At 36.7% G+C, this 144,179-nt stretch overlaps 1 protein-coding gene and 2 pseudogenes across 1 annotated transcript; 1 reads left to right on the forward strand and 2 right to left on the reverse strand.

Moving 5' to 3' along the window:
• Positions 1 to 6,012: 6,012 nt before the first annotated feature.
• Positions 6,013 to 14,505, forward strand: LOC101333632 (small ribosomal subunit protein uS2-like; annotated as a pseudogene).
• A 6,819-nt stretch (positions 14,506 to 21,324) lies between these two features.
• On the reverse strand, positions 21,325 to 76,262 carry LOC101333919 (ferritin heavy chain pseudogene; annotated as a pseudogene).
• An 859-nt stretch (positions 76,263 to 77,121) lies between these two features.
• LOC101327373 (E3 ubiquitin-protein ligase RLIM-like) lies at positions 77,122 to 80,400 on the reverse strand. Its single transcript, XM_019943031.1, is given in 3 exon segments — positions 77,122 to 77,269; positions 77,271 to 78,831; positions 80,157 to 80,400. Coding segments are annotated over 3 exon segments (1,953 nt in total).
• Between the last annotated feature and the right edge of the window lie 63,779 nt (positions 80,401 to 144,179).

Genomic DNA, 144,179 nt, shown 5'->3' on the forward strand with positions numbered 1-144,179 from the left:
GAGTTGGGAGACCAGAAGGAGGAATTCTCACACCCTGCAAGGATAGCAGAGCCCAACAGGAGGAAGAAAGTCCTGTTCTTCCCTGGCAAGTACTCAGCCACTGAAAAGCCTTGGACTCTTTGTTTATTATAGTCCTCCCAACTTCCTTTTCCACTCCATAAAAGCATTCTCCTCCCCTTGCCATGCAGGGGGACTTGGTTGTAGATCCCAAAACGCAATTCCCTGCTGGTCTTGAATAAACCCATCTTTACTGGAGAAGTATTTGGCTATCTATTGATTTCAGGCCAATAGTTATTTTCATTATTTCAATAAGAATCAGCCTCCATTTTAACTCAAGTTAGAAAAAAGTTGATTGTTCAACCAAAAACATACTACAGTGTTATATTTGAGAATGAATCACTTTTAGTTGGATACAGCAAACCCACTGTTAAAGAACAAAGATACCAGTGCCTACAAAACCATCACAGGAAACTGGTCTGGTACTTGGCTTATAGGGCTCCAGCCTCACAAGTGACAAAGTCACTTTCTGGCAGGCTAGGAACCTTAGCATATTTGGGGGACCTTGAAAAGAGAAGAATTTACTAATTCTATGGGTACTACAGTAAAATCTAGGGGAGAGATTTTCTTAGCCTTAACTTCCTAGCCTAGACTTTATAGATTCTTTTAAATGGTCCAATCTTGGATTCTTTAATAAAATTTACAAACAAAAGCTAATAGTTTTAAGCAGACTCACAGATATAGAGAATAAACTAGTGGTTACCAGGGGGGAGGGGGTGGGGGAGGGGCAATATAGAGGTAGGGAATTAAGAGGTACAAACTACAAGGTATAAAATAAGCTATAAGGATATATTGTATTGTATATCATGGAGAATATAGCCAACATCTTATAGTAACTATAAATGGAGTATAACCTTTAAAAACTGAATCACTCTATTGTACACCTGTAACTTACATAATATTGTACAGCAAATATACTTCAATTTTAAAAAAAGCTAATAGTTTTGCCTCAGTATCTGTTAAATACTATATGATCTAAGAAGCTTATATAGTTATTTAACACCACTTATTGGATCTGTGAAAATAATCAGTCTAAACTATAATGAGGCCAACATTTTTTTCTGATCAGTATTTGGAAATTATTTATGACCAAAACAGGGAATGCTATGGACTAAAAGTTTGTGTCCCTCCAAAATTCAAAAGTTGAAATCCCCATCACCAATGTGATGGTATTTGGTGACGGGGCCTTTGGGATGTAATTAGGTCATGAAGGTAGAACCCTTATGAATGGGATTAGTGCCCACTCCCCACTCAGTCCCCCTACATCCTACTGGTTCACTCTGGGGTTCCTCCCGTCTCCTTGGGCATCAGAGTTCCCCACCAGAGGCCAGCAGGCACCCTAGTTGTGGGGAGATGCTAACTCTGCATCTTCCCACACCACCATCTTGACTCTGTCTCTATTGATTGATTTAAGGTGAGAGAGAGAGAGAGAGAGACAGAGAGAGAGAGAGAGAGAGAGAGAGAGAGAAAAAGAGAGAGAAAGGGAGAGACAGAGAGAGAGAGAGTGTTTTGTGTGTATAGGAGGGATATTTTCAGACACATTTTTGGAAGTTCATACTAGTCAAAGGATTGAATAGATTAAAAGGGGATGATTTGGACAATTTGGTTAGAGGGAAACTATCTATAGCACTATTTTATTTGTGGACCTCCAGAGATAGTGAATAAGAATGGTGGTAATGGAGATGGGAAAAGTGGACATCTTGAATATGTAACAGCCTGAAAACTAGGTCTTTTATGTGTGCAATTTAGTGGACATTAATGCTTTTCATTAAGATAAAATATGTTAAAAGAGGTGGGTCAGCGTTGGGGAGGTTATATGTACATTACGGGGAATTTTTAAATGTGAGTATCCTTTGAAATATAAATAAAATCTGAAATTTCAAGAAAGCAGTTAGGTCTGGATCTCTGAGGAGAGTTCTCAGAGATACAAGTCTGTGAGTCATTACATGTGTGATTTATTAAAAACTTTTGAACCAGTTAAGACAGAGAAAAGAGCTCACAAATATATAAGCCTGGTAAAGAGGAACTGGTACTAAGCCCCGAAAGAAGTTAAAATTAAATTAAGAATAAATATTTTTGTAAACATATTTTTAAAACAGGATTCCTTATGAGAATACAAATAATAAATGGCTTTAATACAATAAAGGTTTCTTTCTTTCTCACCTAAAATAAGTTACATGTATATGCAATACAGGGCTAGTTTGGTAGTTCCTTAGCAAGTGATTTTGATGATCAGGTTCTCTGGTTTCAAGATTCCTGCTGTAGCCCTAACCTCATGTCTTTATTCCAGGAAGGATGGAGAATATCCAGAAGACTTACCTAATTTATGCTTCATCTTGTTGTTCACTCTTGGGCACAAGGGCACTGGGAAATTTAGTTTTGGGATGGGCACATTGCAATCTAGAATGAAATGTGCTTTCTGTTAGTAAAGAAGGAGGGAATAGAAATTGGGGAGACAAGCAGTTGTCTTGGCTATAAATATACATGGGAAAATCATTCTCATACACTACTTTTTATGGTGTATATTAGTACAGACTTTCTGAGTGAAATTTTGGCAAATTATATTCAAATATTTAAAATTTTTATACACTTTTGATGGAGTTTTTTAATTTTAGGAAGTTGTTCTAACAAAACAGAGTAATTCTGTGTCACCAACTAGACTTGGGAAGTTCACAGCTATGGTCATCTTGGTATTTAGGTTGGAAACAATCCAAATGTCAAGAAGACCAGTCAAAGTTGTAGGTTCTGGATATCAACTAATTATTTCTTGAATGGGGTGTGGGATATAGATGTGTCCCTTAATGTAATTCAAATTGTAGGTCTTGATCCCTTTATTTTAATAATAAGGCTTAAGTAATACTAAACTTAAGACTTTGCTGTTAAGTTTTGGTATCCTCTATGGGGTCAGCTTTCCCAGAATAATCTGCTTTCACTCTCACTTTTCCAATGCTCTATACCTTGCTATCTATTAAATATTGTATATTGATCTGGTCTGTTATCATTACTGGAGGTAAGTAAGCCTTATCATCATCTAGTTATATTTAGTGTCCTCATTCAGAGATTTCATGTCTTGGTCAATGAAGAATATGGTATTTGGTTCATTCTTCATCTTGCAAAAACCAGCTGAAATTTCTTTCTTCCTGTATATGGTGGGAGACTACCAATTATAATCAACTTGTTTCTGTAGGGTCTTAATTTTCCTAAACATAACAAATATTGAGAAAGGTACAACTTTACTCTTCCTAAAAAGATAATTAGTTAACAGAAAAAAGAATGTTATATACATTACTCTCCCTTATCATTAAAATTAACCAATAAATTAAATAAAAATTACAATATCACCTTTCACTTATAACTTTCTTGTTTTTAAGCTTCATACTAAACTTTCCTTTTATGATTATAACTAAAGACTTATGCTTTCATTCACTTACTCAACTTGTTCCAAATAATTACAGTAGTATTTTCTCTATTACACATACATTGGCAAAATTTAGACAATGAGAATCCTTTTTTAACTGAGCTAATTTGTCCTTGTACTATCCAAGCCATCTTTGAAATCCTCCTCACTTTTGGGCAGCCATATGTTCCAGGTCACAGGATCAGCTATTACCCAGGAAGTGCTAGTTCATTTTACGAAGGCAGAAGAAAAGGCACTAAAAAAATAAATTCTGGGCGTTGGGGGCTGCATGTCAGATTTTTCCACATGAGTAAGTCTGGTAGATAGGATGAGATTAATGCTGGGTCAAATTCTAGCTAAAACTAGAAAAGAAATTACTTTTAAAAGGGCCATGAGTTCACATTTCCAGTTTGTTATTAATTCTTTATTTTGTGGTGTGAAGTTTATTTTACCAAGGACATACACACTTAGACTATCAATCCTTCCCCAAAGTTTTAAATATGTTTCCCCCTTTAAAAAATAATTCTTGTGTCTCACTGACTTCCAGTTTAGTATCACTTCCTTATCTTTCACTATTGGTTATAGTAAGAGAAAGAAATGTTCTCTAATGTGTCTATGGTTTTCAGTCATCTTATTGATACGTAGTGAAATAAAATATGTAGAAAGAAAAGTTCACTTAACTTTCACGTTCTACAAACGAAGTTCTAGTTAATCCAAGATTGAAGTAATTATTTTAAAAGTAAAATGTCAAAATATGCACTGTCATAATTATGTTTATGACATAAATTTATGCTTTAAGTTAAAACTCATTCTATGGAGTTATTTTTAGCAAATATAATAATGAACACCACTTAGTGTGCTGTTATGAAGCACACCATTTGTTATTTTGGAGGTCTTACTAATCCTTGTGCAAATATGAAATGCAAATACATAATTAGCTAATTTATTAATCATTCATTTGAAATATTTATTGATTATGTACTCTGTGTCAAACATTCTTCAAGGTCTAGGGATACGATAATAAATAAAATACTTAAAACTCTCTCCTCCTCAAAGTTACAAAACAGTTGAGAAAACATCCAGTTAAATAAATGGTTATAATGTAGCTTGATGAATGATAACATTCATCCATAGGGTAGGAGAAACTAGAATTTTATGGGAACCTATGGCAATGGAACAAAACCTGTCTTAGTGATGGTCTTCCTGAGAATGCCACATTTAGGTTAAGAACTAGAGAATGGATAGGACTTAGCCAGACAGAAGGTGGAGGTTGCATAGTGGAAGTCACAGCCTTGTGGAGTGAACGTCACGGATTTCTAGGAGTCAGACATTATCCAAAAGGAAAAGTAAGTCATTGAAGGGACTTAGGTAGTTAATAATCAGATTTGCATATTTCGAAATATTACTTAGACTGGAAATTGGAACTGTAGAAGGACAGGCCTTGAGGCAACAGAGCAATTAGGAGGCTGTTTCAGAACTGTAGTAAGGGAGGATAATGGCCTAGAACAGTGTGGGGCAAGTGACGATAGAAAGATGGAAAATAAGCCATATCCAAACCATCAAAAAAGTCTATTGAATTTAACATTAACATGTTTCCAGAATCTGATCACTGCTCACCATCTGCCTTGCCACCATCCTGGTACAAGCCAACAACACATCTGATTTCAATTATTGCAATAAACTCTTAGCTAGAGTTGCCAGATTTAGCTGATAAAAATTTCATCTGGCAACACTGCTCCTAACTGTTCTCCCACCTTCTGCCTCTTCTCCATGTCAGTCTTTTCTCAATATGGCAGGTAAGAGTACCATTAGGAAAACACAACTCAATCTTGGAAAGTTCTCAATAGCCCAACTGGTCATGATGTAGTACGTTTTTTATACACTGCTGGGTTAAATTTGCTAATATTTTGTCTAGGATCTTTGCATTTATGTTAATAAGTGCTTTTGTCTCCAATTTCTTTTTCTGCCTGCCATGGTCAGGTTTTGCTATTGAGGTTATATTTTCATCATTAAACGAATTGTGGAGTAATCTATTTCTTTTTTTCCCTCCTCTCTTCTTTGGAAATGTGTTTTTAAGATTATATTTATCTTCTCTTTGCAATTGGTAGAATTTTCCTGAAAACCTTAGGCCTGGTGTTTGTTATTGTTTTACATTTTAAAATACTGATTCAATTTATTTGTTATAAGACAATGTTTTTGAGCCAATTTTTATAACTTAGTTTCTAGGAAACTATTTTGTCTAAATATTCAATCTTATTGTCATAAAATTTTTCATTGTTCTCTCTTTGTAATCTGAGTTTTACCTCTGCTTATGTCCTTTTCCCCTTATATTGTTTATATGTACTGCTGTTCTTCCTGATTAATTTTGCCAGTATCTGTGCATTACCTTTTTAAAATAATCAATTTCTGTCTTGTTGATTCTCTTTATTTTGTATTTGTTTTGAATCTCATAAATTTCCAATCTTATGTTTATTAACTCCTTACTTCTATATTTGGTTTATTCTATTGTTCATATACTATTCTGTCTATATTGTGTTTTTGAAATTCTCATGTTTTTTTTTTCCTATTTGTCAAAATTTCATGTAACAGTTAGATCTAGATGTGCAATTGATTTAGTTTATTTTATCTTATATTATTGTGGCAAGAATATTTTATAAGTAGGGCTGTGCAATTCCTATTGATTATTTTGTATGAATTTCCTGAATAATGAGCTGGTTGCCTAAGTAAGATCTCAATGATGAAGAATAGGTGATTAAGTATAATTAGGATATTAAGTGTAATTATCAATTTTAATAGATTTGATACATTTCAGTATTCGTTCTTCTTTTTGAAGCTCAAATGGTCCCATCTTTGGCTAATGGGACTCCCTTCAAGTTGCCTCCTGTGTCCTTTTATAGTCTGTGATAGAGTCTAGGCACAGGATTTCAGAAATGACAAGATGATCAGGCTCACCTTGGATACTGCTGTTCACAGATATATTTTTAAGGAGCCCTGGTAATTCTTGTAAGTGGAAACTAATATTTGGAGATTATATCTGGGTGGTAGGTTTGCAATTTCTACTGGGTTATCACAGCTTCTTGGGCATTTCAGTAGAGAGCTAAAACACATTGTATTTTATTTATTTTACAAGGAGAAAAATAAATTTTACCTTTCCACACTACCTGGAGAGGAGTCCATACGGTATAGTCTTCAGTTCCTGTCAGAAAGGCAAACTTTCAGAATGTTCGAAGCCCTTGACATACTGCAAATGAAGGAGGAGGCTGTACTTAAATTCCTTGCTGCAGGAACCTACTTAGGTGGCACCAACCTTGACTTCCTAATGGAACAGTATATCTACAAAAAGAAAAGTGGGGGCATCTACATCATAAGAGAACCTGGGAGAAGATTCTGCTGTCAGCTCCTGCCATTGTTGCCAGTGAAAATCCGGCTGATATTGGCGTCATATCCTTCAGGAGTATTGGCCAGCGGGCTACACTGAAAGTTGTAGCTGTCTGTCACTAGGGCCAGTTCTATCGATGGCCACTTCACTCCTGGAAGCTTCACCAATCAGATCCAGGCGGCGTTCCGGGAGCCTCGACTTTTGCTGGTTACTGATCCCAGGGCTGACTGCCAGCCTCTCACAGAGGCGTCTTAAGTTAACTTGTCTACTCTCGTTCTGCGTAACACAGATTCTCCTCTGTGCTATGTGGACATTGCCACCCCACGCAGCAACAAGTGAGCCCCCTCAGTGGGTCGGCTGTGGTGGCCCCCTCAGTGGGTCAGCTGTGGTGGCTGCTAGGCCCGGAGGTTCTGTGCATGCGTGCCACACCTCTCGCGAGAACTCACGGGAGGTCGTGCGTAATCTCTACTTCCACAGAGATCCTGAGGAGATTGAAAAGGAAGGGCAGGGTGCTGCTGGAAAGGCTGTGACTGAGGAGGAATTTCAGGGTGAATGGACCTCTCCAGTTCCTGAGTTTACTGCTACTAAACCCAAGGTCGCAGCCTAGTCTGAGGGCACGCAGGTGCCCTCTGTGCCTATTCAGCATTTCCCTGGTGAGGATGATAACTGAGTGGTGTTAAGCTGTTCTTCCACAGGCTTTTGAATAGAAAACGGCAATACGGGGCTTCCCTGGTGGCGCAGTGGTTGAGAGTCCGCCTGCCGATGCAGGGGACACGGGTTTGTGCCCCGGTCCGGAAAGATCCCACATGCCGCGGAGCGGCTGGGCCCGTGAGCCGTGGCCGCGGAGCCTGCGCGTCCGGAGCCTGTGCTCCGCAACGGGAGACGCCACGACAGTGAGAGGCCCGCGTACCACAAAAAAACGGCAATACAAAGTTGACGGAAAAAGAAGTTTCTAAAAAAGTAAGTAAATCAGTAAATTCTAATTTCATAATACTGATTTCCCAAATTTAAATGGAGATTATAGGATTATGTTTCACATGTCTGATTTGTATGTTGATCTTGTCTTTTATACTGAAAATCTTGGTTCCTAGTAATGTAATTACATATATGGTTTAATCTACTCTGTGTGGTGGAGTATGTGTGTATTTTTATAAGGGTTTTAGAATTATCCCCAAATCAAACTTAATAATAGGACCACTAGCTGCGACTTAAGATTTTGTGATTTTTATTTTTGGTCCCACTTAGGTATATAAAGTCAACGTTCTATTTTAAAATTCATTGAGATAAGTATCTTTGCCATTATGCCACAAATTTGATATAAAGTAGTATTAGTGAGTTTCAATTTGTTTTTATTTTAGGTTTTGCTTCACTTTTTTATTTCATTTAATGTTATTTTTCACATATATAAAAAAACGAAGAAGGTGCTAAGGTCAAAACTATAAAACAAGGCACATTAGAAAATATCTAGTTTTTATCTTTGTTCTTCCCACTACCTCTCTTTTGTCTTCTTCCCTAAGTTTACTATTTCTTTTAATTAATTTTTGGTTTATCCTTCCATTGTTTTTGGAAAATATTAGCAAATATGTATGTACATGTGTATGAGTGTATGAATTCCCACACCTTTGTTACCGAAAAGGTACCCCAAAAGGTGTAACGTATTTCTTTCATTCTTTTTCTTTTTTACAGCTGTTTTGCTTTTGCAATTAGTAGGAAAATAAGTAGCTTTTTGCATAAGTCATTGCATATTTCTGTGAGTGTATCTTAGGAATAGATTCCTAGAAGTGGGATTTCTGGTTCAGAGAGTAAATGCATGTGTAATTTTGCTAATTAATAATTTGCTAATATCAAATTCTTAGAGCTGGTATGGTTTTGTTCCATTAGCAATGTATGAAAGTGATTGTTTCTCATGACCTTAACAACAGAGTATGTTGTCAAAGTGTTCTGTTTTTGCCAAGGTTAGAAATGATACCTCAGTGTAGTTCCAATTTTGTATTTCTCTTATTATACGTGTATTATATATCTGATCACTTCATATGATTAAGGGCCATTGCTGGTTCTTTTTCCGTGAACTGTTTTCCATATCATTTGCCTATTTTTTTCTTTAAAGTATTGGGACTTTTTCTTTTTTAGAAGTTCTTTATATAATAGCAATATTTGCCCTCTATATGTGATATAAGATGCGCAATTTTTTTTTTTTTTTTTCGGTACGCGGGCCTCTCACTGTCGTGGCCTCTCCCACTGTAGAGCACAGGCTCCGGACGCACAGGCTCAGTAGCCATGGCTCACGGGCCTAGCCGCTCCGCGGCATGTGGGATCTTCCCGGACCGGGGCACGAACGCCTGTCCCCTGCATCGGCAGGTGGACTCTCAACCACTGCGCCACCAGGGAAGCCTGCACATTTTTAATGTAATCAAATTTATCAAGAATTTCCCTTTTTACTTCTAGATTTTGGATCACAGTAAGACTTTTTTTTACCCTTTTCTAGATAATAAAGGAATTCACCCATATTTTGTTTTAATACAATTTTATTGTAGCCTTTAGATATCTGATTTTTAAAAAAATTTATTTGTTTTATTTATTTAGTTTTGGCTGCGTTGGGTCTTCGTTGCTACGCATGGGCCCTTTTTTTTCTCTAGTTGCAGAGAGCATGGGCTACTCTTCATTGCGGTGCATGGGCCTCTCATTGTGGTGGCTTCTCTTGTTGCAGAGCACGGGCTCTAGGTGCACGGGCTCAGTAGTTGTGGCTCGCGGGCGCTAGGGGCGCAGGCTCAGTAGTTGAGGCACATGGGCCTAGTTGCTCTGTGGCATGTGGGATCTTCCTGGACCAGGCTCGAACCCGTGTCCCCCGCATTGGCAGGCAGACTCCTAACCACTGCGCCACCAGGGAAGCCCTAGATATCGGATATTTTAAAAAATTCTCATGGTCTATGATGTATGTCATTTTTTTATATACAGCATTTTATTATTGGTTAGTTCTGAATATTTTAAAAAACAATCTCTATTATTTCTCTTTTGATCAATGAGTTATTCAAAAATAGTCTGTATGATACTGCTTCTTTGATATTTTCGAGCCTTGCTTTATGGATCAGGTGTCCATTTTTCTAAATGTATAGTATATACCTAAGTTACTCTCCATTTTTTGCTGCAGAGCTCTGCCTATGGCCACTAAGTAAAGTGTGTTCACATTTTGTGATTCAAATTTCTATATCTTACTATTTTCTCTGCTTGACTTGCCAGAAACTGAGATAGTTATGTTGAAATCTCATATGTTGTTGGGTTTGTCTATTTCAATTTGTAGTTCTGGCCACTTTTACTTCACATATTGTAAGAGTATTTTACCCTGTACAGGAATTAGTGTTTTAATATGTTCTTAGAGAATTGACACTTTTCTATATATAAATATATATTTAATATATACTAAATCTATCCTGCTTAGGTTTATTTTTTCTGATATTAGTATAAGTGGCTCAACTGTAATTTCATTAGTGTTTTCCTGGTATATATTTATTAATTATTTAAATTTTAATCTTTACTTGGCTTTGGGTTTTAGGTGCATATATTGTAAAGAGCATATAGCTGAAATCTGATATCTTTGTATATCCTGAAAATATACGTCTTAATTAATAAGCTTAGTTCATATATTCTTGAGAAGTAAGGGTTAACTTGGCCCAGACTGGTCTCCTGCAGGTTGGTCCCGAGAAACAAAAGTTGAGTTCATATACTCCTGTTAAGCTCTGTGGAGATGAGTTATGGCCTGGTGACTAAGAAAATAATTCCTGGTACATAATAAGGTTTGGACCTCAGCCTCTGATCATATGAAGGGAACGTGTCAAATCTTGCTGCTGCATTGATATATTATATGGCTATGATCACATGGCTTGAAGCAGAAGGGACAGATAATGCTACCTACCTACCATGAATGCTGAGATTGCAGGGCAGGGCTGGAGTCCAGGTTCTGCCTTATCAAATTGCTATTGTAGCCTGGTTCCTGATCTAAACATGGGAGGGACTAATGCTTCCCATGGATTAATGATGCTTAAAGGCTGCACAGTTCATGTGTGAGGAACTTCTTCCAGAGTCTGAGGTATACCCTGAAATATTTCTTCATTGTCCTAGAATTCAGTGGGCAACAGAGGACTTACACATGTGTTATTGCTCCTATTTCCATGGGTTTTCCCCAATAAACACTACTCCAGGCACGTGTGGTGTGTGGGCTTCTAGCCATATAGAGTTTATATGTGACAGCAGGGATAATTAATACTGATAATGCCTGGATTAGTTTCTATAAATTTACTTTTCCTTTTATATTTGTTTTATTTTCTCTGAGTTGCTTCTTGTCTCCTTTCTTGGTTTTTTGGTTTGTTTCTGTGGGGATTGATTGAGCTATGTTTTCTTTCACATATCATTTTTCCTTCTCTTGGTTTTGAAAGAAAATTACAGCTATTTTACTTTACAAGGTATAGTTGATATTTTATCCTGAATATTTATTTAACACAGTCTAAAGTTAATAACTCAAACAGCTACTGACCAATGCAAAAACCTTAGAACTCGTTAACTTTTATCATCTCAGTTTTGACATGTGTTTTATTGTGTTAAGTATCTGCCCTTTTTTTTTTTTTTTTTTTTTTTTTTTGCGGTACGCGGGCCTCTCACTGTTGCGGCCTCTCCCGTTGCGGAGCACAGGCTCCGGACACGCAGGCTCCGCGGCCATGGCTCACGGGCCCAGCCGCTCCGCGGCATGTGGGATCTTCCCGGACCGGGGCACGAACCCCTGTCCCCTGCATCGGCAGGCAGACTCTCAACCACTGCGCCACCAGGGAAGCCCAGTATCTGCCCTTTTTTTGAGCTCCACATATTAGACTTTTTGTTGCTATTGTTGTTTTTATTCTTATTTTATATGGAAAATACTGGTTAGATATGCCTACGTTTTAATCTTTTATTTTTCCCACTGTTAAGCATTTTCATCAGATCCTTTAGAAGTTCCCTCAGTGCAGGCTTATTTATGGTAAAAATCTCTCCATTTTCATGTATCTTAAAATGTTTTTGTTTTCCTTTCCTTATTTAAAGACAGCTTTGCTAGGCATACACTATTAGGTTGATAATTTTTTTTCATCACCAATTTGAAAATAATATTCTTCTATCTGGCTTTCGTTATTGCTGTTGAGTTTTTAATTTGTTTTGTTTTGTTTTTGTGAGTTTAACTCTCATTTCTCTCTAGTAATCTGTCTTTTCTAAGTGCATTTAAAATTTTTCTATTCATCTTTGCAGTTCTTCAGTGTTAACTCTAAATGTATCTAGGAAGTGATTTGTATTTCTTCTTTACTATGCTATATTTAGTGTATATGCTTTTCAACCACCCATTCAATCTTCATTTCCTTGCAGTTTCATCACTCTTCCAATACTCTTCAACCTTATCATTCTGCCAGATTAGCTCACTCAAAAGTCGCCATGCTCCACCAGATTAACAATAGTGTCTTTTTCTTAGTACTTGACCTTCTTTAGCCTGACATAGCTACTCATACTTTGTTTATCCATTTGTTCTTTTTTCCTTTTTTAAAATTGAAGTATAGTTGATGTACAATACTATATAAGTTACAGGTGTACAATATAGTGATTCACAATTTTTAAAGGTTATACTCCATCTATAGTTTTTATAAAATATTGGCTATATTCCCCATGTTGTAGAATATATCCTTGTAGCTTATTTTATACCTAATATAGTAGTCTGTATCTCTTAATCCCCTACTCCCATCTGTTCTTTTTTAAAAAATTTATTTATTTAATTTATTTATTTTTGGCTGTGTTGGGTCTTTGTTGCTGTGTGTGGGCTTTCTCTAGTTGCAGCAAGTGGGGGCTGCTCTTTGTTGTGGTGCGTGGGCTTCTCATTACAGTGGCTTCTCTTATTGTGGAGCACGGGCTCTAGGTGCACAGGCTTCAGTAGTTGTGGCATATGGGTTCAGTAGTTGTGGCTCGTGGGCTCTAGAGTACAGGCTTGGTAGCTGTGGCACATGGGCTTAGTTGCTCTGCGGCAGGTGGGATCTTCCCGGACCAGGGCTTGAACCTGGGTCCCCTGCATTGGCAGGCGGATTTTTAACCACTGCACCACCAGGGAAGCCTCCATCTGTTCTTAAAATCTTTTTTCTTTGGTTATTGGATGTGGTCAGCAAAATTCTAAAGATGCCTCTACCCCTAGATTCCTCCCACTTGACTATTCAATCAAACAACAACCTAGGGATTGTTGTGAAGGGATCTCACAGATGTAATCGAAGTCTCAAGTCAGTTGACCTTAAAATATAGAGATTATCTAGGTGGGCCTAACTCAATCAAATGAGCCCTTTAAAATAGAGTTTTCTCCAGATAGTTGAAGAAGGGGAAGTCAGAGAGATTCAAAGTGTGAGAAGGAATCACCTCACCAAAGCTTGGTTAAGATGGAGTGGAGAGTAGAGGAGCATGTGTGAAAGGAATGTGGGCAACCTTAAGTTGATGACAGAGGCCTCTGGCCAACAGTGAGCAAGAAAATGTGGGCTTCAGTCCTACAGCTATAGAGAACTGAATTCTGCCAACAACTTGAATAGGCTTGTACACAGATTCTTCCCCAGAGTCTCCACATAATAGACGAACATGGCTGATACTTTGATATTAGGCTGTAAAATTGTGTGCCTGACTGGACTTCTGACCAACATAATGGTGATGCAATAAATGGGTGTTGTTTTAAGCTGCTAAATTTGTGGTAGTTTGTCACACAGCATTTGAATGCTTAAAGTTTTGCCAAAAGAGTAGATCTTCTATTAAGTGCTCTTACAACAAAAAAAAAATATTTTCAAGAAAGCAGTAGAAAATTAATATCCTAGGCCTCCATACTCCTGTCTCTCCTCTGACCATTATGATCACTCCGTCTCTGGCTTATGTTCTGGATTCTCTTCCTCTGTCTGATCCTTAAATTTGGGGATTTTCCAGAGATCATCAATAAATCACTGCCTTTATAATTTTGTGACCCAGTGCATTAATCTATGCAAAAGTCCTTTTTTTTTCTCTTTCCTTCTTTATTATTTTATGAGGGAATTGACTTTGTTTTGTTTGGGGGGTTTAAATAGCATTTGCAAATCTTGAGTATTATCTCATAATTCTTCAGTTTAAAGAAAAAATTAAGGATAAATATAAAGAAAACAACCCTATATAAACAGTGTTTTAAATTTGACACTAAAACTCCACTTACAATTTAATTGAATCCATAATTTTGTTTTGACAGAGACAGCAAAAGAGACATTTGATAAATGCTACATAATCAACACCTAAAGATGCCTGTCAGCTAGCAGTTCATGCCCATTTAACTTGATCTCTCTAATGCCCATCCTAGCCTGTACACAGCTGAGATGTAATAAGCTCTTTCTCATGATAGGTAAGAATAACCTGAGGGCCATGGGCTGTAGAGAACTAAGGTCAAATCTGACCACTGTGCTTCTCCTTTGTCCCAAATCTGAATTTATTCATGATTAGTTCTGCTTGCTACTACAATCGGAAAAGCTAAGGAGGTCATATGGAAAGCAGAGGAAAAAGATGTGATGGATGTAGAAACAGTAGGAAATGATGAATGATCCTGCAGTCTCTCTGAGCAAGAGGTTTCAAAAGAATGCATATGAAAGAATAGATTTTCCTGTGCTCTGAATGTATCGTCAAGAAATAAACTACTTAAAATGTACCTTTTTAATGTTCTCATTTGTCTTTTCTACATATCTCAACACACCCTTTCAAAAAAAGCAAAATACCACAGCCTGATTAAATATTAAAAACCCCCTCACATAGAATCTGTGATAAAAGTGTTATAAGTGAGTGTAATCAAAGGCATCTCAGAATATTATAAGTTAAATGAAAATAAAGGTAAAGAACTATAGGAATACAGTGATTATTGATAATAAGATGATAGTACTACTAGCTACTATTTATTAAACATTTTCTGCATACTAGGCACACTGCTAAGCAGTTTATATAAATTAACTCATTTAATATTTTTAAAAGTACAGTTATGTAGATAAATGATGAAATGTAGAAAAGACTTGTCAAAGGTCATATAGCAAATATAACATAAAGTCAAATTTTTTTTACCCATTTTTGTCTGACTCACATTCTTAAAATCATTGATCTAATGCCTCTCAAAAAGAGTTACCATTGATTTTGAGTATAGTCTTAGAAATTGGCGGGGGGAGAAAAGGGGGGCTTTTGTTGAAGATTTATATTTTATTTGATACTATTTTCCTCGTGTCATCCTAAAAATTACTGTTTCAGAAATGGAAATGTGCTTCTGAACCACATTATTATGCATTTACCTCCCATGTATTATATATATCAAATGATGTTAAGGATAAATTTTGAGAGGATAATATGAGGTATATTTAGGGAAATAACACGTCTTCGTCGGGTTAGATTATAAGTGAAGCTGACATAGATTAAGGGAATTAGGTTGGAAAAAAGCCTTCATTATTCTAGATAAAATATTTTCAAGCACAAGTTGAATACATGAATCAAGTTCAACTTAAATCCATTTAAAAAAAATCTGTTGATGTTAAAAGAAGCAAGCACAAGGTCATAATTTTTCTTCTCTGAATTTCTGATGGTTTTTCTTTGTCTCTGTAGTTCATCTACTAATTTGAATGTCATGTTAATGGAGGCACTCGTTTTCTTTTGTGGTGTTTAAATTGATATCTTCTACATGACAAGCTTGTAACAATGACTCATTTAAATAGGTGGCATGTTTTAATAGATTAAACAGAAATGTTACTATATCTTTTCTGATAGATATATTTTATATGTGGTAAGATGAGGAGATATTTTTAAAGAACATGCCTATTTTATCTAAATCTTTATAGCTCTTTTTTTTTTTTTTTTTTTTGTGGTACGCGGGCCTCTCACTGTTGTGGCCTCTCCCATTGCGGAGCACAGGCTCCGGACACGCAGGCCCAGCGGCCATGGCTCACGGGCCCAGCCGCTCAGCGGCATGTGGGATCCTCCTGGACCGGGGCACGAACCCGTGTCCCCTGCATCGGCAGGCGGACTCCCAACCACTGTGCCACCAGGGAAGCCCCATCTTTCTATTTTTATCTCATATCTCTAATGAATTTCTTCATAAAATCCCAGCAGCTGATGTCTGCCCAGCCAAGCTATGGTTCATTTTTTGGACCTGTGCAGTCACATTAATACAAAGCAGAATGCTCTTAGTTCATATTTACTGTCATTCTTAGTATAATTACAGAAATCTCTTTGACTTTTCAGACCATGGGCCATGTCAGTTTGTATTACTGGTACTTAACTGATTGATCCTGTTATAGGTGTGTCCAACTGAAATGTGATTTCTGTTAAAGCAGGCTTGTAGGATCTCTCCCTTCCTAACTTCTTACAGCAGACTTTGTCACATTATCATAACTCAGAGGGCTTGTAAACTTCTCATTTACTCATTACCATATAGACTAATGGTAAATGCACAGGTCCTCAAGTTAGACTCCTTGTGTTTACATTAAAGTTCAGCCACTTATGAAGCTGTGGGACATTAGGGAATTAATGTATGTCTCTGGGTTCACTGTGATTATCTGTAAAAATAAAATGCGGGTAATAATAGAACTATGTCATGTTATTGTGAGACAGAAATGAAGTAATTCATGTAAATATCTTAACCTGATGCCTAATACCTGGTGAGCTCTCAATAAGTGTAGGCTGTTTTTGTTAGTGGATGCAAGCTAGTGATGCTGTAAAAGCTTTCAGCAAGTACGTATTTCTTTCTTATATAAAGAACTGCCATTAAGGCTGCCCTAATTTTTTTTAGATTACATTTACCTATAGATTACTTACAGGTTCAAATCTACAGTGGAAATAACTTCTTTTTTTTTTTACTAGTTTTTTTGAAAGATGTTTTTAACTTTTTTTGTGGTATGCGGGCCTCTCACTGTTGTGGCCTCTCCCGTCGCGGAGCACAGGCTCCGGACGCGCAGGCCCAGCGGCCATGGCTCACGGGCCCAGCCGCTCCGCGGCATGTGGGATCTTTCCAGACCGGGGCACGAACCCGTGTCCCTTGCATCGGCAGGCGGACTCTCAACCACTGCGCCACCAGGGAAGCCCAGAAAGATGTTTTTAAACCAGTTCCTTAGAAGACTCCTATGTGACCCACACTAGTAAAATATACCTTCAGTTGCCTCCTCTGTCTCTAGGCAACAGCAGTGTAAAATATGTAAACAAATGAGTTTCCTTGTCTGCTAAAATTTAATCTGTTAATCATGTTGTATTATTGCTCTTCCCCAAATTCTCCCTCCCCATCAGGTAACATTCCTTATTATTAGGAAGAGGAAGTTCCTTAACATATTATTTCGACAGCATAATTTACCCAGATGATGGTCATTATGATGGTGCTTTATTTTTTATTTTTTGATTTTATTTTTTTTGATGATGCTTTAGATTCATTTAGAGTCTACCATTCAGAGAGGAAGAATAGCTGGCCTACATTATTCCTCATACCTATTAAAAGTTGCTGCATTCCCATTTGTGAGTTTGTTGAACGACTGGGTAGCATACCTCTTTATAAAGATAAAATGGAGAGTAATAAATGAAAACACTCCCTAGCTATACTATTGATTTAATTGTTTATTAAAATAACCTCATATTGGACTTGTATTTTACTCTTAGAAAATTGGCAAAGTGCTAATATATTTAACTGGACCAAGTACATGTCTTATTTAACTTTGATTCCCCAGCACAAACTCATTTATTAAGAATAAATGCTTGGGACTTCCCTGGTGGTGCTGTGGTTAAGAATCTACCTGCCAGGGCTTCCCTGGTGGCGCAGTGGTTGAGAGTCCGCCTGCCGATGCAGGGGACGCGGGTTCGAGCCCTGGTCTGGGAAGATCCCACATGCCATGGAGCAACTAAGCCTGGGCGCCACACTACTGAGCCTGTACTCTAGAGCCCCTGAGTCACAATTACTGAAGCTCACACACCTTAGAGCCCATGCACCACAACTACTGAGCCCACATGCCGCAACTACTGAAGCCCATGCTCTCTAGGGCCCACGTGCTGCAACTACTGAAGCCGGCATGCATAGAGCCCCTGCTCTGCAACGAGAAGCCACCGCAATGAGAAGCCTGCACACTGCACCACACTGCAGTGTGCAACACACTGCACTGCACACTGCAACAAAGAGTAGCCCCCGCTCGCCGCCACTAGAGAAAGCCCATGCGCAACAATGAAGACCCAAGGCAGCCAATAAATAAATAAAATAAAATAAAATAGAATAAACAGTCGAGAATATTGGACTTTATTTAAAAAAAAAAGAATAAATGCTTGTTGAATCAAATTAATCAGCCAAACAGTAGACAAATGAAAGTTGTGGTTAATAAGATGGGCCAGACTGAAATACTATTCTTGTTGAGAAGCTTACTTTAATCACCTTCTTATTTTCCAGCCTTATATAATCATGTATTAAAGTGATAGAATATTTCTCATATTGAGAAAATAATAGTTTTGTATTATGCTGAATCTGCCTGGGAAAAAAATAGACACCTTATCAAATTCAGTGGAGGTGTCATGAGAATTGATACCTAAGAGTTGTTGTGGGAACACATTTAAATTTCAAAAATATGCAAGATTTTTGATATTGTCTCATGCCCACTATTGTTTGGGAATAATGCAGTTTCAATTTATAGAATTGCATCATGTATTTTAGGGCTGGAGAGAAACTTGGTAAGTCCTGCATTGAACCTAAAGAGGAATGCATTGCAATAAAATGCTCATTCAAAAATCAAATAATGATGTGAATAATGTTGATCATCTCTACTGGAGGAAAAACATGGTACACATTAAACACATTACTTATATATTTATTTAACAATCTTGGACTTTATTAATATAATGTTTTGTAGTATGTATGCCTTATTTTTTTCTTATAGTTAAATGTCTGAATTCTGAGAAATTTCAGCATGCTTTGGTGAGAGGAACAGTCATTTTCTTATTTTCAAAAAGATGCAGGTACAGACTGTTTTTGACCAAAAGTTGTATTACTGACCAAAATTCAGCAATCTAGTCTGGAAAATAAATGAAGAATTCTGCTGCTGGTGAGATGAATACATAGGTAGAGGGAGGTGAAGAATATAAACTACTTAGCAGCCTTCAACTTTCTCTTGACTTTAAGTGCTAGAGAAATATCAATGTTATCATTCCCAGAAGCCATTCATTTAGAAATAGAAATTAGAATAGATGGAAAAATACAGTGTTGGGAGTTACCTATCAGGAAACAAAAGGGATGTGTGTGATATCTACCCACTCTCATGGTGAGGGCCCTGCATTACACTTACTGTCTAAAGCTTACTGTGCTGAAACCTTCACAGCAAAGGTTCCAGTTTCTCATAATGACCTCTAAGTGAAAGTGAATGAGGTTTAGCTACCAGGTATGTGCTTCTGGAACAACACACGATGGGACCTTTTTTTTTACTTTATTTTTATTTTGTTTTTTGGCTGTGTTGGGTCTTTGTTGCTGCATGTGGGCTTTCTCTAGCTGCGGCAAGTGGGGGCTATTCTTCATTGTGGTGCTTTTCATTTCGGTGGCTTCTCTTGTTGTGGGGCACGGGCTCTAGGTGCACAGGCTTCAGTAGTTGTGGCTTGTGGGCTGTAGAGCACAGGCTCAGTAGTGTGGCACGTGGGCTTAGTTGCTCCACGGCATGTGGGATCTTCCCAGACCACGGATCGAACCCGTGTCCCCTGCATTGGCAGACGGATACTTAACCGCTGCGCCACCAGCGAAGCCCACAGTGGGACCTTTTAACGTTGTTTCCAAAGCTATTTTCTTTGGAATACTGTTCTGTGAGATTTGGTAGAAAAAGAATCCCATGATCAGAATGTTTGGGAAACACTGAATATTTTATCCCCATGTTATACATTCAAAATGTATATTTTTTACATCAGACATAAAATTCCTAGAGTAAACAAAAACTGAAAAAACAAAACAAAAAATCCTGCTAATTTGATTAATACAAGTTTTTCACTGAACACTTGTGAATGGTTTTGAGGCACTGGCTGATACTGAACACAGTCTTGGGAAGGCTGATCTAAGGAATTAAAATTCTGTAAATTATGAGGAAAACACTTTTAGGTGAGAAGAGATGCATACGGTAGCAGGCTTCAGTATTCTGTATTTCTATTCGGGAAATTGTTCTTATTTGATCCCTTCCACCCTTGATCCTTTTTCCTTTCAGTGGACTCTGTAGTAGGGATAAAGAGAAAAATGTCATTTACTACCCTAGAAGAGCTATTTACTCTATTGTAAATACAGTGGAGGCTGGTAAAAAGTGTGTTGATAATAAGACATATTAGCTTAGGTTCTCTTGGTAGCAAATAACAAAAACTAAATCAAAGTTGGATATATGAAACCCAAGGGCAGAAATACAGCCAGGCTCAGGAAAGGTCTAGGAAGCAGCTATATCATCTCCAGTAATGTGATCGCTGAACTGCTTTTCAAGAAAGGGCGTCTTCCTAAGCAAACATTCAGAATCTAGTCTACAGATTCAAATTGAACTCTGCTGCTGGTTGGAATTAAAAAAATATATATATATATATACACACACACACATATATACACACACACACGCATGCATATATACGTATGATACAAAGGAAAGAAAACATATAAGTGGATGTTTTGTTATTACAACATGCATGCCAGGCATTGGTGACCATGGGAAGTCACCCCCGTGTTTCTGAGCAAGACAGCCTAACACTCATTTTTCCATTATCACTGTTGCCCAGAGTGAACTTGTCAAAGAGATACTCCACCATTCAGACTTCCAAACCCCTCCACCCCCATCTTGCTACTCATACTTAACCAATATTATTTGCATGATTAATGAACATAAACATTTCAGGTGAAACTGAAGGCTCCCTTTATTTTAATTCCTGCGCAATCCCATTCCCTTCACTTGTTCCCCAGAGGCAACTGCAATCATGATTTTCAGGCTATGGTTCTATACTTTTACTATGCACATGCACCCACATTCACCAGGGACCCCTACCTCACTCCACCCCACCCCAGTCTACCCCCATATACCCACATTATTTATGAGGGGAAGACTGATTTTGTGTTTTCCAGGGCCCTATGGAACACCTTCTCCCTCCCACTGTGGAGATCCTGAGCTGCATATGGTTGGGGTATGGCTGTGTTCAGAAACTCCTGGATACCTGTTTTAAACCTTTAAAAATGAGAGATTTGCCCACATGAATGAACCAGAGACCTTTATTTATTTATGAACCAATAACTTTATTGGAAGAAACGTAAAAACTGGAAGAAAAAAACTTACGTGATAAAGTCCAGGAAAAGAGAGTCCTGCACTTGTTGCAAAAAAAAAAAAACAAAAAAAACTTAAGTCAACTTCTTCTGCAAGGGCACTATTGCCGTCTGCATGGCAGGCACGGTGACCAGGGCTCTGGTCACCCCGTGGCTCTGGGGAACTACAGTCCAGGCTCAGTTCTTCTTGTCACTGTCGCCCAGGGTGAGCTTGTCAAAGAGGTACCCTGCCAGGTCGACGTCCGGGGCCCCCATCATGCTCAGGGTGGTGACATGACCCTCCAACTCTCTGATGAACGCCACCTACTGGCTGAGGTAGTGAATTGCCAGGAAGTGGCGCAGGTGGGGGTCGGTCTTGTCGGTGGCCAGCTGGTGCAGGTGGCGGCAGGCTGTGGTTCACAAGCTTCTCCAGGAACAAGGCGCACTTCATGTCCTTGAAGCCGCTCTTCCACTCGTCACTGCCTGGCTTCCTGATGTCTTGGAAGTTGAGGCGGCCCCCGCGCTGGTTCTGCAGGCGCATCAGGCCCTGGGCCCGCCCGCTGTGCTCGTGGGAGCGGCGCAGGAAGAACCGGGTGAAGTGCTTCAAGGCCACGTCGTCGCGGTCAAGGTAAAAGGCCGCGGCCAGGCACACGAAGGAGGTGTGGAGCTCCAGGGTGAAATGGCTGTTGACGGCGGCCTCGCAGTCGGGGTGGTAGTTCTGGCGCACCTGCGAGGGCGGCGCGGGCAGCGTGGCGGGCGTGAAAGCCAAGGTGAAGGCGAAGCCGCGGGGCCCGCGGTAACTGCTTCAGAGCGCTCCCATGTGGTCGAAGAGGGCAGCCGCTCTGGGATGGACCGGAAGGCGGGTCCATTACCCGGGTTTGGGAGGGGGGAAAGGAGGTTCCGGTTCCGTTACGGGGGGGATTGGGAGGGTGGATGTGCACGGAGTGCGGGGCGCGAACGCTGTGTCCCAGGTTCCATCCAGGCCTGGGTGAGGCAGGCCCACTGCGCTGAGCTTCTGGCCTAATCTTTTTAAATGTTATTCACGAATATAAGCGCAACCGTTTTGAGTTAATCACTTAAGTGATTCTTATTTGAATAATGCCTTAATGTGATTCTTTCATTAAACAGTTCTTTTGTGGTATCATTGATTATATTTACTATCACAGAGCTCTATTTGAAGTTAGCTCTCCTCAGTGACTTCAACACCCATACTAATGACACTTCTGATAGCCTCTTCACTGGGTTCCTGGACCTTATTAACTCCAGTGATCTCCACTTTTCTTTTTCTGTTTCTGGTCACGTTCACACTTGTCTGACAACAGAGCACCACCTCCAAAGTCTCAGTGAATCTTGCCACCTCTGCAGCTTTCACTCGTTTTGAACCTTGTCTTCACTCCCTTTGTTTTCTCTCATCTCTTAATCTTCCAGCACAGTCCTAGAAACACAGCCCCTTTCACCTGATTTACCAATTTCCTTCCTCTTGGGTAAGTGCAGACTTCTCTTTTCTTCGTCAGAAAACAAAAGGCTTAGATGCATTCTTAGAGAAAGAACTTAACTGTGTGGATGTATTTATCCCTTCCAACCTCATTTGTTCTTTCACTGCCACTCAGCAAGCATTTTTTTTAACTCCTCAATTATGTTGTATGGAATGAGCCACAGTGGTAGGAAATACCATTGATCTCAAATTATCTTTCATTCAATCATTCAATAAATATTTATTGATTACTTAATATGGCCCAGGCACTGGTGTGGGATTTGGGCATATATTAGTAACAAAGAGAGACAAAGTCTGTTCCCGTGAGGTTCGTATTCTAGTGGAGAAGCAGACCGAAACAAAACAAAACAAAAAACTGCTGTTTTTCTCCCTTTATTGTCTCAAGTAAATACGTATAAAATATTACACATGTATATGATATTAAAAAGTCAATATTTTCTTAGAAGTTAAGGATATTATAGTGGAAGACATAAGACCAATCTAGGTATTTATAATTAATTAATTCAACATTAATTCAACAGCTATTTATATACAGTACTCCAAATATGTGTCATTGTTTGTCTCTGGAGATACACAGAAGAATCAAACATGGTCTCTGTTCTCAAGGTACAGGAAAGAGTGATGGACTGTTTTAAGTGCTCTCAATGGTTTTAAAGTTTTTGGATAAAATAGCTGTTTTCACTTAAAGTTTTATTACCATGGCTTTGACTAATGTACTTTTTTGGGGGGGGGTCTCTTTATTTCTCTTTGAAAGCTCATGCTATGCTATAATTATTGTTTATGAAGGAAGCAAAGGATCAAATATCAACTGTCACATTGTAAACTTATCTAAGCAATTTTAGAGGCATTTAATGAGTCTGTAAAGAAATAGAATAATAACAATGTCTATTTGATAAGTTGATTTTAATAATAGAATCATACATTACAGTTGGAAAAGAACTACATGATCAATTTCTCATTGTATTCTATGTTTGCTTAACACCAGTGTTTAGTCTTAATATAATAATAATATAATTGCAATCTTTCAAAAATTTCCTTGGAAGAGTCCATTGTAGACTTCACTGGAAGAATCTATTTAAATAGATGAAATCTTGATTTTGTAGAACATTTTCTCATTATGTCCCAAAATTATTTAATAATTAATTTATCTGGACAACTTTACTCTTCAAATATTAAAATAATACTATTGAATGGTTATATGTGTACTAAGGGGTGATAATGGTGTTTCTCAGATGTTTTATCCCTCATCATTACTTCCTAGGTTAGAAGATAATGTTAAAATACATGTTATAACTAAGAGAAACCTAAGGTTTAAAATCTAACTTTTTTAAGGGACATCAATAAACTAGCATGAACTGGAACCTCAAATTTCCATGAAGGAAATATACATATGTATAAACAAAAACATTGCATCCAGTTTTTCTTTAATGAGGAATGTAAAGCTAAATACAAACACAGAATGAAAAAACTTCAGAGCATATCATGTTTTTAGAAAAATTAAAAATTTTATTTTTTAAATATATTTTATTTTTAAATTTTTGGCTGCATTGGGTCTTTGTTGGACACGGGCTTTCTCTAGTTGCAGCGAGCGGGGGCTACTCTTTGTTGCAGTGTGTGGGCTTCTCATTGCAGTGGCCTCTCTTGTTACGGAGCACGGGCTCTAGGTGCGCGGGCTTCAGTAGTTGTGGCATGCAGGCTCAGTAGTTGTGGCACATGGGCTTAGTTGCTCCGCGGCATGTAGGATCTTCCCGGACCAGGGCTCGAACTCATGTTCCCTGCATTGGCAGGTGGTTTCTTAACCACTGTGCCACCAGGGAAGCCCCCCAATTTAAAAAATTTTGATAATCAAATTTTATAGTTTATAACTTGGTCTGTGCTAAGATAATGTCTTTTAAAATATCAATATAGGACTATAAGATGAAGGTTTCTTTGAAATGTTTGTGGTCAGTGTTGGTATTATGTTACGATTTTCCAGAAAAACAGAACCAATAGAAGATATATTTGTATATTATATAAAATAAGGAATTGGCTCACGTGATTATGGAGGCTGACAAGTCTCAAAATCTGCAGTTGCCATGCTTGAGACCCAGGAGAGTCCATGGTGTAGGTCCAGTCCAAAGGCCACGAGGCTCAAGACCCAGGAAATTCAAGTTGAAGGCAGGAAAAAACAATGTCCCTGCTCCAAGGCAGTCAGGCAAGAGGAGTTCCCTCTTACTCAGAGGAAGGTCAGCATTTTAATTTTATTCAGGCCTTCAAATGATTGTATGAGGCTCATCGACTTTAAGGAAAGCAATCTGCTTTACTTAGTCTACTATTTCAAATGTTAATCTCATGGAAAAACACCCTTTCAGGCACAAACAATAATATTTGACTAAATATCTGGGTACCCCCTGGCCCTTTCAAGTTGACATATAAAAATTAGCTATCACAGTATTATTCATGATAAATGCAGAGTCAACAAATAAAAATTCTCATGCTATAATCTGTTTTGACTTTCAGTTCCCTTCATGAATTTAAAAATGTTAAACAGTTACACAACTGATATTAGACAGTAAGTTCTGACTCCATGTCAATGATTAGCTCTCATTCATTCATTCAGTATATTTCTATTGAGCACCTATTATATGACAGGTATTTTACAGGTAGTAACATAAAAACTTGTTCTATAAGCTCCTCATATTTGTATTTCTTTTGTAGCTAAGTGCTAGTATGTGTTTCATATAATTCCTTCTTTGAAAATTAATACATGAAGTAGGATCAATGGTATAATCTTAAGGAAGTAGACCATAAGTAGCAGCAGTTGGTGGCTTATCTCACTTTCTGTGTTGTGTGTGTGTGTGTGTGTGTATACATATGTATAAATAAATCATTTAATGAGAGGTAGTGAAAAGTGATACATCAATATTATATATCTCTGGGCTGTTCACTCTGCATTACCTCATTATTACAGATACTGGATTAAATTTGATTATTATTACCCATATTTTACAGATAAAGAAATTGTGAATTAAAGTATGTAACATGATCAAACACAGAGCTTGTAAATAGCAGAGAGTGACACTCTGAACTGGATTCCTCTCTAGGTAGTTTGGGAAGTTTGGTTGGACCATGAGCTCCTTTAGAACAAAGACTGTTCAACTTGTGATGCTAAATTTCACATAGTAGGGGCTCAAAAATATAAATTAAAATATTGAGTGGCCTATTAAAAGCTTTAGTCTCATTATTTCTCCAAATTAAAAAAATGAGTGGGAGTAGATGTTGAATATATATTTAAACTGTTTCCTTTAGAAGGAAACAAAATCAAAGACACCCAATGGTGATAAATTACTATTATAATTTTACTTTAATATGCATAAACAAAAAACCAGGCATAGAAATTGGTATGCTTTTATAACTGTAAACCTAACAATTTGTAAATATATGCAAATACAACTATAAAACTATTAAAATTAAGAAATTCCAATTATGCATCAGATTATGCTTTTTGTCTTAAACAAAGCCCCTTCTCACTGAGAACATACTAGTTGACAAGATGCAAGTTTCCTTTTGAATGTGCCATGCCTGTGCCCTGATATCCATGAAACATCTCAGTTCTCTACCACCCTTCTTTACTGAAGACATGACATACTTTAGCTCATATGATGATTTATAATGTACTTTTGCTTTCAGGTAGTGGAAGTCATCATTCAAATATTGTCTGTCCATGTTCTTTTTTATTAGTTTGTGAAAAGTAATTCTGATGCAGTTTGTTGATTTCATGAAATACCATTAAAAGTCTCAGTAACTTCAATAACTGAAGAGGCTGTTCAAACTGGGAATTGAGGGGCAAGAGAGCTACTGACAGAATTTTAAGGGATAACACTCTTCCCTTTGAGTTTCATTCTATGAAACTATTTTTCACTTCCCAGTCATCACTTTAAAAGGAAATTTTAGTGTTTGCAGCTGGTAAAATGTGACTGTAAGGGTGGACATGCGACAGTTGTCCTTTTTACACTAGAACATGCCAGCCTAGCAGCAGTCACACTCAGTGTGGTTCAAAACACACACACAGGCATGGACAGTGAGTTTGTGCTGCTGCATTGAGCTATAGACAGATCAAGATAATTCTTAAAATGCTTCTAGTAATTTTTCATTTGGATGTAAACACAAGAACAGATCCATGGAATTCACAAATACAGGTAGAGAACACTGAGTTCGAATGGCATGGGCACACCATATATCTAGTCAATAACTATTTAGGACCTAATATATTCCAGCTTTGTGCTAAATGCTGAATGATTGCAACAGGCGTTGACTTTAATCTCATGGGCCCTAGAGTCTGTTTCAGTTCACTGTGTTCACTGGCAGAATGTATATGTGATGAATGTAAAATTAGATGCTAATGAGTTGATAATAGAATATGTATATATATATTGAAATATTCATATATATTCAATAATATTTTGTTTGAAATCTTTACAACTATTGTCACAGATACAGAAATTGCTACAGATGTTCTCATACCTTTTCCTACATAGCAATTAGGTTTAGGGAAAATATTTTTGGTGGAATGGTGTTAGTCAACCTACAAATCCAGAATGTCTTGGTTGAAGGTGTAGATACTTTGTTTCACTAAAATCAAATGAAAGTTTTTCCAAACAAGTTAGGAAAAAAATGCAAAATCCTTATAAAATGTTCCTTATGATTCCATACCTTACTATACTATTAACCCAATGTGTTAATAAGCTTATATTGAATGTAATCGTTATTCTTCATAATTTGACATGAGTAATGTGCTCTCACATTTTAATTTTCTAAACTTTTATACCATATTCTCAATGACTTATTTGCTGATTTCCTTTTTTATAAAAATATGATAATGACCTCAACCAACCACTGTTAAACTCAGCGAAAAGCACAATTTCCAAAGTAAATGTTTTGTAAAGTGTTTCCTGTGTATTATTCACATTTATTACTTTTCCTCTGAGCTTTTTATATTTCAGTTCATACATGAAAAATAAACAATGTCCTTTTGACTTATTTTCTTGAAGTCTTTTGCCATTTTCCAAATATATCTGAATAGCTAAGGTCAGTTAAACCTATTTAGAGTTTCAAATTTCTAGGAGATATCTGATATTTAGTAACTTTCTGCCCAAATGATTTTAAATCTCATTTATTATAAAGTGAATTAAAAGATTAGCATATATTCTTTAAATAGAAAGATTATCAACCTGCTTTTGCTAATGTAGATGGTGCTCTTAAGTTCTGATTTCATACATGACAAACAACCCATGATTAAAGGCTCATTAATAATCTGCCAAATACTGTCAGCTGTATGACTCAATTCTCCATTAGTAATGTAATCCCTTGATTTTCTTCTGCCAGAAAAGTGCTGATTCTTTGAAACCATTGGCAGTAATATGAACTTATACATTGTGTGTGTGTGTGTGTGTGTGTGTGTGTGTGTGTGTGTGTGTGTCTCTTGGAAGAGAGACTGAATGCCAAGACAAAACCTTGCATTCCTTTACAGGACGTGCAATGCAGATCTGTTGTGGAGTAACTGCTGGCTTTGGGAAGGAAGGTGAGGCCAAAGGCAGCCCATTAAAAAGGGAAGAGGCTGTTGGAACTGGGAATTGAGGTGAAGAGAACTACTGACAGGATTTTAAGGGATAACACTCTTGCCTTTGAGTGTCTGTGTGGTAGAGTCCGTGGCCTGGAGTAGAAGGGGAAAGCTGTACTAGAGCAGCTTCTGCTGGCAGGAATATTATTTTCTTATACGTGCAGCTATGGAAACATTGCTGAACATTCCTCACATCTTAACTTTCAAGGACAACAGTAGTAATAACTGGAAATGTCAGTTCCATGTCCACAGTAATCTATTTACAATTGCTTCCTTATTTCACGAGTTCTGTATCAATTATCCATGCTTTTATCCCCCCCTAAATCATCACTTTTTCCTTAATCACATGTATTCCTCAATTATGCTGTAGAGAACTGCAATTTTCCTTACATGGCCCTTCCCCCTTAATTCTTTTTTTTTTATTTTCCACATTAACAATCCCTAATTTTTAGAAAAAAGACAATAGCATATAAATGAATCAAGGCGCAGAATTCCTCAAATTATAAAAATCAATTCCTGGAGCGTTATTGATTGATAACTATATTGATCACATCAATGTAAGTATTTAATCAGTCTGTCTACAGAGATTACAGCTACAAGATAAAAAAACGTAATCAGTTTATTCAGTTGTTACAAATGTAGGAGGGGGAAATGGAAATAGGATTAACAAGATTTTATGCACAACCAAGAGTCCACTTCCTTTTCTTTCCAGAGACACTATTTTATAAACCATGGTATTGCTTCTCCTAGCCAGACTATTAAGCATGTTTGGTTAGATTACATTTTGAATTATACCAGTTCATTGGAGTAAATGTCTCTATGGGACACTTGGGTTTATAAAACTCTGTTTCATAGCTGGATGATGTAGAGCATCCCTCAGCCTATCTTCTTGCAAAAGAATGCTGTTGGGTCAAATGAACAAGAGAAAACAGGTAATAATATAATATTAGAACTCTCTACAAAATAACATCTCAATTCACATTTTCTGATACGTTCAGTGACATCTTAGAAAACCATGTTGTGTATATGTATGTATGGAGTGCACACATTTGTACGTACATATTGGGCTTTGATCACTAATGTTAATGTTTGCTAAAATTTGTACCTTAATGTGGATTGTAGTATGAATATATATGTAGTAAATTTTTATAAAGAGATATGATTATTAATATAGAATAGTATTCTGTATTTTATAATTAGGGTTAGAGTAGTATAATTTAAAAATAATAATAATATTGAATATTTTTGCCTACCCTTCCAATATTGGACGTTAGTTAGGTAAAGTAGACATTAGTGGAAACATGCATTTTAGCTGATTATGTATGTATATACTCTGTCAATTTTTAATTCTTTAAAAAATACAAATATTGTATTAGAAACCATGGAGTATTAGAAGTCAGCGTTAGTGGAAAACTGAGGTTATTGATTATTTTGTGTTTTCATATCCACAATATGAAGTGATTTTGGAAGTTTTTTGCTAGCTACTAGAAAATAAGCTAAGATTTATGTTAGCTCTTTGAATGCATCTACCGAAGTTCCATCACTAGGAAAGTGAGGTCACCCTTCTTTGATTAAATCATCAGACATAACATAGTACCATTTACATGTCCTCAAAGTTTTATTACAACACAATTAATAACCAAGATTTTAGCTATTTACGAGGTCTTCTAACTATATACCAGATAATTTCATGTGTACATGGCATGAACTACCTTATAAAATAGAGCTGCCTCTTTTTATTTCCTAAATATTATAATCTATCTATATTAGTGAACTGGAGCTGGGGATCAAATGATAAGATATGCATAACTGTGTGCACTGAGTGATTGGAATGCCACTTGTTATCTTTTTTCTGGAAATGTCTATATAAGAAAATAAAAGGTACTTTATAGAAATATGAAAAAAATAGCAGCCTGATACTGTTCATTCTTACCCTTTTTGGGAATTTGAATAAGTAATTTATTCTCCCTTAACCTCAAGTGCTCTATTTAAAAAAGTGACCTTGGGACTTCCCTGGTGGCGCAGTGGTTGAGAGTCTGCCTGCCGATGCAGGGGACACGGGTTCATGCCCCGGTCCGGGAAGATCCCACATGCCGCGGAGCGGCTGGGCCCGTGAGCCGTGGCCGCTGAGCCTGCGCGTCTGGGGCCTGTGCTCTGCAACGGGAGAGGCCACAACAGTGAGAGGCCCGCGTATTGCAAAAAAAAAAAAAAAAGTGACCTTGGACTAGATCCTGTTGCAGATACTGTGGTCAAATGATTTTATGTCCAGGGATTTCAGCCGTTGGCTGTGAATCAAAATCAGTTGAGGAAATTCTGATTCAGCAAGTTCGGGGTTGAACTCTGGCATATGTACAGTTGACCCTTGAACAACTTTGGGGTTAGGGGTGTGGACCCTCACACAGTCGAAAGTTCAGGTATGACTTTACAATCGGCCTTCCGTATCTATGGTTGAACATCTTCATATTCAGTCAACCCCAGAATGAGTAGTACTGTAGATTAAGTGAACCCACCCAGTTCAAGTCCCTGTGGTTCAAGGATCAACTGTACTTTTAAGAAGTGCCACAAGTGATTCTGATACTCAGCCAGGATATGGAATGTTGATTCTATGCTAATTGGTTCAAAGAACAAAATGGGAATCTCTAAGTCTATATATTGATTATAACTTACCTAAATATCATACCTTACTAAGAAAAAATATCATTGGGTGTAGCAATGGCAAAATAGCTGCAGTGTATTTCATTATAAGAGAAGATGGTTACAGTGTTACTGGTAGAAAAATGATCAGAACAGTGTATTAGCTAGGGTTCTCCAGAGAAACAGACCTAATAGGATATTTATATTATATTGGATTGGATTGGATATATAATAGGTTATTGTATTTTATATAATAGGGTAAAATATCCTATTGCGGTTGACCCTTGAACAATATGGGTTTGAACTGTGTGGGTCCACTTATACACGGATATTTTTCAGTAAATACTGCAGTGCTACACGATTCATGGTTGGTTGAATCTGCGGATGCAGAACCGGATTACGCAGTTTTTAACTGCACCCTAACCCCCATGTTGTCCAAGGATCAAATGTATATATGTGGGGAGGGGTGATTTCTTTTAAGGAATTGGCTATTGGCTTTGGTTTATGTGATTGTGGGGCTTGGCAAGTCAGAAATCTGCAGGGTAGGTCAGCAGGTTAGAAATTAAGGTAAACTTTCATGTTGCAGTCTTGAGTCCAAAAGCTAGAAACTCAGACAGAATTTCTATTCTAGAATTGTAGAATTCTAGAATTTCTAGTCTGGAGGCATAGTTCTTTATTCAAGGGAGGACTTCAGTCTTTATTCTTAAGGCCTTCAACTGATTGGATGATGTCCAGCACACTATGGAGGGATCATCTGCTTTTCTCAAAGTCTGCTGATTTACAAGTTAATCACATCTAAAATATACCTTCACAGCAGCTTCTAGACCAAACAACCAGGCACCGTAGCCTAAGTTTACATGTAAAATTAACCATCATAAATGGTAAACATGAGTGAGGGCTGGCTGATGCAGGCAGAAGAATGCCGAAGTGGGTTCATTCAGAGGGAATGTGATTGGGTATCAGAGGAGGGCTGGCATATGCTGTGTGGGTGGAGGAGGCAGCAAGGTTGTGGACTACTTGAATCTGTTGGGGCTCAAAAATGGTGCCCTGAGCCAACATGAAGTCTACCACAGTAAATGTGGTAGGCAACTGAGGGTAGGCAGAGGCACATAGGATGTCATACTTGAGACCAATTAGGCTTCATTTAACCAGTGAGTTTCATCACGTTGATTTTCATAGATTATTCTCATTCCCTTGTTCATCTGTTCATTATATAATACTCCAGTCAGAGCCTTTCAACTTCCTTGAGCATTTGTTTATTAGCTTGGTGGTGGTGGTTTTGGTTGTCAGTACTGCACTATTCATTTTTGGAGTAGTATCACTTCATACTAAGGCAGTTGTTGCCTGTTGATTGAACAGGCCCGTTGTAATTTCTCTGCACTCCATAGCAATATCACTTTTCTTCAACCCAGGAAGGGTTGTTTGAGTAAGCAAGTTGCTTCCACTTTTAGTCTTTCAACTGCCACTTGGATACTTACCATACTTTGAATCCACTTGCCAAACTATCATGACCCTGTTATCCTGTGTGCCCACCAGTTATATACATATTATCTTTCCTTACCTGTCTTTCATATGCTGAATTTTGACTTTCTTCAAATTTGGTTACCTTGGATAATACCATTACTACTTTGGTTTTTAAAGCCTTTAAAAGTCTTTTGGGACTATAAAAGGCGCAGGGCTCTAGAAATGGAATCCTCAGATTTTGGTGTGCATAAGATTCACCTATAGCTATACGAAATACAGATTCTTGGTTCCATTTCTAGAAAATTCTGATACAATTTATATGGAGAGAGGGGGATCTGCAAATCTGCATTTTACAGGAGCTACAGTTTCTACTATGCTTAATAGCTATTCTGTGTTGATTCATCATAATGAAATGCAACTATGCACTTAAAAAAAAACCTAAACCTTTTTTTGAGAATATTAGGTTTATCAAACAGTTGCAGAAATAGTACAGAGAGTTCTCATGTACTCTTCACCCGTCTTACTCTAATGTTACTATTTTACATAGTACATATGTTAAAACTAAAAAGACAGTGATGCATTACTTTTAGCTAAACTCCAGACTTTATTCAGATTTATCGATTTTTTTTTTTACAATTATGTCTTTTTTCTGTTCTAGGATCTAATCAAGTATATCACATTGAATTTAGTTATAATCTCTCTTCTATGGTCTCTGACAGGTTCCCAGCCTTTCCTTGTTTCCCATGACCTTTATAGTTTTGAGAAGTACTGGCCAGGCTTTTGTAGAATGGCCCTGAATTTGGGTTTGTTTGGTGTCTTTCTCATGATTAGACAGACCAGGGTTTTTTGGGTTTGGGAGAAGATTACCATAGAGGTGAAATGTCTTTCTCATCACCTTGTGTCAGTAATGACTTATTACTGGTGATGTTAACCTTGATCACTTGGTTAAGGTGAGGTCTGCCAGATTTCTCACCGTGAAGTTACTATTGTTCCCTTTCCATAATCTATCTTTTGGAATCCAGCCAATACCCCTAAGAGGGAGTTTAAGCCCCATCTCCTGGAGGGAAGAGTATTTACATATGTTATTTGAAATTCTTTGTAAGAAAGATTTGTACCTTCTTCCCCATTTATCTATGTATTCAGTTATTTATATCAGTATGGACTCATGAATATTTATTTTATATTTCTCTATATAACTTTAAAGTTTAATTAATTTTATTACTCAAATTGTTCCAGCTTAGGCCATCAGGTGCTCCTTCAGTCGAGCTCTTGTGTCCCTTTGATCTGCTTCTATCCTTTTGATTTTTGAGTGCTGCCTTATTACCTGGCACTACATAATGCTCCAGGCTCATCTTGTGTTTTCATTGCCCCAGGCCTAGAATTAGTCATTTCTCCAAGGATGTCTGGTTTTTGTTATTTTGGAGAACCATGTTTAGAAACAAGGCCTGGATGCTAGATGTGTTTGTTGCTACTTGGTGTCATTGTTTCTAGTCTCTCTGCAGTTATGAAATATATGCATGTATATTAACCAATATATACACACATATCTATAATCATTTCTATAGGTGTCTATCTCTATACCTATTAAACTAAACGTGAGTTCATACTAATGTCTAAGACTCTAATCCAGTATCACATGGTTCATTCTAGCTTTTGCCCCTTGCTTATTTGTAACTTCTTTTACTGACAGTGAGAAACCTGACTCAACTTATTTACCATTTATTTACTTATTTGTTCTACACTAGTGTAAATGTGTTTTCAGATTTCTCAACTGTATTCCTGTGAGAAACAAACTTACCAACTAAAATTATGTTTATGTACAGTTATTTTTACGCCTGGTCATATTTACCAATCAAAACATCATTTTCTAAAGTCACTTAGGTCAGTTCCTTTTTCTCCACACCCTTCAGTGCCGCTTTATCATATATTGGGAATACAGTTAAATTTATTTGTCACAGTATGCATTACATCCAGGATACTCTGATTAAAAATTGCATACATTAAAGTTCACCCTGTGATGTACTATTCTGTGTTTTGACAAATGCGTAGTCATGTATCTTATGCCTAGTACCATACAGTACAGTTTCATCAACGTAAAATAGTCTCTGTGAGTGGCCTTTGTAGTCATTCACTCCCAACCTCTGACAAATGCTGATTTGTCTTCCATCCCTATAATTTGTGTTTTCCAGAATGTTGAATAAACGGCATCATACAATATGTAGACTTTTGAATTTGGCATCTTTGACTTAGCAACATGCATTTAGGATTCATCCATGTTGTTGTGTGTGAATCTATAGTTTCTTCCCTTTTATCACCTGAAGTATCTATCCATCATCTCGAATACCAAGTTTGTTTATCCATTCACCTGTTGAAGGATAATATGATATGATTTTTTCCAGTTTGGGACAATTATAAAAAAAGCTGCTATAAACATTTGGGTATAGGCCTTTGTGTGAACATAGGTTTTCAATTAACTGGGGAGTATGATTGCTGTATCCTATTGTAAAACTATGCTTAGCTCTGCAGTAAACTGTCAAACTGTCTTCCCAAATAACTGTATCATTTTATATGCTCAGTAGCAATGAATGTATGTTCCTGTTGCACTTCGTCAGCATTTGGTTTTGTCAGTTATTGGATTTTACCTATTCGAATAGGTGTGTAGTGATATCTCATTGTGGTTTTATTTGTATCTCCCTAATGACATATGATGTTGAGCATCTTTTCATGTACTTAAATGCCATCTGTATATCTTCTTTGGTAAAAATATGTATATATGTATTTTTCTTTCTTTTGTTCTTTTTTTTTACATCTTTATTGGGGTATAATTGCTTTACAATGGTGTGTTAGTTTCTGCTTTATAACAAAGTGAATCAGTTATACATATACATATGTTCCCATATCTCTTCCCTCTTGCGTCTCCCTCCCTCCCACCCTCCCTATTCCACCCTGCCAGGCGGTCACAAAGCACCGAGCTGATCTCCCTGTGCTATGCAGCTGCTTCCCACTAGCTATCTACCTTACGTTTGGTAGTGTATATATGTCCATGCCTCTCTCTCGCTTTGTCACAGCTCACCCTTCCCCCTCCCCATATCCTCAAGTCCGTTCTCTAGGTCTGTGTTTTTATTCCTGTCTTACTCCTAGGTTCGTCATGACGTTTTTTTTTTTCTTAAATTCCATATATGTGTGTTAGCATACGGTATTTGCTTTTCCCGTTCTGACTTACTTCACTCTGTATGACAGACTCTAGGTCTATCCACCTCATTACAAATAGCTTAATTTCGTTTCTTTTTACGGCTGAGTAATATTCCATTGTATATATGTGCCACACCTTCTTTATCCATTCATCCAATGATGGGCACTTAGGTTGTTCCATCTCTGGACTATTGTAAATAGAGCTGCAATAAACATTTTGGTACATGACTCTTTTTGAATTATGGGTTTCTCAGGGTATATGCCCAGTAGTGGGATTGCTGGGTCATATGGTAGTTCTATTTGTAGTTTTTTAAGGAACCTCCATACTGTTCTCCATAGTGGCTGTACCAACTCACATTCCCACCAGCAGTGCAAGAGTGTTCCCTTTTCTCCACACCCTCTCCAGCATTTTTTGTTTCTAGAGTTTTTGATGATGGCCATTCTGACCAGTGTGAGATGATATCTCATTGTAGTTTTGATTTGCATTTCTCTAATGATTAATGATATTGAGCATTCTTTCATGTGTTTGTTGGCAGTCTGTATATCTTCTTTGGAGAAATGTCTATTTAGGTCTTCTGCCCATTTTTGGATTGGGTTGTTCGTTTTTTTGTTATTGAGCTGCACGAGCTGCTTGTAAATTTTGGAAATTAATCCTTTGTCCGTTGCTTCATTTGCAAATATTTTCTCCCATTCTGAGGGTTGTCTTTTGGTCTTGTTTATGGTTTCCTTTGCTGTGCAAAAGCTTTGAAGTTTCATTAGGTCCCATTTGTTTATTTTTGTTTTTATTTCCGTTTCTCTAGGAGATGGGTCAAAAAGGATCTTGCTGTGATTTATGTCACAGAGTGTTCTGCCTATGTTTTCCTCTATGAGTTTGATAGTTTCTGGCCTTACATTTAGGTCTTTAATCCATTTTGAGCTTTTTTTTTTTTTTTTTTCTGTACGCGGGCCTCTCACTGTTGTGGCCTCTCCCGTTGCGGAGCACAGGCTCCAGACGCGCAGGCTCAGCGGCCATGGCTCATGAGCCCAGCCGCTCTGCGGCATGTAGGAGCTTCCCGGACCGGGGCACGAACCCGGGTCCCCTGCTTCGGCAGGCGGACTCTCAACCACTGCGCCACCAGGGAAGCCCCATTTTGAGCTTATTTTTGTGTATGGTGTTAGGGAGTGATCTAATCTCATAGTTTTACATGTACCTGTCCAGTTTTCCCAGCACCACTTATTGAAGAGGCTGTCCTTTCTCCACTGTACGTTCCTGCCTCCTTTATCAAAGATAAGGTGACCATATGTGCGTGGTTTATCTCTGGGCTTTCTATCCTGTTCCATTGATCTATCTTTCTGTTTTTGTGCCAGTACCATACTGTCCTGATTACTGTAGCTTTGTAGTATAGTCTGAAGTCAGGGAACCTGATTCCTCCAGCTCCGTTTTTCACTCTCAAGATTGCTTTGGCTATTCGGGGTCTTTTGTGTTTCCATACAAATTGTGAAATTTTTTTTCTAGTTCTGTGAAAAATGCCAGTGGTAGTTTGATAGGGATTGCATTGAATCTGTAGATTGCTTTGGGTAGTAGAGTCATTTTCACAATGTTGATTTTTCCAATCCAAGAACATGGTATATCTCTCCATCTATTTGTATCATCTTTAATTTCTTTCATCGGTGTCTTATAATTTTCTGCATACAGGTCTTTTGTCTCCTTAGGTAGGTTTATTTCTAGATATTTTATTCTTTTTGTTGCAATGGTAAATGGGAGTGTTTTCTTGATTTCACTTTCAGATGTTTCATCATTAGTGTATAGGAATGCCAGAGATTTCTGTGCATTAATTTTTTATGCTGCAACTTTACCAAATTCATTGATTAGCTCTAGTAGTTTTCTGGTAGCATCTTTAGGATTCTCTATGTATAGTATCATGTCATCCGCAAACAGTGACAGCTTTACTTCTTCTTTTCCGATTTGGATTCCTTTTATTTCCTTTTCTTCTCTGATTGCTGTGGCTAAAACTCCCAAAACTATGTTGAATAAGAGTGGTGAGAGTGGGCAACCTTGTCTTCTTCCTGATCTTAGTGGAAATGCTTTCAGTTTTTTACCATTGAGGATGATGTTGGCTGTGGGTTTGTCATATATGGCCTTTATTATGTTGAAGAAAGTTCCCTCTATGCCTACTTTCTTCAGGGTTTTTATCATAAATGGGTGTTGAATTTTGTCAAAAGCTTTCTCTGCATCTATTGAGATGATCATATGGTATTTCTCCTTCAATTTGTTAATATGGTTTATCACATTGATTGATTTGAGTATACTGAAGAATCCTTGCATTCCTGGAATAAACCCCACTTGATCATGGTGTATGATCCTTTTAATGTGCTGTTGGATTCTGTTTGCTAGTGTTTTGTTGAGGATTTTTGCATCTATGTTCATCAGTGATATTGGCCTGTAGTTTTCTTTCTTTGTGACATCCTTGTCTGGTTTTGGTATCAAGGTAGAGAAAGAAGAACAAAAAAACTGCGAAGTTAGCAGAAGGAAAGAAATCATAAAAATCAGATCAGAAATAAATGAAAAAGTAATGAAGGAAGCGATAGCAAAGATCAATAAAACTAAAAGCTGGTTCTTTGAGAAGATAAACAAAATAGATAAACCATTAGCCAGACTCATCAGGAAAAAGGGAGAAGACTCAAATCAATAGAATTAGAAATGAAAAAGGAGAAGTAACAACTGACACTGCAGAAATACAAAAGATCATGAGAGATTACTACAAGCAACTCTATGCCAATAAAACGGACAACCTGGAAGAAATGGACACATTTTTAGAAATGCACAACCTGCCAAGACTGAATCAGGAAGAAATAGAAAATATGAACAGACCAATCACAAGCACTGAAATTGAAACTGTGATTAAAAATCTTCCAACAAATGAAAGCCCAGGATCAGATGGCTTCACAGGCGAATTCTGTCAAACATTTAGAGAAGAGCTAACACCTATCCTTCTCAAACTCTTCCAAAATATTGCAGAGGGAGGAAGACTCCCAAATTCATTCTACGAGGCCACTTTCTTTTGTTCTTATAGATTGTGTGTGTGTGTGTGTGTGTGTGTGTGTGTGTGTATATATATATACACATATATAAAGTTAGGTTGCTTGTTTTCTCATTGTTGAGTTTTAAGAGTTCTTTATATATCCTAGATATGAGTCCTTTATACAATATATTCTTTTGGAAAGTAAAAAAAATGAAATGGATACAAGGTACAAATAAAAGTTATAATCAACAGTCATATGAAAAATTTTGAAGCTGCCCAGTTGAACTTTAGGATATTTTAGATAAGTGAATGCTCACTAGCTTGCTAGTTACAGTATTATTAAAGGGAATGGTTGAAGCATTGGCTCTTATACAAGTTCCTCAGAATTTCTAAGTAAGGAAGCTAAAATTATACCCTTATGAAAATTCTCTTACTATATAAATAAACATCATGAAATCTACTAAATATCTTGAGACTTTAAAGCGTATTCCTATAAATAAATGAAATTATTTGTGAGATATAAGAAGATCTCTATGACTTTTGCTTCCCCTTTATGCATTGAATATAGTTTACTTATGTTTTCTGATTATAATTATACTATATGAAATAGCAGTATTATACTGGATGCTTATTCTGAGACAGATAACATGCAAAACCATGTTACATAAATTATATTGGTTTACAAATAACCCATTTGTTTGATTCCGTACGAAATTTAGAAAGAATATATATTGTGTCCAGTTTACAGAGGAAGAGCCAGAGGCAAAAGAGGCATTTATCATTCCTCATTCACAAGGAGAAACTAAGGCATACTTGTTAGTAAGGGTAGAAAACATCATTCAGCTACACCTAACAAAGGAAATGATAAATATTCCCTTGACAAGTTAATAAACATGTTTGGAACAATTAATTCTGTCATGAAAAATACTGTGATAAAAGAATAATCCAAGATGAATTTGTCTGTATTTCAAATCTTTAGAAAACAGCTTTTTCATGGGCATTGTTGTAAGCACCATAAAAGAGATAAAAATCTAACTTATTGTTCATGGAAAAATCAAGGATTGCAATTGGATCTATAGAGTAACAAATATAAATCTGTGATGTTAATCACCTACTGCTTAAGAGGTAAATGTCTCAGTTTTCAAAGTCTAATGTATTTATTTATTAAATTTATTTATTTTTAAAAATTTATTTATTAATTTATTTTTGGCTACATCGGGTCTTTGTTGCTGCCCGCGGGTTTTCTCTAGTTGCAGCGATAATGTATTTTTATTTCTTTGGAGATTTATTTTCTTCTTACAGATCATATGGTATCACCACTATTTAAAATTCTCATATTATTCTTTCATTTAAAAATTATTTTGTTAAAGTACTTAAAATTTTTATTCAATTTTAAAGGTTACTTTCCATTTACAGTTATTACAAAATATTGGCTATATTCCCCGTGTTGTACAATATATCCTTGAGCCTATCTTACACCCAAGAGTTTGTACCTCCCACTCCCCCAGCCCTGTATTCCCCTTTCCCCTCATGACTGGTAACCACTAGTTTGTTTTCTATATATGTGAGTCTGCTTCTTTTGTGTTATGTTAATTAGTTTGCTGTATTTTTAGATGATACATATAAGCGATATCATACAGTATTTATCTTTCTGTCTGATTTATTTCACTTAGCATAATGCCCTCCAAGTCCATCCGTGTTGCTGGAAATGGCAAAATGTCATTCTTTTCAATGGCTGAGTAGTATTCCATTATATATATTGCATCTTATTCATCTATTTATCTGTTGATGGACACTTAGGTTGCTTCCATACCTTGGCATTGTAAATAACACTGCTTTGAACATTGAGATTCATGTATCTTTTTGAATTAGTGTTTGTTTGTTTTTGGTATATACCCAGGAGTGGAATTGCGGGATCACATGGTAGCTCTGCCATTTGTTTTTTGAGAAACCTCCACTGTGTTTTCCACAGTGGCTGCACTGATTTACTTTCTCAGCAACAGTGTACAAGGGTTCTCTTTTCTCCACATCCTCACCAACATTTGTTATTTGTTGACTTTTTGATGATAGCCATTCTGACAGGTGTGAAGTGATATCTCACTGTGGTTTTTGTTGGATGGGCCAAAAGTTTCGTTCAGTTTTTTCTGTAAGATGTCTCTAGTAGCACTTAGTTGTCTTTAACTTTATTCAAAACAATTTTGTTAGATTGTATGTGACAGCTGTCATATCAGCATGCATATAAAGAAAGACATCAAAATTGGTAAATTTTTGTGTAGCCATTTTATATTGAAGATGGAAGAAAAAAGCAACATTTTTGGCATAGTATGCTTTATTATTTCAAGAAAGGTAAAAACGCAACTGAAATGCACAAAAAGATTTGTGCAGTGTATGGAGAAGGTGCAGTGACTGATTGAACATGTCAGGAGTGGTTTGCGAAGTTTCGTGCTGGAGATTTCTTGCTGGATGATGCTCCATGGTCAGGTAGATCAGTTGAAGTTGATAGCAATCAAATCAAAACAGTAATTGAGAACAATAAACATTATACCACGTGGGAGGTAGCCAACATACTCAAAATATCCAAATCAAGCACTGAAAATCATTTGCACCAGCTTGGTTATGTGACTCGCTTTGATGTTTGGGTTCCATATAAGTTAAGTGCAAAAAATCTTCTTGACCATATTTCCACCTACGATTCTCTACTGAAACGTAATGAAAATGTTGCATTTTTAAAACAAATTGTGATGGGTGTTGAAAAGTGGATACTGTACAACAATGTGGAATGGAAGAGATCGTGGGACAAGTGAAATGAACCACCACCAGCCACACCAAATGCTGGTCTTCATCCAAAGAAGGTGATGTTGTGTATATGGTGGAATTGGAAGGGAGTCCTCTATTATGAGCTCCTTCCAGAAAACCAAAGGATTAATTCCAACAAGTAGTGCTCCAAATTAGACCAACTGAAAGTGGCACTCAACAAAAGCATCCAGAATTAGTCAACAGAAAATGCATTAATCTTCCATCAGGATAACACAAGACCACATGTTTCTTTGATGACCAGGCAAAAACTGTTACAGTTTGGCTGGGAAGTTCTGATTCATCTACCATATTCACCAGACATTGCACCTTTGGATTTCCGTTTATTTTGGTCTTTACAAAATTCTCTTAATGGAAAAAATTTCAATTCCCCGGAAGACTGTACAAGGCACCTGGAACAGTTCTTTGCTCAAAAAGATAAAATGTTATGGGAAGATGGAATCATGAATTTGCCTGAAAAATGGCAGAAGGTAGTGGAACAAATGGGTGAATATGTTGTTCAATAAAGTTCTTGGTGAAAATGAAAGATGTGTCTTTTATTTTTACTTAATAACTGAAGGTACTTTTTGGCCCACCCAATATTTGCATTTCCCTGATGATTACTGATGTGAGACATCTTTTCATATGCCTATTGGCTGTCTGCATTTCTTCTTTGGAAAAATGTCTATTCAGTTCTGCCCATTTTTTAATTGAGTTGTTTGTTTTTGATGTTGAGTTTTATGAGCTGTTTATATATGTTGGATACGAATCCTATATTGGCCATATCATTTGCAAATATTTTCTCCCATTCAATAGGTTGTCTTTTCATTTTGTTGATGGTTTCCTCTGCTGTGCAAAAGCTTTTAAGTTTAATTAGGTCCCATTTGTTTATTTTTGCTTATATTTTCTTTATTTTAGGAGAGGAATCCAAAAAATAGAGCATAAATAAATGAAATAGAGTCAAAAAAATCAATGAAACTAAAAGTTGGTTCTTTGAAAAGATAAACAAAAGATAAATCTTTAGCCAGACTCATCAAGAAAAAAAGGGAGAGGGCCCAAATCAATAAAATCAGAAATGAAAAAGAACTTAACAACTGACACCACAGAAATACAAAGCATCATAAGAGACTACTGTGAGCAACTCTATGCCAATAAAATGGACAACCTAGAAAAAAATGTACAAATTCTTAGAAAGGTACAATCTCTGAAGACTGAACCTGGAAGAAATACAAAATATGAACAGACTGATTACCAGTACTGAAATTGAATCAGTTATTTAAAAACTTCCAACAAACAAAAGTCTAGGACCAGATGGCTTCACAGGTGAATTCTACCAAACATTTAGAGAAGAGTTAACACTGATCCTTCTGAAACTAATCCAAAAAATTGCAGAGGAAGTACCACTTCCGAACTCATTATTTGAGGCCACCGTCACCCTGATACCAAAACCAGACAAAGATACTACAAAAAATGAAAATTACAAGCCAGTATCACTGATAAACATAGATGCAAAAAGTCTCAACAAAATACTAGCAAACTGAATCCAACAATACATTAAAAGGATGATACACCATGATCAAGTGGGATTTATCTCAGGGATGCCGGGATTTTTCAGTATCCCAAATCAATCTGACACACCACATTAACAAATTGAAAAATAAAAGCCATATGATCATCTCAATAGATGCAGAAAAAGCTTTTGATAAAATTCCACATCATTTATAATAAAAACTCTCCAGAAAGTGGGTATAGAGGGAACCTACCTCAGCATAATAAGGGCCATATATAATAAGCCCACAGATAACATCATACTCATCAGTGTAAAGCTGAAAGCATTCCCTCTAAGATCAGGAACAAGACAAGGATGCCCATGCTTGCCACTTTCATTCAACATAGTTTTGGAAGTCCTAGCCATGGCAATCAGAGAAGAAAAAAAAAAAAAGGAATCCAAATTGGAAAGGAAGAAGTAAAAACTGTCACTGTTTGCAGATGACATGATACTATACATAGGAAATCCTAAAGGTGTCACCAGAAAGCCACTAGAGCTCATCAGTGAACTTGGTAAAGTTGCAGGGTACAAAATTAATATACAGAAATCTGTTGCATTTCTATATGCTAACAATGAAATATCAGAAAGAGAAATTACGGAAACAGATATTTGTTCAGCTAAGGGATATTATTTTATTAATGTCTCTTTGATGATTTCTTCTCTGTTTCTTATGTTAACTGATTTTAGAACTTCTGCTAGTTTTGTGTTAGACTTAATCACCACATTTCTTAATTATCCCTCATATTTAATCACTATACCTTTTATTCAACATTCTGTAGTATTTCCTCGATTTTATTTTCCTTTTGCCTGATTCACTGCATTATTCAGTTCATATACTGAAGATTTAAATTCCAGAAATAGTATTTTAATTATTTATTTATAATATATAAATGTAATGTGTTAATTTCAAAATAATAATCTTTATAACTTGCTTAAACTGAATTGTAAATACAGATAATATTCTCTAATCTGATGTTTTTCCAAAGGATGTTCCACTTGATATATGAGAGTTTAATAGGTATTACTTGAAAAAAAAATCTTTTCTGACGTCAAATGAGTTTAGGAAACACTGCGTTTAACAAATATTAAATTTATTTCTTGAATCAGTTATTGTAAATAGCATTTAATTAACTCACGGGCACTGGGAAACTCTAAGAAGCTATTTTATAGGGCGAATTTTTCAGATTTATTTTACTAAAATATTTATAAATTAAAGAACATATTAAGGCACAGGGCAGTTTAAGAAATGGAACAATGTCACTTTAGAATATACAGCATTGGAAATACATTTTTTACAATCAAATTTTGTTAAATTTAATGTGGTGTATTATTAGAAATTTCTAATATCTTTGTAGTAAATAAATAAATTAAGAAGTACTTTATGAAAATAGGAGCAAGGGAATATCATTTATTCCTCCATGCCCCATTTCATTTCCTCCTCCAGGATTTTGAAACTAATTTTTCACATCTTTATTTTGGTGACAGGTTAAAGTTTGGTTGTCTTTTTTCTAGATGATTGTAATTATATAAAATGAAGGGAATTAAAGTACTACAGAAAGGCTTGACTAAGTTTATTTTAGCTTTCCTCCTTATCACTATTAGGAAAACAGTATTCAATCAAGATCTGTCTATGGAGACTAACTGTTGACAGGGTCTAAAAAAACACTGTGTTAAGGTTATTTCTGGTATGAAATTTATTATAATCAGATTAACAGTGGGCCACAGAAATAGCTTTTTAAAAGTAAAACCAATCAGTCAACATACATATTGACTGCTTATATATTTGTACTAAGAAGAGCTGTATTGTATATTGACTGTTTTGTTGCCAAATTACAGGAAAAACCACAGTTGTTTACATCAGTGACTTTTTTACCCAGCAGGATGGACAAAACATTCTCAGAAATGCTATAAATATTTTCAATGCAGTCAATTTTGTGGTTGCAAATGTATTTATTTTTATTGATTTGACTCATGGTTAAGTGTTTGCAAGGCCCTTTGTATATAAGTCTGTGGTGCATTATTGAACTAGAATTCATTAGGTAATGGAGTTTTATGAACTTTATTTTTTCATTTTCTTATCCAGGAGTAAATAAATAAGGTTCTTGCTCTAAGTAATAAATTTCGTAAACTATTGGTAAGATGGCTTTACTTTAAAAATGGCTAGCAAAAATAAATAAATGAAAAGCTTGTTTCTATCTTCTGTCATCATTATCTTGCAGAACGCAAATTTCATATTCACATTAAAAAGACATATTGCTCATGTTGATCATTAACTAGGAAAATGAGCCATAGGGGATATATTATGCTAAAGAACAGTTAAGTGAGAAAAATTCCCAAGACATTTGCCTCTTGAAAACAGCCTATAAGTAAAATCTTTTAAGCACCATGCTGTCATTTGATAGACTGTTATACTGAAAAGGTAAAAGTCAATACCCAAATTTGAGATGTCACCACACACATACACTGTGAGACTTCACTTGTCTGTAAATTGAAGTCCTCTTTTTAATTTTAGTTATAATAGTCAGTATTCTGGTAGTTAGCAGAAAGTTAACAATAATAGCTTAATGATATAATAGCAGCCCTGGGAATTGAGATAATTCATGATCTATATATATTCTCAGTGTACTGCTACTTCATTTAAGATATATAGGTACAAAATGAATGCAATAAGCATTCTTTATTTCTTTCGCAGGTATGAAAGACTTGGGCTTCTGTGTCAAAAAGTCCTCAGTTGAAAGCTTGTTCCAAGCTATGTGAACTTGCATATAGTGATTTACTCATCAGAAGAATGGGAATAATACCATATATTATAAGTATTAACTTAGATGATTCATTTAAAATGATACTAATATTACACTTAGCTCATTGGCTTCAATTAATATGTGGTAGCAATTATTTTTAAAAGACTGACCTTGTTAAAGTAGTCTATTCATTATGTAAAAACTAAAGTTCATTTTTAAACTTTAGGTTCTTCTGTTATAAGTTTGGAAGGCTAACATAATACCTTTCCTCCCTTTTTTCTTTTTTTTTTCTTTTCCAGCTAGTCACTGAAATCTCATTTATATTTTTTCTTGTAGAAGTGTTAGTAGGTAGTACATTTCCAGAATGTGAAAAGTTTTTGGAATCAATAAATCCTGAAGATTAGTTTGAGACAGAGGAACTAAATTTCAGAAAGTAGCTTATCAAGGGCTACATTTATACGGCCTTTAGACATTTCTTATATTATTGTCCTGAATTTTTATTTAATTTCAAGAGTAACTGTCTTGTCTCTCTAACAACAACAGAAAAGGAACCTTAGATATTGTCTGTGTTTCCATTACAAATTTTTCTCTCCCAGAGGCTCAATAATAATGGTGTAATAAGTAGTAGATCTTATGGAGTTTTTTAGTCCACTGAATACAGATCCACTAAATATTGGTACTGATACACTGTACTGTACTGTGAAAATTTTGAAGGTTCATCATGCTGAATTTGCTTTTCAAAAAAATTGGAGGGGGCTTCCCTGGTGGCGCAGTGGTTGAGAGTCCACCTGCTGATGCAGGGGACACGGGTTCGTGCCCTGGTCCGGGAGGATCCCACATGCCATGGAGCGGCTGGGCTTGTGAGCTATGGCCGCTGAGCCTGCGCGGCTGGAGCCTGTGCTCCGCAACGGGAGAGGCCACAACAGTGAGAGGCCCGCGTACCGCAAAAAAAAAAAAAAAAATTGGAGGAAAGATCGCAAATATGCAATATATAGTAGATTTCAGTGATTTTTAAAAAATTTATTTTTTAAAATAAATTTATTTATTTATTTTATTTTTGGCCACATTGGGTCTTTGTTGCTTCGCATGGGCTTTCTCTAGTTGTGGCGAGCAGGGGCTACTCTTTTTTCTTTTCTTTTTTGCGTACGCGGGCCTCTCATTGTTGTGGCCTCTCCCATTGCGGAGCACAGGCTCTGGACGTGCAAGCTCAGCGGCCATGGCTCATGGGCCCAGCCGCTCCGTGGTATGTGGGATCTTCCCGGACTGGGTCACGAAGCCGTGTCCCCTGCATCGGCAGGCGGACTCCCAACCACTGCGCCACCAGGGAAGCCCCAGGGGCTAGTCTTCGTTGTGTAGTGCGAGCTTCTTATTGCGGTGGTTTCTCTTGTTACAGAGCATGGACTCTAGGCACGCAGGTTTCAGTAGCTGTGGTACGTGGGCTCAGTACTTGTGGCTCATGGGCTCTAGAGCGCAGGCTCAGTAGTTGTGGTGCAGGGGCTTAGTTGCTCCACGCTATGTGGGATATTCCTGGACCAGGGCTTGAAACCGTGTCCCCTGTATTGGCAGGCAGATTCTTTTTTTTTTTTAATTTTTGAATCTTATTTTATTTATTATTTTATACAGCAGGTTCTTATTAGTCATCAGTTTTATACACATCAGTGTATACATGTCAATCCCAATCGCCCAATTTATCACACCCCCACCCCCACGCAGCTTTCCCCCTTTGGTGTCCATACATTTGTTCTCTACATCTGTGTCTCAACTTCTGCCCTGCAAACCAGTTCATCTGTACCATTTTTCTAGGTTCCACATACACGTGTTAATATATGATATTTGTTTTGCTCTTTCTGACTTACTTCACTCTGTATGACAGTCTCTAGGTCCATCCACGTCTCAACAAATGACCCAATTTCGTTCCTTTTTATGGCTGAATAATACTCCATTGTATATACGTACCATATCTTCTTTATCCATTTGTATGTCGATGGGCATTTAGGTTGCTTCCATGACCTGGCTGCTGTAAATAGTGCTGTAGTGAACATTGGGGTGCATGTGTCTTTTTGAATTATGGTTTTCTCTGGCTATATGCCCAGTAGTGGGATTGCTGGATCATATGGTAATTTTATTTTTATTTTTTTAAGGAACCTCCATACTGTTCTCCATAGTGGCTGTATCCATTTACATTCCCACCAACGGTGCAAGAGGGTTTCCTTTTCTCCACACCCTCTCCAGCATTTGTCGTTTGTAGATTTTCTGATGATGTTCATTCTAACTGGTGTGAGGTGATACCTCGTTGTAGTTTTGAGTTACATTTCTCTAATAATTAGTGATGTTGAGCAGCTTTTCATGTGCTTCTTGGCCATCTGTATGTCTTCTTTGGAGAAATGTCTATTTAGGTCTTCTGCCCATTTTTGGATTGGGTTGTTTGTTGTTTTAGTATTGAGCTGCATGAGCTGTTTATATATTTTAGAGATTAATCCTTTGTCCGTTGATTCATTTGCAAATATTTTCTCCCACTGTGAGGGTTGTCTTTTCATCTTGGTTATGGTGTCCTTTGCTGTGCAAAAGCTTTGAAGTTTCGTTAGGTCCCATTTGTTTATTTTTGGTTTTATTTCCATTACTCTAGGAGGTGGATCAAAAAAGATCTTGCTGTGATTTCTGTCAAAGAGTGTTCTTCCTAGGTTTTCCTCTAAGAGTTTAATAGTGTCCAGTCTTACATTTAGGTCTCTAATCCATTTTGAGATTATTTTTGTGTATGGTGTTAGGGAGTGTTCTAATTTCGTTCTTTTACATGTAGCTGTCCCAATTTTCCCAGCACCACTTATTGAAGAGACTGTCTTTTCTCCATTGTATATCCTTGCCTCCTTTGTCATAGATTATTTGACCATAGGTTAGTGGGTTTATCTCTGGGCTTTCTATCTTGTTCCATTGATCTATGTTTCTGTTTTTGTGCCAGTACCATATTGTGTTGATTACTGTAGCTTTGTAGTATAGTCTGAAGTCAGGGAGCCTGATTCCTCCATCTCCGTTTTTTTCCCTCAGGACTGCTTTGGCTATTCGGGGTCTTTTGTGTCTCCATACAAATGTTAAGATACTTTGTTCTAGTTCCATAAAAAATGCCATTGGTAATTTGATAGGGATTGCATTGAATCTGTAGATTGCTTTGGGTAGTATAGTCATTTTCACAATATTGATTCTTCCAATCCAGGACATGGTAAATGTCTCCATCTGTTGGTGTCATCTTTAATTTCTTTCATTAGTGTCTTACAGTTTTCTGCATACAGGTCTTTTGTCTCCTTAGGTAGGTTTATTCCTAGGTATTTTATTCTTTTTTTTGCAGTGATAAATGGGAGTGTTTCCTTAATTTCTCTTTCAGATTTTTCATCATTAGTGTATAGGAATGCAAGAGATTTCTGTGCATTAATTTTGTATCCTGCTACTTTACCAAGTTCATTGATTAGCTCTAGTAGTTTTCTGGTCGCATCATTAGGATTCTCTATGTATATATAATGTCATCTGCAAACAGTGACAGTTTTACTTCTTCTTTTCCAATTTGTATTCCTTTTATTTCTTTTTCTTCTCTGATTGCCGTGGCTAGGACTTCCAAAACTGTGCTGAATAACAGTGGTGAGAGTGGACATCCTTGTCTTGTTCCTGATCTTAGAGGAAATGCTTTCAGTTTTCCACCATTGAGAATGATGTTTGCTGTGGGTTTGTCATATATGGCCTTTATTATGTTGAGGTAGGTTCCCTCTATACCCACTTTCTGGAGAGTTTTTATCGTAAATGGGTGTTGATTTTTGTCAAAAGCTTTTTCTGCATCTATTGAGATGATCTTATGATTTTTCTTCCTCAATTTGTTAATATGGTGTATCACATTGATTGATTTGCATATATTGAAGAATCCTTTCATCCCTGGAATAAATCCCACTTGATCATGGCGTATGATCCTTTTAATGTGTTGTTGGATACTGTTTGCTAGTATTTTGCTGAGGATTTTTGCATCTATGTTCATCAGTGTTAGTGGTCTGTAATTTTCCTTTTTTTGTAATATCTTTGTCTGGTTTTGGTACCAGGGTGATGGTGGCCTCATAGAATGAGTTTGGGAATGTTCCTACCTCTGCAATTTTTTGGAGGAGTTTGAGAAGGATGGGTGTTAACTCTTCTGTAAATGTTTGATAGAATTCACCTGTGAAGCCATCTGGTCCTGGACTTTTGCTTGTTGGAAGATTTTTAATCACAGTTTCTATTTCATTACTTGTGATTGGTCTGTTCATATTTTCTATTTCTTCTTGGTTCAGTCTTGGAAGGTTATACCTTTCTAAGAAATGGTCCATTTCTTCCAGGTTATCCATTTTATTGGCATAGAGTTGCTTGTAGTAGTCTCTTAGGATGCTTTGTATTTCTGCGATGTCTATTGTAACTTCTCCTTTTTCATTTCTAATTTTATTGATTTGAGTCCTCTCCCTCGTTTTCTTGATGAGGCTGGCTAATGGTTTATCAATTTTATCTTCTCAAAGAACCAGCTTTTCGTTTTATTGATCTTTGCTATTGTTTTCTTTGTTTCTATTTCATTTATTTCTGCTCTGATCTTTATGATTTCTTTCCTTCTGCTAACTTTGGGTTTTGTTTGTTCTTCTTTCTCTAGTTCCTTTAGGTGTAAGGTTAGATTGTTTATTTGAGATTTTTTTTGCTTCTTGAGGTAGGCTTGTATAGCTATAAAGTTCCCTCTTAGAACTGCTGTTGCTGCATCCCATAGGTTTTGGATCGTCTCGTTTTCATTGTCATTTGTCTCTAGGTATTTTTTGATTTCCTCTTTGATTTCTTCCATGATCTCTTGGTTATTTAGTAACGTATTCTTTAGCCTCCATGTGTTTATGTTTTTTACGTTTTTTCTCCTGTAATTCATTTCTAATCTCATAGCATTGTGGTCAGAAAAGACGCTTGATATGATTTCAATTTTCTTAAATTTACTGAGGCTTGATTTGTGACCCAAGATGTGATCTATCTTGGAGAATGTTCCGTGTGCACTTGAGAAGAAAGTGTAATCTGCTGTTTTTGGATGGACTGTCCTATAAATATCAATTAAATCTATCTGGTCTGTTGTGTCATTTAAAGCATGTGTTTCCTTATTTATTTTCATTTTGTATGATCTTTCCATTGGTGTAAGTGAGGTGTTAAAGTCCCCCACTATTATTGTGTTACTGTCGATTTCCTCTTTTGTAGGTGTTAGCAGTTGCCTTATGTATTGAGGTGCTCCTGTGTTGGGTGCATATACATTTATAATTGTTATATCTTCTTCTTGGATTGATCCCTTGATCATTATGTAGTGTCCTTCCTTGTCTCTTGTAACATTCTTTATTTTAAAGTCTATTTTATCTGAGTATTGCTACTCCAGCTTTCTTTTGATTTCCGTTTGCATGGAATATCTTTTTCCATCCCCTCACTTTCAGTCTGTATGTGTCCCTAGGTCTGAAGTGAGTCTCTTTTAGACAGCATATATATGGGTCTTGTTTTTGTATCCATTCAGCAAGCCTGTGTCTTTTGATTGGAGCATTTAATGCATTCACATTTAAGGTAATTATCGATATGTACGTTCCTATGACCATTTTCTTAATTGTTTTGGGTTTGTTTTTGTAGGTCCTTTTCTTCTGTTGTGTTTCCCACTTAGAGAAGTTCCTTTAGCATTTTTTGTAGAGCTGATTTGATGGTGCTGAATTCTCTTAGCTTTTGCTTGTCTGTAAAGCTTTTGATTTCTCCATCGAATCTGAATGAGATCCTTGCTGGGTAGAGTAATCTTGGCTGTAGGTTCTTCCCTTTCATCACTTTAAGTGTATCATGCCACTTCCTTATGGCTTGTAGAGTTTTTGCTGAGAAATCGGCTGTTAACCTTATGGGAGTTCCCTTATATGTTATTTGTCGTTTTTCCCTTGCTGCTTTCAGTAATTTTTCTTTGTCTTTAATTTTTGCCAATTTGATTACTATGTGTCTTGGCGTTTTTCTCCTTGGGTTTATCCTGCATGGGACTCACTGCGCTTCCTGGACTTGGGTGGTTATTTCCTTTCCCATGTTAGGGAAGTTTTCGACTATAATCTCTTCACATATTTTCTCAGGTCCTTTCTCTCTCTCTTCTCCTTCTGGGACCCCTATAATGCAAGTGTTGTTGCGTTTAATGTCGTCCCAGAGGTCTCTTAGGCTGTCTTCATTTCTTTTCATTCTTTTTTCTTTATTCAGTTCCACAGCAGTGATTTCCACCATTCTGTCTTTCAGGTCACTTATCCGTTCCTCTGCCTCAGTTATTCTGCTATTGATTCCTCTAGTGTAGTTTTCACTTCAGTTATTGTATTGTTCATCTCTGTTTGTTTGTTCTTTAATTCTTCTAGGTCTTTGTTAAACATTTCTTGCATCTTCTCAGTCTTTGCCTCCATTCTTTTTCTGAGGTCCTGCATCATAATCTTCACTATCATTATTCTGAATTCTTTTTCTGGAAGTTTGCCTATCTCCACTTCATTTAGTTGTTTTTCTGGGGTTTTCTCTTGTTTCTTCATCTGGTACACAGCCCTCTGCCTTTTCATCTTGTCTATCTTTCTGTGAATGTGGTTTTTGTTCCACAGGCTGCAGGATTGTAGTTCTTCTTGCTTCTGCTGTCTGCCCTCTGGTGAATGAGGCTATCTAAGAGGCTTGTGCAAGTTTGGCATGCAGATTCTTAACCACTGTGCCACCAGGAAAGCCCAATTTTTATTTTTTTAATTAAAAAGTTTTTCCAACTTTATTGAGATATAACTGAGAAATAACATTGTATAAGTTTCAGGTATATAATGTGATGATTTGATGCATGTATGTTTTATGAAATGATTACTACAGTAAGGTTAGTTTATCCATTGCCTCACATAATTAAATGTTTGTGTGTATGTGGTGAGAACATTTAAGATCTGTCTTAGCAACTTTCAAGTATATAATATGGCACTGTTAACCATAGTCACCATGTTCTATATTAGGTCCCCAGAACTTACTCACCTTATAACTGCAAGTTTGTACACTTTGACCAACATCTACCCATTTCCCTCACCCTCCAGTACCTAACAACCACCATTCTGCTGCTTCTGTGAGTTTTTTGTTTTAGATTCGTCATATAAGTGAGATCATAGAGTGTTTGTCTTTCTCTGTCGGACTTATTTCACTTGGCATGATGTCCTCAAGGTCCAGCCCCTGTCACAGATGGTAGGAGATCCTTCTTTTTTATGGTTGAATAATATTCTTTTATATTTAGGTATATATGTATGTGTGTATATATATATACGTATGTATATATGTATGTATATGAGATAACATATTCTGCAAAGCAACTTGCCTAAAGCCACAGGATAACAACATGACAATGCTGGACTATGAACTCATTTCTGCCTGACTCAAAAGGCTGGGCTTTTCATGCTCTTTCATGCAGACTGTCAGAAATGAAAAACAACTTCCTTTTTCTTTATTAAACTACATATTCCTAGAAATTCTCCAAAGGTTTTTTTACCCCTTATGTGACATTGTAATACAATTGATTATTATAATATACCATCAACTTTTGGCACGTGGCTGGCTTAAAGTGGAGTCTAACATGGACATACGTATCACCAAAGGAAATTTTAACAGGGAGAAAGTTTGCTACAGCCTACTGTATCCTATTTTCCTAACCTAAGCAAATCTTTATTTTAAACAATTTTAATATGAGCATAATTAACCTGGTTAGCAATGTTTAATAATTACACAGTGTTTGTTTTCACTAGGGTTGTAGCAAATAGAAAATATATGTTTCAAAAAATAGGATGAGGTATAATATTTTCCCTTTTTTAGTAGGATACAATTTGATGTAAAACGTTATGTGCTGTGCACTTGGGCAAAGAAGAAGCAGTGAAAGGGCGATAATTAAGAAATCACAGGTTTCCATTTTGTAAGATATTAAGTAACAGGAGTGGCTATTCATTACCTTTCAATTCTTCCATGTACTATCAGTTTCTTCCTCATGATACAAATATCTGTTGAATAAATTATGCCATAAATATTTGCTTACTTAAAGGCATTGTCTTTATTATGCACAATAAAAGTTCCTTATTTACTCTAATGATAGATTGAAAAGAGAACAATATCCTTAACTTTTTTTTTTAAATGGTGAAAGATCAGGAGAGCATGATACGAGTATCAGTGGCCATGCAGTCCATTTCCACCTTGTCTGTGGCTTTTACATCCAGAAAGGAATTTATCCCCCCTCCTGCCACATAACTGACCAACAACAGGCAAGATGGAAAAGCAGGGTACAACTCACTCCAGAAAATGAAAGTGTATCTTTATGTTTTCTTTATTAGAGGCTCTGGTACATATGTTATTGCCCTAGTTTCAATAGTTGGGGTCCAAGGTTTCAAGATGTATATTTCATTTTTCATAATATTGCTGAATGTGGAAATAATGCACACAATTAGAAGACACTGACTCAGATCTCACACTTTAGGTAACTCAAGTTATCTGGAGTTTTCTCAGTTATTAAAATGAAGACAATAATACTTTCTGGTTTCTCTATATCGTTAACCTCAAAAAAACCAAAGATTGTGAATGAGCTTTGAAAACTTTAGGAGGCTACACTAACACAGATATATAAGGCTCTCCTGATTTCTCTCTCCTAAAAACTACAGATTTGAGGGCAGGTTATTTCTTAAAGTCTCATTGATGCTAAAAAAAAATCCAAAGAGATCAAACATTGCTCCTGTTTATTTCTGTATGACAACTTATACCAATACAGGTAATTACAGCAATGGAAAAAAACCACATAATTTCTCCAAGGAAAGTTTATTTCACTGGAAGTAGCCATCACCAATAAGCAATAGGAAGCTTTTCTAGTGACTCTCATTTTTCAAATACATTTTTTTCATCTTAATAGATAAGATTGAGCTTTAACCGAAGGCTATCACACAAGATAAACACCATTAAAGCTTTTTTTTTTCTTGGGTTCTTTGTACCTTTTTGGAACTCTCCTTCCTTCCTCTCTCCCTCCTACTCTTCTACAAATATTACCTGAGTATCATTCTGTGATGCTTGTAATATTAGGGACTTATGTAAAGTGATCATTTAATTCTCACCAAAGTTTGAGTTTGATGATATGGTTTCCACTTTATAGTTGAGGAAACGTGTTCTGTGAAATGCAAGTTCCTGTAACCAAAATGTGGAAAAGCAGATTTTATGGGATGGAATAGTGTAAGGGTGAAAGCTGCTTCATAAAGTCAAAGGCTTGAATGGAGAGCCACAGAAACCAGATAATGCTGAGCCAGAGGGCATAATATTGGCCTCTTTGATGTGTGAATAAATAAGTCTGGCAATTTCCTAGATTTTTTTTTTTTTTGCGGTACGTGGGCCTCTCACTGTTGTGGCTTCTCCCGTTGCGGAGCACAGGCTTCGGACGCGCAGGCTCAGCCGCTCCGCAGCATGTGGGATCTTCCCGGACCGGGGCACGAACTCGTGTCCCCTGCATTGGCAGGCGGACTCTCAACCACTGCGCCACCAGGGAAGCCCCAATTTCCTAGATTTTGAAGGCATTAGTTACTCATTTGTCTGGAGTATTAGAATGAATTCTTTAGTAGAAGGCAACTGGCAAATGAGGGTCCTTGTCTAAAAACGTAAGATCTTAATAAAACCAATCATAAAATTGGCCTTGAAGGAGAGAGCATTGAAACAAGATCACAGTGGCCTGAGTGAAGTCCTAACAATAGGGAAGATCATGTACAAAGACACAGAGGTATGAAAAGGACATGTTGACTGGAATCTGGAATGTAAGAGTGTGTTTGTGTGGCTGTGTGTGTGTGAGAGAGATGTGTTTATGCGTATAGGTAAGTTTAGATGAGCCTGGAGAATTAACAAGCGTATGAATTTGACCAGATTTGCATTTTATAAAAATATACTTAAGAAGAGAGACTAATTTGGAAATCATTGCGTAAATAAGATACAGCAGTGAAATGGACTTAAGGTTGTGGTGAGAAATTTTAGATTAGAGGGCAATTCTAGGCATTGGCTTACAAAACTACATAGAAAAGACCTGGTTCTTCAGGCACACGATGCTCACAGGCAAACTTCATTTGAAATAGAATATTTGCACATAAATAGATATCCACTCCTATAAAGATGAAATATATACATATACTTTCATTTATAGATGAATTCCTTCATTAATGGAAACAGAAGTACACTTTAGGTCTGCACTATGAATTTTTCTAGCTACAAATTTTCCTGTCCCAGACAGTTTTAGCTGTTATTTTGGAAATGTAAAGGAGTTGCTTGATTTCTTAATTTAATGAGTGAATTTAAAATTGCTATTCATGAAATGCAAAGCATATGAATAGATTTATGAGGATATTTGATGTTGCTATGTAGTTTTGATCACAAATGTCTATTTTGCAAACTACATTTGCCAGGGACTTGAAGCACCCTGCTGTTCTGTATCTGTGATATAGGATATGGAAATATTCCTTTCTGGTGAATTTTTATGAATATTGTAAAATTTTAAAATTATATTTAGTTGGGAGATATGATAAAATGGCATAACTCAAGTTTTACCTACAATTTAAGTAAATAGTATTCAATCTGGTTTGGGGGGCTTGATGGAATTGTAAGAGGGGAGGTAATAATTTCATTATTAAGGAGAGTTAACATTGTTTTGACCATAGATTTCAATTTTTGGTTAACAAAATAATTGTAATTATTTCATTACAATCTTAATATAAGTGGAGCTATACAATTCTCTTTTTACTCAGCACTATTATTTTGAGATTCCTCCCATGCTGTAATGACTTAACTAGATCATTTTTTTTTTTTTTTTTTTGCGGTACGCAGGCCTCTCACTGTTGTGGTCTCTCCCGTTGCGGAGCACAGGCTCCGGACGCGCAGGCTCAGTGGCCATGGCTCACGGGCCCAGCCGCTCCGCGGCATGTGGGATCCTCCCGGACCGGGGCACGAACCCGCGTCCCCTGCATCGGCAGGTGGACTCTCAACCACTGCGCCACCAGGGAAGCCCAACTAGATCATTTTTTTTTAAGAGTAATTCTCCTTTTACTTATGGCTTCATTTTCGCCAGTAATTGATACAACAGTGTAATGTTCATAAAACTACAAAAATATGACAGGAGTATATATGAATGTTGGTCTCATAGTTGATAAAACATTGATGAACCTGAAGCAAAATTCAACTTCTTTAATAGATATAGGTATATTCACATTGTCTGTTTATTCTTGAATGAACTTGATTAGTTTGTGTATTTCAAGGAATATATCTATTTCATCTATCTTGTCAAAATTATACTCAAAGTATTCATGTTACTTCTTGTTATCCTTTAGATAGCTGTGGAATCTGTAGAGTGATGTCACCTCTTTCATTGCTCATTTTAGCAGTCTTTTTTTTTTTACTAATTAGACTGGCTTGAGGTTAATATACTTTATTGGTCTTAAAGAATCAGCTTTCACCTTCATTGATTCATCTCTATTTTTTTCTGTCTTCTATTTGATTGAGTTCTCCTCCCAATTTTGTTCTACTCGTGACATCCATTTTGCTCTTATATATCTTATAAATTCCATACTACTTTAAAAAAATTGCCTTTCTTTAAATACTGAATCACCAATGATTTTAATATATAGGAAATCTTATTTATTTACCCATGTAGTTATCAATTTCACTACTCTTTATTCCTTTAGACACTTATTTCCATCTGGTATAATTTTCCTTCTGCCTAAATGAAGTTATTCAACTCTTTTGGGGGTACTTTATGTCTGCTGGTAATGAATTTGTTCAACTTTTGTATGACTGAAAAAAATCCCTATTTTGCCTTGGTTTAAAGAGTTGTTTTCACTGTACATAGAATTCTAAGTTTACCAATTTTTTTTTCTTTCTTTAAGGAGGCTGTCTACTTTTTCCCAGTTGCTTTATTCAGATAAGAGGTCTGATTTCATCCTGATTTTTGTTTCTTTGTATGTAATGTGTCTTTTTTCCCTCTGGCTCCTTTAAAATTTTTCTGTTTATCACGGTTTTTGAACAATTTGTTTACGATATGACTTGTCCTTTTTTTTTTATGTTTCTTGTGCTTGAAGTTTGTTGAAGTTCTTGGATTTGGGGACTTATAGTTTCCATTAAATTTGGGGAAAAGTTGCCATTATTTCTTCAAACATGTTTTCTGTTTTGCCTTCTCTCTCTTCTTTGGAGACTCCAATTTTATATATATATACATTAGATTGTTTGAAGTTTTCTTCAAACAGTTTACTGATGCTCTGCTCATTTTGAAAAAATTTTTCTTTTTGTTTGTGTTTTATTTTGGATAATATTTCTTGCTTAGTCTTCAAGTTCACTAATCTGCAGTGTCTAATATGTCATGGATGCCATTCAATGTGTGTTTTTTTATTATCTTACACTTTGAATTTTTCATTTCTAGAAGTTTGATTTAGGACTTTAAAAAATGTATTCCATGTCTCTAACTTAACGTTTTGAACTTTTTGAGTATAGTAATAAGTCATTTTGTTCTATGGTCATTTCTGCTAATTCTAACATCTGTGTCGATTATGAGTTGGCTTTGATTGCTGCATTTCTTCGTTACAAGGGTGATTACTGCCTCTTTGCTGCCTTGATAATTTATTATTGGATGCCAGCCATTGTAAATTTTACCTTTTTGGGTGCTGGATAATTTTGTATTTTTACAAATATTTTTTACCTTTTTTTCTGGGATACTGTTAAGTTGCTTGGAAATGGTTTGATCCTTTTAGGTCCTTTTAAAGATTTGGTAGAAAGAAATATAGCAGTCTCCTGTTACATTATATGGCTAAATAATGTTGCTGTATTGTTCTTTTATAATATATGGTTAAATATTCCCCACCATTAAGGCAAGACCTTTCCATGTATATTGTCCATTGCCCTTTAATCTTGAGGTTTTACAGTCTGGCTGATAGGAAAAGTCAGTATTTCAGGCCCTATATGAGTATTAGGCACTGTTTTCTATAGTCCATTTAAGTGGTTCCTTTCCTGGCCTCTAGTAATGTAGTCACATACATAAGCTGATCAGTAATCAGCTGAACAGTTAGTGTGGAGGTGCAAGATTCTGTTCCCTCTCTGTGAATCGTTCTCCTCTCTGGTACTCTGTCTTGACAACTCTACCCACCTTGTTCTCTAGAGTCTCTCAGCCCTTTCTCCTTTATTTAGTGAGACTGCTGGTCTCTGCCTGGGATCCCCCTCCCTGAGCTGTGGCCTGGAAACTCAGGTAATGTGAAGCAATCATAAGGCTCACATCATTTATTTCCTGTCTCTCAGGAATGCGTCTCTGCTCCTTGACGTCCAGTGTCTTGCAAACTGTTGTCTTATTTCCCTACCCTTTTTTTTAGGTGTTCCAGAGGGTAACTCTGATCCCTGTTACTCTAGTTTGGCCAGAACAGAAAATGTAATTTACTTTTTCTTGCTTTGTCTCCACCAATTTGTCAATCTACCGTCTCAAAAGTCACCAATGACTTCCAAATCATCAAATATCGTCAGTCCCTGACTTACCATGGTTCGACTTTGTGATGGTGTGGAAATAATACACATTCAGTAGAAACCATACTTCAGATTTTGAATTTTATCTTTTCCCAGGCTAGTGATATGTGGTATGATACTCTTTCGTGATGCTGGGCAGCAGGAGTGAGCTGCAGCTCCGAGTCAGCCACGCTATCATGAATGTGAACAACTGGTACACTTAAAGCCATTCTGTACCCATTAACTATTCTGTTTTTCACTTTCAGTGCAGTATTCAAGAAATTACATGAGATATTTAACTCTTTATTAAAAATAGGCTTTTTGTTAGATTATTTTGCCCAAATGTAGGCTAGTGTAAGTGTTCCAAGCCCGTTTAAGATAGGCTAGGCTAACAAGCTATGCGGTTCAGTAGGTTAGGTCTATGAAATGCATTTTCAATATATGATATTTTCAAGTTACAATGGATTTATCAGGATATTACCCCATCATAAGTTGAGGAAGATCTGTACCTTATTACATTCTTACTGATCTCCATCATTAGAAATTATAGCTCACACTTACATCATTGAAACAAAGTTCTCGCTTAACATCCATACCATTCTATTTTTCTTTTCCCCCAATACTCATGATATTTATCTACTTTAAAATCCACGAAATAAATACCAAACTCCTTAGCATACAACATTAGGTGTTTTACAGGTTTGATGCAGCATAGCTCTTCTTTTGCCATAGCCAATAATACTCCAATACACAAATTACATATTAGATGTAATTCTTCAACCATGGCTGCAACTCGTATCTTTTCTTAAAATCCATTTTTTATTCATTTGTTTGCTCAACACATGTTTGTTAAGTTCCCATTTTGTGTCACAGTATGCTGTATCCTCAAACTATTGCAATTAAAGATACAAACATCATGTTTTCCTATAATAAAATTTCTACCAGTTCTTTGCCAGATGAAATAAATTTTGTCATATGAATTATTTCAAAGATTTTGTTCAAACTTCATCCTTGAAGTACATTCTTTCTGAGTAAGTTTTGAGTGGGGCAGGTTAAGATTGCAAATCAGTGAAATAGAATTAAGTGTGTCAGTACAACCAGGATGACCTAAGATTGGTGTGTCAGAAGCTAAAGTATGAAGCAAAGGAATAAAAATTTAGGTGAGGACTTCCCTGGTGGCGCAGTGGTTGAGAGTCCGCCTGCTGATGCAGGGGACGCGGGTTCGTGCCCCGGTCCCGGAAGATCCCACATGCCGCGGAGCGGCTGGACCCGTGAGCCATGGCCGCTGAGCCTGCGCGTCCGGAGCCTGTGCTCCGCAGCGGGAGAGGCCACAGCAGTGAGAGGCCCGCGTACCGCAAAAAAAAAAAAAAAAAAAAAAATTTAGGTGACCGTCATTCAATGGGAACTTGGTTTAGTCTAGTGACCATTGCGTGTACCTGTTATTATTATTATTATTATTATTCCCTGCAGTATGAATAACAGGCAGAAAATCTCCACTTAAGGTCAAGGACAACGTGACATTTTCATTTAAAGAAGAAAAGATGATTAGCAAATTGCCTACAGTTAATGGCCAGTTAGGAAAACATCTGATATTCAGATACCTTTGAAAGTTCACTATCTCACCACTTTGTGATATGGCATATACTTTTTCCATATGATGAGAGATGTACAATTAAAATTACACCCATTATTACAATTATCAAGTGAAATGTAATGAATCAGCATCATGTGTTCCAAGTAATGTTTTCAGAGCCCACTTCACTCAAATGAAAAAGATCACATTACTGTATGAAAATCAAAATCTTCCAATTATCTGTCCTACTCTGGCCATGGAAGTCAATATCAGGAGATAAGGCTATTGAAAAGGAGTCTGCTGAGGTTGTTTAACATCTCTCAAAGCCATATTTCTGAAAAGTGATTATCGATGTAGGATCCCATCTGTTTGCTCAGTTGCCCCATGTTTTGCTTCCTGAACTATTAGGGAGCATGTTAATGTTGTATCTTAAAGATAATCGTTACCATAATTTTGGTTTTTTATACCAACGCACAATAAAAACATTTTTGACACCTTGTTATCTAGTAAACCTTTTCAATATCAGATTATTCTACTAGCTTCCTCTTTGAGTTTTCATTTTGATTTTCCTTTTTTTTTATCAACATGACATTGTTAATTCTCTATATGCTTGGCTTCTATGTGTCACTTCTCTCTCTTTTGATATTATGAAATATTTGTATATAATTATGTTTCCACTTAGTCATCTGCTTTTCCAAGTTTTCCACATTTAGTCTCCCTTGTTTAATATTTCTTTATAAATCATTCCAGGCATGCATCATTATGTTCATCTTCTCTGAACTTCAATTTCATCTAATTTTGCCCTTAATTTTCACTATGGAAGCACGCAAAGTTTGTTCTTCCTGAAATATCAAGAAAGTTCATATTTTATTACTTGAATAATCAAATGAAAAGAACATGACTATGAAATTTTAGATTCATTTCTGACCTAGCAAAAGGAAACACAACCAAGAAGCTGTGTTGTGTAAAGTTCAACTATATAGGAGAAAAGTATCAGCCATTATAGCATTGAAAGCATAATGTGAATAATCACAGACCAAAACTTTGTGAATTTTAGAAATTAAAGTGTTAAAAGATGAAGTTCAGCATTCAACTATCATGAGAGGCACAGATTCTTTCCTGTAATAATGTACTTTATATAGGGAAAAATACCAAAGTACAGACTCATTTCTGATTTCTTAAAGAAGAAGCACCTTTTATCTTTTCAGAAATATAAGTCTGATACATGTTAGTTTTCCTTCATTTTCCTGGATCAGATTTTCAGTGTGTCTCACCACAAAAAAATGTATTATTCTCATGGTCTCTCTTACGTCAGGCTTGTACCGTCCACTTTCTACACTGATGGTAGAATATACTCTTCTTTTTTATAAATAACAGCTTTATTTTGATTATGATTCATGTGCCATACAATTAACCCATTTAAAGTGAACAATTCAATGGCCTTTAGTATGTTCACTCAGTTGTGCAGCTATCACAACAATCAATTTTAGAATATTGTCATCATCCCCAGAAGAAATACTATATCTATTAGTAGCCACTACCTTTTACCCCCATCTCCCTCAGCCCTTGGCAACCACAAATCTACTTTTTGTCCATAGATTTGCCATTCTGGACATCTCATATAAATGATTACATAGAATATATGGTCTTTTGTGGCTGGTTTATTTCACTTAGCATGATGTTTTCAAGGCTCATCCATGTTGTAGCATATATCAATACTTCATTTCTTTTTATTGATAAATAGTATTCCATTGCATAGATATACAATATTTTATTTTTTCTACTGTGAATAAGGCTGCTATAAACATTTGCATATACTTTTTTTATGTGACATACATTTTCAGTTCTCTTGGGTATATAACCAGGAATGGAATTTCTGGGTCATGTGGTGGTAACTCTATGTTTAACTTATAGAGGAACTGTGAGATTATTTCAAAGCAGCTTTACCATTTTACATTCCCAATAGCAGTATATGAAGGTTCTAATTTCTTCACATCCTCACCATAACACTTGTTGTTATGTCTTTTTGATGATAACCATGTCAGGGTGTGTGAAGTGGTATCTCGTTGTATGTGTCCTTAGTTCTGAAGTGGGTCTCTTGTAGACAGTATATATATGGGTCTTGTTTTTGTATCCATTCAGCCAGTCTGTGTCTTTTGGTGGGAGCATTTAATCCATTTACATTTAAGGTAATTATCGATATGTATGTTCCTATTCCCATTTTCTTAATTGTTTTGGGTTTGTTATTGTAGGTCATTTCCTTCTCTTGTGTTTCTTGCCTAGAGAAGTTCCTTTAGCATTTGTTGTAAAGCTGGTTTGGTGGTGCTGAACTCTCTCAGCTTTTGCTTGTCTGTAAAGGTTTTAATTTCTCCATCAAATCTGAATGAGATCCTTGCTGGGTAGAGTAATCTTGGTTGTAGGTTTTTCTCCTTCATCACTTTAAATATGTCCTGCCAGTCCCTTCTGGTTTGCAGTTTCTGCTGAAAGATCAGCTGTTAACCTTATGGGGATTCCCTTGTGTGTTATTTTTCCCTTGCTGCTTTTAATATGTTTTCTTTGTGTTTAATTTTTGATAGTTTGATTAATATGTGTTTTGGCATGTTTCTCCTTGGATTTATCCTGTATGGGACTCTCTGTGCTTCCCGGACTTGATTAACTATTTCCTTTCCCATATTAGGGAAGTTTTCAACTATAATCTCTTCAAATATTTTCTCAGTCCCTTTCTTTTTCTCTTCTTCTTCTAGAACCCCTATAATTCGAATGTTGGTGCATTTAATGTTGTCCCAGAGGTCTCTGAGACTGTCCTCAGTTCTCTTCATTCTTTTTTCTTTATTCTCCTCTGCAATAGTTATTTCCACTAGTTTATCATCCAGGTCACTTATCCGTTCTCCTGCCTAAGTTATACTGCCTATTGATCCGTTCTAGAGTATTTTTAATTTCACTTATTGTGTTGTTCATCGTTGCTTGTTTCCTCTTTAGTTCTTCTAGGTCCTTGTTAAATGTTTCTTGCATTTTCTCTATTTTATTTCCAAGACTTTGGATCATCTTTTCTATCATTATTCTGAATTCTTTTTCAGGTAGACTGCCTATTTCCTCTTCATTTGTTAGGTCTAGTGGGTTTTTATCTTGCTCCTTCATCTGCTGTGTGTTTTTCTGTCTTCTCATTTTGCTTATCTTGCTGTGTTTGGGGTCTCCTTTTTGCAGGCTGCAGGTTCGTAGTTCCCATTGTTTTTGGTGTCTGCCCCCAGTGGCTAAAGTTGGTTCAGTGGGTTTTGTAGGCTTCCTGGTGGAGGGGACTAGTGCCTGTGTTCTGGTGGATGAGGCTAGATCTTGTCTTTCTGGTGGGCAGGTCCACATCTGGTGGTGTGTTTTGGGGTGTCTGTGGCCTTATTATGATTTTAGGCAACCTCTCTGATAACGGGTGGGGCTGTGTTCCTGTCTTGCTAGTTGTTTGGCATAGCGTGTCCAGCACTGTAGCTTGCTGGTCGTTGAATGAAGCTGGGTCTTGGTGTTGAGATAGAGATCTCTGGGAGATTTTTGCCGTTTGATATTATGTGGAGCTGGGAGGTCTCTTGTGGACCAGTGTCCTGAAGTTGGCTCTCCCACCTCAGAGGCACAGCCCTGACGCCTGGCTGGAGCACCAAGAGCCTTTCATCCACATGGCTTATCATAAAAGGGAGAAAAAGTAGAAAGAAAGAAAGAAAGAAAGAAAGAAAGAAAGAGGATAAAATAAAGTAAGATAAAATGAAATAAAGTTATTAAAATAAAAAATAATTATTAAGGAAACAAATTTCTTTAAAAAGTAAAAAAACAACAACAAAATAGGACGGACAGAACCCAAGGACAAATGGTGAAAGCAAAGCTTTACAGAGAAAATCTCACACAGAAGAATACACATACTCACTCAGGAAAAGGGGAAAAAATAAAATATCTTGCTCCCAAAGTCCACCGCCTCAATTTTGGGATGATTTGTTGTCTATTCAGGTATTCCACAGATGCAGGGTACATCAAGTTGATTGTGGAGATTTAATCCGCTGCTCCTGAGGCTGCTGGGAGACATTTCCCTTTCTCTTCTTTGTTCGCACAGTTCCCGGGGTTCAGCTTTGGATTTGGCCCCGCCTCTGCGTGTAGGTCGCCTGAGGGCGTCTGTTCCTCACTTAGACAGGACGGGGTTAAAGGAGCAGCTGATTCGGGAGCTCTGGCTCACTCAGGCCGAGGGGGAGGGAGGGGTACGGATGTGGGGCGAGCCTCCTGCGGCAGAGGCCGGCATGACATTGCAGCAGCCTGATGCACCCTGTGCGTTCTCCCGGGGAAGTTGTCCCTGGATCACGGGACCCTGGCAGTGGTGGGCTGCACAGGCTCCCGGGAGGGGAGGTGTGGATAGTGAGCTGTGCTTGCACACAGGCTTCTTGGTGGCTGCAGCAGCAGCCTTAGTGTCTCATGCCCGTTTCTGGGGTCCGCGCTGTTAGCCACGGCTCACGCCCGTCTGTGGAGCTCCTTTAAGCAGTGCTCTTAATCCCCTCTCCTCGTGCACCAGGAAACAAAGAGGGAAGAAAAAGTCTCTTGCGTCTTCGGCAGCTCCAGACTTTTCCCCGGACTCCCTCCTGGCTAGCCGTGGTGCACTAACCCCTTCAGGCTGTGTTCACACCACCAACCCCAGTCCTCTCCCGGGGATCTGACCGAAGCCCGAGCCTCAGCTCCCAGCCCCGCCCGCCACGGCGGGTGAGCAGACAAGCCTCTCGGGCTGGTGAATGGTGGTGGGTACCGGTCCTCTGTGCGGGAATCTCTCCGCTTTGCGCTCAGCACCCCTGTTGCTGTGCTCTCCTCCGTGGCTCCGAAGCTCCCCCCCTCCGCCACCCTCAGTCTCCGCCCGCGAAGGGGCTTCCTAGTGTGTGGAAACCTTTCCTCATTCACAGCTCCCTCCCACTGGTGCAGGTTCTGTCCCTATTCTTTTGTCTCTGTTTTTTCTTTTTTTTTTTTGGCCCTACCCGGGTACGTGGGGAGTTTCTTGCCTTTTGGGCGGTCTGAGGTCTTCTGCCAGCGATCAGTGGGTGTTCTATTGGAGCAGTTCCACCGGTAGATGTATTTCTGATGTATCTGTGGGGAGGAAGGTGATCTCCGCGTGTTACTCTTCCGCCATCTTCCTGAACTCCTCCAAGCTATGTTTCTTGCTGACAAATTTTGCCACAGAGATAGTATGAATTTTACTAGTAAACTCAGGTAGAATAAAATTTGTTTACATTCATTATTTTAATTAAACCAACACACATATTTTAATTAAGCTAACAAACTTAAACCAGGTTTTATTTACTGAAGATTATCCCAGATTAACACTTGGGTTAGTTTCTATATTTCTGAGAGTTTTAGAAGACCCAATTTTTTCATGCACTTGACCTTCAACCCAACTAAATAGAACTCTTTTACAAATTAATTTTGGCAATACCATCCTAAGGTAGAAAAATACCACACATATACAATGTACATATATAGACACACATAAACATACAGACAGATGCAATCAGAGACCTTATAACTGTAGTTTTAAAATTTTAGCTATGATTAAGGTACAGTAATATAAAACTCACTAGTTTATAAATGAACAGGTGGATCCAAATTTTGTTTTGGCAGTTGGAATAAGTGAAGTTCACCTGCTCAGATGGCTAAAGCTTTTTATTAATATTTGTTGAGAGGACATTTAAGATTATTTGCCCAATTTCCAATTACCATCCCCCCCCTTTTTTCTGATGAAAAACATCTCCCTACAGTTTGCATTTTAAGGAATGGCTCTTAAGTCAATAGAGGAGATGGAGGTAGAAAATCTACATCATAGAGAAAGTATCCAAGTTTTCTCCAAGATGGAGTTTTTCAGGCATATTTGCCTGTTTTCAGAGGTCCAGGGTAATTACTATTTAAAATTTTCTTTTTCTTAAGTTCTGTCTCCAATGTCCTGGTTTTTAACAATATCTACAAGCATTTTGAGATGAATAGGGGAGGTTTGGAGATTGGTAAAATATTTGGTGGAATTTGATTTGCTTCTAGAGCCACATTTCTGTTTTTTTAGAGATTTGTAAGACAAAGATTATTGTTTCCAATTCCCCAAAGACCTGGATAACAGCCTGATTATCAAGGGACTGATGTGCCCATCCAACTAAACTTGATTCTTTATATCAGGGAGATTTCCAGCTAAGATGAAAATCAAAAGATTTCTAGAGCTTGAGGGTTTAATGCAGTACGCCTTCAAAAAGTCTGTCTAAAGCTTTTAACAAAGACCTTTCTGAGTACAAAATTCAACCTCAGACCAATTCACCTTAGGGGGAAAACCTGTACTATTGCTTCTACTGGCCCCTAAACATTGGCCTCCAGGTGATCCATTTCCTGATCAGTTGTAGGAGAGCCTGGGAGAACTTCTGGCCATCTGTTTCTTCTGCAGCGGGGAGGTGTTCCTCAGGGGACTGCCTGGCTTGTCTGATAGCTATAGTATAATCAAGGGTGGGAAGAACATCCCTTAACAGCCAATCTAGGTTGCTGTGAGTGTGGTTGTGAATGGCCACTAAGCTTTCCATTCCTCTCTAAATTTCGTAAGATGTTCTGAAAGTTGAGGTAAAAGGCTTTACAACTTAGAAGATCTGCTGCTGTCTGGGGGACATGAATTTTTTGTGGTGTGCATCCTGGATACAACTACAGAGGCATTGCATAGGAAGGCCTAAAGCTGGCAGAGCCTGTTTACAGAGACCTGGAAAGTGGAAGGGATCATAAGGGATGGAAAAATGATCCCTACCATCTGTCTCTGGTACTTCTGCTGAATTCAATTCCTTGCTTTTAGTATTTTAATGCATAATCTGTATACCCCAGGCCTAGAGGTTAGGCCAGAGTGCTCTCTGTAAATCTTGTAAAGAAAGGGAAGTCAAAACAGGCAACTTGATGTTTAAGGGATTTGGGGGGAAGTTGGAGGAATCTGGGGACCTAAGGGAATTCACTGAGGTGATGGAGTTGGATTTTGAGAGGTAGGGTTTAGACCAGAGGCCCAGAGAGCCAAAAGATCTGGAGGGTCTGGGACAGGGAGTTGGGGGTAAAGGAATGTATAAGAGGATGAAAAAGGGGAATTTATGTCAGGTGTAGATATTATTTTTGTTCTGAGTCTAATTTCTGTTCTCTCATCTTATTAAGGGAGTCCCTATCAATAGCCATTACACTTAAATATAGCCAATTTGAAGCTCCCATTATCTGGCAATTAACAGGTAGAATCTTATATTAATCTCAATATCACAACAAACCAAATGACTTTTTATGGCTTAACCATGGATGCAAGAGATGTCCCAAAGGAGACTGCAAAGATGCAGCCCTAACAATATCTAGAATGAGACAATGAAGGTTGAGATTACAAAAGCCCCTTGTGGATCAGGGCCCCTTGTGACAGACTCCCCTGAGAGCTGGCATAGTCAGACAAAGAGATGCCAGTTGCAAGCCCAGATTGTTACCAGTGATTCTGATCAACTGGCTACCGCACTTGGAATCCCAGTCTTTTCAACTGGAAATGCACACAAGTGTAGCTGCCTTCCAGGTGGTGGGGACTAGAGGTGATATTCTCACTGGTCATAAAGCTAAGCTCTTAAGCATAGAACAACACAAAAGGAAAACCTCCTCCACTTCTTTTTTTTTTTCATGTACACATTAATGGCTTCAGCTAAGCCTTGGGTCTCTTGGAGCCAAACTGATACCTGAGAGGGATGTGCCACTGGATTGGGGATTGTGGTATTTTACCATGTACCTCATGGCATGGAACTTTTCTTGAGGTTGGTGGTGACCTAGTCAATTTAACCCATTCATTACCAACTTATCCTAACCTGGGGGTCTTTGAGTTAGGTTGCGAGTGCTCTAACAGCTTTTAAGTGCTCGACTGTGCCCACCAATTTTGTGGCTTGCTTCTGAAATTCTCATTAGTAAATAGCCTTTACCTCATGTGCACATTAACTCACAGTGCCGGTCTGGTGAGAACTGTGAACTCACCAGTCTGTGAGGCAGGCTCAAATGACAGGCTTATAGGACTTTTGCCTCTGTTATACACTGTGGTTTTCGTCATTATGGCAAATGACACAAAAGACATAAACAAAGAAAAGAAACAATAGGAAAAGAATCAATAGAAAACAAGAGTACTCATCAAATTTTTACCAGAGTAGGTATTCCTAAGTAACGAATTCACCCAAATATTTTCTCCTGCTAATCTAAATCTAGAAAAAGAAAAGGACTCTCACCACCTTCACTTCCATCAGACCCTGCAGGCAGAGATCTGGGAGACTGACATGAGATTTCTTCTTTTGGCTTTTGTCAGAGGTCCCAGGTTCTCTCAGCTGCAGCAGCCACAGAGTGAGTAGTGTCCAGCCAGTGAAGGTCTCTTCATAGTTGCCAACTCAAGTGGAAAAATTTTCCTACTACCCTTCTACGTTCTTTGGCTGGTCTAATAATCAAATTGACCTAAGACATTAACAGGAGAAAAACAAATTTAATTTTATATGTATGGGAGTCCCATAAAAATAAGAGACCCAAAAGGCAGCCAGGTAATTGAAGCTTATATAACATCCTGAGCTAAGGAAAGAGGTAGGGGTCTGGGGTACAAAGGGAAAGAAGGCCATTCACAGGAAGGAAGAGATGTTTTGAAAACAAAGTTTGCCCTGTTACGCAAATAAGTCTCTTAGGTAAAAAGTTATCTCTGGTAGTAGTTTTTTTCCTGGTACAGGCTCCCTTTCCAATGTAAATTTAAGCTGTTGAGGGGGAGGTAAAGGGCTTTTCCTGAATCTGATGTATTTTGATTATCTTTCGCTCAAAATAATCCTTATGCCAAAGAGACATATTTTGGGGTAGAAAAATGTGTTCCCCTTTAATCCTCCTATAATAAAATACAGAGTAACAGGAATAAAAACAGAATTTTTAAAATAAATTTATTTATTTTATTTTATTTATTTTTGGCCACATTGGGTCTTTGTTGCTGCATGCGGGCTTTCTCTAGTTGTGGTGAGTTGGGGATACTCTTTGTTGTAGTGCGCGGGTTCTCATTGCGGTGGCTTCTCTTGTGGCGGAGCACAGGCTCTAGGCATGCGGGCTTCAGTAGTTGTGGCTCGCAGGCTCTAGAGCGCAGGTTCAGTAGTTGTGGCGCACAGGCTTAGTTGCCCCGCAGCATGTGGGATCTTCCCGAACCAGGGCTCGAACCCATGTGCCCTGCATTGGCAGGTGGATTCTTAACCACTGAGCCACCAGGGAAGCCCCTGTTGCTGAATTTTTAAATTCTTTATATTGGATTTCAAAATACAAAAGAAAATAGGCTCTGGTTCAAGATGTTTGTGAATGTAAGCGTATGTAGCCATTACCTTTGCCTCTCAAGAACCTATCATAATAATGGTGAAATCTGAAATAAAGGGAAGCCCACTACTATAATATGCAAGGAGGGGGCTTCAGCTTCTGAGGTATATATGTGCCCAGCAGAACTCCTGAGTAACTCAGGATGGCAAGAGGGAGAAGTAGACTGAAAATCTATGTGGGGCAGAGTTACTTCACCTACACCTTTTTCTCCCAAGCAAAAAGCCTAACAGAAAGGCATTTAACCACCCTCTTACCAATTCTTTCTTTTAAAAAGGAGCCTTTTAAAAAAGGTATGTAAAGACTGTTTCCAGGTGATCTATAATGGCCAGTATGTTTGTTACAGTTCCTGCCAAAGACTTATTCTTTCAACATTTGTAGGTTTTTAGAATAGTGGCAGGTCTCCATCTGTTCGTGGTAAAACTAAGCCTTTCAGGTTCTTTCCTAGTCCATGAATTATTCCTATTTCTCCCAGGATTTATTTTTCTATTTTTAATATTTATCTTATTCTCTCTTATGTCATGCCTATGTCAAATATCTCAACAAATATTTATGGAATATCTACTTTGGGCAAGGCAGTATTTTGGGTGCTATGACTATTGTAGTGAAAATTACAAAACGTTTGCTTTCCTAGGAGTTTACATTCTTCTTAACATCTAGAGATATTTTGTTTTCTCTTCATATTTACAAATGAAGACCGTGAGCTCTGTGTTTATGATTATCTTTACACCTCTCATTTTTCTGTCTTGATTATCTTTGCTATCTTCTTTATGTCTGTCTACTTTATAATTGCTCCTGTTCCAAAGGATTCCATCCATCTCCCTCCACTACTACCATGGAACATACTTTCGCAGGCAATACCTCATACTTCTTTGACTTCAGCCTGGCATCTTTATCCTAATTTTAGAAGCATACTTGATATTCCGTGATAGCTAGATGAACATTGCCACTAAAATATCACTCTGACATCTCAAATCTCAGAGATTCCAGCTGAATTGTCACCTATTCCTCTACTATGACAAACAAGTTACATTGCATTTCCTATATCAGTGGAACTTCTCACCATCTACTCAGTCACCTAAACCAGAAACTTAAGGTCATCTTTAAATTATCCAAGCAGCCATCAAATTTTATTGTGCTTCTTTAATACTATTTGAATCTATGTGCATCCATATCTCAACTGTCTCACCATTATTTCAGGACTTTATACTTTTTTCTTCCAGTTAATGCCATAACTCCATAAGTGGGACAATCTAAATTTTGACAATCTGTTCATATCCCTGCTAGTATGACCACTCTAAAAATTGAAAAATTTTATTCCTATTAGAAAAATCATGTTGACTGTGCATTGCTTAGAAGATCAAGTTCAACTCTTCAGCCTGATACACAATACCACTTGTTACCTCTTTGGCCTCATCTCTTCATTTTTTGCTAATGTACTTACATCTCTTCCTCTTCTACCCCAGAGTATGATGATTCATACTTACTGTTTATTGAGCCCTAAATTTTCAATGCATCTTTACTGTTGCATGCAGTGTTTATTTTGCTTAGAATAAAATTAATGAATTCATTTCATTGGCTAATTGCTAGTAGTCCTGTAAGATACAACTCAGATATAACCCAGCTTTAAGGAGTTTTGAATTATTAGTGTAGATTTCTCCTCCTAGATCATTCCATTATATCCCGTATCTGAATCTGTGTCAGGGCATCCCTCACACAGAGTGTTACTGTATGTTTATTCATCTGCCTTCTTTAAAATTTAATACATTTCTTAATGATAAGTGCTGTACTTCTTAACTATAACCCCAGCACCCAGCATTGGGCATGGCACATTCTTGGTCAGTGTTGAATGCCTGAAATAGTGATTTAGAAAAGCGTTGGCAGATATTATAACTTAATAGGCAAGAAACCCTATACAAATATGTTAAGTAAGTGAGAGAGATCTAGGTTGAAATAGATCAAATCCAGGATGGTAGGTAACAGTATTAAAATAGGTTTTCTTTGGAGAATAAAGGGTGAAAAATAAGTCTGGGATGCTCACAGTGGCCAAAAATTCTGAAGGTGTGTGTGTGTGTGTGTGTGTGTGTGTGTGTGTGTGTGTGTGTGTGTGTGTGTGTGTGTGTGTGTATGCCAGTAACTGTTCTAGTTCTTAGAAATGTAGTAGTAATTTAAAAAAAAAAAAGAAAGATCTTTTGGAGCTTCTATTTTGGGATAGGAATGGGGAAGAAAACAAGCACAAGATAAATAAAAAATGTTTTAGATAGTCACAAGTGCTACTAAAGAAAAAAAAATACACTGCCAGAATAGAAGATGACAAGGCCAGGTGTGGTAGATAACTGTGTTGTGACTAGTGATGTCAGAATGGATAACCCAGAACCCAGAGTTGGCTTATAATTAGTGTCTGTCCTCTACGAATGGTGGATGAGAGAAAAAGGAATTTCCCCAAAATGCTTTTCCAAATCCCCACATTTTTGCAGTGATGTTAAAGATGCTGGCTTGATGATTAAAAATGGAGAGTTTTGAATATCACACAAAGGAGAACCTCTTATTTCATAGTGAAGAAGCCTGAGTTAGGATGGTAAAGAATTTTCAAATCTTAAATGAAGTCACAGAAAAGAAATACAGTTCACATTTCCATTCGAAATTCTCATACCAGGAAACTTCTCATTGAAGGGAGCATACATTCACCTCTCAAATAATGAAAAGACATGAAATGTTTGGTTAATTGTAGTAAAGAAGATACTGAAGATCTCAAAGTATTGTATATTGATAACATGTAATATTACTTAACAGAAACATCACATTTCTTTGTGAACTTTCCAGTACAGGCATTGTTTTGATGTTCATGTTGTTAAATGCTCAGGCTTGTTTGCACTTACAAAAGAATCTTTATACTTAATTCTTCATGGAATATTGAGAGCACAACTTATTTTCATGGTTAGCCAAAAAAGATAGACTTTATATTGCTATCAAAAACTTATCCACAGGCTATAACTACTTTCAAAAAGAATTTGTTATTCAGATAAGGGTTTTTTTTGGAACTAGGCCAAAATAAACAAATATTTTAAAAACTACAAAGAAAATACAGAGAAAATTCTTAAGATGGAAATATTTATGCTCACAATCACAGTGATGCTGTGTATTTAAACTGATATACTCTAATGTAAAAAACGTATCAGGTTGAGCTCAGAAGATTCAGGTACAAATGTTCTCAATTTCTGATTTGTCAGGGCAGATAGGAATATGATTTGGAAGAGCAATATAATACTCAGCAATCGCTTTGAGACAAAAATAAGTGGCTATATAGTTTCAAAGTCAGAGTGTTAAATTGGGTTTATGATATAAGCAGCATACACTGTAGAATGAGATAGGGTGATGTGAAGTAAAGTTAGAGCGATAAGATATTGGTGGTTGTTCAAACAGGAAGGATACTGTCTTCTAGGAGCTTCGGTAGCAGGAATTAGGGATTCCATTCTTGGGAAAAATGGTAGAATATAATGTCATAGTGGGCCTAGAACCAAGACATTAAGCCATTTACTTGTCTAGGACTCATTATAATCATCTTCTAGGTACAGGATGGATCCCAGATGAGAAGTTGTATTAGTTTTCTGTTGCTGCATAAGAAATTAGTACAAATGTAATGGCTTAAAACAGCATCCCTTTATTAGCTCACAGTTCTATAGGTTGGGATACTGGCATGGAGTGACTAGGTTCTGTGTTCAAGGTCTTAAAGGTCTGAAATCAGCATTTTTAAACCCTTGTCAGATAATTCTAACATCTAATTCATCTTGGGTTGGCATCATCTGTCACATCTTATTCAAGCTGTCATGTATCTGATTCTTGGTATAAGTAGTGATATTTTATTGTCTTTTGGACATTTTGGCTATTATGTTAGGATACTTTGGTCCCTATTTAAAGTGTTTGTTTTTTTTTTTAATTTTTAGCAGGCATTCACTCTTTATAGGTTTGGCACACAGTTCCTGTACTTTTATGGACTGTGGTTCCATGATAACCTAATTTTCAGAACCTTTGTGGTACTCTGTTGGTCTGTTTATCTTGTGCACATGGGGTTACCTCTGGTCCCTTCTCATGCTGCTTATGGGGTCTGAAGTAGCTTCCCCAGGATATGGCACTTGGTGCTTCTGGTGAGGGAAGGGAATCTCTGGAACACTTGATGAAGAGTCCTTCCTGGGCCAGGCACTTGTGACAGGGTCTCCCTGGACTGTAAGGAATGGAGGGTGCTTACCAGGTTGAGAGCTTTCTGTGGAGGGATCTCCATTGCTGGTACCAGCAAGTTGCCTGATGTTTCTGGGTAGGGGAGAGGAGTCTCAGGCCCATCTGAGGAGAACATTTTCCAGGTGGGAGCTTTTTGTGGTAGGATCACTTTTGCTGGTACCCTTAGCCACTGATGTGTCTGGGTGGTGAAGGGGGATCTCAGGCCCAGTGGGGAAGGAAAGCACTTTCCCTGGTCATTTATTGTCATCAGGGCTTCCAATTGTTCCTCCTTGCAGGTTCTGCAAGGCTCACCTGGTGTTTGGGGGATTCCCATTTGATGTGATGGAGGAAGAGCCTTTTTGAGCCACTTCCTGTTACTAAATTGGGATTAGGAAATGCTGGGCCTGGATCACATTTTTTTGTTGGTAGAGGGTCATAAGGTGCCCTGCCATGAGGTTGTTCATCCATTCTGAGGGTCCCTAGGCAATTCACCTTCTTTAGAGCTTTCAGAGATCTCCTTTGGTTGTCTCATATTATTTCCAGGATATATAGTTGTGCGTATAAAGGGGGAACAGGAAGAGGGAAGTATAAACCATCTTATCTGGATTAGAAGTCTTCTCTGTGCCTTTTAATGCTCACCTGATTAGGTCAGGCTCACTCTGGATAATCTCCCAATCAACTGTGCTATATATCATAATCTAATAATGGGAATGATATTCCATCACATTCACAAGTCTCATACTCAAGGGGAGGGGCTACTACAAGGATCATTGGGCATCATCTTAGAATTCTGTCGACCACAGAAGGTGCATGTGAATGTACTGAAGCATTAATTAAGCAATTATCATCCTTTGGAAGGTTTTAATCTGTTAGGATAGTATGAAAGCCAACTACTGTTATAATTATTCTACTCACTTTAAATGAAGTATATCTGATATAAAAAATACTTCACAAAAATCAGAATATTCAAACAACTTTCAGAAGTTAATGTAAATTTCAGAGGTTTGATCCAAGCCTTCGTTTCTGGCCATGCAGATATCTTCTGTGTGAAAAATATGCTACCTCAAAGATGTTTTAAAAAACTTCACCACCACTCCCCATTTATATTTTGTAGTTATGTGCAAATACTGTGGCTGCCAGCAATTCAAATAGAAAATAAAGGTCAGTGATGTTTCTGACTTTAACTTTTTAGAGGTTTATACTTAACACTGCCTACATTTGTATAGGTTGCACGTTGCACAAAATTTCTGATTATTGCTTTAGGTTATAATACAATGTACTCTCACCTATACCAGGATTGAAAATTTTAAGTAAAATTTTCTGGACTGGCCAATACAACCCCCCAAAAATAGTTTCCAGGCTGAATTAGGAGAAAAATCCTTCACTATGTTTAGGTTTGAAGGAAGCATGACCTAAATTTTGATTTCAAATACTCAGGGTTTTGGGTGATGGTTTTACTGGGGACAATTAGAATTGAACTATGTAGACATGTTTTTTTGAAGCCAAGTTTTACCTTTAAGGCTTTCATATTGCAGCTTGTGAGGCTCCAAGCAGCAATTGGGTACTTTGGGTCATTCACACAAGGATTAAGAGTCATATATAAACCATAAAACCCTTTATAAGAAATCAGAATCTGTTTTAAAAATTAATTGTATGAACTAAACATATATAGAAAGAAATTGAAGCTTGAATATATTTAAGAAGCAAAAATTAAAGACATACCTATAACTGCCCTTTTTCCTTAGTTGTTTACAATCACAGCAAATCAAAGTGTGACGTGTTTAAGAGAAAGGTAATTAAGTTCTAAGGCTTTGTCATCTTATCACTTTTAAAAATACAAGATCTGAGTAGATGAAAGGAAAATAGAGAGGGTTGTTAAACAGCTGAGTCATAGAGTGGAATAGAGAACAAGCGGAAGAGGCAAGAAAGCATACACAGACTGGGTTTGAAGAGAGTTGGGAATACTGGTTGTGGTAGATGGTCTCTGATTTGCTTACCGGATCTACTCGCCATCCTTCCTAACCCTGCTCCGTGATTCCAGGAGGCTGACCTTTATCAGCTTCATCGACCAGTCTCTCTGTGTCTTCAGGTTGGGTTTGGCTAATATGAACTACTGACAAGAGATTAGAAGTCAGGAGGAAAGAAGGTAAGGGTATTTATTTCCATGATCTGCCCCCTTCCAAACATTAGGTTGGCAGTGGATGCGATTTTCTAAGGTTACATCTCTTGTTGGGTGGACTTCTACTACAACTCTAAGACATTCTGGGTTGCAGGAACTGCTATCTCTCTATGTCCCTTCAAACCTAGTGGTTATAATACTGGCTTCTCACAGTTGCTAGCCTCAGGGTACTTCATCATCTCTTGGTTTCCCTTCATTCTTTACACACTTTAGTCTCTTCATTAAATGCTATTCCATCACTCTTTTAAAGTGTCCCATCAGTTTTAAGCTAGAACTGACTGATACATTGGTAGTGGGGAATAGGAGAAACTTTAAGGTAGTGTTAGGGAGGTGGGATAAACTGCTGTGGAGAGAGATAGGAAGAGAAGGGTTTCAAAGCTTTTTATGGCATTCTATGAATGTAACATGACTTCTTTATGTGAATGACTCTAATATAGTCTTAAATTGCTTCTTTTTTTGTGTGTGTGTGTGTGGTTCGTGGGCCTCTCACTGTTGTGGCCTCTCCCATTGCGGAGCACAGGCTCTGGACGTGCAAGCTCAGCGGCCATGGCTCACGGGCCCAGCCGCTCCACGGCATGTGGGATCTTCTTGGACCGGGGCACGAACCCGTGTGCCCTGCATCGGCAGGCATACTCTCAACCACTGCACCACCAGGGAAGCCCTATAACACTTATATTGCTGAGAATTCAGATCTCAATTAGAATTTTCACTCTCATTGGAATCCACTACTTGCTCACGACAAATAGGACAGGTAGAGTTCTCAGACAGCCAGCGGTCAATGCAGTGAATGTGATATTCATGGGAGCAAGGTAGGATGCGAAGCTTGCTGTTTTCTGTGTACTGTAATGCAAATGCTACAGGCTTTTAATGCATCATTTTCACCAAAAGATCTTACAGCCAAGTTGTCAATCTGTGCTTTGGTGAGTCCTGTAGTTGGGTATAGATTATCTCCACTTAAGAGGAAAAACTGTTGCAGATTATAGGAGGGCCCAGAGTCACTTTCATTAAATATTACCGGGGTCATTCGTCTACTCCCTTGCGTGGTCTCTGATGATACGTCTGATGATAAGTTTCTTTCTTCACTGCCTTCAAACATCAGTGAGCTAATTCCTGAATTTTCATCACTTGAGCTGGAACTGGAAATAGGACTGGAACTGGAAATAGGACTGGAACTGGAAATAGGACTGAAACTGGAAATAGGACTAGAACTGGAACTAAACGTACAATTGGGTCTTGAATGACAAATCAGTGTGGAACTTGAATGGGTATCATAGCTAGGATTTGAATCACAACAAAATCTACCACTACTACTACCATTAGGACCATCTCTTCTATTTGGTGACTCTGGCCATTCCATGTTTTGACTTGGAGGTGAGACACTGTGCTCTAAATTACCGTTAATGTCCATAAGGTTACTTGAGTTACTAAATTCTGTCATTGTCTGCCTTAACATGCTCTGAATTGGAACAGATGTTGTATCATTTAAGCTAGTATTTAAAATTTTACAAACGGGATTTCTGATGGTATTGACATAAGCTCTCACATCTGCCTGCTCAGAATGTGAATACATACGCCTCAGTCCTCATTCACTTTCAGAAGTGACAGTGTTGTTTGGTGTCTCAGATGTTAACTGAGTTCTACTAGCTCTGCTGTCTCTCTGAGAATATGCTCCAGAATGAACTTGTCCTACTTCAAGATTGAAGGGTATGGTTGGATATATTTTCCTCATTCCCCAAGATTCACCACTGCCAGTTGTATCTGGAGAATTTTCTCCATGAACGGCATTCCTTGTTCTAGAAGTTTCAATAAGACCACTGTTTTGCAACTCAAATCCAGTCATTTGCTGTCTCAATATTTCTTGGTGCTCAGTTCTAGAAAATCTCGCATTCTCACTTACCAGAGGCTGCTCAAAAGTCTGAGATGGTATACTATGATTAAGTCTTTGTACAGTTTCCCTAAGTGAACGTGGAGGCGACCAACTTTCAATTCTTGCTCTGGTTCTCCGATACTCTGGGCTCCTACTTCTTGCTCTTCTCTGACTTCTGGTAGGTGGGAATTCCATTAATGTTTCAGTTGTATCTTGTTCAGACATAGATGGTCTTGTAAATATTGATTCAGATTGTGGATTGTCCACTTGCCTTTGGCTGTCTTCCATATTTTCTCTTCTGGGAAGTCTTGCAGATGCTACATATTGATTCTCTGGATTTGGACTCCCATTATCAAGGTTAAAATTTATTTCTAAACTGAATCTGAACTGATCACTTTTAGGATTAATTTGGCTCTCTTCTCTCCAAAATTCGTTTTCTCTTTGTCCACTTGTCATATTTTCAGTTTGTCCAGAACAGTTAAGCCAGTCTATTGTACAGTCACCACTAGACACATCATCTGAAGAGTCTCCTCTATCTGTTAACAAAAAAAATGGGGAGGGTGCATAAAAGAACTACCAAAATTAGAACCATCATAAAATAGCACTCTGAAACTTTGTTTCAAAAACAAATAAAAAATGAGAACTTAAATACTCAGGTGTTTTAAACTGATTTCACATTTATAGAGTTAATATTTTATAAACTACACTGTCTAGATTTATAAGTAAAGGTAGAAAAGTTTCAATTCCATCTGAAAAGAGTGAGCTAATCCTAGATAAACTTAGAGAATTTTTTAAAAAGGGAATCTGGAGGAAGTCTATTTTTCAGTATTTCATCATATACACAGCCCTGTGTACCACTGTAGGAGGAATGTCAAGAGACTTTTTTTTCAGTCCACTGTCAAAACACTAATACAATTAAACAAGGTAAACACCAGTTAAGGTACAATGCTAATATTTTAGTTCAATTTACATTATTGTCTAATTTTCATTAGTCTCCAACATTACTATTTCTAGGCTCTTCATTTATGTGCTTTTGATAATATATAAGCTGTTTTAAAATATAAGATTATTGCCCAAACATAAACAAGTTTTACAGGTTTAAAAGAGTTTGAATTTTGAATACTTCTTAATGTTACCAAGATTTTTAATTGACATTAAATTGAAGGACAGATCAAATGAATAGACTGAACCTAGCATGGTACATATAAGACCATATTCAAGGACCAAAGTATTATAGTATCCTCTTCATTAGACAGTAAAATCCTCTACTTCACACTGGGAGAGAAGGCACCAGACCTGAGGTTCGAGCAGGGTTTCTCAGCCTTAGCACTATTGACATTTTGGTGCCGGACAATTCTTTGTTTTGGGGAGCTATCCTGTGCATTGTGGGATATTTGGCAGCATCCCTGGCCTCTGCCCACTAGATGCTAGTAACACCCATGCCTCCCCTGTGACAACCAAAAATATCTCTAGCCATTGTCAAATGTCCCCAGGTGTTGGAGAGAGCAAAATTGTCCCCAGTTGAGAACCACTTGATTAGAATATAAAATATTTGTTTGCTTTTTTTACATGTCTATGTAGAAAAAATAATTCAGGAAGTAGGAGGGACTTTCAATTGAGGTAGAAAACCAAGAAAAATACAAATAGGCTACTTCACACTGTTTCCTAATTAAAACAACCCAAATGTGAATCAGGAAAACAAACATACCTTGACATTCTCACCAAAAATCAAGTAAATGCCAGTTCTTTTTATGAGAAGTTACTTACCAAATTAATTTATGTCACTTCTGTATAATTTACTATTTACTATTATGAAGTTCCTTATTCATCTCATCCTATTCCCTCCAAAAGCAAAATATACCTGTATTTTCATCTGAGTCTTGTGGTGGGTTTTCTTTAATTAGCTGAAGTCTTCTCAGCAACTCTTCTTCTGTACTTTCACCTGGAATGCCTAGAAGATTGTTGTCTCTCATAAGTTTGTAATCTTCTTCACTCAGATTATTTACAAACCTGGAGAAATCTTCTTCCCAAACCAGTCGGTCCGTTTGGCTTATGCGTTGGGCCGAAACTCCATCTCCTTCATCATTGGAATCCGAGTTTTCCATCTTAATAATAAACAAGTGGAAAATTATCTGAAATTCACGACATAGTGTTGAAATTCACCAACGGTCATTTAGTTTTCTTTGCTTTCTACTTCCGGCCAGAGTGTCCGGTTCCGACGCAGTCGGATGACGCTCCGCATAGATTCCTCCCTTCTCTCGGCCTGACTGAGTTCTGTAGCCCCTGGTGACGGAACAGTTGGGAGCTGCCTCTATTCCGGAAATTGCTAGACGTTGCCTAGGCACCCATTATCTTCCCCACTGTTACCGAGTAGCGACTGGATTCAGGTTAGATTTCATTTCATTCAAAACCAGCCAATGTTACTGAGGGTTTATAGTGTGCCAAGCACCATCCTTCACCTCGTTTCACCCACATGAGCCTATTCTCAGGTTTTCAGGAGGCGTTTTCAGGCTCTGATATGCTCTATTTATTCGTTACATTACATATGACTGCCTTCTTCAAAATGCCATGCCAAAGTCAGCCTAGTTAAATGCAGCAATTCTCATTTTCAGGTGCTCAGGGACCTCCGCCTTTTCTCTTCATGAATTTCTCAAATCATAGACTCTCACTAAGAAAGCCCACAATTTTTGATAATTTACCAGGGCCCTAGCTGAGTCTCTTTAGTGTGTCCTCTCCCTTTTAACTGTTAATGGCTTCATCTTGCATTATACAGTCCTTCAATCTTGTTTCAAACAAACAAACAAGAAACACCAAAACTTTGGCAGGCTTTTCTCCTCAGCCAGGGAATTCCTTCTCCACAAAAGCATCAGGTTCATTTTTGTCCTCCTTTCTCATAAATATTATAAATATTACTTAAAACTAGCCAGAACATCACAGGAACTTTTAAGACAGATACATAATAGTTACTTTGTGTGCCACAATCAGTACTGACTTTGCTGATTTTGTTGCATGTATCACCTGAAAGGCTTGGTGAAAATAAAATAATGCTCATTTGCAATGCTATCTGAAGGAGACCTCTAAGAGCTTCTGGACTCATTAATATTACCAGCCCCACTTAACACTTGTTTAGGAGCTCTTCGTTCAACTTATTCATGTAAAGACAAGATTTGGCTGCTGAATTTGAGACTTTATTCAATTTGACTTATTTAATAATTAATCCATCCAACATAAACTGGGTCAGTTATTGCCTTAGAGGCTAGAGATATGTCAATTGTTGAAGCAGTTTGTACTCCCAAGTAATTCACACACCAGGTGAGGGAAACACCACATAGAAACTATCAAAATACAGTATATTTTATAATAGATTTATATATGCAGTATTGTGTAAGTACAGAGAACTGTGTAGCAATTATTTAATGGGAGTTGGGAAATGTTTCACAGAGGTATTATATTTAAATCTGAATCTTTAAATATAATTATATTTTCTGTAGATGGAAAGTGGCAGTTATGTGTTGCTAGAGAAAGACTATGTCAGATGGAAGAAGTAGACTTGAAAGACCTTGGCTTGTTTGGGCAACTGTGGCCACAATTTTGGGGTTGGGTGGAAATGTGGAGTTAATCTCAGAAAGAATAATTGACACAAACTATAAGTTGAGTTTTGATTTTTTTCATGTAAGAAATAGGACACTGATTAAGATGTTTTGGTATTTTTTTGAGAACAAGCAGTAGATTTTAATTTTGTCTGCTTAGTGTCCCCTTAACATACTTATGCTAATAGCATCCTGATTTTCATGGGGGAAAAACCCATTCTACAATCTTAGTCCACTTGGTTTAGGTTTAGCTGAATTCACTGCCATGGCTAGAGGAAAGGACACATGATGCAGCCATGTCCAATCAGTATATCTCAAATTGGTTATGGTAATTGGCTTAAGCATGGGCATGTGACCAAAAGTATATTTAAGAGTTAAATCTGAGATGTTAGCTAGAACTACTGAAAATGAGAAATCATTTTCCACTGCGGTTGCTAAGCTGGTAGGATATAAACCTGAAGATGTTTGTGGCTATGTTATGTCCCCAGAATGAGGAACATTGACATAAAGAGACAGAGGAAAACAATAATGGAGAAAGAGCAAGATACCTGAGAAAAAAATTGAGAAATACCTGAAGCTAGATGTGCCTTAAGATTTTTAGATCTGTAAAACAACGTATTTCGTTTTTAAAATGTAAGCTTTGAAAGATTCCTGCCACTTATCATTGGAAGGCTCCTAATAGTTGTAACAGGAGAGCCATATGATTGGTGATGTAATCAGATGTCAAAAAGTAATTTGATACAGGGGATGGGGTCACGGAATGAGTGAAACATGTGTGGGAGATTAAGTGGTACAAACCTCCAATTACAAAATAAAGGAGTCAAGGGAATGAAATGTACACTGTGGAGAATATAGTCAATAGTAATGTAATATCTTCATATGGTGACAGATGGTAACTAGACTTGTGATCACTTTATAATGTACAGAAATATCTAATCACTGTGTTGTGCACCAGTGACTAACATAGTGTTGTAGGCCAAGTATACTTCAAAAGACAAACAAACAAACTAATAGAAAAAGAGATCAGATTTGTGGTTACCAGAGGTGGGTGGGGAGGTTGGATGAAGGTGGTCAAAAGGTACAAACTTCTAGTTACAAGATAAATAAGTATAGGGATGTAATGTATAACATGATTAGTATAATTAAGACTGCTGTATGTTGCATATGAAAGTTGTTAAGAGTAAATCCTAAGAGTTCTCATTACAAGGAAAAAATATTTTTTTCTTTTTCTTTTATTTTGTATCTATATGAGGTCATGGATGTTTGCTAAACTTATTGTGGTAATCATTTCATGATGTATGTAAGTGTAGGGGAACAAAACTTTCCACCACAAAATGCTTCTTTGGTATGCAGATTATTTCAAGCTGAAAAAAAATCTAGGCCCAAAAGTCTCAGGAAGAAACTTTGACCTTGCTCCTAACTGCCTAAAATAATTTAGATAGAGGGCCAATTATTCCCCAATAGAGCTATCACCAGAGATATCTACAAAGAATATGGGCTAGTAGTGGTAGGAGAAACTCAGCAGGGCCTAGAGATCAGAGTCCACTCTGTGTCCATTGTCTCTCTACACGGCCCATCTACCAAACATTTGCTTTTCCATCTTCATATAAATCACCTTGCTCCCATTTGAAGTCTCAAACACTACCCACAGCATCCTCTTTTGTTTTTAGCTGAAGATCATATTTAAGGTGAGGGTTTCAGCCATATTGGTCATTCAGTTTTCCTGGGACTCTCTCATATGTACATGTTATTAAACTTTGTTTGATTTAATAACATGTACATGTTATTAAACTTCGTTAGTTTAATTCTTATACCAGCCAGAAGAATCTAGAAGGGTAAAGGAAAATTTCTTATTGCCCAACATAAGTCAAATCATTATGCTGTACAGTAAGTCCCCTACAAAGGAACGAATTCCATTCCGAGAATGCGTTCGTAAGTCCAATTTGTTTGTAAGTCCAACAGAGTTAGCCTAGGTACCCAATTAACACAATCGGCTATATAGTACTGTACTGCAATAGGTTTATAATACTTTTCACACAAATAATACATAAAAAACAAAAAATAAAACATTTTTAATCTTACAGTACAGTACCTTGAAAAGTACATTAGTACAGTACAACAGCTGGCATACAGGGGCTGGCATCGAGTGAACAGGCAAGAAGAGTTACTGACTGGAGGAGGGAGAGGAGGTGGGAGATGGTGGAGTTGAGGGATCGTCAGCAACAGGAGATGGAGGGCAAGCTGCAGTTTCGCTCATGCCTGACATTGATGCACATGTTCTGGTTCCTTGCTGGATTCAGTTCTATCTAGCCTCTTTTCTCGTCATAGATGACATGGTACCACTGGATTGCATTCTGAATGGCTGCTGCAACCTTTGTGTACTGTTCTTTGTTTGGATCCTATGCCTCAAAAACTAACAGTGCCTCCTCAAATAAAGAAAATCCCCTTGCCATTTCCCGCATGGTGAATCTCTTCGGTTCCTCAGTTATTTCTTCTTCCTCTTGTCTCTCTTCATCCTTTCTCTGGGCTGCCAATTCCATCTTCTCACCTCGCTCCACTCTCTCAATTATTTTCAGTTTTGTTTCCATCGTTATCACTGCTTCTTAGCAGTACCAGCTACATCATCGCTGCTTTTATGCTTGCTTCGGGACATCCTGGGCTTGAAATAAAGATACTGTACTACTGTATTCTATACAGTACTGTAAAGTACACAAAAGCACAACCACTTGTAGAGGATGCACACACATGACAATGTACATCAGACACGTGAACTAACTTACATGATTGGATATGTGACCACACGTTCGCATATTTGACCTTTCACAACTTAAAGGTTCGTGTGTAGGGGACTTACTGTATGCCTTAAACTTAATGCTAAATGTCAAGTATATCTCCATAAAACTGGAAGAAAAAAACAAGTAATTTATAATAAAATTGCCATGTAAAACTTACTTGCTTTTGTCCATTCTATAAAGTTAACATGTTTATACAATTTAAGTTTAATTGGATTTAATTTTTATGAAAAAATAAGCAAACAGAATTTTTCTGTCATTTATTTGTTTAATAAGTATTTATTAGGCTTTGAAATTCTGTAAAGTTGAAGGAAATGAACATTTTCATTTGATTATGAATGAAATGTGGTTATGACATATAATGTTAATATTGTGAATAAATTTCCTACTTCTTTGTACCATGGGGTCCTTTCAGAATGTCCCTATTTTTGTATGTGTCTCATTTATTATACAATGTATTCTGATACCTTGGCCCAGTAATACTCATTTAATTCTCATATGAAGAGAAAATATCCTGAGTTAAAGTACCACTGAACATTTGGCTTATATTAAGAAACAGAATGGTCCTGGTGGGAAATAAAATGTCTTTCACCGATACCTTACTAATGAGTGAGATAATGTTATGTGACCAGTTAGCTCCCTGGTGGGATTTTTAGGATGCCTAAATTTAGCAAAGTCTTAGTGTAAGTGTGTACTTATGTGTGTTCTTGCATGTATATGTGTGGTGTATTTAAGAAGTTTTAACAGATGTTTGGTTAGGTTAATAACCATTGGCTTAAGTGTGGTTTCTGGATACTAGTAATAGGTCTATTTCACTGAAGTTTTGAAAGTTCCTCTACAGTGTGAACATACTTTATCTAGAACTTTGAATTCCTATAACACTATAGTTATTGTCTACTTTAAAGTCTTGTTTTTAATATTTGTTCTATGCATAAACAAAAAGATACAGCATGTTGTTTAGTACTTAGAAAGTTACAATTTACTTCTTAACATTTTTCGTATTTAAGTTCGTAACTGAAGATGGTCAGATTGACCACTTTGGGAGTGAAAGGAAAAAATAAAGGCATATTTACTTTTAAATTCACCTGCTAGATGTGCTCATTGTATGCTCTGTTATATATGCAAGGCCAGGGTGACTGGAAGTGCAATTGTCAGGCTTTTTCATAAACTGGATAACCATTTGTTTCTGCGCAGCACATTACCTTTACATAGGAGCAATCAGGAGAAAAGGTGAAATAGGCAAGCATTCTGCACTACAGAATACCACCTTTAACAGCTAACCAGCATTACTCAACTACTGTACAGCTGTGTCTAGTGCACAAAAATACATAGGCGATTAGAACTATGTTTGATAAATAATCCTTTAACAAAATTCTTTTCACCTTAAATGTCTCTATACCAGTGCAGGTCCAGATTACCAGTTAAACCCAAAGGTAAATAGCACATGTAAATAAATGTATAATAACTTCAAGGAGGTCTTTATTTTTAAAAGAATGATGGCAATGATGAGTCAATCACTAGACAGTTTTTGACTACTCAGAAAGAAAAGGCTGCACACATTTTCTTAAATCAGGAGGGCCACAAATTAGATAACAATCTGTTTACTTTCAAACAAAATGCAGTAAAGAGAAATGAAGTTTTACCTCAAATATTCAAACCAATAATAACTTGAAGTTGTTCACCTCACTAACTTAGAAGATAGTTGAATAACAGCAACAAAATACCATACAAAATGAGGTTTACCACTTGAGGCAAAACTTAAAACAAGTAAAAACTTATACAACATGCTAAAGAATAACCTTTTCAACAGCTAGTGGCTTATTTCAAGGACTCTTTGATCACCTGAGAATGTTGCTCCCCTCCCCTCCCCACAAGTCCTCAGGTTGTTTGCTAATGACTCATTATCCTAATGGGGCGCCACTCCTTCCTCTTTAGGAAACTTGGAGGGATTTTTCAATTGTGATCAGGACTTGGGCTTTTTTCTGGTGTAAGGCTTATTGATCTAGACCTGGACGTGGTTGCTGAGGAAGATCTGGACCCAGAGGAGGACTTGGACTTGGAACTTCGAGTAGATCTGGATCTAGAGGTTGATGGAGATCTATCATCAGAGCAGGATGGAGACTTCGCATGGCTGAAGGGAGATCGACGCGGAGAACTGTAATCAGAAACTCAATATGGGTCCCTTATTCTGCGTGAAAAAAACAAAAGAGTCAAAGTTGTCATGATCTGTGATTCCAAATTATATAATTGAATATAACTCAGATTACTAAAATTAAATTTTCTCATTAATTAACCAGATATACTTTCTGATGGAGTAAGTTCATTTGATGTGACTTTCATTTAAAAAATTTTTAGAATTAATATTTCAGCAAATTGTTGACAAGGCATCTTTTCTTATGTATCATGTCCATGGGACTCTAAGAAATGAGCTTGACAATGATAGGGGTAGAAAATAGTATTCCATTAAGTATTTCTCACCTGCAATGAACATTGTGTGCTCTTTACAAGTGGCAGGGAGGGGGAAATTTCCCCCTCTACCCCTCTTGAGTTCTTGTGGCTGGACTAATAAGAAAATTGGCACAAGGCAGATCAACAGGAGAAAAAGAAACACGTTTTAATTCTTGTGCACAGAAGTCTCATAGAAATGGGACCTAAGGAGTAGCCAAAGCAGGAAGCTTTCATACTTTTTAGATAAACTATAAATTTGTGAGGAGTTGACAGGACAAAGAAACTTAGGCTTTTGGTGCTGAATTAGTGAAAAATCTAAACAGGTAGTAGGGGTAGTCAGTTAAAGAAGTAATAAGGTTTGTTTATACAGGCTTCTCTGCCTGAATTCCCTGTCTCTGGTGATAAGGTTGTCCTTCTACCTCCAGATGCAGGGAGAGCACCTTTCAAATGAGAGATTTATCTCCTGCTTTCAGAGGGACAGAGAAGAAGTATCTTGTGTCCCTTTTGTACTGGCTGTTTCTTAAGTAACTTTAATTTAAAATAATCAATATGCCATTGATTGGCATTGTTGGGCCCCAACAAAAGCCACAGCATCTTCTTTTTTTTTTTTTCATTTTAACATCTTTATTAGAGTATAATTGCTTTACAATGGTATGTTAGTTTCAGCTTCACAACAAAATGAATCAGTTATATATATACATATGTTCCCATATCTCTTCCCGCTTGCATCTCCCTCCCTCCCACCCTCCCTATCCCACCCCTCCAGGCGGTCACAAAGCACCCAGCTGATCTCCCTGTGCTATGCGGCTGCTTCCCACTAGCTATCTACCTTACGTTTGGTAGTATATATATGTCCATGCCTCTCTCTCGCTTTGTCACAGCTTACCCTTCCCCCTCCCCATATTCTCTAGTAGGTCTCTGTCTGTATTCCTGTTTTACCCCTAGGTTTTTCATGACATTTTTTCCCTTAAATTCCATATATATGTATTAGCATACGGTATTTGTCTCTCTCTTGCTGACTTACTTCACTCTGTATGACAGACTCTAGGTCTATCCACCTCATTACAAATAGCTCAATTTCGTTTCTTTTTATGGCTGAGTAATAGTCCATTGTATATATGTGCCACATCTTCTTTATCCATTCAGCTGATGATGGACACTTAGGTTGTTTCCATCTCCGGGCTATTGTAAATAGAGCTGCAATGAACATTTTGGTACATGACTCTTTTTGAATTATGGTTTTCTCAGGGTATATGCCCAGTAGTGGGATTGCTGGGTCATGTGGTAGTTCTATTTTTAGTTTCTTAAGGAACCTCCATACTGTTCTCCACAGTGGCTGTATCAATTCACATTCCCACCAGCAGTGCAAGAGTGTTCCCTTTTCTCCACACCCTCTCCGGCATTAATTGTTTCTAGATTTTTTGATGATGGCACAGCATCTTCTGCACGTTATTAATTCCTATGTATGTGCTCTGGTTATCCACTACTGCATAACAACCTACATCAAAATTTAGTGGCTGAAACAAATTTATCATTATTTTATCTCATAATTCTAAGACACTGGAATCCAGGCAGGGCTTGGATTAAGATGACAGGGCTTAATTTCTTAAGCTTCTTTCTTAAGATTCTTAATTTCTTAGGGCTTCTTTCTTCATTTTATTAGCTGAATTAGCTAAGGAGTCTGGGACGGCTCTTTTGGAACTACTGGGTGTTGGCTGATTCCTATCTCCCACCCCCCCACCCCGCTTTCCAGAGCCAGTCCATGTAGTCTGGTAGATTTTTTTTTTTTCAGCCCTCGCTTGCAATTGATCCACACCTTTGAAAATGTCTTTCCAGAGACTTCCCTGGTGGAGCAGTGGATAAGACTCCGCACTCCCAATTCAGGCAGATGGGGTTCAATCTCTGGTCAGAGAACTAGAAAAAAAAATATTATTTTAGAATTTTATTTATTTTTTATACAGCAGGTTCTTATTAGTCATCCATTTTATACACATCAGTGTATACATGTCAATCCCAATCTCCCAATTCATCCCCCCAACACCCCCCGCCACCACTTTCCCCCCTTGGTGTCCATACATTTGCTCTCTACATCTTTGTCTCTATTTCTGCCCTGCAAACTGGTTCATCTGTACCATTTTTCTAGGTTCCACATATATGCATTAATATATGATATTTGTTTTTCTCTTTTTGACTTACTTCACTCTGTATGACAGTCTCTAGATCCATCCACGTATCTACAAATGACCCAATTTCATTCCTTTTTATGGCAGAGTAATATTCCATTGTATATATGTACCACATCTTGTTTATCCATTCATCTGTTGATGGGCATTTAGGTTGCTTCCATGACCTGGCTATTGTAAATAGTGCTGCAATGAACATTGGGGTGCATGTGTCTTTTTGAATTATGGTTTTCTCTGGGTATATGCCCAGTAGTGGGATTGCTGGATCATATGGTAATTCTATTTTTAGTTTTTTAAGGAACCTCCATACTGTTCTCCATGGTGGCTATATCAATTTACATTCCCACCAACAGTGCAAGAGGCTTCCCTTTTCTCCACACCCTCTCCGGCATTCATTGTTTGTAGATTTTCTGATGATGCCCATTCTAACTGGTGTGAGGTGATACCTCATTGTAGTTTTGATTTGCATTTCTCTAATAATTAGTGATGTTGAGCAGCTTTTCATGTGCTTCTTGGCCATCTGTATATCTTCTTTGGAGAAATGTCTATTTAGGTCTTCTGCCCATTTTTGGATTGGGTTGTTTGTTTTCTTAATATTGATCTGCATGAGCTGTTTATATATTTTGGAGATTAATCCTTTGTCCGTTGATTCATTTGCAAATATTTTCTCCCATTCTGAGGGTTGTCTTTTCTTCTTGTTTGTAGTTTCCTTTGCTTTGCAAAAGATTTTAAGTTTCATTAGGTCCCCTTTGTTTGTTTTTATTTCCATTACTCTAGGAGGTGGATCAGAAAAGATCTTGCTGTGATTTCTGTCAAAGAGTGTTCTTCCTATGTTTTCCTCTAAGTGTTTTATAGTGTCCAGTCTTACATTTAGATTTCTAATCCATTTTGAATTTACTTTTGTGTATGGTGTTAGGGAGTGTTCTAATTTCATTCTTTTACACGTAGCTGTCCAGTTTTCCCAGCACCACTTATTGAGGAGACTGTCTTTTCTCCATTGTATATCCTTGTCTCCTTTGTCATAGATTAGTTGACCATAGGTGTGTGGGTTTATCTCTGGGCTTTCTATGCTGTTCCATTGATCTATATTTCTGTTTTTGTGCCAGTACCATATTGTGTTGATTACTGTAGCTTTGTAGTATAGTCTGAAGTCAGGGAGCCTGATTCCTCCAGCTCCCTTTTTCTTTCTCAAGATTGCTTTGGCTATTCAGGGTCTTTTGTGTCTCCATACAAATTTTAAGATTTTTTTGTTGTAGTTCTGTAAAAAATGCCATTGGTAATTTGATAGGGATTGCACTGAATCTGTAGATTGCTTTTGGTCATATAGTCATTTTCACAGTATTGATTCTTCCAATCCAATAACATGGTATATCTCTCCATCTCTGTCACCTTTGATTTCTTTCATCAGTGTCTTATAGTTTTCTGATTACAGGTCTTTTACCTCCTTAGGTAGGTTTATTCCTAGGTATTTTATTTTTTTTGTTGCAATGGTGAATGGGATTGTTTCCTTAATTTCTCTTCTGAACTTTTGTTGTTAGTGTACAGAAATGCAAGAGATTTCTATGCATTAATTTTGTATCCTGCAACTTTACCAAATTCATTGATTAGCTCCAGTAGTTTTCTGGTGACAGCTTTAGGATTCTCTATGTATAGTATCATGTCATCTGCAAACAGTGACAGTTTTACTTCTTCTTTTCCAATTTGTATTCCTTTTATTTCTTTTTCTTCTCTGATTGCCATGGCTAGGACTTCCAAAACTGTGTTGAATAATAGTGGCGAGAGTGGACATCCTTGTCTTTTTCCTGATCTTAGAGGAAATGCTTTCAGTTTTTCACCATTGAGAGTTATGTTTGCTGTGGGTTTGTCGTTTATGGCCTTCATTATGTTGAGGTAGGTTCCCTCTATGCCCCGTTTCTGGAGAGTTTTTATCATAAATGGGTGTTGAATTTTGTCAAAAGCTTTTTCTACATCTGTTGAGATGATCATATGGTTTTTCTTCTTCAATTTGTTAATATGGTGTATCACCTTGATTGATTTGCATATATTTAAGAATCCTTGCATCCCTGGGATAAATCCCTAGTCTGGCAGATTTCTACTGTATTTAGATTTCTTACAAAATGGTCAGGTTTATAAGAGACCATAGTAGAAGCATCAGTCCTCTTAAAGGCTAGGCCCAGGCCAGTATACAGTATCAGCTCTGCATCACTTCTATGATATTCCATTGGTTAAAGCAACCATAGCCCAGACCAGGTTCAAAAGAAAGGAAAAAAGAATCTCTCAGTGAAAGAAGTGTGAAGGGTTTGCAGCCATCTTTAATCTACCACAGTCAATCCCCTGGGCAGATAATATTTACATTTTTCTCACATGAAAAAGTACATTCACCCCCTTTCAAGGCCACTAAACTCTTATTTCCTTATGATAATGTATGAACGTCCAGGACTTTGTCATCTTAATTAGGTCTAGAAATCGAAGAGACTCTTCAGGTGCATCTCCTCGAGTTTTACTCCTTAAAGAGAATACCTGGGAAATAAAAAGACACGTTATCTGCCCTCCTCACATCTATATATACAATATTGAGATAGGCATAGGATAGCATTAGTTGACAGTTCTGTTCAAGAGAAGGAATAGTTCACAGTAATTCCAAAATTCTACTGACTGCATGATTCCAGTTTCTTGGTTTAGGGCCCAGGCCCATTTCCTGGGTCACCAATTGGTCCTGTAATATCTTAGTTCAGCCTTCTGAGTCATCCTATCTTCATTAAATGGTCCGTGTTTGTAGCTGAGTAGCTTTCTTAGTGTTCTTCCTGTATGCAAAACTTTGAGGGTACCAAGAATTCTTCTCATTCTGAACTGTGTCTGTCCCTTTTAGTCTAAGCTCATGGTGCTTCTAATAGCACAAATTCTCCATCTTGCTCTCTCTCTTTCCCTCTCTCCCTCTCCCCGCCCCCACCACCTGTTGGGTTGCTTATGATTCTTTTTGGGTGTTCAATCCATTAAACAAAATCTACACCCACATTTCCTTCTAAGACAAGTCCTTATCTACCTTGGGCCACCTAAAATCTTTCTGAGCTCTTAAACAAGGATCTGTAGCTATAGCATTTACTTCTTTACCCTGAGACTGCATTTTACTGTCCAAGTTCTGTTTTTTGCTCTGAGGTCATTGTTTAACTTTGACTCTTCTTAGCTGGAAAGGCTATCCTGGGCACTCTATGTTTTGTCTACATTCTTTTCTAAAACTGAATAATTGCTTTCTTAGTTTATCTCTTTCTTCTCGTATATTATTAGAGGCATTTAAAGAGGTTAATTGTTTTTTTTTTTTACTCTTTCTAGACATCTCCTTAGTCAGATTTATGAGTTTATTAGGTATACTTGCTATTTTCCAAAACCCTCCAGGTGATGGTTTTGCTAATTTTTTGTTTTGCAGTAGATAACTTAGGGTCTAGTTCTCCATGTACTCATTGACTTTCTTTCAGTTCTTTCAAATTTTAACAGAATTATATCATGGCCTACTAAGGGACACATAATATGCATTGTTTTAGTTGTTCAAGCTCCTTTATTACTTTCTCAATGAAAAGGATTTTAGTTCTTAATTACATCAGTTACCTTAAGAGAAACCATTCCCAGGTAAAGGTGAATTGATGGGTATTTTGTCCCAGTTAACAAAAATAACAGTGTACATGTCAGAAGTGTTAAAAATTGTATGGACTTCTATCCATTTAAAGGACTGTATGTCTTTACATAAATTAGTTTTATCAGAACAAGACGTATATTCTTCATGAGAATTGGGTTTGATTTATGTTGGAGAGGAGAAAGTGCTGAACCAGCTTTTGGGGACTTAGATTCCTGTCCTGGCTCCGCTATAAATAAGCCACAGTACTTGAGACAGTCAACTCCTGGGCTCAGGTTTTAACCTTTCTTAAATGAGGGAGTTAAACCAGTTGATCTTTGTGTTCTATCCAAGCTGTAAAATATCACTTACGTAAAATTGTTGAAATGTTCATTTTCATAACTTTGACAAAAATTTAAACAAATTTATTGAAACTAATATTACAATTAAAATGCTAAAAGTCCTTTTCCAAATGTTAGTTTAGAGACTGTGTTGGATTCAATTCTCTGGCAATGCTTTACTCATTTAAAATGATAATCACTATATGATTTGGATCAAGTAAAGAATAATTTCAGAAACTTCAGAGTTTTGTTATCTAAGAGACTTATACCTGATTTGAAAGCCAGGAAACACATGTACCTGTTTTACTGTCTGCCTTACATTGTCTGATTTGGGGCAATAATTCTTAACACATTTTAACACCTGTTGTAATAAACAGAGTCATGTGTTTCATGAGGTGATTTGAGAATTTCTCAGTTTGGCATCAACTTTGTCCTTGCAACTGAAATAATTAGAAGTCTAATGGAAACTTCTCTTCATGGAGTTTATTCTCCTTGCTCAATATTCCTATTTCTTTATCATCCACAAATATTTGTAAACTTACTACTATGTGTACGTACCTGTTCTAGATGCTATACGTTTCTCGTTTTATTTATCTACTACATGAAAGGATTAAAGTGAATTGGTTAAATATATTCTCCGGTTGTTCCAAACCTCTTTACTTGATAGAAAGGATAGGAAACCTGAGCCACTAGAAGAATGATGAACCATATATTGTGGGTGGCATCCCAAGTAGAGTTGCCTCCTGGGAGAGTGTGCTGATCAATATGTACAAGTAATTAAAATCGATTTTAAAGCAGTATTTACAAATATAACTTAATAAATTCATTTTTCAGTTTCATTCCCAAATTTTCCAAATTTCTTATGATTTTAGAGTTGTTAACTAGAATTATAAAACTAATAGCTTCTGAGTTTATTAACTTATAAGGAACATAGCCTAAAACCCAATATATAATTCTGGAATATGGTAACCCAGTCAGGGTCTTTTCACTTCCTAGTTCTGTGTGAAAGACTGGACAGCCTTCCCAGTCAGAGCTTCCTTATTTTATTGTCTTCTTGCTATCCTCAAACTGCAACACTTGGTATAAACTGGGTGGAAGATATTAATTATCTTAAGGTAGGGCTGTGATTTGCTTAAGTCTAGGCCCTTCAGTCCTGAAAAAAATGTATGCCTTACAATGGAATATTTTCATCCTTTAAAAAGAGACGCCATTTGTGAAAACATGGATGAACCTGGAGGATATTATATTAACTGAAGTAAGGCAGTCTCAGAGGTAAAAATACTACATTCCACTTATATGACCTATGTAAAATAGTCAAACTCATAGAAACAGAGAATAGAATGGTGGTTGCTAGGGACTGCGGGAAGGGAGAAAAAGGGTGTTCAACAGGTATGAATTTTCAGTTATGCAAGATGAATAAGTTCTAGAGATCTGCTGTACAACATAGCACCTATAGTTAACAGTACTGTATTGTGCACTTAGAAGTACATTAAGTCGGTAGATCCCATTTTAAGTTTCCTTATCACAAAACAAAATGAAACGAAACAGAAAATACCCAGAGAGATGCAAGGAAACTTTGGGAGGTGATGGACATGTCTATCACCTTGATTGTGGTGATGGTTTCACAGGTTTATTCATATGTCCAAACTCATCAAATTTGTATGCCTTAAATATATATTAAATATATATAAACTAAATATATTAAATATGTATTATATTGCATAATTAGGTATATGTGATTTAAATGTATACATTAAATATGTGCAACTATATAAAAATATATATTAAATATAAATTATGTACATTAAATACGTATAATTATACCTCAATAAAGCTGTTTTGAAAACAGCAACAAAGAATGGTTGGTATTCAGAAAGGAGCAACAGCATGAAGCTTTTACCACCTCTAGAGCTGAGGGGCAAGAGTTGGAAAAGGTATTACCAAAATTTGTGAGAACTAGCACTTTGGAAGTGGGCCTGCCCAGTGGGAGAGCTAGTTATCCAGGGATTCAGAAATTGCCCGAGACATGGCTCTGGAGCATGGAAGGAATGGAGGAGATATCCGCCAACCCTTTTTCTCCTAACTTACATCCAGTTAATGTTCCTCTGGCTGAACTCAAAATGAAGCTAAGACAGCCTGGGATATGGAGTTTGAATGGTACAAACTTCCAAGGCACAGAACAATTAGAGGAGAGCAGAAAATGAAGCAGAATATGTGAACAAACAGAGAATGACTAGCGTATGCTGTGTGTTTGTCTTGCCTTCCTAGGATCATGAATACCTTGATTCCGGCACTTATCTATTTTACATTAAAGTATCCACTATAAGAGGCCATAAGTAACTCTTTGTGATCCCTGCTTGATAAATTAAGTGCTTCATTTTGCAAAAGGGACTTTTCAGGATACTTTTGTTCTTGTTTTTTACTTTATTTTCCCTCCTTGAAGTCCCAAGTTTTTATTGAATTGGCTGTCTACCTTCTAAGTCAACTGTGTTGGTGGTTTTATTTTAAAGAGTTATTGAGTGAAGAAAATTTTCAGATTAAATCTGATAAGTGGCATTATATTAATGCTATCTTGAGGGTCCTTCTCAGTCCTTTCTGAATCCTTCTGATTCTGTTCATGTTTGTACTTTCTAAGTTAATCCTCATGTTGAAATGAAGCTTAGGCTTTGCTTTACTGACTCCTATAGGTCAATAAGATGAATTTGTTAATTTATCAGGGTCAGCTCCATGACCATATTTGATTTTGGTCTTATGTACCTTAATTTTGAACTGTAATTTATGACTTACTCTGTCATCATCCATCGAGAGCTTTACTGGAAAGAAATATACTAAGGCAGAAAAATGGGTTGCATGGGTTGGATTTGATGTTCCTTATGTTGTTCTAATCCTCTTTTTGTGAGAAACTAGATATAAAGCAAAAACTTCAGTCATAATTAGTTCATAGTGTGATCAAATTAGCGTGGAGCTGACATCTGCATTCATAGGCCTGATTCAACAGTCAGTGTGATTATGGAAGACGTATTTTACTTCTCTATATCTCAGATGCCATATCAATAAAATATGAGAACTGAAGTGCTTTATATTTTATATTGCATTCAGCTCCTAATATTCTTAATCAGGAAGTGAATTGAAAGTTACTGAAGGCTTTTTCTTCCAGTCAGTACCCTATAATTTGAACAATGAAAAAAGAAAGTGGCATTGCATTATAATTTTTATTTCCATATAAAAGTTTGTGGACTCATTCTGTTCAAACACTCTTCTCCTACCTAATTTGAAAAAAAAATAAATAAATAAAACATACTGCGCAATAGAAAACATTGAACTTGTGTTGTTTCCTTTTCCTGGACTGAAAAGTAGTTTCTTAAAACTTGTTTGTGCTCCTAGGTCAGTAGAACCAATTTATTACCCTTCAACTAAGCACGAACACTTCATTGCAGTGACCGTGATGTTCACAACATCTTAAGTTTGACTGATACCCTTATTGTAAATGATGGTGTAACTACCTACCAAGAGTTCAAAAATTATGAAAGGAAACTCTTTGTGCCACTTGGCATCAAAATATCTTGAAAGCAGATGAAGTAGTGCAGTCAGCAAAAAATGGCAACAAGAAAGGGAAGAGAATGGAGAACAATAGATGAGGGACCCTAAAGAAAGCAGTTGGATTCTTCCGTTTTAAAATAACTTGATATGAAAGAAAAAAAATCCCTAGCTCATTATATCGTTTCCATTTTCCTGTTTTTTCCATTTTCCTGATTACTTGAAACTATTTAAGACTGCATTAAAATTTTTGAAAAAATAATATTTCTTTCAGTAAACATCTCTCATTGAAAGTATCTTATCTGGTCATTACGAATTTTTTGTGCCTCAAAAACAAACATAAATCACAGCCAGACATGGGCATTTGAAACTGACCATAATATACCCTCAGAGAATTTAGTGTGGAAGGTGATTTTAAATTTACTTTTGCTTTCTTCAGCTCCTCATTTCCATTAAGAAACTTCCTAAGGGCTTTGGGGCTTGTCTCCCTAGAATCTATTCATTCTTTCAAAAAATTTCAATTTATTTCATCATATTCTTGGAGAGTTTATTATTAGAACCAAGCTCCCCCATGGGGATGGAGAGTAGCATATTAGTTATAGTGAAAGGGCTAGGACGGGTAGCCCTTTCTTATTATATGAGGTTCTGAAACTCCATGGGCTTTCCTTTTCTCAATCACTCCCCGGTGGAATGAATGAGAGATTAAGCAATATTGGAGGATCTTGGAGTCTACTTTCCCAAGGAAGCAGTAGAACAATTTCAGTATTCAAAGGGAGTAAGACATAGGAGGGAGAGGGATTGGTGAGGAATGGGGAAGGGGAGAAAAGAAGAATGAGGCAATCTTAATTTACCCATTCTTTTTTTTTTTTAATTGAAGAATTTGTTTTGTACTCTAAGGCAGATAGTCAACTGCAACTCTAAGTTCCTGGAAGGCAAGAACTCCTCTTTATCAGTTTCTGTAGATAATAAGTCATAGAGGGTAATGTGAATAAGAACTCTCTGAATAGTTTATGATGAGAATTAATGGAGGCACACTAGTCATATATTCCCAGAAGTTTCATATTCTAACTAAATTTTAAGACAAATATAAGTATTATACAATGGAATATTACTCAGCCATAAAAAGAAATGAAATTGAGTTATTTGTCATAAGGTGGATGGACCTAGAGTCTGTCACACAGAGTGAAGTAAGTCAGAAAGAGAAAAACAAATACCATATGCTAACACATATATATGGAATCTAATTAAAAAAAAAGGTTCTGAAGAACCTAGGAGCAGGACAGGAATAAAGACGAAGGCATAGAGAATGGACTTGAGGACACAGGGAGGGGGAAGGGTAAGTTGGGACGAAGTGAGCGAGTGGCATGGACATATATACACTACCAAATGTAAAATAGATAGGTAGTGGGAAGCAGCCGCATAGCACAGGGAGGTCAGCTCGGTGGTTTGTGACCACCTAGAGGGGTGGAATAGGGAGGGTGGGAGGGAGACGCAAGAGGGAGGCGATATGGGGATATATGTATATGTATAGCTGATTCACTTTGTTATAAAGCAGAAACTAACACACCATTGTAAAGCAATTATAGTCCAATAAAGGTGTTAAAAAATAAAAAAAATAAAAAGCAAATACAGTCAAAAAATCCTATTAATATTGTTAGCACTAAATGAAATACTTGAAGCGTAGATGTATGTTCTTATTGTGACAAGTACATGGTTAGTTCTTTTTAAATGGTAGTTGCTTTTATTTTTAGGTAAAAGGTCTTCTTATGTTTAGTATAGCTTTCTGTATACATCTTAGGATGCTAGATAGTATGAAGAGTTATTTTTTTTTCCTTCTGACAGGATTTCAGACTTTATAATGTATTCATTTTTATTCTGTTATCTACAGCAAAGATGATAGAAGTGCTAGAAAGGATAGAAATTCCTCACAAAATGGATGAGTGTCCTTCAAGCATTCAGCTCTCAGAAAATGGTTTGCTTTCATCCTATCAAATGACATTAAGCTTGTCAGATCAAAACAAGTACCGGGACATAGAAAAGGTGAAAAAAATGCTGATGCCAAGAAGGTACAATTTGGGCTTTTTTTTTTTTTTTTTTAAAGAACAGCAGTACAAAAACCTAGAGGCTTAATTGTGAATGAAATAATCCTATGTCACAGGATGTGAGATTAGAAGAGTGTTCATTATTTCCTAAAACAACATACCTTGACAGCCGGAATACTTTTTTTTTTCCTTTATTTTTTTCTGTTTGCTTGTCAAATCTTTTCAAATCTCATAGCTCCCTCCTGTGTTTATAGAGGAACTAGCCTTTTCTCATCAGCCTGTGCTATATCTCCTCATCAGGTCCGTAGATTTTGCAGCAGAGGGAACTTCACTGCATGAATTTCCCAGTAATCAAGTTGAAATTAAAATATTTTATAGTCCCTGGAAAGTGGCAGGAGAGCACTGAGAAGGAATTCTCTGGAGTAAAATGCTGGTATTTATTTAAAATAAAATGTAAATTTATTCATTTCTTTCTGTTTCTTTTTAAATCTGGTGTTTTCAGTTATAAAATACTTACCTCAAGTAATATGATTTTTAGTAACCTCTTTGGAAGTTATCGACATAGAATCTGAAGTCTGCAGCCCTAAAATTAACTCACCATGCATTTCTCAAGTGGTTATGCGCAAGTTATTATGCCAAATATCATGGGTGGGGATGGGAAGACAAAAACCCAGTTTCTCTCTCTAAGGCTCATAATCCTGGATAGGATAGGTATGCCATGGAAAGAGCACATTACCTTAGCTATGGTTTTGACCCTGCGTCTAGCTACCCATATGATCTCTGGACATGGTACTTATTACCTTCAGGCAGAGAAGTGCAGTCATCTCACTTATGCAAAGAGGGGAATAGACTGGGCCACTGTTTCCTAAATTTAGGTGGTTATGAACTAATCTGGATCATTGTTTTCTTTTCTTTTTTTTTTTAACATCTTTATTGGAGTATAATTGCTTTACAATGGTGTGAAAACAAGCTCTCAAATTCTACATTCTTAAGTTGCGTCAGTGAGGCAGAACTTTATGAAAGAGAGATGAAAAAAAAGGTAAAATGAGGAAGAAGGTTAAAAAAAATAAGTAAAACTTAAGTGGGAGGGGGGCTTAAGTGAGGTAGAGGCAGAACAAGGGAAAAAGAAAAGAAAAGAAAACAAATTACGTACAAGTTTAAGGGATCCAGTGTCATGAGTGGCAGTATAAATATATGGAGAGGAGAAAAATAACCACATCTCTTATTTCTGTTTCAAATACCTTAAGTGTAATTTAAGCCTCACAAATACCTATGGAGTATGTATCACCATCCTTGCTTAAAAGATAAAGAAAGAAATTTGTAGGACTTGGGAAAAATGCTTACGATGCCTAACTCATTTTGTTCGTTTCTAAAACTCAATCTTGTTCTTTAACCTGTACCAAACCGTCACTAAAAGAATCCCTAGTTACTGTACTAAAGCACTAGTTCTCAGACTCAGCCATACATTGGAATCACCTGAGAAACCCTAAAACATACTAATGCCTGAGTCTCACTCACTGTAAGAAATTTCAATTTAATTGAAGTATGGCCTGATAATCTGGATTTTTAAAGCTCTTTGGGTGATTCTAATGTGTACCAAAGTTTGAGGATGGCTCAAGTCTTTGACTTTCTTGCCAGTTATATAGTTCAGTAGGTTCCTAAGGACTTTGTCAACATTAGACCTTTTAATTAATATTTCAAATGCAAGTCATTTAATAACTTTATGAAGGAAGAGGCTCTGCTCCAAATTGTTCATGTCAGGAAGTTTGTACTTTTGCAAATAACAAGAATTAACATGGTTGTCAATTCCCCTTTCCTCATACCTGGAGGCTACACCCGTCCTTGATTTTCTGGTTAAGTGCCCTTATCGCTGTCATCACAAGGGGCAGAAGACACCGCTTGTGCTTCTCTTAGGACTGTTCTCTGTTCTGTTACACAGCATATAGCCACAGCTGCCACCCTGATAGCAGTTTCCTCTTTTTCAAGTGTCTAGGCCTTTTGCACCCCCTTGGTAGTGTATCAGAGAGTACAATTGCCCTCTTCTGTTGAAATGTGGGTGAAAAAACTTTCTTCAATCATTTGCCTTTGCCACACACAGCTATTTTGTATAATCTATTTTGTCCTCAGAAGATTTATTAATTGAAATAAAAATAGGGTGAGATTATTTAGAAATCATGGCCAGTTTTCAGTGTTGTCTTCTGGATGACAACTCTAGATAAACTATTTAATGTCAAACACATGTGTGGTTTTTGAGCCTCAAATTTGGTCAACCTATTAGTTGAGCCCACATCTGTATCTACTTATATTTGTTTTTTTGGTCTCTTAAACAAGCTGATTCATTCCTAGGCCTCAGTTGTTTGTTTTGCATACATGCAAGACTTCAAGTGTTGTATTGTACTTTCAGTTAAGACTGCCACTTATGCTTTGCTATACTCTGCAAAATCCCACTTAGAGTAGCTTGCCAAGGAGACACATTTTGGGGTTGCAAATTTTGCTCCCCTACAAAAACAATGTTTATGTTTTTATTTCAAGTGTGTAATCAAACATTCAAGATATATGTATTGCACATATGTGTATTTCTTTTACTTCTGTTATATACAAATTGAATACTATACAAAGTAGTGTGTATGTGTCTTGGTGCCGTCATGACTATTGTGGGAAAACATGTACACATATGCACATGCACATAGGAAAGCCAGCAAAAGAGCTATTAATGGCTATTTGTGTACATGGGAGGGGCCATACTATCATGACACTTGTCTTTAAAGTGTCCAATAGATAACATTTATGAGCACACTCTAGGCACCAAAATATACTTCATTTTTTCCCTAAGCGGCAGAGTAGCTTTTCTCTTAGAATTGGAATCATTTTCTGGCACTTAAACAATGACATTATATTGAGCAGTTATGCCATTTGTTCATTCATTACATATTTATTTTTAATTTTCAGTTCTATTCTTTGATTTATTTATGCCCTTCCTCCTTCAATAAATGATTTGACATAAATGTACATTATTAGATAAATTGAGATGTGTGCACATTTTTGAAGGGTAATTTGGAAAGTGATATTTATTTGGAAGGGTAAATGAGAAGGATGGGGTAGTAAGTCAAAACATGTGAAAGAAAAAACTCTCAAAAATAAGTTGAAGATGAGAAAATAAATGCCTTTCACTTAATAAAACAAGAAATAATAAAGATAAAGAAAGTAAAAACTGCCAGTGCCCACATTTCAATTGCAGAGTGGCTCATATAACCCAATATTGTACTTTGAGTTCCCAAATTGGATTTTAGGTCTAATTCTGCTACCATATTGCACTGTGACTTTGGAAAAGTCATTAAACCTCTCTTGTCCTTGTTTTTCTTTTAGATATAATGTGTTTCCATTAGATAAGTGACTTTGAAACTGAAGAAGTAACATCCTCTAAATGGGCAATGACACAGACCCCGGAGTCAGGGGGCCTAGATTTTTTTTTTAATTTAATTTTATTTTTTTATACAGCAGGTTCTTATTAGTTATCCATTTTATACATATTAGTGTATATATGTCAATCCCAATCTCCCAACAGAGGGTCTAGATTTGAATCTCATCCCTGACATTTGCTGGGTGTGTCCTTGACCTTCTGTTTTCACATCTATAAAATGAAGATAGTAATAGTACTTTCCTCATGAAGTTTTGGAAGAGATTAATTATGTTAAGATATGTTAGGTGCTCGGGCTTGTGTCTAGTGCCTAATAATGGTTGCGTTAACTACTATCATTGTTATCATTTAAAACTATACTCAGGTGAGCCAAATGGCCCCTTAGAGCTCTTTCAGGGGCTCCATTGACCAGAGGAGAAAAAAAAGGTGCTGTAAGAATATGACTATACAAAATTAAAGTTTTAAAATAAAATAATGTGATTATATTGGCATAAAGTATATTCTAAAAATCTATGGGTTTCAGTGATTCTCACATTTTGAGTACAAGGACCCTTTTTCAAGGCCTTAAATTTTAAAATGGCTTCCTCTACAAGAGATTAAATTTTTAGCATTCATTCATTCATTGAAACAATACAATCATTTCAGTAAAAATGTTCAATAAATTTGCATGTATTAGGGTAACTGATAGGAATTTACTATTTTTTTCCCCAAGACAAACTATTGGTTGGAAGAACTTGAAGGATTCTGGAGAGGGTATGATAAATTCCTTTAAGATGATTAAGAAACTTCTTGGAGAGAAAGATTTGAGATCCCAAATTCTTCTTTTCCACAGGATTCAAAGTTAAGAAAACTTGTTATAGTGAGCGTGACTATTCTTACCCAAGATCCTTAAAGTAAAATCTCTTCAAGTTTGCATATTAATTAAAATAGTAATAGATGTGTAACAGATAAATACTAAAATCTCAGCAGTTTGAAACAATGAAATCTGTTCTTCATTCACATAATAAGAGGTGTGGCTAGTTCTGATCAGATAGTTTCCTATAACTGGTGATTCAGGATTTAGCTCCCTTCAATCACACAGCTTCCTTATCTTTAAAATGTGAATGCCTGGTTAACCTTGGGAATCAATATCTAGATAGCAGAAAGGGAAAGAGAAGGTGTAGGACCACATAGAACAAGTAGCATACATCCTGTCTTCTGATACTCATTGACCAAAAGTAAGTTATATGACCAAACCTACATTGACAGGAAACAGGGAAATGTAATCTCACTGTGCACACAAGAAGAAAGCAGTTGGACTTGGTAAACAGCTGGCTGGTGTCTACCAGAGGATAAAGGTTTTATTTGGTGTGATTTTGGTGGTAATATGGGAAGAATGGGAATTACAGTTTAGTGAAGTGACGAAAGTGTTCCATCCTAGATCTCCTAGGAGGGAGGATTGCACTTTGGTAAAAGGGTTGTGTGAATTCATTTAAAGAGCTGACTTTTTGGATCACTAGGTCAATTTTGGTGTGGAATACCCCATGGGTGAGTACACTCTCAGTGAGGCTAGACTTGAAAAACCTTGGAAGGCCCAGTCTGTGGTGATAGGGAAAACAACCATAAGGCAAAGTGCCTCTTTGGCTCTCCTGGATGTTCACTGGAATACGTCTTCACTCTGGGCTACCAACTGCCAGTGGTAGTCACAGAATGTTCCTGTCACATATGAGTTTCTCCTCCCGTAATGGGAGACAGCCACCAATATTTACCATTTGATAAGAATCGAAGCTCTGTGGAAAGTTTTTGGCTTTATTGTGGTGTTTAGGGGAAAAAGAAAGATGTTCTTGCAATGATATGGGATGTGAGCTGTTAAGTGAGAATTTAAATGATTATGTGCTTTTTTTCCCCCTGCTATGGGCAAAGTGAAACACATCAGATACAGTTATTTTATTAATCATAAAATCGTATGCAGACATTTGAACAATATTATTGTTTATTTGTGTAGACACAGAACTTATTATTATAACGATAGGAGCAGATATGGGTTAACATGTACATTGTACTAATTCCAAAGCACTTATGATTTCTTGGGATCAGAATGGAGATTGCTAGGATGGAGAAATCATATTAAATTATATCCTGGTTCCTATGTGTAAGGGTTTTTCTCATAAGGCAGTAAAGCTTAAAGAAGTGATGAAAACAGGTAAGAAAACAGGAATGGAACATTGAGATTCAGATGGCTCTTCTAATTTTCACATATGAAAGGCTAGCTCAGATGCAGTCAAATTCCAGGAGTGTGGGTAGATCCTAATGAGACCAATTTGAGCAGTTTTAAGTGGTTTACTTAGGTCTTTTTGGCACAGTGTATTCCAAGGAGAAAGGGGCAATAGTTTTGGTACTTCTGGAAGAGTAGATACCTCTATAGCTGCATCAGAGTAGATACCTCTATAGCTGCATCTATAGCTGTGGTGGCTTGAATGATTGGAGATAGATTAGACAACTTGACTGGTGTCATATGTCTGGGGCCTTGGTTCTGGCTAAGTTTTCTTTGAGTCACATCTTTTGGTGCTGAAATGTCCAACCAAGATGGCATCTTCATTCACAAATCTGGGGCTTGAGTTGGGCTGCACAGGCTGAAAAATCTGGGGCTGGTTTTCTCTCTGTCTCTGTCTTTCTCCATGAAATTTCTCCGTGTAGTTTTGGAGTCTTAGCAACCTGGATATCTCAAAGTAGTTGAATTCTTACATAGTGAGTGGCTTCACCCAAAGTAAACATTTCAAGAGACTTGGCTGGAATCTGTAAGGCTTCCTATGACTTAACCTCACAAGTGCAAGAACACCTTTTCTCTTGCATTCTGTTGATTGAATAAGCCACTGGATCAGCCCATATTCAAGAAGAGGGACACCACATTCTACCTTTCAATAAGAGAGGTAACAAAGCTTTTATGGTTATATTTAATGTACCATAGCACATGATGAAAAAAATCTTATAATGATGACTTTTCAGTTTAAGTGGAAATTAATCTCTCCCTCTGTTTTCTGAATTGCATTATTCTCTGGGTAAAAATAAAAAAGGGAGGACATAAAATCTGAAGTTCTTTGCATTCAGCCTGATTTTCAAGATACCCGATTAAGGATCTTTTTATTATGTAATAGTTTTCCCACATCAGAGACCATTGGTAATATTAAGAGCTATTTACTGAGCAACTGTAATTGCTAGACACTCTGCTTGTGTTTTAACTTATTTGATCTCAAGCCCCATGCAAGATAGGTATTACTATTCTCAGAGATAAAGGCATTGAGGCTGAGGCAAATTAAGTGATTTTCTCAAAGTTACAGTAATAGATAATATGTTTAGATTCAAACAAGGTCTATAGGATAACTCTCACTGTTTCGCTATACTCTGCTATGTTTAATGAAAACACAATTTTAGACATCATTACACAAACGTAGTAAAATCTCAGTTAAATGAGATGCTTGAATCATGTTTGATCATTTTCGTGTGCCATTTCAATTCTGCTTTGGAGTTAGTCTAGAATATCTTCGTTTTAACTTAATAAAGAGTAATTTAAAATCAAGAAGTAAACATAATTAAAGCTTGATAAGATATTTCATATTTTTATGTTTTTTTCTTTCCCACCAGAAGGATGGGTTAAAAGCTTGAAAGCATTGATGCAGAAAAATGAATATAAATATGCATGTCTCATGGAATCTACTGGAATTGGTTCTTTGACACAAATACTTGTTTTGAATCTAAACACGAAATTCTTGTTAATCGAAATCACAACCTTTCCACTTACATAGGCTTGACACTAGGAATTATTTTCATCTCTTCCTTATGCTTACATCTAATTATGGAAATAAAAATGTATTTATTTAGCAAGGTCTCATCCCTCTTATGATTTCCTTTCTTCCCGGTTCTGCTCAGATTTAGACTTTGATAGCTTTTCTATTAGTGCTGTGTCAGTGGATAATTTGCTTCTATGCTTTCTCTAGTTTTGAGCCATTTTACACACTTTCTCTGAGACATGGTCCAGGTCTGTTATTCACAAGCAAGTTAGTTCATATTTCTGCACATTTGTTTATTTGTAAAGTCTTACCTCCTATATTATTGTAATAAATAAAATTACATATACATAAATAATATTCTGTTTGTTGCCTATATAGATATATTTAAAGATGAATGTTACGGTTCCAAGGATGAAACTGATATCAGGTTTGTTTCTCAAAACAAATGAACACAGAGAACACAAAATGAATAAGCAACACAAAAGTTCACAATATATGAGCAAAACCAAATTAAGCAGGCCTGCCATATACAGATTCACAGGTTGTGCACTATAAAATTCCCGGGGGGCACCATTCATGTAAAGAAGAAAGTGAATGACACTCCTATAAATATGCAGTGCACCACCTGTACAACTGAACATGCAGACCCTGAAAATGAGCTTTAATGCTATCTTCTGCCTTCCTTCGAGCCAGTAGGGAGAACAGAAGAGGATAATGAACTCAGGGGAGAGTAAATAGTTACTTTATTACTTGTTCTTCTCCAGGCCTAGAATTTTATATGCTCATATTGAAGGGAGGTTGGTGATTTTGTTCAGTAGCCTGCAGTCACAGGGAGGTGCACTGCCTTTCACCAAGTATTTACACCAGTAGGTGTAACCACAATGGCAGCATGTGGTGTGGGTAAAAATGGTCACCTCACATCTCTGTCATGTGGACTCTCCCTTTTATGGGGCTAATTGGGTGTTGTAGTCGCTCTTATGGAGAGTCACTGAATGGTCAGTCTGGGTAGTCTATTCAAAGAAACTCACCACATTTTCAAATTACATTACAAAAAGGCCCCTACATTTCAGGCATACCATTTTGCTTAAATTCAAACTACTGTACTATAATCAAGTTGCATCTCTTGCTTAAGTCTTAATATCCACAATCCTCAACAAATTTAGTGGACAGTAGGTTGACCAAAGGGTGAAAGTTTTTTTAAAAAGTAGCATTTGTATTGGGAGCAGAGTTTGGGTTTCCTTATGGGCAGATTTCCTGGGGCCTCTTTAATATTCAGGCTAAATGCAAGCTCTTATCCACACTATTAGAATGCCACCTCTATCTTCAAACACATTTGACAACTTATTGCATATAGAATAAAGTAAAATGTGTAGTAAGTCCTTACAAAAATCACTCTAGATTTCCCAACATTACTACATTTTCATCTTTCAAACTTCAGTTTAAATGTCACTTCCATGGAAAGGTCTTCCTGACCAGTTTATCTAAAATAGAATTGTGCATGTCATGCTCTGTCACAGACCCTTATCTCTTCTTCCAATAAACTGTATACTATAAGAATAGTGATCTTTATAGCTCAACCTTTGTTTTCCATCTATTCAGTTCCTTAAAGTAGGTACTAAATGGATATGTGTTGGAGAGTGAAATAAGTGAAGGAAGAAAGGCCAGAGGGAGGAAGGGAGGAAGGAAGGACCTCTGGCAAAGATTCTCTCTCTGTCTTTTTTCATTCTGGCTGCTGTAACAAAATACCACAGACTGGGTAGCTTATAAACAACAGAAATTTATTTTGTAATGTTCTGGAGGCCAGAAGTCCAAGATCAAGATAGCAGCATGGTCTCATTCTGGTGAAAGCCCTTTTCCTGATTCATAGCCAGAACCTTCTTGCTGTGTCCTCACATGGTGGAAGAGGGCTAGTGAGCTCTCTGGAGCCTCTTTTAAAAGGCATTCATCCCATTCATGAAGGAATTTGTGGAATCTAAAAAATACAACCAAGAAGTGAATATAACGAGAAAGAAACAGACTTACAGATGTGGTGAACAAACTGGTGGTTACCAGTGGGGAGAGGGAAGGGGAGAGGGTAGGGGATTAAGAGGTACAAACCATTATGTATAAAATAAGCTACAAGGATATACTGTACAGCACAGGGACTATAGCTAATATTTTATGATAACTATAAATGGAGTATAACCTTTAAAAATCGCAAATCACTATATTGTACAGCTGTAGCTTATATTGTATACCAACTATATTTTAATTAACATAATAATAATAGTCACAAAAAATCTGAAAAAAAAGGCATTAATCCCATTCATGAGGGTGCCACCCTCATGACCTAATCGCCTTCCAAAGGCTCCACCTCCTATTACCATCAATTTGGGGGGTTAGGATTTCAACATACAAATTTTGAGGGAACATAAATATTCAGACCATAGCACTCTTCTTTGACCAAACATGAGTCAGGCTTCTCTGAGTCCTCTTTCTAACTAGTCCCTGACCTTAGGCTCTGTCCTTGGCCCATTTAGACTAGTATTAGCATGAATTCTGGTGGGTCAGTTTAGCAAAAATCCTCTACCCTTGATATATGATCAAACTCTTTATCCCTCACCCTTCATGTCTTATCACCCTAGCCTGACTACAGAAAAAGTTCTGTCAAATTGGTTTAGCCAGAATTCTCCTTACCCCTGATGTTTCCTCTTAGTAATTTTCTATCCACTGACCCCCACCCTGCTCCTTGCCTTTAAATCTCTACTTGTTCTTATTATGTTAGGAGTTGAGCCCAATCTCCCTCTCCTACTACACAGCCCCTTTGTAGTAGTCTCCCTGACTTATCCTTACTATCTTTAAAAGTATCATGTATACTTGTTTTCTTCAATACCTTCCAAAGCTTTCCTCACCTACATCTCTCTGCATATGCTGTCACTTTTTCCATGCCTTTGTTCACATTGTAATCTGTGCTTGCGATGCCCTACCCTTTATGCCCTAGTTCATATCAAACCTCTCTGCAATATCTGTACCCTTCTAGTCCTGTATTAAATACACTGCCCTTCAAGATGGCCTGTAAAACTCCTGTTTGCATAAATATTTGCCATTTTTCACCTTCCTATTTCCTCTTAGACTCTTAAATAGAACAATGTGTGCACCTGCCTTCTACTAGATTGTAAACTGTAGTGATGCAAGAACTAGGCATCATTATGTGCCCCTTTAATGCCTAACACCAAATGTTATGCACAGTTAGAAACCCAATAAATACCTGATTAGTTGAACTATGGTCCTACTATATAGTGAAAAATTCAAAGGCTATTGAATTGGATTCTGATCTCCCCCGCTCATGAGCTGTGTGACATTGGGTAACTTATTTAATCTCTCAGTTTTAGTTTCATTATTTGTAAAAGGCAATGATAACTAAATGGGTTGTGGTAAACTTTAGATGACATTCTATGTAAAATAAAGTAAATGTGATACTATATGTAAAGGTGTCTCCTGCTTAAGGTCAGGAATCCATTTGTAAAAATCAAGCAGTTTTTGTTAAAATGTAACCAGGAAACGATTTCCTATTATTTTAATGGAAACCTTTAATATGTTTTATATATTAGCCCAACAACCCCAACAAATTTCCTGAAATACAATGAAACAAAACAAACAAAATATTGTTTTAATATAGATATTTAAAATCATCATATCCTAATCACCTAATAATTAATATGGTGTTAACAAACATTGCTTTGCAGTAACATGGCCTCTCTTAACCCCAGTAACATCAGAGTTGCACATCCTCTTCTGTGACACTTTGCAGGCTTTTCAAAATGTCTACATAGGAGTCTGAAGTTTTACCCAATTTATTTGGAATGTAACTCAAGATTTTCTCCAACCACTGTTTTATTATAAAAGTTACCTTGAGTTTGCAGATGCAAATACGTTTTATTGCTGTATAATCACTGGCTGAAGAGCATTTGATTGAGAACTAATTAAATTCTCTGTAGTGTAAGTATTAAAGCAAAGAGCTCTTCTAACAGGGAAGTAACAGGAGATATTTTGTGTTATATCTTCATATAGGATTGCTAAACAGTGTTGTTCTTAATAAATGTTATTTTCTAACTTCCTTCCATTATGAATCAAATTAATTCTAAACCCAAGATTTAATTTAGTCTTCATTTCTCAAATTCAGTTAAAACATTCATTTTTGGGGCTTTATTTTTTAAGAATTTAATTCAATTATGCAAAAATATATCTAGGGGGTTATTTTATTTTTTAGTTTTAATTTAACTTAATTTTTTTCTTGAAGTATAGTTGATTTACAGTATTGTATTAGTTTCTGGTGTACAGCAAAGTGATTCACTTTTATATATATATATATATATATATATATATATATATATATATATATTCTTTTTCAGATTCTTTTCCCTTATAGGTTATTACAAAATATTGAGTATAGTTCCCTATGCTATACAGGAAGTCCTTGTTGGTTATCGCTTTTATATGTAGTCATGTGTATATGTTAATCCCAAACTCCTAATTTATCCTTCACCCCCTTCCCCTTTGCTAACCATAAGTTTGTTTTCTATGTCTGTGGGTCTATTTCTGTTTCGTATATAAGTTCATTTGTATAATTTTTTTTAGATTCCACATATAAGCAATATCATATTATATTTGTCTTTCTGTGTCTGGCTTACTTCACTTAGTATGATAGGTCCATACATGTTGCTGCAAATGGCATTATTTCATTCTTTTTTATGGCTGAGTAATATTCCATTGTATGTATATGTGTGTGTGTGTGTGTGTGTGTGTGTGTGTGTATATATATATATATATATATATATATAAAACACATCTTCTTTATCCATTCATCTGTTGGTGGGCATTTAGGTTGCTTCCATGTCTTGGCTATTGTAAATAGTGCTACAGTGAACATTGGGGTGCATGTATCTTTTCAAGTTATGGTTTTCTCCTAGGGCTTTATTGATAATGACATACACTGTAGCCCACCTACCTCACTTATATTTCCATATATCCTGAGTGAGTCAGTCTCTATTTTTGGTTTTTTAAGAAATCTGGATGCTTTCTAGATAATAGTTATCTCCATATGCACATCTGAACCATTTGCATGGTTTCTTTGTAAGTTTATTATTAGGGAAGCTTAGAATAATTTCATAACAACATAGAAAGTGATTGTATACAAACTTTATTTTAACTGTGGACTACCCCCACTCCTACCCCAAATACTCATAGACTGAAAGGTCATCAGAGATGAGCTTGTCTTTGGGAATTGGAGAGTAGAAATCAGAGAAAGGAAGTAAATCACGGAACTACTTCAGTTGGAGATGAAGGAGTAGGTAAATGCCCTTTGCTTGGAAAAAAGATGAATTTCCTACTAGAGGAGAAATCTCTTAAAATATCCAGCTGTGCCAGTGATTAACTCTGTTGCAAATTTAGTTGCATTCGGCAGGTACTGCAGGGAACAACTAGCGTGTATGCCTTGGTATAGTAAAAAAAATTATGTAGACAGAAAGTATATTTCATTTATCTAGTTATTGAATAGCCTGAAATATAGAGCAGTCGAATACTATTTGTAATTTGTGTGAGTGTGTGTGTGAGTGAGCAAAGCTGTGTTTGACACTAACATCCATTTTTCCTGACTTAAGAACAATATTTTAATAGATAATTGTGGTTTAAAGAACTGATTGATGCCAGACAGGAAGTTCTCCTTGTGTTGATTATGTGTAAAAATGCCTAGGAGGGCTTGGGACTGACAGAAACCATCAGTAAACTTCAAAACTCAAACGAGAATTTAGTTGACAGCAGGGTGTTCAGTACAGAAAATAGTTTCAGCACTGACACTGTCTTCTAAGGATCAGTATCTATCCATCTGTATAACAAATATCTATGCGAAAGATAGTGTGGTATGGTGGAATGAAAACTGAACTTGTAATTGGAATATGGGGATTAGATTCCAGCTGAGTTCTTTCTACTGGTTCTGTCTTGGAGAGTTATACCTCTAAGAATAACATTCTTTGTTTTTAAACTATCTCTAAGGATCTTTTGGGCTCTATATTTCTGTGAAACTCTGATCCTATTTTATCATTGTAGGGGTACTGTGTGTTGGAAGATAGCTAGATAGATCAATGGATGCATGTATGGGTGGGTGGAAAGATAAGTGAGTACATACACACACATATACATATACATACATATGTATGTACAATACATACATATAAAAATATATACTTATATATATATGACTATATATGTGTGTGTATAACACCTAAAGGTTATTTCCATGCATATGTGTCTACATAGAGTGACAACAAATTCTGGCCATGGTTTTTCTTTTCATTTGCAAATATGACAATAAATCATCTATCATCTATTATTAAAGAGATAAGACCTCTTAACAGCAAATGGGTCTTGAAAGAGATTTTAACATTGTGAAAGATACATTAAAATAATCCACAAATATTCATATGCCTGTATTGTGAAAATGCTTCTTAGTGGATACAAATGTAAAAGGTGAATAATAAAAGTATCATGAATTCTTTATTCTTCATCCATAAAGAATTCTAATATTGAAAATTTACTGAGCAGTACTAAATAAGTGAGTATCAGGAGTCTGATCTTGCCAAAATAATAGCTTTAACTTTTGATGTATAAGTATAAATACTATTAGCAGAAACATATTTTTCTAGCAATGACCGTAATAAAAATAAAGCTCATGTAAATAACACGTAGTGGAATCTACATTTTACTCCTTTAATCAACATGTTTAGGTTCATGGGACACTAAAGACCACAGTCATCAATATTACAGAGCATTTTATTAAGTATATATTATTACACCATGAGTGGGTAGACATTTAGATCTGTATTCCACACAGACTGAGTGCATTTCTGCGGCATAGTTGGCTTTATTTGAGTGGAATAGGCCGATCGGTGAGAGGTCACAAGTAATCAGCTATCTATATATACTTGGAAGTTTAGAAATAGTTGAGAGTTTATTTATTTATTTTACTTTAAATGTGTACAGTTTATTATATATCAATTATACCTCACTAAAGCTAAATAATTGAGTTTTCTTAGGATTAGAGACAATGTTTTGAGATGGAGAGAGAATTATCTTAGAAAGTAAATGAAGAGTTGGGATAAATGATCATTTTCTCTGGAAGGAAAAGGGTTTATAATAGGAACCCCTGAGAAGGCATGTTGAACTGGCCTTATTTAACATTTTTTTCAAGGGATCAAGATAAGAAGTACCATGGGAGAATTTCCAAATTTGTGCACAGAACTAAGTTCTTCCAGGTAATAAAAATATCATCAAGGTAGGATGAACAGGAGCTGAAATGAGCAGAGGAGCTCTAATGAGAGCAGGGAGAAACAGTTCAGGTAAAATAATTCAAACTCTTCTATGAGACGGAAGAGTCTGAGAACTGATTATCACTGCGGAAGAAAGCCTAAGGACTCCGTTGCCTGAAGGTTCAGTCTAAGATCACGACCAGGAAACCAACACTGACAAAATTTGTTGGACATTATCACAAAGGATATTGGAAACAAAGTGAAAGGTATTGTCTTACCCTTGGACAAAACAGAAATTTGTTTGAACCTAGAAGTTCTTATGAAGTTTTGATAGGTACACCTTAAAATACAAGAGGGAAGCAAAAACCATCGAGGGGGAGGAGGAACTTCCGTTTGAGAATAGGCGGTTGGAAGAACTCCTCAGTCTAGAAGACACGATGTGGGAGGGAATCTGAGTAGCTCATGTAACATGTGTATAGATTATTCACTAAATCTTGAGTTAGCTCTTAAGATTGAGAAGAAGCAGCATTAGGGAAAAATAAAGCAAGCTGTCCTCCACATCCTAAGACACGGTACCAACTGAGACTATAAATCTGCAGGTTCAGATTCATTCACAGATGGTAGGCTGATGGGAAGCTGTTAGCCAGAGTTAGGGGGGTAGGGAGCAAATCCCCAACTTCAGATGCTGTAGAGGGTAACGACCTGCCTCTCTCATGCAGGGGGAGATGGTATTCTCAGCTCAATACCTCAGGACTCTGGTCCATTATCATGGCTGTTCTAATCTGTTTCTGAAGTGGTCCTTTCTACAGCATTTAAAAAAGTGACTGCATTATCCTGAACATTTTTATCAAGTAACAAATCAGCTGATATAAATGCATTAAGTTGACTGAAAGCAGGGCAGGATTTCAAAGCCCCTTCGGCATGTCTAGGTTGGGCACACTTCATGGAGCCTAAAAATTTATTTAGATGGGGAGTCTTAAAAAGCTGAAACGAAAAGTGACCATAAAATCATCAAACTTTAAAGTTGGAAAAAGCCTCATTCTTTTTCAAATGTAAAAAACATTAACTGAGTCATTAAATGAGCTTTTAAAAAAGCCTCCTGGCAAGTGACAGATATAGAACTTTAAACCCATGCCTCTGGGGCCAATGCTCTTTCTATCATAAAATGTTTCTCCCTAACATTCGATGAATCAACACACACACACACACACACACACACACACACACACTGTTAAGACCCAGGGTTCACTCTTCAACTTGCTTTCAACCATATGGAAACTTTATGGATTGAATCTTTCAGATTCAGAGCAGATAAGCCAAATGCTATTTCTCTCACCTGGCTCCAAGCACTGTTTAGTCTTCTCCAACTGGGCATACTTATTCACTAGGGAATCTCACCTATTGTTTAACACTCAAACTTGTGATGGCCATGCTGGGGACTCCATTGTCTTGAAAGGAACGCTTACACACCAAAACATTTGGGTGGGTGAAAGGAACACAGGAGAGACTAGAGGAAAGGTATCGGTGAATATGTGGTGAGTTGTTGCTTTTCTACCTTGATTATGCCTGAATGGCTATTTTTATTAACATGAGCTTGCGCTACATGCTTGATGCATGACACACGCAGACGCCCTTAACTTAGAACATAATTGTGGCACATGTATCTCCAGCTACAAATATAGATACCAAAGAGCCTAAGGAGCTCTGAGAGTCATATACCTTCATTTATTTTTTTGAGTTTTTCTTTTTTTGTGAGAATTGAATAGAAATAAAAGCTAAAAAATATCCCTTATTCACCTGGCAATTTCTTTTCATCTTCCTTTTCTCAGGTAACATCTCCTCTAGGAATCCTCCCATACCCAGGAAAAGATAGTTTCTCCTGCTCTTTACAATCAAAACCCCCTGGGCAACCCTTTCTCATACCTTTTATAGCAAAGTGTTGAATTGTGGATTTACTTGTCTGAATCTTCTTTAACCTGTGAGAAAATTGAGTGCAGGGGCTGAATCTTCCAACAGTGTATCTTCCAGTGCCAAGCACAAAAGAGTCAACTAACGTGTAGCTTTTTAAAAAAAGTATCTTGTACATACTGTAAGTGTTCAATACATTTGTACATCAAATACCTGAAATAATCAAGGCTAAGAAATACGATAGGAAAAAATGAATGTTAAGGAGGATTTATAAATGAGTAGAAAGGGGATTTTAGGGAAGAAATCATGATTTAAGTTTATTAGTTTTTTTTAACCTGGTATATGTTGAGGATTGCTATAGAAGAAAAGGCAGTTCAATACTTTGAAAATGTGTGAAGTCTATATTCATTAGTTCACCAGCTAAAATAAGGTGGTATGCCCATAGCTGCTCATCTTTCAAAATTTTTCATAAATGTCAACTTGTTGAAAATATTTTTGAAACTAATTTTTCTTTACCTTTTAAATTCTCTTGGAATTAAACATGGTGATTTACCACTAAGACCTTCAAGATGTATTAATTTATTTAGACCACCATAATAAATTTGAGAGAGAGTCTTTGCATGGAGATGCATTTTAAAAAGCACAGTTAATCACCCAAAAGTAATTTATAAAGGAATTCAAATTTTAACCATTACTCATAAAAAAAAAGTTGTAAGGAATTAAATTCATAAAAAGTTGAACATTCTTAAATCTTCATCCCCCTACTCAATTTTCTTGTACTTCACAGTGCTGCAGAATTTCTAATGCAGAAATCCTGAATTATATCCAGCACTTTTTGGCTTTTCCCTTTTCTTTACAAACCCTCCATTATTTTCTTTTTCTTTTTTTTAAACATCTTTATTGGAGTATAATTGCTTTACAATGGTGTGTTAGTTTCTGCTGTATAACAAAGTGAATCAGCTATATGTATACATATATCCCCATATCCCCTCCCTCTTGCGTCTCCCTCCCACCCTCCCTATTCCACTCCTCTAGGTGGTCTCAAAGCATGGAGCTGATCTCCCTGTGCTATGTGGCTGCTTCCCACTAGCTATCTATTATTTTATATTTGGTAGTGTACATATGTCCATGCTACTCTCTCACATCGTCCCAGCCTAACCTTCCCCCTTCCTTGGGTCCTCAAGTCCATTCTCTACGTCTGTGTGTTTATTCCTGTCCTGCTCCTAGGTTCATCAGAACCTTTTTTTTTTTTTTTTAGATTCCATATATATGTGTTAGCATACAGTATTTGTTTTTCTCTTTCTGACTTACTTCACTCTGTATGACACACTCTAGATCCATCCACCTCACTACAAAAACTAAATTTCATTTCTTTTTATGGCTGAGTAATATTCCATTGTATATATGTGCCACATCTTCTTTATCCATTCATATGTTGATGGACACTTAGGTTGCTTCCATGTCCTGGCTATTTTAAATAGTGCTGCAATGAACATTGTGGTCCATGTCTCTTTTTGAATTATGGTTTTCTCAGGGTATATGCCCAGTAGTGGGATTGTTGGGTAGTATGGTAGTTCTATTTTTTAGTTTTCTAAGGAACCTCCATAGTGTTCTCCATAGTGGCTGTACCAATTTACAGTCCCACCAACAGTGTAGGAGGGTTCCCTTTTCTCCACACCCTTTCCAGCATTTATTGTCTGTAGATTTTTTGATGATGGCCATTCTGACTGGTGTGAGGTGATACCTCATTGTAGTTTTGAGTTGCATTTCTCTAATGATTAGTGATGCTGAGCATCCTTTCATGTGTTTGTTGGCAATCTGTATGTCTTCTTTGGAGAAATGTCTATTTAGGTCTTCTGCCCATTTTTTGATTAGGTTGTTTGTTTTTTTGATATTGAGCTGCGTGAGCTGCTTGTAAATTTTGGAGATTAATCCTTTGTCAGTTGCCTCATATGCAAATATTTTCTCCCATTCTGAGGGTTGTCTTTTCGTCTTGTTTATGGTTTCCGTTGCTGTGCAAAAGCCCCATAGCAGTACTGTGAGTGTCACTGAAGCAAACTTGGGTCCACTTATCCACGTGCAATAAACCCAATCTACTGACACTGGGTTGTGGTGAAAGAAAGTGCAGTGTTTTATTGTAAGGCGCCATACAAAGAGTTCGAGACAGCTAGTACTCAGAAAGCCTCATTTTCCTGATGGGTTTCAGCAAAGTGCTTTTAAAGGCAAGGTGAGGGAGAGGAGTCCCAGGGTATGTGATCAGCTTGTGCACAGTTCTCTGTTTGGTTGATTGGTGAGGTTACAGGATGGTGTCACAGAGGTTAATGTCATCAATTCTTTGGCTCCAGTAGGCCTGGGGGCTATGTGCTCATGGTCATGAAGTAGTTAACCTTCCATTTGGTGGGGGTTTTAGCATCTGTAAAGCAGGAATTGTGCATCAAATACTGTTATCTATGTACTTCAGAGAAGAGCTAAAGTAGAGGATATGGGGGAGGGGTCTATCCTAGGAAGGCCCCATAGGGTCCTCCTCTGTTACATGAGCCCTGATGTTCTTCCCAAAATCCTCTTAAAGTTGAGGACAGACAGATTTGGTTTCCATTTTTTGCTACCAAAAGCATCCTAATTTATACACTTGGCATAAAAATACTCTACTAATTTGGTACCTGCTCAGAGGTCTTGATCAGGGTTGTACACAACTCCAGCATGTGTCATTCACATTGACATTATTATGAATGGTACCCACTGGAGTTGTGCAGTGCCCAACTTTCATAGTTGTAAAAGGCTGTGCTGCTTTGTATCTGCTCGTCTTTCCAGCTCCCCTTCAGTTGTCTTACATATGTGAGCTACAGTTGGTCAGTTCCAACTACTTTTGCTCTCCAGAGGAACCACGGTATTACTTGGGCTTTTTGTGATCACTTTGTTCCCAATGCCAAATACAGATTCTTCACAGTTTGTTCATCTGGCAAAGTCGTGTTTATTCTTTGATGCTCTTCTCAGATATCACCTTTACTATAAAACTTTTCTTGTCACATCATTTTCCTGCCATAGGCCCTAGGCACTCATAGTAAATGACTTTATCAAATGTAAACATAGCACTTTGTATACATTTCTATCAATGCATCTCATGATGGTTTTATGTTAGTCTTCTGTACTGACCTATGTGCTTTTTGAGCAAACAGATTTTTCTAATTGTGGCCTACTAGAGGAAAGCCTAGCACACAGCAGATGCTTAAAGGACTCTCTCTTTGTGGACTGTTTAATGTATTCATTAACTCTCATAATTCACTGAATGAACCAAATCATTTAATATTTACAGTTTTCCACAGCAAGATCTTTTTCGACCCACCACCTGGAGTAATGAAAATAAAAACAAAAATAAATAAATGGGACCTAATGAAACTTAAAAGCTTTTGCACAGCAAAGGAAACCATAAACAAAATGAAAAGACAACCCTCAGAATGGGAGAAAATATTTGCAAACAAAGCAACTGACAAGGGATTAATCTCCAAAATATACAAACAGCTCATGCAGCTCAATATCAAAAAGACAAACAACCCAATCAAAAAATGGGTGGAAGACCTAAATAGACATTTCTCCAGAGAAGACATACAGGTGGCCAACAAACACATGAAAAGATGCTCAACATCACTAATCATTAGAGAAATGCAAATCAAAATCACCATGAGGTATCACCTCATACCAGTCAGAATGGCCATCATCAAAAAATCTACAAACAATAAATGCTGGAGAGGGTGTGGAGAAAAGGGAACCCTCCTACACTGTTGGTGGAACTGTAAATTGGTACAACCACTACGGAGAACAGTATGGAGGTTCCTTAAAAAACTAAAGATAGAGCTACCATATGACCCAGCAATCCCACTCCTAGGCATATATCCAGAGAAAACCATAATTCGAAAGGATGAATGCACCCCAATATTCACTGCAGCACTATTTATAATAGCCAGCACATGGAAGGAACCTAAATGTCCATCAACAGAAGAATGGATAAAGAAGATGTGGTACATATATACAATGGAATATTACTCAGCCATAAAAAGGAATGAAATAGTGCCATTTGCAGAGATGTGGTTGTAGCTAGAGATTGTCATACAGAGTGAAGTAAGTCAGACAGAGAAAAACAAATATTGTATAGTATCATTTATGTGTGGAATCTAGAAAAATGGTAGAGATGAACTTATTTGCAAAGCAGAAATAGAGTCACAGATGTAGAGAACAACCTTATGGTTACCAAGGGGGGAAGGGGTGGGTGGGATGAATTGGGAGATTGGGGCTGACATATATAACTACTATGTATAAAATAGGTAACTAATGAGAACCTACTGTATATCACAGGGAGCTCTACTCAATGCTCTGTGGTGACCTAAATGGGAAGGAAATCTAAAAAAGAGCCGATATATGTATATGTATGACTGATTCACTTTGCTGTACAGCAAGAAACTAACACAACATTGTAAAAGAACTATACTCCAATAAAAATTAATTAAAAAATTTAGCACTTTCAATCCCCCATTATCACATTTATCCAGATGCAGCAATATTTACTTCTTCTATCAGTTGCCAATGTCAACTAAAAAAAAAAACCAAACAATACCAGCATAGTAAGGAGAAACTTTACTCAAAAGGTTAAGTGTGAGGAGGGGTCTATTGCAATTGGGGGAGGAGAACTATTGCATTAGGGAGAATGCTGTGACCCTAAGATCTGCAAGCCTCTCAGTGGTTAATCAAAAGGGGTTTTTCTTCTCTTAAGAGGAAGTAACAAGGGTATTAAGGGTAGGGTGTGGGAAAATGGGATAAAAGAGTAGCTTGAGTGGATGGTAGATCAGAGAATATTTTACCCTGAGGTCAACCTGTTCTTAGGAGAGATTATATGTTGACTCAGTCTGACAGTGAGTCAGAGTTCTGGAGCCTGGAGGAAGGAGTGAAACTTTACAGTTTGATTAATAAGCAGTTTGTTCCAATTGATTAGTAGGAATAAACACTTCAGATGATAATTTATGAGACAAAAAAATGGCAATTTGGAATATCTTTGTCTGACATTGCCATAGATAAACAAGAGGAGGCATCTGTGGAAGGGTGGTTCTTAGGAATAAGCTGTTTTCCACAACACGAAGGGCAGAGAGATAACTTTTGCTGTTTTCCAGGATTAGAGGGCTCAGGTAAAATTCAGCATTGTCACTAATAATAGTTTTCAGTATTGAAGGACACAATTAGATTATATAAAACTTTATGTTCTTTTCCAGTGCTCATTACACAGCCAAGCAAATGTATCCACTTGTTAGATTTAATTACCTTTTATCTTAGAGAGTTCCCCCAAATTAAATAGGTCAGAAATTTTTATAAAGAATCAAATATTGCTTTCCTGTCTATAAAGTGTGGACTGAGTATCAGAGACTTATCAGATTTCTTTCAAGCTAAAGTCACCTTCATTCACTTGATAAGACTGTAGAGGGCACAGTTAGACTGAAACAAAGCTTTAGTGAAAGAGTGTGAGAACTTTATTAAACAAAATACACCTAGCTAATACCCAAATGTGTGCTGTCAGTGATTCATATCTGCCTTTCAGAGCAAAGGTTTTTTAAAAAATCTTTTTAAAAGAGGATTTTCTTATTTGTCACTTTACTTTCTTTTTAATTAATCCTAACAACATTTCATGTGGGAAAATGTGTTTGAAGAGATGGAATTATAAATGAGTGCAACATTATTGTTACAGTCCCTGTATTAAAATGTTATTGTAAGCTAAGGCAAGAAAGTCAAAGATAGTAGATTACGAGAAAACTGCTGGGGAAATGAGCAAGCATTATTAAAAACAAGTGACAGGTTTGTATTACTCTATTGGAAGTAGCATATAGTAGTGGAAAGACTAAGGAATTAGTTGGGCTATCAGTAAGCTATTTGAAGCACAGGTTTTTCAAAGCTAAGTAAAGATTTCTCTAATCATCAGCTAATTTGTGGTTTCAAAATCCTGTAGTGTTCTTGATGCAGTTACCACCAAAATGAAGCATGCCCTTCTCCCTAATGGTCTACTCCTCCCCTTCCTTGTACTATATGTGCAAAACAAATGACATATCTGAACTCTTTATGTTCTCTTTTCACCCTGCTTTCATTCCACATTGCACCAAGATTTTATTTTCAACATCAGTAATGGCTTTATAATTTCCAAATTCAAAGGTTTTTCTTCTGTTTCATTTACTTTAAAATCTCAATTGCTTTTGATTTTTTGCTCCTCACAGATGACTCTTATCTTTTTGCTGTAATTGTGTTTACTATGTACTACCTGTTACTCTTTTTACATATTTAGCAGGTCAGTTTGTTACTTTGAGTGCTTCTTTTTGATTTTTCCCATTCCATTATTTTGGGAATTCACCATACTTCTGTATTTTGTGTGCTGGTTCTCCTCTATTAGATTATTTATTCAATTTTATATTTCCAGCTAAAACCTGCCATTGGATTGGCTGTTACCTCAGTGGGAAATGGCTATGGTATCCATGTAATGTACTCTCACTAAAGCCCCAACTTTATATTGCTAATTGCCTTGTAAATATTCATAAATGGATATCTTGCTATTCCTTGAAAGATAGCTATTCAAAATCATTTTTTTCTCCAAACCTAGTTCCCCTTTCTGATTTTCTCATTCTTCTATCTCTGCCATAGCCTTTAGATACAAAAAAACTTGAATGTTTTTTCAACTAACACTCTGTAGGCTCCTTGCTATCCTCCTAGGCCAGGTCTTTAGGCCAAGGTAACTAGTCTCTGGATCCATTAGAAAGTCCAAGGGGGCAGAATTTTCTTTATGCTTTGTTCATTAATATAGCCTAATCACAAAGGATGATAACTAGCTCAATTAATATTCATTAATAAATGAATGAGCCCAAATACCCAAAGTTAGGTTCTCCTATTATTTATTTTACATTAATTACCAGATGAATATTTTTTAATACCACTTTTGTATTGCTGCTTTTCTGATCAGAAACTTCATTTAGTCTATTTTGTCTCTTTTTTTCTGAATTTTAAGATTGCCCATTTTTCTATTCTAAGGAGGTCCTAAGAAAGTGAATTAATATTGTGGGTAAGAGTGAACATACTGGAGTTAAACAGCCTGAGTTTGATTATTGTTCTTTCATTTACTAACTGGGACAGATATTTAATTTTTCTGTGCCTTGATTTCTACATCTGTAAAATTGAGATAATGATCATTGGATTGATGTTAGGATGAAATAAGTTAGTGCCTCTTAAGCACTCATTCAGTGCCTGGTATTTAATGAATGCTCAATATGCGTTATTATTATTAACCTCTACATTTGAAAAGCGTCTGTACAGTCAGTGACATCCAAATGTTTAATACAACATATCTCACCTTTCAAACAAAATTTTACATGTAATCCCAATAAATTTATAAAATACAAAATAAGTGTGGCTTTGATTATTTGTACCCTCCGCTCTTTCATAAACTCGTAAGTGTCCTTGACAAAATCCCCAAACTCTGAGAAGTACAATTTAAAAACCACTGGTCTCGTGGGCTTCCCTGGTGGTGCAGTGGTTGAGAGTCCGCCTGCTGATGCAGGGGACACGGGTTCGTGTCCCGGTCCGGGAAGATCCCACATGCTGTGGAGCGGCTGGGCCCATGAGCCATGGCCGCTGAGCCTGCGCATGCGGAGCCTGTGCTCCGCAACGGGAGAGGCCACAACAGTGAGAGGCCCGCGTATCGCAAAAAAAAAAACCCAAAACAAAAAAAACCCACTGGTCTCAGTAACTTTTTTTTTTTTTTTTTAATATTTATTTATCTGGCTGCACTGGGCCTTAGTTGCGGCATGCGGACTTCTTAGTTGTGGCATGCGGAATCTTAGCTGCAGCATGTGGACTCTTAGTTGCAGCATGCATGCAGGATCTAGTTCCCTGCCAGGGATCAAACCCGGGCCCCTTGCATTGGGAGCACAGAGTCTTACCCACTGGGCCACCAGGGAAGTCCCTGGTCTCAGTAACTTTTGATGTAAGTATTTACTGATTGACTAAGTCATGTTGAAAACCATTAGATTGTACAAAAAGCAGGCATTTTAATAATGCATCTATTATATTGCCTGTCTCAAATGAGGGTATTGTAAGACAAGGAAGTTACATTTGAAAAATATTATCTAGCACAGACAATTTATATCTATTTTAGTAAATTAATTTAGATCAAAGGAATAAACTTTTTTTATAATAAATGAGGGGTAAGTTTGAAGTAGAAATCATATTTAAGGAATCAAAGTATTGTGTTATTATAATTGTCATATATAGAATAGATTATTTGCCCTTTAAGCATATGTAGTTGACTTAAAACATTATTCGTTTCTGAACTAAACCTATAAGATGTAAAAAGCATTTTCTAAATGATAATATTGATATTAACAATACTTATCCTTTTACCTTCAACTCTGTAAGCTTAGTAAAACTTCAGACTTTACTGATATCCCCATATCTAAAAGATATTTATCTCTACTGCTTAACTGGAAATTTTTGAGAAAAAATTAATTGATGTTATTAAAAGAAAGGTGTCATCTAAAATTATACTGTCTTATTCTTAGAAAGAATTTCCTGAGTGATCCAATGAACATCTGACTAAGAGTCATGTACTCTTAAAGGGGTTGAGAACACGTTCATGAGATATTTTAGTCCCTTCATTTTACAAATGAGAAAAATATGAGCCTGCTTAGCTAAGCAATTTACCAAAGATAAATGATTGCATATTAAATATTAAGAAGTATTAAAATCTCTGTTCTCAATCCAGTACTCTTTCCACCATTTGGAAAATTAATCATACAGTCTCAAACATCAAAATATTTTTTCCTGTATCCAAAAGAGAACAGAATGTCTTGTTTTAGAATCCAGATGACATATCAACTTAAAAAGCAACATAAAAAACAATTTTAAAGTAAAACTTTGGATTAAGCAAATGATGACTGCTTGATTGGTAGTGGCTTATACTGGAATATAAAGTAAATCAATAAGCAGAAATACTGCAGTCATCTGTTTTTCTGAATCTCAATAAACAGAACTGTTCTAAGAAGGATTGATAAATAGAAAAAGGTTGGTCTTTCTCCAATCTGTGTTGTCTTTATTGAACTCATTTTCTTTTTTCTTTGCCCTTTTAGGTGCCTCTTATCTCTGTTCTCTCCTTCTCCTACCAAAACTTCTTCTAGGAAACTTATATCAAACTTGTACTCAAATGTAAATGGCTTATAAGCCTTAAGGTGCTGCCTCTCCCAGGGAAGTGTGAGGAATGAGATCTAAGAGGGGCAAAGAAAGGTAAAGTTATAGAATGTATATCTAAATATGAAATTTTAAGCATCAATGAGGAAGAGAGTAGCAGTTTTAAATTGTAGGAGGACAGACTTCCCAGTGATTTTAAAACCATTGTTAGTCCCCACAAAGAAACAAAAACCAAACAAACAAACAAATATGCAACAAATATAACAGCCAAACACAAGAACAAAAATAAAAAACCCCAAATTAATGGGATCTGACTATGTTGAAACTGAGATTAATATGTGGAGTATTGATTTCTCTAATAAGTTGAGTCCCTCAGTCCATGAACATGGTATATCCCTTTATTTAGGTATTCTTTAATTTTTCTCAGTAGTGTTTCATAATTTTGCATATAGAAATCTTCATACCTCTCATTAGATTTATTTTTATGTGTTTCACTTTTTAGATATTACCATCAAGAGCATCGTTTTCTGAATATCCTATTTGCTGTTGGTCTGTACAAATACAATTGATTTTTAAAAATACTGACCTTGGATTCAGCAACCTTGTTAAATTATCTTATTCAAATGGCTTACCTGTAGAATTTGTTTCAAATACCATAATGATTAAAAGAGCAATTCTCTAAAACAGTGTAATAAATCTAAGATTTCATACAAACAATAATGTTTTTAAAAATTCATACAGCAAAAATTGACAGGAAACGAAGAATAAATATGTAAATCCACAATCATAGTGGAATATTTTAACACAACTCTCTCAGTAGTAGGTAGAACAACCAGCCAAAAGTCCATGGAAGATTTTTAACACAAATATCAAACTTGATCAATTTGAAATATATAAAACACTCTACTCAACCATGATGGAAATCACACTTTTAACAATTATATATAGACTACATTACAAAATTAATTATATGGTTGTACATAAAGCAAGTCTCAACATATTTCAAAGACTGAAATACAATAAAATATGCTTTCTGACCATTGAGATGTTGAATTAGAAATCAGTAACCAAAATTATTTTAAAATATATCCAAATGTTCAGGAATTAAGCATTTTACTTAAATAATCCACAAAGAAGAAATCACAATTAGCATAAGAAAAGCAAAATTTTAGCTATACTCCCATGGTTTATTATATATATGTGTACTCTAACACCATCACAGTTTCCCCCACAAGCATATGCACTAACAGAGTTTTTATCCTATTTATCTAGTTTCCTTTAGGGTCTGTTAAGGCCAACTGAAGATGCTTACTAAATGCTAATTGGGTGTATCGGCAGAACTCTTGGTTTTAAGCAACATGATATGACTTAGATAACTTTAAGAAAATGAATTTATTACAGTGATATAGAGTAGCTCACAGAATGGTTTGGAGAGTCAGAGAACCGTGGGTCTAAACTATCAGCCAGGAGAAATGGCTAAACTTATTTCATGGTCTGATCTGGTGAAGATGAGATTGCCACTACTGCTGGATTACTTGATTACTCTGCAGATTGTAATGCTGAGCTCACAAACACAGAACGTTAGATGCTGCTGGAAAGAGGATATTGCTTCCACTACTGTTCTTTTGTGTGACCAGAATAGATTCTACAATTTCTGTTTTTCACTCACTCACTGGCAGCTTTTAATTGCAAATCTGGGGCATATGCATCCAACTGATAGAATTCCGTTTTTGTGCTAATGCCCTAGTTTCAAAGGAGGCTGAGAAAACAAGTACTTGAGATCTTTAGCTTCTATGGTGAAAGGTGGATTTTCCTCATAAAGTGGGAGATTCCTAAGACATAGGGAATGGACAAGGTTCATGCAATTTATCTATGACTTTCAGGCAGACATGGGTCTTGCCAAGACACTTTGGATAGTCTATTTACTGATCTGTAGGTTCTCTGAGCACGATGTCATCAAAATAGAGGATAAGTATGATGTCAGAAGGTCAAGGTCCCTATGAGCTAAGCTGTGATATAGAATGAAAAAGCTGAGACAATACAGTGAAATTAATACTGCTGCCTTGTGATTTGCAAGCAAATTGTTCTGATGTTCTCAGCTTTTTAGAGTAAAGAAATAAAAGCATGTGCCTAATCAATAGCTATCGATTACTTAGAAAGCAAAGCAGGTTCCTTAGAACCTTATTGACTTGTTCTAGTGAAGAGACCACATATAGAACAACGGCCTCAATTTGCTGTCTCTAGCTGATCAAATTTATAACAATCTTCTGTTTTACTCCTGAATACTCTGACTTCTACACTAGACAAATTGAAATTTTAAAAGGGAATATGATAGAAATCACCAACCCTGAATTTGTAGTAATCTTTAGTAGTGAAACTAATCACTGTGATTCTCTTAGGTATTTAATCATGCTTTTGACATATTATTATAGTAAATAGAGGAAGCTCTTGGGGCTTTTAGTGGGCTCTTCCTAATAAAAATATTATTCCCTGAGACATGCAGCCAAGATGGTGATTCTGCTTGTGGCTGAGTGTACTACTTTAATGACATACTAAGAAACTAATGAAATATTTATGGAATTTTTGGGCATCCTACTAGTCCTACTGGGAGGCAGACTTAAGTCAAACTGCCATTTATCATTTCATCTTCATGTCTCCACCCTGACTAGTGGAGAATAGTGGTATTGAAGGTACCAAGAGTCAATACAGTGAAGGCTAAAGAGATTGGGATGGGAAAAATTGACTTCCATTTTCTAGGTAACTCTTTTTGGCTAAGTCATTACATGTCTCCAATCATGGTGAAAAAAATGTTAATATATATTGTAAAATTGACTTCTCCTTAGAAAGATGGCAAGTGAGGGTTGGAGAGTCCTTTCTTTATTGGAATGTACCATTATATCCTCATCCCACTACAAAGAAGTCCAGTTCTTTTTCAGTCAATGCCCCATTCCAAGATGCCAATTTAAACTCTCATAATAAAGCAGTCATCAGAATTAAATGTTTAGTGTTATTCTATCTCAACCTGTGGATGCAAGAAGTAAGACTTTTACCACATTCACAGAAAGTTAATGATATTTTGGCATTACCTTGAGCTGGGAATTTAAGACTGGAATATTACATTCTTATTACATTGGTGTATCCTGTTGTCTTTATTTTTAATTCATTTCATTAATTTATGAAAAGAAATTTTATTGTGGTAAGAAAACAATGTGCGATCTACTCTCAAATTTTTAAGTGTATAATACAGCCCCTGGCAACTATCATTCTATTCTTTGTTTCTACGAGTTTGACTGTTTTAGATATCTCATATAAGTGGAATCATGCAGAATTTGTTCTTCTATGACTGGCATATTTCACTTAGCATAGCGTCTTCAGGTATATCTATGTTACTGCACATGGCAGATTTTCCTTCTTTTTTTTTTTTTTTTTTTTTTTTTTTTGCGGTACGCGGGCCTCTCACTGTTGTGGCCTCTCCCGTTGCGGAGCACAGGCTCCGGATGCGCAGGCTCAGTGGCCATGGCTCACGGGCCCAGCCGCTCTGCGGCATCTGGGATCTTCCCGGACTGGGGCACGAACCCGTGTCCCCTGCATCGGCAGGCAGACTCTCAACCACTGCGCCACCAGGGAAGTCCCTATTTCCTTCTTTTTTAAGGCTGGAAAATATTCTATTGTATGTATATATCACATTTTAAAAATGTATTCATCCATCAATGGAAATTTAGGTTTTGTCCATATCTTGGCTATCATGAATAATGCTGCAGTGAACATGGTAGTGCAGAAATCTCTTCTAGATCTTGATTTCAAATCTTTAGACTATATACACAGAAGTGGCATTGCTGGGTCATGTGATAATTCTATTTTTAAGTTTTTGAAGACCCTCCATAGTGAAGGAGGACCCATAGTGAAGACCCTCCATAGTTGCTATTTTCCATAGCAACTGTACCAGTTTACATTCTTACCAACAGTACACAGTACTTCCAATTTCTCCACATCCTTACCAATACTTTATTTTATTTATTTTTATAATAGCCATCCTAACAGGTTCGGGATGATATCTCATTGTGTGTTTTTTTTGTTGTTGTTTTTGGGGGGGTTTTTTTGGTCTGTGCTGTGTGGCATGTGGGATCTTAGTTCCCTGACCAGGGATTGAACCTGCACCCTCAGCAGTGAAAGCACATAGTCTTAACCACTGGACCACCAGGGAATTCCCTCATTGTGGTTTTGATTTACATTTTCCTGATGATTAGTGATGTCGAGCACCTTTTCATATATCTGTTGACCATTTATATATCTTCTTTGGAAAAATGTCTGTTCAAGCCCATTGCCCTTTTTAAATTGGGTTATTTGTTTTTTTTTTTTTTTTTGCTATTAAGTCATAGGAGTTTCTTATAAATTTTGGATATTAACCCCTTATCTGATACAGGGTTTGCAAATATTTTCTTCTAGTCCATAGGCTGCCTTTTCATTTTGTTGATTGTTTCCTTTGCTGTTCAGAAGGTTTTTAGTTTGATGTAGTTCTACTTGCCCGTTTTTGCTTTGTTGCCTGTGCTTTTGGTGTCATATAGATAGGACATCATTGCCAAAATTAGTGTCAAGGATCTTTTCCCCTATGTTTTCTTCTAGGAGTTTTACAGTTTCAGATCTTATGTTTAAGTCTTTAATCCATTTAGAGTTGATTTTTGTGTATTATACAAGAGTCCAATTTCATTCTTTTGCATGTGGATATCCAATTTCACCAATACCATTTGTCAGTTCTGAGAAAGAACAAAGCTGGAGGCATAACAGTTTCTGATTTCAAAAAATATATTACAAATCAACAGTACTCAAAACAGCATGGTACTGACAAAAAGACAGACTAATGGAACAGAATAGCGAGACTAGAAATAAACATATGCATATACAGTCAACTGATCTTTGACAAGGGAGCTGAGAATACACAATTGGCAAAGGATGCTCTCCCAGTGCCCTTAGAAGTAACCATGACACCCTATAGATTTGGAACACTCAGGGCCTTCATACTTTTTTAAAAGACAAATTAATTTATTTATTTTTGGCTGCATTGGGTCTTTGTTGCTGCGCATGGGCTTTCTCTAGTTGTGGCGAGTGAGGGCTACTCTTCATTGCAGTGTACGGGCTTCTCATTGCGGTGGCTTCTCTTGTTGCGGAGCACAGGCTCTAGGCTCATAGGCTTCAGTAGTTGTGGCACGCGGGCTCAGTAGTTGTGGTTCGTGGGCTTAGTTGCTTCCCGGACCAGGGCTTGAACCCGTGTCCTTTGCACTGTCAGGTGGATTCCTAACCACTGTGCCACCAGGGAAGTCCCAGGACCTTCATATTTTTACATATGAGTTACTACTTGATTTTCCCTAGTTAGGTCACTAGTAGGCTTTAAGTTCCAGGAGACTCTAAGGATAATTTTTTCTCAATTTGTTTCTTATTGCCAACTAGAGATTTACTGCCTTTAGTGCCAACCAGGCTAGATAAGTGATGGCAATTTCCCCTATATCCTCAATGATCTGTTGTCTCTGATCTCTCCTGGTATCAATTTTTATGTTAGAGCAATCGGTGACTTACTCTGGGTTAATTAAGTAGAAAATAAACTATTAAAAAGATATTGGACAGTTTATGGAATCTCTAAATAAAAGATTCAAGAACCAGGATTGGTGTTTGGAAGTTTAAACTTATGCCTAGGAATCATGCTGTAGAATTGGTCCAGGGAACAACCTAGTGCAAGAGTCATTGGACAGAGACACTTCAGCTGGAACTACAAATATCAATGATAGGGGATGCTAAATACAGTAATATGAATCACTGATACATTTGTTCTGGATACTGAAAACAGTTTGTGCTTCCCACTTCCAGAATATATTCTAAGCAGTCTTTTCTTCTTGTCAGTAGCTTCTAGTCCAGTCTCCAGAATGGATATAACTGATTGTCGGAGCTAAGGTCATATGCTAGCCTGTGGCTTTAAAGGATACTCAGAGATTAAGTAGCTGGCATTTTCAATCTCTGTAATGAGAGACAGATTCTTCCTCATAAGATGGGGATTTCCATAACTTACATATGGGTTCATACACTGGACAAAAACAAGGAGTAGAACTCTCCATTAGAGTTTATTCATGAATAAATACCACATAAATCATAATTTTCTTTACAATAATATTTTGGAAACAAGAATAAGTAAGTTTTATATATATATGTATATATATACACACACACATACATATATGTATATATGTATATATGGGTGTGTGTTTATAAATTCTGACTTTATATAAAGTAGGCCTTTGTTTTTTACTGTTACTGTTCTGAATGCAGAATGGGGATTCTTTTAGTTACAAAGAGGAAAATGAAAACTTTTTTCTGAACTAAACTACATGAAATGTGAACATGAAGATTAACATCATCTCTGAGGCAGAAACCTCAAAATTATACTCCTTCTCAATCAATGCTGTTGTCAGTAATTAGTTTTATTCATTATTAAAGGAAAATATATATCCAAGACATTAATGCAAATAAATATTTTAGAATATGTCTGGCTTTTCCTGTACAGTGAAAACATTTTTATAATATAAAATGTAACAACAGATATTTTTCCAACGTAAGTTCTAGTTGTATATTTTCACATATTATAACCATATATAATTACTGTTAAGTGAAAAGCCTGAATTAGATGAGTAAATTGTTACAGCCAGTGGTAAGAAAATTATTATATTGTTTTGTTTAGCACAGTATTTAAATTTTATATTTAAGAAACTTTTGAGGGACTTTTCATCTAGCTAATAAGTGAGTTAATTAAAAACCGGAACGTTGTGAAGAGTGGCACCATGGTGTTTTTAGAATCAGAGGGATATGAATTCAAATTATTCAATGATAAGTTTTGAGATCCTACCACAGCTAGGTACATGGCTTTTACATTTTCTCTAGGAATTTCATTTTCATCATCTAGACAATAGATATAAAACATTTAACTTATGAAGTTTTAGAGAGCAGAACAAATCTTAAAGGGAAGACACAAAAAGGTGAAAACCTTTCCAAGTAACTTGACTATGTTCCAGAGCAAAACTCAATAATATTTATAGAAATACAAAAATATTCATCACTACTACAAGGCAAAATTAATAAGTTATGGCATCCAACCAAAGATTACCAGGCATACAAAGGGACAGGAAAAGATGAACTATAATAAGAATAATCACTTGAAAGTGACCCAAAACTGGCACAGATGTTAGAATTAGAAGATAAGGAGGTCAAAATAGCTTTTATAATTGTACCACACATGTTTTAAAAAGTTATGTAGAAATATAGAAGATATGTAAAAGAACCAAATATAACTTCTAGAGATGAAAGCTACAGTTATTGAGATTAAAACAAAGCAACAAACAAATCATTTGATAGGTTTTGTGTGTTTGAAAATTTGTTGTTTGAAAATTTGTTCTACCAGTTAGACCTGGTAGAAGAAACAGTGTTTCTGGGTAAGAGATGATAAAAATACCAATCCTCCAGTTAGTTCACTGTCACTCTCAGAGAGCTTAAAAGAGAACTCAGTGTGGTCGAACAGTAGTAGCTCAGAGAATAAGTTGGAGGGGGTTATTGCTGGAAGTGACAAAAGTAAGACATGGCTTCCACTTTGGGGGTGTCTTCCGTTGTAAAAGAGGCAAGAATGAGGATGAACCATAAACTCTTCCCATGCTGAAGCCACAGAGTGAACCCATCCCATGTTATTAGAGGCCACTGATATCAGAGGCAGAAGACCAGGATCATAACTGCTAATGGGCAGCTAATTGTGCTTGTAGTCAGAGGAGGGTCTCCCTCTTTTCCCCTTTTTCTTTTTAATTCTAAACTCAGCGTTATAATTAAACAAAACAGAAATGTAGAGAAGAGCATGTGGGAAGCTTTTTGGCTATTTGGAGTTGTTGCTTTGAACAAATATCCCCCCAATAAAAATAATAACATAATAATAGCAGTACATGAAATGTCCATATATTTACTTAAATGAATTCTTTAAAATTAGATGTAATTTTTGGTCTAGACTGCAAAAGCATTAAATTTCCCTTGTAGCAGTTACTGAAAAAAAAATTAAACATTTTAATTTTTTTACTTCATCAAGATTGAATTTCTCAATCAAGCCACATATGATTAACCTGGTTTTCCAATGTATCTTTTATAACAGACACATAATCTGATAATAAACATGGCATTGTTTTCTAAATTATTTTTAATGACATACATGATAGAACATGTGAGGATCTTGGCCCATTTAGCAACCCCCATACTTTTATTTTAATGGAACATATAGTTTAGGTAGAAAATATAGCCTAGTGGATTTAAAAAAAATTATCTTTGGAAATGAAAAATAATGGAACTGAAAGATTATGTATAAATTAGAGACTATCAGGATTTGATTTATTTGAAGTACAGAGTCCTTAAATTGTGCTTCTGGTTAATAAACTGGCTTTAGACATTGGAGAAAGGTCTGTAATTTCTTCTACTACAGTCTGGTATTTCAAGAGCTACCAAGAAAACACTGCTGAATGGCTTTAGGTCTCAGAAGTTAAGACACAAGAGAAATCAGATATCACCACTATGGTGGTAAATTCCCTCTATGCAAAACAATTTAAAAAAATTCCACTTCTCTCATTAGAATACCACAGTGCAGAACTTCCCTGGTGGCGCAGTGGTTAAGAATCCGCCTGCCAAGGCAGGGGACATGGGTTCGAGCCCTGGTCCAGGAAGATCCCACATGCCCAGAGCAACTAAGCCCGTGTGCTGTAACTACTGAGCCTGCATGGCACAACTACTGAAGCCCACGTGCCTAGAGCCCATGCTCTGCAACAAGAGAAGACAACGCAATGAGAAACCCACACACCGCAATGAAGAGTAACCCCCACTCGCCGCAACTAGAGAAAGCCCACGCGCGGCAATGAAGACCCAATGCAGCCAAAAATAAATAAATAAATTAATTAATTAAAGAAAAAAAAGAATACCACAGTGCAATGTCATCATCTCCTCAAGAAAAAGTGCCATATAATTCTGTTCTGTCTCTTCAGTGTTATGCAGTAAGACAAGATTTGTTTTCTCCAAGTCCCCCCCTCCCTTTTTTTGGTCATTCCCCACCCCCAGAAGAGAGCCTTAGCTTAGATGAGAAAAGAAAGTTTCTATTATCACAACATCAAATAAAGGCTATCAACATTTGCAAGAGAAATTTTGATTGTAGATGTTTAACTGAAAGATTAAAACATTTCTCTAGGACCTTCAAGGTACCTGACCTCTCCCACAGCCTATCTTGCTGAGAAGATGAAAGGAGCCTATTGACTGCTAATCAAGCCTTGGAGAGTAAGAAGAAAGCTAAAAAACCCAACGTCATGGTGAAGAGGAGAAAAGTTAGGTAGAACCTACAGAGATGCAGCTTTAAGCTGAAACCTGTATAGACTTTAAATGGAAAAGAGGAAAACACTATCCGTGCTATCCACTGTTCTCTATGTGTTTTGTATCGTAAAGTAGGCTTTTCTTCTAGTAACAGACACACTTTCATGCTCTTCCAGATATTCAAGTCTACATAAATAAGGATTTATATACTTGTGGTCTTGTCTGAGATTATTGTACTGTGACGTAACATACGGCTGTGCCTCCATCTAAGACTACCATAGAAATTAGCCAAGAAATACTCCACCGTTTATCTAAACTACCAGATTGTTGCTGAGGAAGGGGAGTGCTCACAGCTTTTGTAAATTGATGTAATGAATACTCTTTCAGCCGGGGAGTAACTTGAGAAAAGTAGTAATCTTGGCCTGGAAGCATTGGCCGAGTGTCAAGTTTGAGAATGCATGGTTTAATATGAATGCCTAGGTTAATGCTTTCTTGTGAGTTTATTAGTTTTCCATAGGAAAATTTCACAAGCTGTTATCAGGCTATGAAGAGAGGGAAGAAGTCTGGGGAAGGTCGTTTGTGTATCTGCATCATCCAAAATGGATGATAGAAGGGAAATTAGATTGTTTATGAAGACGGAGGAAAAGTCCCTGAATGATATGGCAATATTGATGGGGGCAATGCAGTTGATACAGTATTTGGCTCCAGCTACATTTGAAACAGGGCTTGAAACTAGTGAAAAGACAGCCAGTAGGTACGTGAGAAGAAGAATGCATTATTTAGGAATTCATGATTCTCTGCCATTCTCAAATAATTCATTGAATAATTAATTGAGAGGATGGGTAAGGGAAATTGATTAAATAAGCTTTAGAGAAACTGATATAAATTATTTAGTGGACAGTGTATATTATGATTGATTTAAGAGATTTTCAAGGGTAATTTTGACTTTACCCCCTTAAAAAATATTTTCCACTGATTTTAGCACCAAATAAAATGTCAGAGTAAGATTTGACTCCAATTTATGGACAGATTTGAATATACAAAATCTTAAGTAACCTAAGAATGGAAGGCAAGTTTAAAGAGAAGTTATAAGGTATGAATACAAATTTTTCCTCTCAATAAGCAGTGCAAAAGGAGAACTACAGCTGTAGAACCCTAGAGTTTGTAGAGCTTTTCAGTGTGATTGAGCCATCAGAGATCAATGTTTTATGGTACCATAGTAGGAAATCCTATATTATGATATCTTAGTATCGAAGTTAGTAATCTTATTCAATTGTGATGGTATTTTAAAAGACTAAGAAAATTAGGATGTGTGTGTGTTTGTACTAAAGGACGTTGAAGAAGAAACTATTAATCATTAATTTACTATATCCCAAATTCAGAATTCAGAAGTTGGCATGGTATAGATTCAGGAATTTTTTTGTCTGTGTTAGATTTAAGGAAGGAGTGAATATTATTTGATACCCATAGGAAGACTAAACCTAAAGAGAATATAAATACTTTTTTCTAGTGAGGTTTTTTTTTCCTTTGAAAAAATGCTTCAGGGCAACACTAGAGTCTAAACTCTTTGGGGACAGTGGCTATTGGTTAGAGTATTTGGAAGTGTAGGTATAGTTAAATAATAAACTTGATTCTTGGAGTTAAGTACTCTGAAAAAGCAAGAAAAGTTACTTCTCTAAGGGCAAGATCACCTTAAGGAAGTTAATTTGAAAATGTCATTTAACAGGTGTGAGTTTTGACACACTTCAGTGAATATGTGCACCATGCTGTTTATTGACAAGGGAAAAAAGAATTACCTCATTAACAAGACCACTTCTTACCAATCTTAAAGAACTAAAGATATTTGGAGAGTTCAGATGGTATTATAATTGATTCATCCAAGATTACTCCTAGAGTGAAATAAGTGGATTGGCATTCAGCATCTATTTGATCTATAGTCATTTCCCTTTATTCGAGGTTTCATTTTCTGCTGTTTGAGTTACCCACAGTCAACCGAAGTCCAAAAATATTAAGTAGAAACTTCCAGAAATAAACAATTCATAAATTTCTGAGTAGTGTGATGAAATCTTGTATCATCCATCCACCCACCAGGGTATGGACCATCCCTTTGTCTGGCGTATCTCACCCCTTAGTCACTTAGTAGCCATCTTGGTTATAGAACTGACTGTCTCGGTATCACAGTGCTTGTGTCCAAGTCACCCTTATTTTACTTAATAATGGCCCCAAAGCAAAAGAGAAGTGATGCTGGCAATTTGGATATGCCAAAGAGAAGCTGTAAAGTACTTTCTTTAGGTGAAAAGGTGAAAGTTCTTGGTTTAATAAGGAAAGAAAAAATCATATGCTGAGGTTGCTAAGATCTATGGTAAGAATGAATCTTCTGTATGTGAAATTGTGAAGAAGGAAAAATAAATTCATGCTAGTTTTCCAGTCACACCTCAAATTGCAAAAGTTATGGCCACAGTGCATGATAAGTGCTTAGTTAAGATGGAAAAGGCATTAAATTAGCACAATAAGATATTTTGAGAGAGGAAGGGACCACATTCACATAACTTTTATTATAGTATAGTGCTATAATTTTTACATTTTATTATTAGTTGTTGTTAACCTCTTACTGTGCCTATCTTATGAACTTTATCATAGGTATGTAAGTATAGGAAAAAAACACAGTATGTATAAGATTCGGTGCTATCTGCTGTTTCATGCAACCACTGGGGTCTTGGAATGTATACCCCGAGGATAAGGGGTCTACTGCATTTTCTAGTATACCTTCCTAAGGCAGAGGTTAGAAGTTAAGAAAAAAAATCCCAGACCCTCTTTCAGCTTGGGATCTTTATGTAAAAGAAATTCCACAAACTCAGTGCATTTCTGTGAGACTTAGAATTTGAAAATAAGGAAAGGCAGTTATCCTGGTGCTTAGCTTTTGTGGCCAGCAAGCATCGCTGTGGAGACATAAGTATTCATCTGTAGCATCATTCCTGTGTACTTAACTCCCTAGGTAGTAAGGACAATAGCTGTTTTTCTTTGTGAGTTTAGATGGAAAATGTATAGACTCTATGTACATTTAATGAAAATTATGAAGCAATAACAATTGTTACAATCACACAGGTCAAGAAATGGAACATTGGCAACAACCAAGAATCCCCTCCATGCCTTGCATCATCACAAAACCCTCCTATAGCACAAACAATAACCACTTACCTAACTTTTATGTTAATCCATTCATTGTTTTTCTTTGTAGATTTATTACTTATGTGCACATTCCTATAATACTGTTGACAGATATTTGTGTTGTTTTCTATTTATGGCTGTCATGAACAATGCTGAACAACATACATTTTTATATATGTATCCTAGTACACAGGAGAACACATTTCTCTAGGGAGTGAAATACTGGGTTACAGGGAAGTTTCAGGAATGAGATGCTGAGTCACAGAGAAAATACGTCCTTAAACCACAAGATAATGACAAGTGGTCAAATCAACTTACACTTCCAACAGTGGTGGTTATTCATGTTTAAATTCCTTGACGTTAGTTGTTATCATTTATTTTAATATTTCCTATCTAATCTGTGTGTAGTGGTACCTCATTATGGTGTGAATTTTAGTTTTCATGATTACTAGTGAAAATATAAATATTTTACAATTTTAAATATAGTTATTGGCTTTTGGGATTTGCTGTTTTTTGAAGGGTCTATTGAATTTTTTGCCTATTTTTCTATTGGGTTATTTGCCTTTTTATTATTGCTTTTAAGAGTTTATTTCATTTTTTAAATTGAAGTATAGTTGATTTACAATATTATATTACTTTCAGATGTAGAACATAGTGATTCAATATTTTTATAGATTATACTCCATTTAAAGTTATTATAAAATATTGGCCATATTTCCTGAACTGTAAATATATCTTTGTAGCTAATTTATTTTACACATTTTATACTTCTTTATCCCCTACCCCTATCTTGACCCTTCCTCCTTCTCTTTCCCCACTGGTAACCACTAGTCTGTTTTCTATAACTGTGAGTCTATTTCAGTTTTCTTATAGTCATTCATTTTATTTTTTAGATTCCACATATAAATGATAACATACAGTATTTGTCTTTCTCTGTCTGACTTATTTCACTAAGCGTAATTCCTGTCCTGCCCCTAGGTTCTTCATAACTATGATTTTTGTTGTTGTTTTTTAGATTCCATATATGTGTGTTAGCATATGGTATTTGTTTTTCTCTTTTTGAGTTACTTCACTCTGTAGGACAGACTCTAGGTCCATCCACCTCACTAGAAATAACTCAGTTTCGTTTCTTTTTATGGCTAAGTAATATTCCATTGTATATATGTGCCACATCTTCTTTATCCATTCATCTGTTGATGGACACTTAGGTTGCTTCCATGTCCCGGCTATTGTAAACAGAGCTGCAATGAACATTGTGGTCCATGTCTTTTTGAATTATGGTTTTCTCAGGGTATATGCCCAGTAGTGGGATTGCTGGGTCATATGGTAGTTCTATTTGTAGTGTTTTAAGGAACCTGTATACTGTTCTCCATAGTGGCTGTATCAATTTACATACCCACCAACAGTGCAAGAGGGTTCCCTTTTCTCCACACCCTCTCCAGCATTTATTGTTTGTAGATTTTTTGATGATGGCCATTCTGACTGGTGTGAGGTGATACCTCATTGTAGTTTTGATTTGCATTTCTCTAATGATTAGTGATGTTGAGCATCCTTTCATGTGTTTGTTGGCAATCTGTATATCTTCTTTGGAGAAATGTCTATTTAGATCTTCTGCCCATTTTTGGATTGGGTTGTTTGTTTTTTTGAGTTTGAGCTGCATGTGCTGCATGTAAATTTTGGAGATTAATCCTTTGTCAGTTGCTTCATTTGCAAATATTTTCTCCTATTCTGAGGGTTGTCTTTTCGCCTTGTTTGTGGTTTCCTTTGCTGTGCAAAAGCTTTGAAGTTTCATTAAGTCCCATTTGTTTATTTTTGTTTTTATTTCCATTTCTGTAGGAGGTGGGTCAAAAAGGATCTTGCAGTGATTTATGTCATAGAGTGTTCTGCCTATGTTTTCCTCTAAGAGTTTGACAGTGTCTGGCCTTACATTTAGATCTTTAATCCATTTTGACTTTATTTTTGTGTATGGTGTTAGGGAGTGTTCTAATTTCATTGTTTTACATGTAGCTGTCCAGTTTTCCCAGCACCACTTATTGAAGAGGCTGTCTTTTCTCCATTGTACATTCTTGCATCCTTTATCAAAGATAAGGTGACCATATGTGCATGGGCTCATCTCTGGGCTTTCTATCCTGTTCCATTGATCTATCTTTCTGGTTTTTTGCCAGTACCATACTCTTGATTATTGTAGCTTTGTAATATAGTCTGAAGTCAGGGAGCCTGATTCCTCCAGGTCTGTTTTTCTTTTTCAAGATTTCTTTGGCTATTCGGAATCTTTTGCGTTTCCATACAAATTGTGAATTTTTTGGTTCTAGTTCTGTGAAAAATGCCATTGGTAGTTTGATAGGGATTGCACTGAATCTGTAGATTGCTTTGGGCAGTATAGTCATTTACACAATGTTGATTCTTCCAATTCAAGAACATGATATATCTCTCCATCTGTTTGTATCATTAATTTCTTTCATCAACTTCCTATAGTTTTCTGCTTACAGGTCTTTTGTCTCCTCTGGTAGGTTTATTCCTAGGTATTTTATTCTTTTTGTTGCAGTGGTAAATGGGAGTGTTTCCTTAATTTCTCTTTCAGATTTTTCATCATTAGTGTATAGGAATGCAAGAGATTTCTGTGCTTCAATTTTTTATCCTACTGCTTTACCGAATTCATTGATTAGCTCCAATAGTTTTCTGGTAGAGTCTTTAGGATTCTCTATATATAGTATCATGTCATCTGCAGACAGTGACAGCTTTACTTCTTCTTTTCCGATTTGGATTCCTTTTATTTCTTTTTCTTCTCTGATTGCTGTGGCAAAAACTTCCAAACCTATGTTGAATAATAGTGGTGAGAGTGGAGAGCCCACATTCTTGTTCATAGACAGCCATCTTATCGCTCACATGGTGGAAGGGGAGAGAGAGCTCTTTGAGGTCTCTTTTATAAGTGTACTGTTCCCATTCATGAAGACTCCATGGTCATGACCTAATCACCTCCCAAGGCCCCACCTCCTAATACCATCATATTGGATATCAACATATGAATTTTGGGGGGATACACTCATTCAGTCTAATTCTATTCTCAGTTTGTACTACTTTCCTGTTATTTACTCCATCCTAGCCCCATTAATTTTCTGTCAATTCTTAGAACTTGAATATTCCAACCAACCTCATTCTCACCTCAGTACCTTTACAGTTGCTATTTCTCCTGTCTGGTTTGTTCTTCATATAGATCTTCATATGGCTGGATCCTACGTATTAAGTGTTCAAAAACACTTTCCTTAGAGTGATCTTTCCTGATCCTACTATCTGTAATGCCACATCCCCTGATCCATGCTGCTCTATAATGTGTATTCTATTTTGTTAGATTTATGACTCATCACTGTCTGTAACTTTTGTTTAATTTATCCAAACTAGACAATAATAGTAAATTCTATAAGAACAGGGATCATGTCTGTATTTGTTCATTGCTCTGTCCTTACTACCCAACAGGTCCATGATGCATGGCTGTGTATTCGTGTACTATACAACTCTAAGGCCACCATTGACATAGATGATGATATTAAGAATGACATTTGTAATAACTTTAAATGGAGTATAATCTATAAAAATACTGAATCACTATATTGTACAGCTGAAACTAATATTGTAAATCAACTATACTTCAATAAAAATCAACTATACTTCACTGAAATGGAGAATAAAAAAAGAGTGACAGTTGAACTTGGCAGTGACTCAAACAAGTGCTCACTTATTTCTTGAGTGCTTAGTACAATGTTGGACACATAGTAATTAACTAGAAACATTTTTGGAATTAATTAATTAATTCCAAATTAATTTCAATTAATTAATTAATTCTAATGGTCTGCATGAGAGCAGATCTTGAGGATTCAAGGTAGGGGAGACTGCTTCTGCCAGTTACTTCTTTTTTTCTCCTATTCTACAATGTGAATACGCTTTATGATGAGTTTACGTGGCAGGAGTCTTTAAGCAAGATAAGAATTCTCAGAATTTTATTATTATGATAAGTGCCACCTCTGCCACAAAGAAAAACTGGCAGAATTAATTTTTTTCCAGGTGGACTCATCCTTCTCAGACCAGACACTGCCCCTTTAATGAATTCCTTTTTCCCAGCAAGACTTCCCTTGAGGTTTATTTTAACTAGCTTTCACCCATAAGAATATGGACTCAATAGCAAGGAAGCTCAGAATCCTTAGCATCAAATAGCTATGTACAAGCATCAGGCACTGACACTGTACATAACCACAATGATTTCACAACAGGAAATATATTTGTTTTTCCATGGGCCTTTCTAAATTGGTGATTTGCAGCTCTGTTGGAAATATTACTCTTCTCGCAATGGCTTAACAACTACATCACTAACAAATAATAGCAAGGTTTTTATAGGTCATGGTAGATTACCTTTCTGTCAAACAGCCTCAACTATGGATGAAGAATCAAAACAACTGTGCTTTATTCTCTTATAGGGGGCACTGATCTGACTCTGGCCATATACAGTCTGGTTCTAGAAACCCATTTTTTTCGCCCTCTGGTTCATTTAATCCATCTTTCCCATTTATACTTCTCCTTGGTTCTACTTTACAGTCCTTGGTTCTTTCTCTTTCTTTTCTTATTTTCTTTTATGAGAATTTGGTTAAACTACAGCATTTGATACCCTGAAGATACTGAGTTTCAACACAAACATAAAAACACATCACTCATGGATAAAATCTTGCTGACCTTTTTTTTTTTCCATTTCTGAAAAGGGAAAGTTTGATAGGAAAAACATTTGCCCTTTTAAAGCCCCACTCTTATTGATCTGGGTTGCAAAATATAGGAAGCAAATGTTAATTTCTTTGGAAACAGTGATATATTTTCTCTATTAAAATGTTATCTTACTGTGCCCCACAGAGAAGAAGATACATTCTTTGTAGAAATGTCATCTCCATGATGTCTGCAACTTGCCTTGGAGCCTTCCAAAGGAGATGGACAGGTAGACCTTTTTTTTAATATGTGATTTAAAGATGAACCATTGTTAAAAATCTCCCCCCAGAGTCATTTCAAGGGTAAGAAGAGGTAAAACAAACTTTCAAATAGATTTTACCAAGTAGAGGTCAGGGTAGGATCTGTTCTGTCTGAAGATGCTCATTACATATTTTAGAAAATCCAGAAGTCACTCACCCATTTTTAAAAAAAAGATACAGTAACAATATCATGTTGCTTCAAATTTAATTTTGTGAAGTGCAGTCTGAAAACCAATTACGTGCATTTGATGAAAAGCTATACTTCCAACTATTTATTATGGAAAATTTTAAATATATAGCAAAGTTGAAATAATTTTGTAGTGAATACTCATATGCCTATCACATACATGCTACGATTAATGTTTTTCTTTATTATATATTTACCTATCTATCCATCTCTCTATCTTTCCATCAATCCATCTAATGTTTCTGATACATTTCAAAGTCAATTACAGATGCCAGTACACTTTCCCCCAAATACTACTTCACTATTGAGTTGTAAGATCATCTTACATATCCTGGATGCCAGTCTATGTTATGTATATATCTATATCTATATCTATATCTATCTCATGAATATTTTTTCCAATCTGTGGCTTGCCCTTTCATTTTCTAATGGTGTCTTTAAAAGTGCAGAAATTTAAAATTTTGATGTAGTTATAATTTTTTCTTTTATAATTATCAAAATGCTATTTTTAAAATTCTGCGGTAACATGGTTTTAATTATAAATTGAAAAGCAGATAGCATGGGTATGTGATTTTGTGTCTCATGCAGAATTTGGCAGTCTGGTAGCTTGTGAATATTTTCTATTTGTAATATTATTGCATGTATGAATTTATTTAAGATAAATATACTTATGTGATACATAGAGAATATTTAAATTGTCAGGATTTGCTATTTCCCCATAACCTTTCTCCTCTCAATACTCTGAGGACTTGAAATGTTTACTTTCTTAATTGGTACAAGGCCTTTGTTGAGGTGGGGGGGTGGATGGGAGAGAGATATAAAGAATGTAAAGAATATAAATAATAGCCCAGGCTATTCTCTATGAGGAAGAATGAAAGAGGGCAGATGGGTAAGAAGGATAGGGAACAATAAAGGAAGGGTGAGGACAGGAGAGAAGTGGTAAAAGGAAAGAGCAGTCATTATCAGGAATGGGATTTAGGAAAGGGAGTGTATAAAAAATCTTTCGGAATCCTAGCTGTGTGCTGCCTCCATCTTTAAAACAAATCAGCATGATCTTCAGTGCTTTCTGGAGGTTGGTTTCTGTTTGTGTGCATTATCATACTTAGGCTGTGATATATTTGACATCCTAAATTTTCATGGAATTTATTTCCCACTCTTTGACATCTATGTATCTTACTGACACAACTTGAGTACTTCCTACTTTTTCTCATGTCCATTCACCATAAACTCATAAATACAATGGACTATCATAATGCTTTTGTGATATCCAGATGACTAATCTCCCTATGGACTATAATATTATAGACATCAGGAGACTTAGCATAGCACTCAAGTAAGACAGACAAAGTTTGAGTGTACTTCTATCTCTGTCAGGTAAAAGTAAACTGCTCCATTATCTTTGCTGTTTGATGTGAGACAACTATTCACCAGATCAATAGCTGTATATCAGGAGTTAGAGATGTTTTGATTTGTTCCAGGAAAAAAAAGGCCCATAAAATCTAGCAGCTTTGATTAGAATTAGTACCTCATTATCTTATGATAATCAACAGTCATTGTCCATGACTTATTTGCCTATTTTACAAGCCAAACAGATTATTTAAATGGGGCAGGTGATGGAGATCACCATCTGCATAGTTATTTTAGTCTCTGCAAATTCCCCAGATATGTGCTATTGCTATTTTTTGGTATTGTTTTCATGTAGGGACGGTTCCAGGAGCTTCCACTTGGCCCTTCCTATGTATTTTTTTCCAGTTGTGGCAAAATATGCATGACATAAAAGTTACCATCTTAACCATGTTTAGGTGTACCATTTAGTGGCATTAAGTACATTCACGTTGTTGTGCAACCATCATTACCATTCATCTCCAGGACTTTTTTCATCTTCCCAAACTGAAACTCTGTACCCATTAAACAACACCTCTCCATTCATCACTGCACCCAGACCCTGGCAATCACCATTCTATTTTCTGTCTATATAAATTTGACTACTCTAGTACCTCATATGACTGGAATCACAGTATTTGTGTTTTCGGTTCT

This window comes from Tursiops truncatus, chromosome X, assembly GCF_011762595.2.
Source record: "Tursiops truncatus isolate mTurTru1 chromosome X, mTurTru1.mat.Y, whole genome shotgun sequence".
Taxonomy (NCBI): domain Eukaryota; kingdom Metazoa; phylum Chordata; class Mammalia; order Artiodactyla; family Delphinidae; genus Tursiops; species Tursiops truncatus.